This window comes from Neoarius graeffei, chromosome 1, assembly GCF_027579695.1.
Source record: "Neoarius graeffei isolate fNeoGra1 chromosome 1, fNeoGra1.pri, whole genome shotgun sequence".
Taxonomy (NCBI): Eukaryota; Metazoa; Chordata; class Actinopteri; order Siluriformes; family Ariidae; genus Neoarius; species Neoarius graeffei.
The window spans coordinates 81,626,309-81,770,487 of record NC_083569.1 but is presented as its reverse complement, the minus strand read 5'-3'; the positions used below and the strand labels follow the sequence as shown (position 1 = coordinate 81,770,487).

Below are 144,179 nucleotides of genomic sequence, written 5' to 3'. Positions count from 1 at the left end.
GAACATCGTGTAGGATGAATTGCGCTAGGCTTATGTTATAGCCGACCTTATAACATTGCTATTTCAGATCCAGAATCATAGAAATATATGTGCTCAACCCAACTACAGTGCGAAATCATTCCGTTATAACTTTCCTCAGTTTGCCTAATGTGTGCATGAGTTTTTCCCCCTCGTGACAGCGCGATGCAGCCCAGCCTCAGTGGACTTCAATGGCATTTGGGAGCTATGCGCTTTTCAATCTCAAAATGCAAGACGATTATTGGGCAAATACTGCGAAAACGCCCATCCACGGACTCCCAGCCTCACAGTGGGAGGGACATGGCAAAGCTTTCCGCGAGGAGACTGGTGATTGGTGAAAGCGGCCGGATATTTTCTTTGATTGACAGCTCGTTTCAACTATTGAGGTATTTCACCTGACGTCACAGGGTCACGTGACACCCCGGTGTCCACCATTTTGGACGGCAAGCTAGCTAATGTCAACAACAGTAGCTAGTATGTTACTGTAGCAATATTTACGTTCAGTCATTTGGATGACTGTTAAAACCTTTCAGTCTCAAGTTTTTCCTTTACTGGATTTACTAGTTTACTGAGCTAGCGCGCGATGGCTCCCGGCTCGGCCGCCGAGCGCGCGATGGCTCCCGGCTCGGCCGCCGAGCGCGCGATGGCTCCCGGCTCGGCCGGAGAGCGCGCGATGGCTCCTCGGCTCGGCCGGAGAGCGCGCGATGGCTCCCGGCTCGGCCGGAGAGCGCGCGATGGCTCCCGGCTCGGCCGGAGAGCGCGCGATGGCTCCCGGCTCGGCCGGAGAGCGCGCGATGGCTCCCGGCTCGGCCGGAGAGCGCGCGATGGCTCCCGGCTCGGCCGGAGAGCGCGCGATGGCTCCCGGCTCGGCCGGAGAGCGCGCGATGGCTCCCGGCTCGGCCGGAGAGCGCGCGATGGCTCCCAGCTTGCCCGAGCGCGCTAGCTCAGTAAACTAGTAAATCCAGTAAAGGAAAAACTTGAGACTGAAAGGTTTTAACAGTCATCCAAATGACTGAACGTAAATATTGCTACAGTAACATACTAGTTACTGTTGTTGACATTAGCTAGTGCTAACAGCTAGTTGCTAATACACTGCTACAACTACACCGACCCTAATAATACAGTTCTTGGTCATTGCCTGGTAACAGCAAATTTATAACGGGCCATGTCTCAACAGACTAAGAAGTTATTTCAATGACATTTAATAACATTTTGTTTATCCTGAGGACCGAAAGTAAATGAAAATGTGAACAAACCTTAGCTGTAATAAGATGGCGACCACCGGCTCCAGGGATGACCCACTGATGTAGGCATGTTACCCAGCCTGACACAAAATATTTGTAGGCATCCAAACTCGTATACGCTTTCAGATCAATACCTGTGTATGGCGATGGGTTTTTAACGGCATAGGTATACAGATCATGTGGGCCGAAGTCAGGTAAAGACGAGGGCTTCGTGTACTTCTGTACGTCAGTGAACAATCCTGGTGGAAGCAGGTAAACGTCGTTCTCTAAGCCTGCTAACCTCAATTTTTGCAAATACCTCTCCCTCTGCTCGCCCTGTAAATGCCCTACGTCGCTGGATAGTGAAGGTGTTTTCTGCATCTCGCTCCTTTTTCTTTTATGTTTTTCGTTTGTCGCCTTCCTCACATTCAAACTGATTCGAGCCGTGCCGTCCAAAATGGCAGCGTCACATGACTTGGTCACGTGAGTGAAATACCTCAATAGACAGGCAGCGGTGAATCTCAGTTCAGTCCCATGCGGATTCGCAAGTGCTGTGGTGTATTGTAAGAGATCAGCTTACATTTCGATTTCATTCATTACATACGGTTTCTACCAGCTTTTTTAGTTTGTATATATTTTCATTGTAAATAAAGTGTAAATATAGTGTTGTCAAGTTTGCTATCTTAGTTCCAGAAATTTCGTTTATTTGAGTGACTGAACTTGAACTTGAGGGGGCTAGTCAGCTAGCAAGAAAGCTGCGCACGGATGCCAAGCATTGCTGATTTAATTTTGGCGAAGCCATTTGCCAGTCTTCCTTTCGAGGAAAAAATTAAAATTAAAGAGCAGGGTAGACCAACGCCTCAAATTGACTTGGTGAAAAAGGTAGGGAATAATACTCGTTCCTTTCAGCTCTCCTGGTACGAGAAAGTGAATTGGCGAACAGCAAGTGACCCACATCAACAACAGTAAATAGGCTACTTTAGTAATATGTCATGGATGGACCAAAAATATAGAATCTATTTAAAATGTTTATGCTGAGTATATTATATTGGAATATATATTTCTCTGGATATGAATTAAACGCAGCTACAGTTTGGAAAACATTTTTAAACAAAAACACAGCCGAGAACATTTCACACTACAGACCTGGATTAAAAGTGAAGGGTTATCAAAATTGTCAATAAAACATTTCTCAGTCAAAATAAGTAAAATATAGGGAAAGTGTCATTGAATGAAATGTGTGGCACCCAGCTCTATGTTTGGCTCCCCAAGGTCAGTGCTTGTGCCTATTCCAGAACACTCTGCTGTTACTGCTGAGGTTCCTGACAAAGAGCTGCTTTCAATAATGATCAATTTTTAAACAACATGCCACAATTTTAAAATATAAAATGTTAAAATATACCCCCCCCCAACACCACCATCATGTATATTGGACAGTAGGCTAATGGGCCAAAAGAACCTGTTATTTCACAGTTTGTGACCCTGCCAACAATCAGCTAGATCAGAGGCAAGAGTATGGGCAAAATTGATGTGTTTTTTCTTTTTAAATCTGGAAATATCGTAACCGACCAGCCTCCCCTGTTTGAAAGACTACCAGCCGCCACTGACACATACAATACATATATACAGTACATACATATACACATACCTATAACTATACACATCCACACGTACACAGACACCCATATCATAATTATGCATATTATGCTTATATATTATATACAATTATACATATATACTTGTGCATCTCAAAAATTAGAATACCATGAAAAAGTTCCTTTTTTTCATAATTTAATTCAAAAAGGTAAACTTTCATATATTCTATATTCATTACATGTAAAGTGAAATATTTAAAGCCTTTTTTGTTTTAATTTTGATGATTATGGCTTATAGCTCATGAAAATCAGAAATCCAGTATCTCAAATTATTAGAATATTCCCTAAGATCAATCAAAAAAAGGATTTACAATACAGAAATGTCCAACTTCTGAAAAGTATATTCATTTATACACTCAATACTTGGTTGGGGCTCCTTTACCATGAATTACTGTATCAATGCGGTGTGGCATAGAGGTGATCAGTCTGTGGCACTGCTGAGGTGTTATTGAAGTCCAGGCTACTTTGATAGTGGCCTTCAGCGTATCTGTATTTTTGGGTCGGGTGTTTCTCATCTTCCTCTTGACAATACCCCATAGATTCTCTATGGGGTTCAGGTCAGGCAAGTTGGCTGGCCAATCAAACACAGTAATATCATAGTCAGCAAACCATTTGGTAGTAGTTTTGGCACTGTGGGTAGGTGCTAAGTCCTGCTGGAAAAGGAAATCAGCATCTCCAAAAAGCTCGTCAGCAGATGGAAGCATGAAGTGCTCTAAAATCTCCTGGTAGATGGCTGTGTTGACTTTGGACTTGATAAAATACAGTGGACCAACACCAGCAGATGACATGGCATCCCAAATCATCAAAGACTGTGGAAACTTCACACTGGGCTTCAAACACCTTGGATTCTGTGCCTCTCCACTCTTCCTCCAGACTCTAGAACCGCGATTTCCAAATTAAATTCAAAATGTACTTTCATCTGAAAAGAGGACTTTGGACCACTGAGCAACAGTCCGTTGCTTTCTCTCCTTACCCCAGATAAGACACTTCTGACATTGTCTCTGGCTCAGGAGTAGCTTGATATTAGGAATGCGAAAGTTGTATCCCCTTTCTTGAAGATGTCTGTTCGTGATGGGTCTTGATACACTGATACCAGCCTCAGTCCACTCCTTGTGAAGCTCTCCCAAGTTCTTGAATCAACTTTTCTTGACAATCCTCTCAAGACTGCGGCCATCCCTGTTGCTTGTGCACCTTTTCCAGCCACCCTTTTCAGCAATGACCTTTTGTGGCTTACCCTCCTTGTGGAGGGCATCAGTGACCATCTTCTGGACAACAGTCAAGTCAGCAGTCTTCCCCATGATTGTCGTTGTGTGTACTGAACTAGACCGAGAGATACACTGTGTTCATACTGTTTTACTCAAACTCGAAATGAAATATTCTAATATTTTGAGATGGGTTTTTTTATGTTTTTGTACTGTATGCCATACTGATTAAAATTAAAATAGAAAAAATGCTTGAAACATTTTAATTTATGTGTAATGAATCTATAATGTACAACATTTTCACTTTCTTAAATAACTGATGGAAAATATTGAACTTTTTCACAATATTCTAATTTTTTGAGATGCACTAGTATATATATATATATATATATATATATATATATATATATATATATATATATATATACACAAATACTCACATTTTATATAATATATATATCCGTATGTACCCATACCCACATATATACACTTATATTATCAATAAAATGTTATTGTAATATCTATCAGCTCATGTACGACTCGATTGAGTGGAATAACTGTTAAATATTATGACATACTACTTGATTACTTTTTTCTTGATTACTTCTTCCACAAAATGCTGACAACAAAGCAATAAACATAGATGACTCACTTCTGCAATATCAGGAGTGCAAGAGAATATTGTGAAAGCGATGAACAAATCACCCATTGTGCTAAAACCGTTGGCTCACAGAACGTTTTGACATTGGACAAAACAATTTACAGTCCACAGAGAGGAAGAGAAATGCCAAACCACAATTAACCGCCACATGAAGAGGCCATGAAGTGTGTGTTTGCCATGTTGTTATACTGAGACAGATGAGAATGCTCAGAGCTCATTAAAATCCTCCGGTAGGTGTTGAGAACTGCAGGTTTCACTTTGGCTCACTGGAAATGTTTACATACAGTACGTGTGTTAGTTGATGCACAGTGATAAATATGCATCTAAGTGGCGAATCGTTGTAAATATCAAATAAATAAATATGATGCGAGTTTGTAAATGGAATTGAAAAGTGTGCGTATACAGGTCTAAGTGTTTTCTCTTGGTCCTAAAGCTCCCCAGCTGTCTGAGACACTTGAGGCTCCCAGTGGGATTGTTGGAGTGAAGACAAGCACCTGCAGACTGCTGCTCTCAGGGACTTGTTTTTTTACCCCAGAACAAAATGTGTGTGCTGAGAAACAGACTTCACCGAGGCTGCTAATGTACAGTCATGTCTCGCTCAGACAGTTTTCACTTTTTATTTGCATACATACAGTACCAGTCAAAAGTTTGCACACCCGTACTCATTCATAGGTTTTTCTGTATTTGGACTGTTTTCTACATCGTAGAACAATACCGAAGACATCAACACTATGAACTAACACATGGAACATAAATGGAATTATTTAATTTAAAAAAAACATGGTTTCATATTTTAGATTCTTCAAAGTACAGTGGTGCTTGAAAGTTTGTGAATCCTTTAGAATTTTCTATATTTCTGCATAAATATGACCTAAAACATCATCAGATTTTCACACAAGTCCTAAAAGTAGATCAAGAGAACCCAGTTAAACAAATGAGACAAAATATTATACTTGGTCATTTATTTATTGAGGAAAATGATCCAATATTACATATCTGTGAGTGGCAAAAGTATGTGAACCTTTGCTTTCAGTATCTGGTGTGACCCCCTTGTGCAGCAATAACTGCAACTAGACGTTTCCGGTAACTTTTGAGGAATTTTAGCCCGTTCCTCCGTACAGAACAGCTTCAACTCTGGGATGTTGGTGGGTTTCCTCACATGAACTGCTCGCTTCAGGTCCTTCCACAACATTTCCATTGGATTAAGGTCAGGACTTTGACTTGGTCATTCCAAAACATGAACTTTATTCTTCTTTAACCATTCTTTGGTAGAACGATTTGTGTGTTTAGGGTCGTTGTCTTGCTGCATGACTCACCTTCTCTTGAGATTCAGTTCATGGACAGATGTCCTGACATTTTCCTTTAGAATTTGCTGGTATAATTCAGAATTCATTGTTCCATCAATGATGGCAAGCTGTCCTGGCTCAGATGCAGCAAAACAGGCCCAAACCATGATACTACCACCACCATGTTTCACAGATGGGATAAGGTTCTTATGCTGGAATGCAGTGTTTTCCTTTCTCCAAACATAACGCTTCTCATTTAAACCAACAAGTTCTATTTTGGTCTCATCCGTCTACAAAACCTTTTTCCAACAGCCTTCTGGCTTGTCCACGTGATCTTTAGCAAACTGCAGACGAGCAGCAATGTTCTTTTTGGAGAGCAGTGGCTTTCTCCTTGCAACCCTGCCATGCACACCATTGTTGTTCAGTGTTCTCCTGATGGTGGGCTCATTAACATTAGCCAATGTGAGAGAGGCCTTCAGTTGCTTAGAAATTACCCCGGGGTTCTTTGTGAGCTCGCCGACTATTACATGCCTTGCTCTTGGAGTGATCTTTGTTGGTCGACCACTCCTGGGGAGGGTAACAATGGTCTTGAATTTCCTCCATTTGTATGCAATCTGTCTGACTATGGATTGGTGGAGTCCAAACTCTTTAGAGATGGTTTTGTAACCTTTTCCAGCCTGATGAGCATCAACAACACTTTTTCTGAGGTCCTCAGAAATCTCCTTTGTTCGTGCCATGATACACTTCCACAAACATGTGTTGTGAAGATCAGACTTTGATAGATCCCTGTTCTTTAAATAAAACAGGGTGCCCACTCACACCTGATTGTCATCCCATTGATTAAAAACACCTGACTCTAATTTCACCTTCAAATTAACTGCGAATCCTAGACATTCACATACTTTTGCCACTCACAGATATGTAATATTGGATCATTTTCCTCAATAAATAAATGACCAAGTATAATATTTTTGTCTCATTTGTTTAACTGGGTTCTCTTTATCTACTTTTAGGACTTGTGTGAAAATCTGATGTTTTAGGTCATATTTATGCAGAAATATAGAAAATTCTTAAGGAGTAACAAACTTTCAAGCACCACTGTAAGTAAAGAGAAACGACAACCATCATTAGTTTAAGACGTGAAGTGACTTTTATTTAAACAACAACAACAAAAAAAAACCTGAAACAAAACATTGATTTAGAAGGTGTGTCCAAACTTTTGACTGGTGCTTCATGCCTTCCACACAGTTAATCCTCAGTAACATACTGTACATATTTATTACTTACACTGACATGAGTACACAAACACACATTTGTCTTAGTATCCTTGTGTCGAATCCAAGTGTCTACAATGTAGATGGTGTAAGATAGCACTAACACTAAACGAATGCGTTATGCCTTTTTCAGCTCAGGGCGAATTGCACACATTGGTTGCAGAAACAGCCTGGCAAAAGCAATCTAAAATACACATGCTTTTTTTTTTTTGTAGATGTTCTTCTGATGTCTATGTTATTTTAGGATCAGAACGATCCTTCTTTTTGCAGTAATTAATGATTTGGCCTTCAAATATATGAGCATTTATATGTAAACCAGAGTTTGGTGGCTCATAGGGATAATATGAGCTGCCATGTTTACTTCAAAGCAGAGGTTAATGGTAACAGTCATAGATTTTGAAATCACAGACTCATAATTTACAATTATTCCATGAAATCATACGAGTTGTACATGATCCGATAGCTGATGAGGCGTGTATATCCACATTCTATCCACATTCACTGGATCCCTTAGAATGTAAACAAACTGGTGAAACAACAGTTGTAATAATAATAATAATAATAATAATTTTGAAAAATAAAAAAGATGTGCTCTTCCCATCAAATATTTATTTATTCCATATTTTGTTGCTTTTTTGTGGTTTTGTTTTCAAGCAGAGTTTTTATTTCATCCTTGGTTGGTTCAGCAACATACTCCGCCATTTTGTTTTTCTCTACTCACAGTATATGAGCTGATAGCCTAGTAGTAGAGTAGCCAATCAGAGCCTGCGACTGCTCATATCCAGTGAATGTGGATAGAATAATAAGGTATACACTGATAAAGCAAACAACAACAACAACAACAACAACAATAACAAAAACACATTGTGTTAATGAGGTGTTTGAGTCACTGTGGATTGCCAGAACTGCTTTAATGTGCCTTGGCATTGAATCGACAAGTCTCTGGAACTGTACAGGATGAATGAACACCATTCTTACAAAATATAATCCTTCATTTTTTGTGGACAGTGGGAGTTCGAGAGAGCAAGAACTGTCTAATACATCGCTCCAAAATCTTCCAAAGCCTACATGTTCAATTGGAAGATAATATATATCAATCAAAAGAGACCACTCCCATCAAGATAGAAATGCTTCATTAAAGCTATGATAAAGGTGATCAGCCAAAATAATATTGTATTGATTGGCAGTGACATTTCTTCCTAAGGACACACATGTAGCCAAACCAAGACACCAAAAATAAACATCCTACTACAGGTCCTTTGTCACATGTCTGTACCTGGGTTTAATATACAGGCAGGCATTATTAGGGCTAAAAGGCAGCGTTTGACCAAACTTTAGGAAAAAGCAAAGAAAGACAGACACATCAGTCAGAATAAATCCATCCATCCATTGTCTATACTGCTTATCCATCAGGCTCACAGGTGAGCCAGAGCCAATCCCAGTGAGAGGCGGGGTACAACCCTGGGCAGGTCACCAATCTATTGTAGGGCAAACCCAGAGATGAACAACCATTTACACTTATATTCACACCTATGAGCAACTTAGAGAAGCCAGTTTACCGAATTCACATCTTTGGACTGTAATATTATCCATCCATTATCTATAACTGCTTATCCTGTGCAGGGTCACAGGTGAGCTGGAGCCTATCCCAGCTGACTATGGGTGAGAGGCGGGGTACACCCTGGACAAGTCGCCAGGTCATTGCAGGGGTAATACATAGACACAAACAACCATTCATACTCACATTCACACCTACGGTCAACTTAGAGCCACCAATTAGCCTAACCTGCATGTCTTTGGACTGTGACACTGTGACACCGGAGCACCCGGAGGAAACCCATGCAGAAAGGCCACCGTTGGCCACTGGGCTTGAACCCAGAACCTTCTTGCTGTGAGGCGACAGTGCTAACCACTACACCACTGTGCCGCCCTGGACTGTAATAATAATAAAAAATAAGCAATATAAATAATAATAACTTTATTCATTCGTCTTGAAAAAATAAACAATGAATTTACAACAAAAACCAATGAAGTTGTAGAAATAAGTATCCAAAAAATAGATCATAGAGTTTGACTATGTCCGCTTGTTTAGGAGGTGACATGCTCTTGAGATAAAAGACTCCTTATGTCTGTCAGTTCCTGATAATGGTATTGTGAATGTGAGACAACTTTTGTTCCTAGTTGCGTACTTGTGGGACGCCATTCTTGGAAGGAACCTGTGATTCGGATGATTAGGGTCCTTTATAATTCTTTCAAGCTCACGTATGGTCGCCTCATCTCTTCGTTCCTCCAGACTTGCAAGATTTGTCTTTGGGATGCCAATTATGGCCATACAGAGATCCTGGTATTTTGGGATGCCGCTCCAGACCGGTGATGGATACTCTAGATACTCAGATACTACCTCTGGACCACTGTGCAGCCTGAGTGAGAGCAAATCTCATTTTTAATTCATTGGCCTGAATGACTGAGGAAGGCTACTGACCCAGAAACACACAGGCTTACAGCACACAGAGGCGGTGAAGCCCTGTTGCCACCTGCTGTTTATAATCAGTATTGCAGCTTTCCATCAGTCAACGTTTTCAACAAATAGAACTGAAACAGCAATATAGACAGATGTGCAGCTGAGTTTATAGCCATTATTAGCTCATCTCATCTCATTATCTCTAGCTGCTTTATCCTGTTCTACAGGGTTGCAGGCAAGCTGGAGCCTATCCCAGCTGACTACGGGCGAAAGGCGGGGTACACCCTGGACAAGTCGCCAGGTCATCACAGGGCTGACACATAGACACAGACAACCATTCACACTCACACCTACGCTCAATTTAGAGTCACCAGTTAACCTAACCTGCATGTCTTTGGACTGTGGGGGAAACCGGAGCACCCGGAGGAAACCCACGTGGACACGGGGAGAACATGCAAACTCCACACAGAAAGGCCCTCGCCGGCCACGGGGCTCAAACCCGGACCTTCTTGCTGTGAGGCGACAGCGCTAACCACTACACCACCGTGCCGCCCGAATAATAATAATAATAATAAAACTTAAGAAGAACAATAGTGTGCTTTTGCAATCACGCTAATTAAAAAGAAAGAAAAAACCTATCAGATATATGACATTAAAAATGAGTGCGTTTTATAATACACAGGGCCACATTACTCAATTCTGATTGGTCAATCAAGGAGGGCTTTTTTTTTTTCCTTAACACGGGGCCGTATTTCTGAAATGCTATTGGCTAGTTCGCTGCTTGGTTACGGTTACAAAAATTAGCAAATTTAGTCAACAAAATGGCGGACTCTGCTGACTCAGCAGTGCTGCGTTTCGCTTATTTGACGAGTATATACTGGAATATAAACCAGTTGAAAGCTGCAGGCGGAAATGAAAATACCAAAAGACGCTGTAGAAACTGATTCAAACGTGCAAGAGAGTCAGAAAACGTGAATGACGAGTGTTGTGAACTTGAACGGCTTCCGAAGGGTGAATTGGGGCCTCGGCTCCAGGGGGGATGGAGGGATGGAGCCTCTGGAAACAGCAGCACAGCGCTGGATGGGATTCCCAGGAGAATCACTCACTCAGGGTGTTTTCACACTTGGTCCCTTTCAGCCATCTAACCGAACTCAGATCGATGACTCAGCATTTTTTGCGCATATGTGAACACTCCAACCGTACCCAGACCCCTTTAAAGCGAACCAAACTGAGACCACCCTCAGGAGGTGGTCTCAGTACGGTTCGCTAAAAATCAATGGTACGGTTCGCCTAATCTGCGCATTGTGAACAAAAAGCGCACCGGGTTCACTTCGCCTTTTTCAATGTAGTTTAACCTTCTTCGTTTGCCGTAGTTGGTCACGTGACTGTAGCAGGGAAGCTCAACTTCCTTTTGGAACTTACCACAGCCGCTTTACAGTTCTCTGAACTTACTGACTGACGAGTCGGCCACAATAATATAAATAGATAAATATATATATAAATATATAATATAATAAAATTATTTTCCTTAATCCACACTATTTTGATCAAAGAATACAGCAGGGCAAGCATGGCAGCAGACATTTTGATTCAAGAGAAAATTACCCAGAATTCCGTGCACTGGGGGTCTGAGGGCTCTAGAGGACCTGGTGTGAACAGAAATGCCCCTTTTCCACCAAAGCAGTTCCAGGGCTGGTTCGGGGCCAGTGCTTAGTTTGGAACCGGGTTTTCTGTTTCCACTGACAAAGAACTGGCTTTGGGGCCAGAAAAACCGGTTCCAGGCTAGCACCAACTCTCTGCTGGGCCAGAGGAAAGAACCGCTTACGTCAGCGGGGGGGCGGAGTTGTTAAGACCAACAACAACAAGACCGTGAAAGATCACCATTTTTAAGCGGCGAGAAGCCGCAGCTGTACAAACGCGAAGTCATCCATTATTATTATTGTTGCTGCTGCTTCTTCCGTGTTGTTTTTGCTTTGATATTCGCGCCAAGGTTTAAGCAAACGTAGCGACGTAACTGACGTATACAGCGACGTAATGACGTGGCACCGCGAGCTATGGAAAAGCAAACTGGTTCTCAGCTGGCTCGCAAGTTGAACGAGTTGTGAACCAGCACCAGCCCCAAACCAGCCCTGGAACTGATTTGGTGGAAAAGGGGTAAAAGAGGACTGAGGCCCCATCAAAGCTTAACTGGACCAGAAAGAGAACCCAGTCCTCTTTGTAATACATTCACAGTGTGAACACAAAAAGAACTGAGTTCTTTTTCTGTTGGTCCACTTTTTGGTCCACTTAAAGAGGACTGAGTCTGGTTCCTTTAAAGGGGACCAGGTGTGAAAACACCCTCACTCACTCGGATACCACAGCAACAACTCATCTCATTATCTCTAGCCGCTTTATCCTTCTACAGCAGGGGTGTCAAACCTGATCCATAAAGGGCCGTGTGGCTGCAGGTTTTCATTCCAGCCATGCAGCAGCACCCTGATTTGGCTTATTCAATCAACTGACACACCCACCCTTTAATCAAGGGTGGGTGTGGCTGCAAGTATTTGACTGTGTGAAGACAGTCAGGTGTGCTGCTGCATGGCTGGAATGAAAACCTGCAGCCACAAGGTCCTTTATGGATCAGGTTTGACACCCCTGTTCTACAGGGTTGCAGGCGAGCTGGAGCCTATCCCAGCTGACTACGGGCGAAAGGCGGGGTTCACCCTGGACAAGTCGCCAGGTCATCACAGGGCCGACACATAGACACAGACAACCATTCACACTCACATTCACACCTACGCTCAATTTAGAGTCACCAGTTAACCTAACCTGCATGTCTTTGGACTGTGGGGGAAACCGGAGCACCCGGAGGAAACCCACGCGGACACGGGGAGAACATGCAAACTCCGCACAGAAAGGCCCTCGCCGGCCCCGGGGCTCGAACCCAGGACCTTCTACAGCAACAACTCACACAAGATAAACCAGGCCGTTATTGAACAGCCCAGCAGCGGAGAGGTGTAAAGGTTGCTGCAGTGCTGACAGGGCCGCGCCTTTACGCATCAACTCAACCCCTTCGCGTGTTGCATGCTGGGAATGAACAGAAGCCACTGATTTCTCCGGCTTCGCAAGGACACGCCGCGAGTGTGTGCGTATTAATCTATCGAGCTGCGCTATGAGTGTCCGAGGCGGAGAGCGGCTCCTGCAGCGGCTGTTCCGTGCAGTCTGCGGGTTTCTCTACGCGCTGTTTCTCCTGCTGTCTCCGCCACGCAAAGCTGAACGAGTGCCGCCGGTTACCGAGCCGCTGCTCCTCATCCCCGCTGTGCAGCTGGCCCGGAGGATCCGCCGCAGACAGGTCTGTACTTCCGCACACAACCCGCACAGAGCCGCCTGGAAGGCGCTCACGCTCCGCGGAGGAGTTCCACTGCTGCCACACGCACCCAGCAAGCTCCTCCGGACTGCACGAATGGAAACAAGCCCAGGCTCTGAGCATTTCCTCTGTAGCAGGAGGCCTAAGACACAATCTCCTACAACTGAGGTCATACATAGACACTAGACAGTGGCATGCAAAAAGTTTGTGCACCCTTACTGAAAATGTCTGCTACTGTGAATAGAATAGCTCTAGATCACTGTATGCAAAAACAACCAGACACAAGAATAGATTTTTCCCCCTCAGGCTGTCTCTGTGATGAACAGCGAAAATCCAGATATCTGCACACTCATACTGTCATTCTGTGCTCACTGTTACTTATATTTACTATTTCATCTTTGCACTATGCAGCATATTGCACCAAAAGGGAAAATCCTTTCTGTGATGAACAGCTAAAATCCAGATTCATATAGGCTATCAGTAATCAAGTCAAGTCAACTTTATTGTCAAATATGCTATACGTGCTCGACATACAGCACAGATGAAATTTCAGTCCTCTCTGACCCACGGTGCAAACAAGCAATGCAATAAATAAAAATAGAATAATTTGAAATAAACGATACAAACAGTATAAACACTCTAGCAGTGTAGGAAATTCATGGAAAATATCAGCCAAACCACAGGGCAGGCAACTCTGAGGCTACGTTTACATTAGACCGTATCTGTCTCGTTTTCTTCGCAGATGCACTGTCCATTTACATTAAAACGCCTGGAAACGCCGGGAAACGGGAATCCGCCAGCGTCCACGTATTCAATCCAGATCGTGTCAGCTCCGGTGCTGTGTAAACATTGAGAATACGCGGATACGCTGTGCTGAGCTCTAGCTGGCGTCTCATTGGACAACGTCACTGTGACATCCACCTTCCTGATTCGCTGGCGTTGGTCATGTGACGCGACTGCTGAAAAACGGCGCGGACTTCCGCCTTGTATCACCTTTCATTAAAGAGTATAAAAGTATGAAAATACTGCAAATACTGATGCAAATACTGCCCATTGTGTAGTTATGATTGTCTTTAGGCTTGCCATCCTTCCACTTGCAAGTGGTAAGTGATATGCGCTGGGATCACACACACAGCGGCTCAGTCCCGAATCACTGCTCGTGCGCTTCACTCGCGCGCTCTGTGAGCTGCGCAGGGCCGGAGTGCGCACCCTCCAGAGGGCACTCGCTGTTCAGGGCGGAGTGATTTGGAGCGCAGGATGCCTGCGGAGCCGAGCGTATCCGTGTATTGGTGTTGCTGTGTGCACGCAAATCGTGTATTGGTGTTGCTGTGTGCACACTAATCGTTTTAAAAACGTTAATCTGATGATCCGCTGATACGGTCTAATATAAACATGGGCTGAAAAGTTGCCTGCCCCAATTTCAACTATAATCCGCCGTAATATCGCATAATTTTCGAAAAATTGTAAAAGAGGCAATGCGTGTAATGTTGTATCATGCACGTAATTTCATTTCATTATATATATATATATATATATATATATATATATATATATATAAATAAAAATCTCCTTCTCACCCCCGGTGGGGGGGTGGTATCCATGTCATCCTCAAGCTCGGGTCCTCTACCAGAGGCCTGGGAGTTTGAGGGTTCTGCGCAGTATCTTCGATGTTCCTAGCACTGCGCTCTTCTGGACTGAGGCTTCAGATGTTCCTGGGATTTGCTGGAGCCACTCTCCCAGTTTGGGGGTTACTGCCCCAAGTGCCCCCACTACCACAGGGACCACGCAACCCTTGACCTTCCACATCCGTTCCAGCTGCTCTTTCAACCCTTGATACTTCTCAAGTTTCTCATGTTCCTTCTTCCTGATGTTGGCGTCAGCTGGGATCGCCACATCTATCACCACCACCCTCTTCTGCTCTTTGTGTATATATATATATATATATATATATATATATGTGTGTGTGGGCGGCACGGTGGTGTAGTGGTTAGCGCTGTCGCCTCACAGCAAGAAGGTCCTGGGTTCGAGCCCCGGGGCCGGCGAGGGCCTTTCTGTGTGGAGTTTGCATGTTCTCCCCGTGTCCGCGTGGGTTTCCTCCGGGTGCTCCGCTTTCCCCCACAGTCCAAAGACATGCAGGTTAGGTTAACTGGTGACTCTAAATTGACCGTAGGTGTGAATGTGAGTGTGAATGGTTGTCTGTGTCTATGTGTCAGCCCTGTGATGACCTGGCGACTTGTCCAGGGTGTACCCCGCCTTTCGCCCGTAGTCAGCTGGGATAGGCTCCAGCTTGCCTGCGACCCTGTAGAAGGATAAAGCGGCTAGAGATAATGAGATGAGATGAGATATGTGTGTGTATGTGATATTTTGACATAGATGTGACTTGGGGAGACTTGGGGTGGATTTCACTGAGCTGTGTGTATCAAGCTCGCTGATTGGCTGAACCTCCGAAGCAACAGCCAATCAGAGCGCTTGTTTCATTTCTAAGCGAAAACAATATGGCCACGCCCGCGTTGGTAAACAAACCAACAGAATCTAGTGAAAATGTCTTGAAAAGTCCTTCAATATGATGAAATATCGAGAGAACGATGAACCCCCTCAAAGAGGGACCGCCCGTGGGGCTGGCAACTTTTAAATTCATTCCGCCCTTGCTGCAAACTGACCGCGACGGGCGGTGGGGTGGGCACCCATTTCCTACACTGCTCTAAATAAGAACTAGACAGACTAAACACACACACACACACACATAAATAGGAGCAAATAAACAGTCAAGGGCACTTGAGGTATAGCAGGTAAACATGAAATAAGCAGTATAAACAAACTAACAGCTGTTAAGGTGAGGTAGTGCAGAATAGTGCAAATGAATGAGGTAAAGTGAAATGTGCAGTCCCTGAGTTCAGTGTGCGAATGAATGTTGAGAGTGTTTGTGTGTGTGTGTGTTGGGGGGGGGACTGTGAGGGTGACATGTCAGATGCTGAAGGGGGGGCAGGGGGGTGTGCGAGCAGAATCTGTGGCAGGGGGCAGAGGGGGGAGGAGGGGCAGAACAGGGAGGGAGTTGAGCCTCCTGACCGCCTGCTGAAAGAAACTGTTCTTGAGCCTGCTGGTTTTGGCCCGGAGACTCCGCAGTCTCCTCCCCGACGGCAGCAGGCTGAAGAGGCTGTGCGATGGGTGGGTGGGGTCACCTGCAATCCTGATGGCTTTGCGGGTGAGGCGGGAGTTATAGATATCCATTAGAGAAGGGAGAGACACACCAATGATCCTCTCTCAGCTGCTAATATAACTTGTAAAATATCTGCACGCTCATACCGTCATTCTGTGCACACTGTATACTTTATCTATTTCATACTTGACTTACTTTGCACTATGCACCCATTGCACCATTTTTTTGTTTGTTTTGTGTGTACACTTTTTATCTGTTTTGTACTATGAGAGCTAATTGAAACCGGAGTCAAATTCCTCGTGTGTGTCCACATATCTGGCAATAAAAGCGATTCTGAACTGTATTGCCAACTGAATGGTGTAGTGATTAGCACAGTCACCTCACAGCAAGAAGGTTCCGGGTTCGAACCCAGCAACCGGCGAGGGTGTGGAGTTTGCATGTTCTCCGTGTCCGTGTGGGTTTCCTCCGGGTACTCCGGTTTTCCCCCACAGTCCAAAGACATGCAGTTAGGTTAACGTAGGGCGGCCTTGGGCAGAAGTGCCCTTGAGCAAGGTACCGAACCCCAGACTGCTCCCCAGGCGCTGTAGTGTGGGCGCGTGTGTTCACTGCTTCAGAAGGGTTAAATGCAGAGGATGTGCTTGAAGTGTGCATGTGACAAAGGCTTCTTCTTGATCCCTTTGGGAGGGTTCCCTCAGGGAAATTAAAATTCCAGTAGCATCATTACAGGATAAACAGAGAATAGAAATAGAGAAAAACTTCTAGATAAATTAAATTAGGTATTTACATATACAAATATGTATAAAAAAATAAGATATGGGGAAGGGGGGGGGGAGGCCAGCAGAAGAGGTATTGCACTGTAGGAATCTAAGTGGGTGGGTGGAGCACAGAAGCACGGCAGGCCAGAACCGAGTTCCAAAACTCTTTTTATTTATAGCTTTTCAGCTTTTACCATTCTCCCAGCCACACACACATGCGTCTTCTGGTTGGGGAGAGAGCTCCCTTCCTCTGCTCTCTCTCTCCCTTTTATAGGGCGCGATCACTGGGGAAGAGACACAAACACAGGTTAACTAACATCAGGTGCAATGATTCTGCCACTTACCTTCCCTGACTCCACCCTCCATTCGCAGACCGACGCTTGACCATGCCCCTGCTACCACATACCCCCACCGCCCGACTCAGGCCGGGCAGTTGTCAATGCAAAATCGCTCACTGCTAAACTTGGTCTACACAGGCTGTGCACTGAATCCATGCAAGCTCTCTCAGCCTGCTGGCGCTTCCGCAGGTGACGTCACGAATCTGGCTCCAGACTCCCTTGGGATTTTTCCAGACGCGTTTTGTTATTTTATTTTTTTTCTGCTGTTGACAGATGGCCTTGTGCAAAATTACCCTTCTGGATGAGTGTATAAAGGGACATACTTTACTAAAAAAAAAAAGAAATTGGTCCAGGATATGTACTTTAATTAGCTTATTGAGCTGTGGCTTATTCAAATTCTTCGTTAGGAAAGGTCAGATGATGCAGATTTCAAAGCTGTATAAATTCTCTGACTCCTCAAACTTGTCCCTAAAATCAACAGCCATGGGCTCCTCTAAGCAACTCCCTCGCATTCTGAATAACAAAATAATTGATGCTCACAAAGCAGGAGAAGGCTACAAGAACGTAGCAAAGTGTTTTCAGGTAGCTGTTTCCTCAGATTGTAATGTTATTAAGAAATGGCAGTTAACAGAAACAGTGGAGATCAAGGTGAGGTCTGGAAAATGAAGAAAACTTTCTGAAAGAACTGCTCGTTGGATTGCTAGAAAGGCAAATAAAACCCCCTGTTTGACTGCAAAAGACCTTCAGAAAGATTTAGCAGACCCTGGAGTGGTGGTGCACTGTTCTACTATGCAGCGACACCTGAACAAATATGACCTTCATGGAAGAGTCATCAGAAAAAAACCATTCCTGCATCCTTGCCACAAAATTCAGCATCTGAAGTTTGCAAATGAACATCTACATAAATCTGATGCATTTTGGAAACAAGTCCTGTGGCCTGATGAAATCCACAGGACTTCTTGAAATCTTGAAAGCGGTTTGGCATTGTCTTGCTGAACGAAGGAAGGCCTTCCCTGGAAAAGATTTTGTCTGGATGGCAGCATATTGCTCTGAAACGTGTAAATATCATTCAGCATTAATGATGCCTTCCCAGATGTACAAGCTACCCATGTCATGTGCACTAATGCCCCCTCATACCATCATGGATTCTGGGTTATCAGAATGCCTATTGTCATTGCATATTAACATACAACAAAACTTGTCTCTCTTAAAACAAAGGAAAACTGTACCCAATTCAGTCACACGTTAAAATAAACTATCAACCGTGCACTGATGATAAGCCGGATGGTCCCTCTCCTCTTTAGCCTGGAGGACGTGGTATCCATGATTTCTGAAAAGAATTTCTACTTTTGATTCGTCAGACCTCGGGACAATTTTCCACTTCACCTCAGTCCATTGTAAAAGAGCTCGAGCCCAGAGAAGGCGCCGGTGTTTCTGGATATTGTTTATATCTGGTTTTAACTTGCATTTGTGGATGCAGTAATGAACTATTTTTACAGACGATGATTTTCTGAAGTGTTCCTGAGCCCATACAGTGATTCCCACTACAGACACGTGTCTGCTTTTAATGCAGTGTCTCCTGAGGGTCTGAAGATCACAGGCATCCACTGTCAGTTTTCAGCCTTGTCTCTTGCATACAGAGATTTCTCCAGATTCTCTGAATCTTTTAATGATATTATGGACCAGAGATGACGTGATCCCCAAATTCTTTGCAATTTTACATTGAGGAACATTGCAACAATTTAAGAATATTGTTTGCCCACACAATCTTTCACAGAGCGGTGAACCCCTCCCCATCTTTACTTCTGAGAGACTCTGCCTCTCCGGGATGCTCTTTTTATACCCAGTCATGTTACTGACCTGTTGCAAATTAACCCAATTAGTTTTTTTTTTTAAGCATTACACAACTTTTTTTGAAGCGTATTGCTGACATCAAATTCAAAATGAGCATACATTTTCAAAAACAAAATTTCTCAGTTTCGACAGTTATGTTGTCTTTGTACTATTTTCAATGCAATATCGGGTTTACATGATTTGCAAATCTTCACATTCTGTTTTTATTGATGTTTTACAGAGTGTCCCAACTTTTTTGGAATTGGGGTTGTATTTTGCAAATTTTTTTTTGTCATTTAAACTTCTGTCATCAACATATTGGTCTGTTTTTTACTTTGACTAATTGTTTCCTACATTATGCATAAGGTGACTGGTGCAGCAGCGCTTTAGCGCTTTAGTATTTTTCATGGCATCATGATTAACTGAATTTGGTACTGAAGGTACTGAACTTGAATCTGGCTTGTAGAGGCCTTCCAGGTTCAACACTAGAGCAGGGGCAAGATTAATAAAACTCAACATTTATAGACAGTAGTAGATCAACGGTTAAGCCTATGGGTTACTGATGAGAAGGTTGGCGTTTGAGTCTCGGCACCACCAATCTGCCACAGCTCTTTCTGTTGCAGGGACACTGTATCATGACTGGCCCCAACTTCCTAACAAGCTGGGACATGCGAAGAAAATTTCACTGTACTGTATATGTATAGTCTGCCCGGCTGAGTCGGAGTCTCTGCTGTACCTGGAACTTACTACTTCACTGCATATGCGTTTCAGGGTGGAGTTTTCCTTTAAAACACTTGTTTCAGGGTCTGACCCATCACTGAAATATCCAAGCCCTTTGGGTTGGCTTTGCGCGGTTCAGCCTTTTGCTCTCTGCAGCCCTGTGCACGGACATCCTGTATCGCCTTGTATGGTATATCGTATTCTTGAAGGCACAATATCTCATCATGCTATGGACGGAATGGCAAAAGTGTTGAACATGCAAATATTTACTTTAGAGAACGATCCCTTGGCTGCAAGTTGGATTCGTCAGTATTATGATATAATAGACATTTGTGATGTAATATCATGATACACTTTTCCAAGTGTCTTCATTATCAGGGGTCCATGCAACACAAACACACACGCTCCTGTTTGTCCTGAATGCAGGTGTCGAGTGTTGAGGTGGTTCAGGCCTACATAGACAGGATCCAGCAGGTGAACCCGCTCCTGAACGCTGTGGTTAAGGACAGGTGAGTCTTCACTGTTACAGCCTTAGTGTCTGTTTACACATGACTGCAATATTCATACATGTTCTGAGCTTCACGTGATGGAAAACGCACACCTCTGATGTGACCTGGGCGATAAAACAATAGCGATATGCATCATCGATAGACACTTCATCAATAGCAATAAGAAAATTGTTTGATAGGCTGTTCGATAATTTCATAACTTCCTCCCTGGCTCATAAACAGCCCATCATATCCCTTGATAATGGAGTATGCAAGACAATCATTTCACAGATGTATGGTTCAGTTGCAGCACTATGTGACACAAAACAGAAATGGCATGGAGTGAGAATATGAGCGGTGTTTCCCACAGGCCTTAAACATACTTAGGGTCTTGCAAAAGTATTCATCCCCCTTGGTGTTTGTCCTGTTTTGTCACACTACAAGCTGGAATTAAAACGGATTTTTGGGAGGTTAGCACCATTTGATTTACACAACATGCCTACCACTTTAAAGGTGCAAATTGTTTTATTGTGACACAATAAGATGAAAAAACAGAAATCTGGAGTGTGCATAGGTATTCAACCCCCCAAGTCAATACTTTGTAGAGCCACCTTTTGCTTCAAGTCTCTTGGAGTAGGTCTCTATTAGCTTAGCACATCTAGCCACTGGGATTTTTGCCCATTCCTCAAGGCAAAACTGCTCCAACTCCTTCAAGTTAGATGGGTTGTGTTGGTGTACAGCAGTCTTCAAGTTATGCCACAGATTCTCAATTGGATTGAGGTCTGGGCTTTGATTAGACCATTCCAAGACATTTAAAGGTTTTCCCTTTAAACCATTCCAGTGTAGCTTTAGCAGTATGTTTAGGGTCATTGTCCTGCTGGAATGTGAACTTTCATCCCAGTCTCAAACCTCTGGCTGACTCAAACAGGTTTTCCTCCAGAATTGCCCTGTATTTAGTGCCATCCAGCTTTCCTTCAATCCTGACCAGCTTTCCTGTCCCTGCAGATGAAAAACATCCCCACAGCATGATGCTGCCACCACCATGCTTCACTGTAGGAATGTTGTTCTCAGGGTGTTGGTTTATACCACACATGGCATTTCCCATGATGGCCAAAGTTCACTTTTAATCTCATTCCACTCCCATCTCTGCTGTGGATCTTTGCAGCTCCTTCTGTGTTATCGTTGGTGTTTTTGTTGCATCTCTGATTAATGCCCTCCTTGCCCGGTTTGTGAGTTTTGGTGGGCGGCCTTCTCTTGTCAGGTTTGTAGTGGTGCCATATTCTTTCCATTTTGCTATAATGGATTTAATGGTGCTCCCTGGGATATTCAAAGTTTGGGATTTTTTTTTTTATAACCCAACCCTGAGCTATACTTCTCCACAACTTTGTCTCTGACCTGTTTGGAGGCTCCTTGGTTCTCATGTTGCTTCCTTAGTAGTGTTGCAGAGTCAGGGTCCTTCCAGAACAGGTTGATTTGTACAGACATCATGTGACAGATCATGTGACACTTGATTGTACACAGGTGGATCTTAAATCAACTAATTATGTGACTTAAAGTGAATTGGTTGGACCAGCTCTTATTTAGGGGTTTCATACAAAAGGAAGTGAATACTTATGCACACTCCAGATTTCTGTTTATCATCTTATTTGTATCACAAAAAAAAAAAAAAAAAACATTTGCACCTTTAAAGTGGTAGGCATGTGTAAATTAAATGGTGCTAACCCTCAAAATCCATTTTAATTCCAGTTTGTAATGCGACAAAACAGGACAAACATCAAGGGGGATGAATACTTTTGCAAGACACTGTATGATGGTAGCCCACAGAGTGTCTACATTAATTGCTTGCCAAAAAGCTTCCATGTGATTTTGGATCATATTGGAATCTGCTCTGCTGGTGCTGCTCAGTGAATCAGCGACAACCCCAAGCTTCAGAAAAATGTTTTTTTTTTTTTTTTTTAAATTTTGCTGGTTGTTGACCTTTGTTTTTTGACTTACAAAGAAAGAAAAGAAACACAAATGGCCTATTATTTTTTCTTCCAGGAAAATAGAATGACCGAATGCACATTGACATTAAATGTCCTTTTAATAATTAGTTAAATAGATTTAGAAAAAAGCTGAATGTGTTGACTGGACTCAAGCACTCCATGTTGTCATGGTAACATACGTCTACAGAATGAAAGCTCTCCGTTCATGTAGTCCGCTATTTGGCCTGTCGTTCCAGTACAACACAGTTCGTTTTAGCGATACATTATATTCATTATTATTTATCTATTGCTCACAGAACATTCTTGTCTTCATGTGCTAAAATGGGTTGCCAAATATTTGACCTGTGGAGGCTGTTTGTATTCCTGGGCGGCCCGCCCAAGTGAAGTCCGTGTGGGAAACGGTGTGCAGTCGATGAGGAAATTGTTGATGAAAGTAAGATGTGTAAAGTCCTGGTAGTGATTAAAAATAGGTCATTAAAAAAAATCAATATTGACCGATATTAAACATTGTCACGATAAATTGTTCAGTTATACAGCAGGGAAAATAAGTATTGAACGCATCAACGTTTTTCTCAGTAAATATATTTCTGATGGGGCTATTGACATTAAATTTTCACCAGACGTCGGTAACAACCCAAGTAATTCTCACACACAAAGAAATCAAATACATGTCCATAAGTTAAGTGCAAAAAGGCATAGAAAGCCAAGAAACCAGCTGAAATCTCAGTATTTAGAAAGCAATCCTGCCCCCTATCAGTGCAAATTAATATCTGCTGGTTTAGTCCTAATTAATGGCCTGTAAAAAGGTTTCTCATGACCAAGGTGTCACACAAGAAGCATCTCATGATGGGTAAAAGCAAAGAGCTCTCTCAAGACCTTCACAACCTTATTGTTGCACAACATACTGATGGCACTGGTTACAGACGTATTTCTAAACTTCTGAATGTTGGGGTCATTATCCAGAAGTGGAAAGAACATTTCCTCATAAACTGGCCACTACCAGGTGCTCTGCGCAAAATTTCTGACTGAGGAGTCAAAAGAATAATCAGAAGAGTTGTCCAAGAGCCAAGGACCACTGACGGAGAGCTTCAGAAAGACCTGGAATTAGCAGGTACAGTTGTTTCAAAGAACACAATAAGTAATGCACTCAACCGCCATGGCCTCTACGGTATACACGCTCACCGCGCAAGACTCCATTGCTGAAGAAAAAGCATGTTGAAGCTCGCTTAAAGGTTGCTGCACAACATTTGGACAAGCCTATGAAATACTGGGAGAATATAGTCGGGTCAGATGAGACCAAAATTGAACTCTTTGGATGGCTACCATGTTTGGAGGAGAAATGGCACTGCACATCACCCCAAAAACACCATACCAACAGTGAAGTTTGGAGGTGGGAACATCATGGTGTGGGGCTGTTTTTCAGCATATGGTACTGGCAGACTTCATATAATAGAAGGAAGGATGAATGGAGAAATGTACCGAGACATTCTTGATAAGACCAAACTCATACCTGACCGACCAATGCATGCGACTAGTTTCTCCGTACAGGAGGCGTCTTGAAGCCGTCATTACCAACAAATGCTTTTCTACTAAGTATTAAGTTTCAGAAAGCGTGTTCAGTACTTATTCCCCTGGTCATTCCACTTTTATTACACTTAATTTATGGACATGTGTTTTGATTTCTTTGTACGTGTGAATTACTTGGTCTGTTACTGATGTCTGGTGAAAATTTAATGTCAATAGCCCCATCACAAATATATTTACTGAGAAAAATGTTGATGCATTCAATACTTATTTTCCCCGCTGTATCTCCCAGCCCGAGACTTCACTGTAAAGTTAAAGCTAAGCCAGCAGCACATTGTTGTGTGTTTATTAAAGGCTTGACCGAACTACACTGACATTTGCATTAGCTCTTCATTTCCATTCATTTAAATGAAGTTCACTGGGAGCATTTTAAACCACCTCTAGTGAAAAGCTCTGCGCTACCTACAGTGGCGCTTGAAAGTCTGGGAACCCTTTAGAATTTTCTACATGTCTGCATAAATATGACCTAAAACATCAGATTTTCACCCAAGTCCTAAAAGTAGATAAAGAGAACCCAGTTAAACAAATGAAACAAAAATATTATACTTGGTCATTTATTTATTGGGGAAAATGATCCGATATTACATATCTGTGAGTGGCAAAAGTATGTGAACCTCTAGGATTAGCAGTTAATTTGAAAATGAAATTACTCAGGTGTTTTCAATCAATGGGATGACAATCAGGTGTGAGTGGGCACCCTGTTTTATTTAAAGAACAGGGATCGATCAAAGTCTGATCTTCACAACACATGTTTGTGGAAGTGTATCATGGCACGAACAAAGGAGATTTCTGAGGACCTCAGAAAAAGTGTTGTTGATGTTCATCAGGCTGGAAAAGGTTACAAAACCATCTCTAAAGAGTTTGGACTCCACCAATCCACAGTCAGACAGATTGTGTACAAATGGAGGAAATTCAAGACCATTGTTCCCCTCCCCAGGAGTGGTCGACCAACAAAGATCACTCCAAGAGCAAGGCGTGTAATAGTCGGTGAGGTCACAAAGGACCCCAGGGGAACTTCTAAGCAACTGAAGGCCTCTCTCACATTGGCTAATGTTAATGTTCATGAGTCCACTATCAGGAGAACACTGAACAACAATGGTGTGCATGGAAGGGTTGCAAAGAGAAAGCCACTGCTCTCCAAAAAGAACATTGCTGCTCGTCTGCAGTTTGCTAAAGATCACATGGACAAGCCAGAAGGCTATTGGAAAAATGTTTTGTGGATGGATGAGACCAAAATAGAACTTTTTGGTTTAAATGAGAAGCGTTATGTTTGGAGAAAGGAAAACACTGCATTCCAGCATAAGAACCTTATCCCATCTGTGAAACATGGTGGTGGTAGTATCATGGTTTGGGCCTGTTTTGCTGCATCTGGGCCAGGACGGCTTGCCATCACTGATGGAACAATGAATTCTGAATTATACCAGCGAATTCTAAAGGAAAATGTCAGGACATCTGTCCATGAACTGAATCTCAAGAGAAGGTGGGTCATGCAGCAAGACAACGACCCTAAGCACACAAGTTGTTCTATCAAAGAATGGTTAAAGAAGAATAAAGTTAATGTTTTGGAATGGCCAAGTCAAAGTCCTGACCTTAATCCAATCGAAATGTTGTGGAAGGACCTGAAGCGAGCAGTTCATATGAGGAAACCCACCAACATCCCAGAGTTGAAGCTGTTCTGTATGGAGGAATGGGCTAAAATTCCTCCAAGCCGGTGTGCAGGACTGATCAACAGTTACCGCAAACGTTTAGTTGCAGTTATTGCTGCACAAGGGGGTCACACCAGATACTGAAAGCAAAGGTTCACATACTTTTGCCACTCACAGATATGTAATATTGGATCATTTTCCTCAATAAATAAATGACCAAGTATAATATTTTTGTCTCATTTGTTTAACTGGGTTCTCTTTATCTACTTTTAGAACTTGTGTGAAAATCTGATTATGTTTTAGGTCATATTTATGCAGAAATATAGAAAATTCTAAAGGGTTCACAAACTTTCAAGCACCACTGTATTAATGTTCTCCCTCAAATCTGATTTGATCTGATACCTATGCATGCCATGATGTACCCATGTTTTAGGTGTATGTATCAGAGTCTTTTAAAAATGGGCTTTGATTTTTTTGTTTTTCATGTAAAATTTACAATTGTGAGTTGGTTGGTGGTGTGTTTATTGTAAGGGGAAAAAATACAATTTTTTTATATACAAGTTGGTTAATTATAGCTCCATGGAGGTGCAGCGGTTAGCACCGTCCCCTCACACCAAGAAGGTTCTGGGTTCAAACCCCATGGCTGACTGGGGCCTTTCTCTGTGGAGTTTACACGTTCTCCCTGTGCCTGTGTGGATTTCCTCCCACAGTCCAAAGACGTGAATTCAGTCAACTGGCAACTCTAAATTGCCGTGTGTGTGTGTGTGTGTGTGTGAGGGAGAGAGAGAAAGGTTGTTTTCTCTGTGTTAGCCCTGTGATAGATTGGTGACCTGCCCCGGGTGTACCTCACCACTCAACAGAAGTCAGCTGGGATTGACTCCAGCTTCCCCCATGACCCTGACGTACAAGTGGTATAGATGACGGATGGATACAACCCTAAATCAGAAAAAGTTGGGACAATATGGAAAATGCAAATAAAAAGAAAGCAGTGGTTTCTTAATTTACTTGTATTTTATAAATTTGTATTTCACTGATGAACCCAGTATTGAATTTAATGTTGACTGTATGCATCATACTGTAATGTTAACAGTATGAACCTGAAATATTTCATGTTTTGTCTCGTCAACTTCATTTAATTTGTTAATATACATTCATTCCTAAACTTCAGGCTTGCAACACTTCCCAATAAAAAGTTGGGAGAGGGTTGATTTAGGGCTAGTAATGAGGTAAAATAATTAAATACTTATGTGATTTGAAACAGATGATGTCAACGGGTGACTGTAATCATGATTTGGTACAAAATCAGTATCCAGGAAAGGCCTAGATTTTGAGGAACAAAGATGAGCTGAGGATCTCCAGTTTGCCAACAAATGCATGAGAAAATTATGGATATGTTTAAAAATAATGTTTCTTAAAGAAAGGCAGGAAGGGATTTGGACATTTGATCCTCTATGGTGCATAACATCATTATATGATTGAAGGAATCTGGAGGAATTTTGGTGTGTAAAAGGTCAAGGGCTCAAGCCTAAGCTGAACACCTGTGATCTCTGATCCCTCAGACAGCGCTGCATCAAGAAACATCGTTCATCTATAGCTGATAGAACCACATGGGCTCGGGATTACTTTGGCAAACCTTTGTCAAGCTCGACAATACAGAGTTACATCCACAAACACCAGTTAAAACTTTACCGTGCAAAAAAGGAAGTCTTATGTTAACCGTGTCTAGAAGCAGCGTCAACTTCTCTGGGCTCAAAGGCATCTGGGACGGACCATCACACAGTGGAAACGTGTAATGTGGTCAGATGAATCAGAATCAAGGTCTTTTTTTTTTTAAGAAATGGACTCCATGTGCTCTGGACCAAAGATGAAAAGGAACATCCAGACTGATACCAGGAACAAGTCCAAAAGCCAGGGTTTGTTATGGTATGGGGTAAAGGTAACTTACACTTCCGTGATGGAGCATTAATGCAGAAAAGTACATTGAGATTTTGGAGCAACATATGCTGCCTTCAAGGCGACATCTTTTCCAGGGAGCTTTCAACCAGACAATGCAAAACCACATTCTGTACACATTACAAAGGCGTGGCTGTGGAAGGAGAGGGTGCCTGTGCAGCGAATTTTGAAAAGAAAAACAGCGGCGACTCTGTACTGTTAAGACCTGTTTGCGGGAAGAACGGAACAAAATAACACCTGAAACACTTCACCATGTGGTGTCTTCAGTCCCGAAACACAAGTGTTGTGAGAAGGAATGGCAACAAAGTGGTAAATGCTTTACCGTCCCAACTTTTTCCAAATATGTTAATTTTGAAAAATATCAAAGTTCATGAGGTAAAACACCCAACCACTGTGCTGTTGTATTGTGTTGAGTGCTGTACAGGTCAAAGGTTATTTATAAATAATTGTTTTCAGTTTTAATTTCAACATACTGTCCCAACTGGGTTGTAGTTCCAGGGACAATGTGTGCTAGATTTTTTTTTTTTTTTGGGTGCCTGATATTTGCACATTGCATAACATATGTGGAATGGGGAGACACTTTCACCTTGTCACATGAATTTTCACTTTGTGTAAAATTAATGCCTGCCTGTCAGTTTGAGGAAAGGGTTTTAAATTTTAGGTTTGTTGTAATTTAGTTTACTTATATATAAAAAAACCCAAAAACTTAAACATGTATATACACACACACACACACACACACACACACACACCTTTAACTTCACCTTCTGTAATGTGTCTCAGATTTTCGGCAGCTTTGGCAGAAGCAGCTCAGGTGGACAAACTGATAGCGGAGGAGACTGGGGGCGAGGATGCTCTTGCAGATCGACTTCCTCTGCTCGGAGTGCCTTTATCTGTCAAAGAGTCCTTTTTCTTACAGGGTAAAACACTCGCTAATACAGTGCCACTGTAGACCAGCAATGTTCAAGTTACATAAAACTGCATTTACCTTTTAAAGCTCATCCTTAAATGATCCGTTTATGGTTTGAAATAGTTCCATTTTGTGTTTTTGCGATCAGATTTATCTGTGGTGAATTTCAGTGAGCGTGGCTATACATTCTTCTTCCTTCTCGTGTGTTTCAGGTATGCCCTGCTCCGCAGGCCTGATCTCTCGGGCCAGCTTCGTTGCCAGTACAGACGCGCCTGCTGTGGCCCTCCTGAAGAGAGCTGGAGCCATTCCTCTTGGAGTGACCAACACTAGTGAGCTGTGCATGTGGTTGGAGTCTAGCAATCACCTGTACGGCATCACCAATAACCCCTACGACACGAGCAGGACATGTGGAGGAAGCTCAGGTGGGCCAGCAACGCTTAAAGGAACAGTCCACCGTACTTCCATAATGAAATATGCTCTTATCTGAATTGAGACGAGCTGCTCCGTACCTCTTCGAGCTTTGCGCGACCTCCCAGTCAGTCAGACGCGCTGTCACTCCTGTTAGCAATGTAGCTAGGCTCAGCATGGCCAATGGTATTTTTTGGGGCTGTAGTTAGATGCGACCAAGCTCTTCCGCGTTTTTCCTGTTTACATAGGTTTATATGACCAGTGATATGAAACAAGTTCAGTTACACAAATTGAAACGTAGCGATTTTCTATGCTATGGAAAGTCGGCACTATAATGACAGGCGTACTAACACCTTCTGCGCGCTTCGGCAGCGCATTGATACGGAGCTCAGATATCAATGCGCTGTCGAAGCGCGCAGAAGGTGTTAGTACGCCTGTCGTTATAGTGCGGACTTTCCATAGCATAGAAAATCGCTACGTTTCAATTTGTGTAACTGAACTTGTTTCATATCACTGGTCATATAAACCTATGTAAACAGGAAAAACGCGGAAGAGTTTGGTCGCATCTAACTACAGCCCCAAAAAATACCATTGGCCATACTGAGCCTAGCTACATTGCTAACAGGAGTGACAGCGCGTCTGACTGACTGGGAGGTCGCGCAAAGCTCGGAGAGGTACGGAGCAGCTCGTCTCAATTCAGATAAGAGCATATTTCATTATGGAAGTACGGTGGACTGTTCCTTTAAGGCATTAAGGGTGTGTAAATATGGAGTAATAGACAGAGAGACATGTGTAAAACAGTCTTGTACTGATCATATGAATGCATTAACCCTCTGAACAAAATGCACAGGGGTCAAAGGTCATATGATAAAGGCATCTTTGGAACATATGCAGAAAGACTGACAATCATAAATGGTTAGACAGAGAGCTAGATAATCATGTACTATAATGTTATAATGTCTGTCTGATAAAGCAGTGTGTGTTTCTCCTCCACTCTTCCCCTGTAGGTGGAGAGGGCAGTATTCTGGCCAGTGGGGGCTCCGTGATTGGGATTGGATCAGATATTGGAGGCAGCATTCGCATGCCCTGTTTCTTTAACGGCATATTTGGACATAAAGCGACTCCAGGTGTGCGCGTGCCAGAGAGGCGCATGATTTAACCAACAATACTTTTAATTGCTGGATTATTAAGCCTGAGGTGTGTGGAGTATGAGGTGTACATATCATCGCTGGTTTATAAGCGAGTGCTCAGCTAACTGCAGCCTCCTGCTGTCAAACATCAACAGCTTGTTCCGACACATTAATTACAACTCTACAACTTAGCTTTATGGTAGTCAGGCTTGAAGGAGTGTGTGTGTGTGTGTGTGTGTGTGTGTTGTAGGAATAATCTGTAACGAAGGCCAGATCCCTCCTTCCTCTGGGCTTGCGGAGGACCTTCTGAGTACAGGTCCAATGTGTCGCTATGCTGAAGACCTGCTGCCTATGCTGAAGATAATGGCTGGAGCAAACGCAGACAAGTAAATACACACATTACAACAACTGGAACATCAGTTGTCATACTAAAGGGATAATTTGGCTTTTAAAAAAAAAGGGGGGGGGGGGGGGGGGGGCAGTGCACCAGCTCAAACAAGAGTGCTCCAACAGCACAATAGCCCCCAGCTGGTAACTCTGGTCAAATGTGACTGAACGAAATTACAATATGCGTATTACCGACATGCTGTACAACAAGGAATTCTGTAAAGTTTCGTGAAATTCCTCCAAAAATTGTGAGAGGAGTTGATTTCAGAAGGTGAGTACCCTTCCTGGGACGGATGGACATCGCCATGACATAATCCCCCTTCAGCCAGCGGGGGGATAAGAAGTGAAGCCACCACAGGCATTTAGCAGACGTGGCACGGTGGTGTAGTGGTTAGCACAGTCGCCTCACAGCAAGAAGGTTCCGGGTTTCCTCCAGGTGCTCCGGTTTCCCCCACAATCCAAAAGACATGCAGTTAGGTTGACATGGGGCGGCCTTGGGCTGAGGTGCCCTTGAGCGAGGTACCGAACCCCTGACTGCTCCCCGGGCGCTCTGGTGTGGCTGCCCACTGCTCTGGGTGTGCGCGTGTTCACTGCTTCAGATGGGTTAAATGCGGAGGATGAATTTCACTGTGCTTGAAGTGTGCATGTGACAAATAAAGGTTTCTTCTTATCCGGAGCAACATACAAGAGAGCAGTTGGGGTTAGGTGCCTTGCTCAAGAGCACTTAAGCCATTCGTGCTGGTCCAGGGAATCGAGCCAGCAACCTTTTGCTCCCAGAGCTGCTTCTCTAACCATTATGCCATGGCTTCCACCCCATGTGTTTCGATGACAAAATAGCTTATATTCAGTGTCACTTTTCTCACATAAACCGTCTTTCCTGACTAGTGTCTAATTCGAAGAGTTAGGTATCACTATGCTGATATCTGCACTTTTTTTTTTTTTAATTTCCCCCCAGAAATTATTTTTAAAACTTTATTCTACTATAAATCATAAGAAGGCGTGGCTGCACTCAGGAATGAAGCGATTAACAGCCTTGGCTGGAAGACACCGACTGCAGCACCTGCATCACACCCTGTCTATTCATTACATGGAGTAGCGGACTTTCTAGTCAAGTTTGTCAGGCAACTTGGCCCTAACCTACCGTTTTATAATTTTTTTTTTTTGTAACTGTTAAATATTTTGTCAGTCATGTCCTGCTGGGTGTACAAACAGACCCTCTGTTCAATTTAAAAATTTTTTGGGTAAGTATAATGTTCAGCATAAAATGGCCAATGTGATCTTGTATTGTAGCCAACCAAGAATTTACACAACTCAAGTGTTCCACAGCTGGGCTCTAAAGAAGTTGTGCTGTAAACAAGTGGCCTAAAAGCTCATCACTAGTAACATCTACAGAGAGTACAGATCATTTTTTGAACCCACTTAAAAGTACCGAGGTCATTTCCAGATAGGGTCGACTTTCACAAGACCGAGTATGGTTCACTGAAAAGTACACATGAAATCATGTATTGGCTAATCAAAGGGAAAATTGTGTACACTTTATACAGTGGTGCTTGAACGTTTGTGAACCCTTTAGAATTTTCTCTCTCACTGCATAAATGACCTAAAATCATCAGATTTTCACACAAGTCCTAAAAGTAGATAAAGAGAACCCAGTTAAACAAATGAGACAAAATATTATATTATACTTGGTCATTTATTTATTGAGGAAAATGATCCAATATTACATATGTGAGTGGCAAAAGTATGTGAACCTTTGCTTTCAGTATCTGGCGTGACCCCCTTGTGCAGCAATAACTGCAACTAAACGTTTCCGGTAACCGTTGATCAGTCCTGCACACCGGCTTGGAGGAATTTTAGCCCGTTCCTCCATACAGAACAGCTTCAACTCTGGGATGTTGGTGGGTTTTCTCACATGAACTGCTCGCTTCAGGTCCTTCCACAACATTTCAATTGGATTAAGGTCAGGACTTTGACTTGGCCATTCCAAAACATTAACTTTTCTTCTTTAACCATTCTCTGGTAGAACGACTTGTGCGCTTAGGGTCGTTGTCTTGCTGCATGACCCACCTTCTCTTGAGATTCAGTTCATGGACAGATGTCCTGACATTTTTCCTTTAGAATTTGCTGGTAAAATTCATTGTTCCATCAATGATGGCAAGCCGTCCTGGCCCAGATGCAGCAAAACAGGCCCAAACCGTGATACTACCACCACCATGTTTCACAGATGGGATAAGGTTCTTATGCTGGAATGCAATGTTTTCCTTTCTCCAAACATAACGCTTCTCATTTAAACCAAAAAGTTCTACTTTGGTCTCATCCATCCACAAAACATTTTTCCAATAGCCTTCTGGCTTGTCCACGTGATCTTTAGCAAACTGCAGACGAGCAGCAATGTTATTTTTGGAGAGCAGTGACTTTCTCCTTGCAATCCTGCCATGCACACTATTGTTGTTCAGTGTTCTCCTGATGGTGGACTCATGAACATTAGACAATGTGAGAGAGGCCTTCAGATGCTTAGAAGTTGTTACCCTGGGGTCCTTTGTGACCTCACCGACTATTACACGCCTTGCTCTTGGAGTGATCTTTGTTGGCCGACCACTCCTGGGGAGGGTAACAATGGTCTTGAATTTCCTCCATTTGTACACAATCTGTCTGACTGTGGATTGGTGGAGTCCAAACTCTTTAGAGATGGTTTTGTAACCTTTTCCAGCCTGATGAGCATCAACAATGCTTTTTCTGAGGTCCTCAGAAATCTCCTTTGTTCATGCCATGATACACTTCCACAAACATGTGTTGTGAAGATCAGACTTTGATAGATCCCTGTTCTTTAAATAAAACAGGGTGCCCACTCACACCTGATTGCCATCCCATTGATTGAAAACACCTGACTCTAATTTCACCTTCAAATTAACTGCTAATCCTAGAGGTTCACATACTTTTGCCACTCACAGATGTAATATCGGATCATTTTCCTCAATAAATAAATGACCAAGTATAATATTTTTGTCTCATTTGTTTAACTGGGTTCTCTTTATCTACTTTTAGGACTTGTGTGAAAATCTGATGTTTTAGGTCATTTATGTAGAAATATAGAAAATTCTAAAGGGTTCACAAACTTTCAAGCACCACTGTATTCTGGCTGAACTGCATTTCTTTATATAATGGCTGTTAAACATTGTTTTCCACTACATGCTAAATCTTGCTTTTATGCATCTTCACAGACTATCATTGTCTTCTGAGGTGGACCTGAAGAAGCTGCGTTTCTTCACAGTAGTAGATGATGGTGGATCGCCATGGACATCCCCTGTGGACAAACAGCTGGTTGAAGCACAGAGAAAGGCGAGAGGCTGGGTGGTTTCTAATAATGCTCCAGAAATTACATTAAACAAACGAAATGCTGAAGCCATAGCATGCTTTTCTTGTTTGCAGGTGATTCAACAACTAGAGACAGATTTGGGAGTCAAAGTTAAGGAAATGAGCTTTCCCCAGCTGAAGTATTCCTACCAGATCTGGGACACGTGCATGGCTCTGCCTGATAAAGATGGCAAGGTGTGTTTCTGAATGCTTCAATAGGATAGTTGTCATTATTTTAAAACATACATGTACACCAAGTGCATTCTAGATTACATCAATGATTACTGAGGGGGATTTTTACTAAACTCACTCTTATGGGTGTGTGTTCTAGCCACCGCAGCCTTTTGTAGAGCTGATGGCAGAAGGCTCGACCGTGTGGCCGGTGTGGGAATTGATCAAGTGGATTTTTGGCAAATCCGACCACACGCTCCCTTCCATTGGTAACACAGCAACAAACTTACCACATAAACAAGGTGTGAGTAACTGCCTTTGTAATAACCCACCCACTCCTCCATATGGACTGTTTAGGTTTGGCTTTAATGAACAGCAAACCATCACCGTTCTACCTCAAGCAGAAGGAAGCACTGCAGTGCGACATGGACAAAGTGTTGGGTTCGGATGGTGTGCTCCTGTACCCCAGTCATCCTCTCCTTGCCCCCAGACACCATCATCCGTTATTCACAATCTATAACTTCTCTTATACAGGTGACACCACATGAGGGGCAATAAGGAGTCATAAGTAATTTTCTCGATTCAAGCAACTAGACCTAACCCTTACCTTTTTGCAGGGATCTTCAATGCGCTGGGCCTGCCCGTTACCCAGTGTCCTTTGGGGCTGAGTGAGGAGGGTTTGCCCCTCGGTGTGCAGGTGGTGGGAGGGAAGCTGCAGGACCATCTCACGCTAGCTGTGGCTCTGTATCTGGAGAAAGCTTTTGGGGGCTGGAGAAACCCAGGAACCACCTGAGAAACCCGATCATGTGGAGCTAATGGACCCATGCTGTTCTCACTAGAAATGATTAATTATATAGAAAAAAAAATCTAAAATATTCCTCGTGTTTACTGATCACTGAATAAATCAGTTTGAGTTTTACAAAACTAAGGTCACTGGAGTTTCTGATAGAACTGAAACATTCAAGAACCACATCACCTTTCAAACAGAGGTAAATGGGGGGGGGGGGGGGGGGACAAACAAATGAGCAAAAGATGTTAAAAACCTCATTAATGGCATTACACAGTAACGTAATGATTTTACATTAGCTTGGGATCTGTTGCTCAGTTTGCTATTAGTTGAAAGGAAAAACACCACCTGTTACAAAGGTTTACGGTTATTTAGCACAAGATCCAAGAACGCTTAACCTTCATTATGAATACTTGCTGATCATGTTTAAAGATGTTTGATGGATTTTTTTTAAAATGAAAGTTGCTGCGATTCCGATCGAAAACAAGCGATTATATTTCCCCACGCCACCATGTTTGATGAAGCCCACGCGCTAGTCACCAATCCTCCCTCCAAATTATTTAACACAGCAGGTCCCCTAACCCAGTACACCGCTACAGCCAACCTCCAAGTTTGTTTAGTCTTTATTAAAAGTGCTAAGCTTAAATCATATTTATTTACAATTTGATAAAGTGAAAAGCGAAGCAAAAATTTACAAGAGTTTAAAGAAAGCTTTGTTCATTTAATTTTTTTTTTTTTACAAAAGAAGGTCGAAAGATAAAACTATGTACAGCTATTTCAATTATTTTATTAAGCTATTTACACATTTTACATAACTGCTGTGACTTCTAAATGCAAGAAAGTGAAATAATTAAACTTGAAACAAAAAAAAAAACCTTGATGATCAAGATTTGTTATGGCTGAACTACAAATATCCAAAGACCCCAAAGAATCTGATTTCCAGTCCACGTTTCAGGGATCAACAACTGATCCTTAACATGCACAACAGCAGACATCCTGGCTTCCAGTCCCTAAGCAAATCATAAACCCCTTCCGATATCAAGAGAAGTATTTTTTTTTTTCGATTATTGTGACCATAATCCAGAGTTGTGCTAAGAGACTTTAGATTTGTGCTAAATAACCGGATACCGTCACAAAGCAGAAATTATAGCTTTTCCAGTCTTAGCTGTTCATTTTATATTGTAGATTTATTGTTTGACTTTCTAGCATTAAGAGCTGCATCATGTCAATGCTGTTAAAATTATTAGCCTACTGTTTATCATCTAAGGTGTAAAATCAGAAACTGAGGGGAAAAATAAAAGAAAGAAAGTGCAATAATTCTCACTTAAGTGTATAAGGTTAGAGGAAGAAAGGGGTTGTAGGACAGTGGTATTAAATAAATATTGTCTTGCATTGAGTCAAAGATGAAGACGAGTTCAAGATCATGCGAGCTGAATGGAATATATCCGATATACCATGAAAAAAGCCATTATTATTATTATTATTCCTACACACTTTTCCAGTTTTTCAATGTCCGTTGATATGTTTTTCTCTTGTAAATACGTGTGAAGAATATCTAATGAAGTTTTGGTAGCCTTGCGGGTGTTCAATGCGTCTTTCTGTTTCCTGGCGAACACAGAAATCTCTCATTAGATATTCGCATCAGCTCTGACATGTGACGTCATGTCTCGACAACCATGCAAGATCATAAACCGTATTCAACACTCATTCTCCACTGGGTAGAGTGATGTAGGATAAGTGATATGCTAACAATATTGCATGCTATCAAACCAAAAGAATGGAACCTGCTGGAAGGGAATAGAACACATGGTTTTATTCCATTGCAAAAGTGTCCTTTATGTATAATAATTATGCATTTTTGAGACTTTGCTGAAGGTTGTACGTGTGTGTGCGCACATAAGGTTTCCAGGTGATGAGTCCTGGCAGTTAGGAGGGTTGAAAATTTTAAATAGATAGCTTAAAACAAATTAGTTACCATTTCTATTAATTAAATTGAGGCAGATGAGAGATCTAGATCAGAGATTAATGTTTGGTCCACAGGAATTTCATGTTAAGGGAGACTTTTCTTGTTGGAGGGGTGTCTATATTGAATAGTTTTGGGTCAGGGTTTGTTGGTGGACTCACTGCAATCACAGTCCACCTTGCATCAGCAGAAGGCAACTAAAAATCAGTGAACACTCAGACTTGTCCAAACACGGATCGATTTATTTTGTTCCTTCTTCTGGATGACTTGTAGGGTGGGGGGTGGGAATCCTCCAGAACTTCCCAAAAAAACCTAACCAGCAAACAACCTACATTTTATTTATTATTTTTTGCAAATGTAATTATTTTCTTACATTCTCACACTGAAACAAACGGGCACGTTTTTGTCCTTTGGAACTTGTAACGGTGTGTAAGGCCAAACACACGGATGTCAATCAAAGAAGCTAAAAGTGTCCCAGAGCAACAACCCCACCTCTATTCCAAGCCATCTTCCAACAATCGGAACGTTTTACAAACCACAAAACAAAAAGAAAAACACAAAGTAGGTCCCTGACTTTTGGCAATACAGGAACACGGACATGATGTGAGCTTAGCAAAACAAGAAGTCCACCTCACCTCCTCTTAAAACACCTCTTTACCATTAAGACAGTTGCTTAGTCTGTCATTTTGGCCCAGATACTGTGTGTGTGTGTGTGTGTGTGTGAGACAGAGAGAGAGACAGCAAATGTATGATGTCTGCGTGCACTGCCTTCTTCAAAAGGCAATGTGATGGATGCGTGTGTGTAAATGCACACTGTGTGGGTTTTTCCAGTTCCTCAGGATGCACTGGTGATAGGTTTGTATTTTTTGAGGCGGGTCCACTGGCCTGTGGAGTAGTTCATCTCAAACACCGTGTCCACCAGCATGGTGGTGCTGCCCGTACCGTCCGCTTTCGGGAGAACCTCTGTGTGCTCGCTCAGCTTGATCTGGATGATGTCACCCTGCTCCGGACACGGGTTCTCTGTAAGAATGAGAATGAGACAAGTTTGCACAAGCAGCTCACAGGGCAGACGCCACTCCTTGACGCGTAAACTTGCATCGTTATGTAAAATGGATCTGTACAAGACCGACTGACTGATTTTCTATCGCTGTTAGCAGGGTGAGATCGTCTCGGAGGAGATGATCGTTTAGTATTTTTTGAAAGGAGGCTCCAGGAGTCTAAAGCATCCAAGTCTTTACAAGTTTCTTGGTAACACAAGCTACACGTTTTCACCTCATTAGGGAATTGACCATATTCCAAAACATTTATAGTGGATTTATTCTCAAAGTAACTTTAAAGGAACAGTCCACCGTACTTCCATAATGAAATATGCTCTTATCTGAATTGAGACGAGCTGCTCCGTACCTGTCCGAGCTTTGCGCGACCTCCCAGTCAGTCAGACGCGCTGTCACTCCTGTTAGCAATGTAGCTAGGCTCAGTATGGCCAATGGTATTTTTTGGGGCTGTAGTTAGATGTGACCAAACTCTTCCACGTTTTTCCTGTTTACATAGGTTTATATGACCAGTGATATGAAACAAGTTCAGTTACACAAATTGAAACGTGGCGATTTTCTATGCTATGGAAAGTCCGCACTATAATGACAGGCGTACTAACACCTTCTGCGCGCTTCGGCAGCGCATTAATATCTGAGCTCCGTATCAATGCGCTGCCGAAGCGCGCAGAAGGTGTTAGTACGCCTGTCATTATAGTGCAGACTTTCCATAGCATAGAAAATCGCCACGTTTCAATTTGTGTAACTGAACTTGTTTCATGTCACTGGTCATATAAACCTATGTAAACAGGAAAAACGCGGAAGAGTTTGGTCGCATCTAACTACAGCCCCAAAAAATACCATTGGCCATGCTGAGCCTAGCTACATTGCTAACAGGAGTGACAGCGCGTCTGACTGACTGGGAGGTCGCGCAAAGCTCAGAGAGGTACGGAGCAGCTCGTCTCAACTCAGATAAGAGCATATTTCATTATAGAAATACGGTGGACTGTTCCTTTAAGTAAAAGCAGTCACAGACCTCAAAAATCAAACTTTCATTTTCAGAGACCAAAAACTATGATCACTATATAAACAAGCTATAAAAATTCTTGATAAAAAAAAAAAAACCACTTCAGCACCACCATTGCAATATTCTAGAGAAACATCATTTATTAAGTTTTGAAAATTTTAGACCTTTTTCAAACTTGTGTCTAGTGTATAAGATCCTACATGGTCTGGCCCCAGCTTGTCTGTTGGAGTTTGTCTGTTATCGTCCTGCTAGTTCCATACGATCCTCCAGAATAGCCTCTGTCCATGACTGTAACATACCTTTCTATTGCACAACTTTTGGACAATCTTCTTTTTCTTTTAAAGCCACTACACAGTGGAATGCACCATCAGGGGATTTAAAGAGCTGTCTCTCCATCAGGAGCTTCAAATCACAACTGAAATGTTTCCTAAAAAACAGTCAAAACTGTAATCACTGATTCATGGTGCTGACAGGATGTGTTTATGTTGGATGCGGGTGTTTGCGTGCGTGTGTGTGAGCCTGTGTGCGAGTTTGGACACTCATGTGAGTGATTTGTTTACTGTATGAGTGGAGTTTGCTATTTGGGTGAGGTAGGGGGTCTGGATATTTATTTTGGATGTTTTTATGTCCTGCCTGCGACTGCAGATGTAAATTAGCCTGAGGCTAACTCTGGCACGATGCATGAAATGGCAACATTTGTGTTTTAATTGTACATGGTCCCTTATAAAGTAAACTGAAACAGTGTTCAAGAAAAAATGAATTTTCTTTAAAATGCCAGATGGGCTTCCTGCGGTGGCGATGTATGCGATGAAGTAATGTAGTGGACGCTTGGAGCAGCTCAGCTGTTTATATTCTCGGTTTACATCGTAGTTTTACAAAAAGTATTTTACTGAATTTATCAGTTTTTAAATAAATATGCCTTGTTGTGCAGCATATAAATGCCACAATGATCTCATCTCATCTCATTATCTCTGGCCGCTTTATCCTGTTCTACAGGGTCGCAGGCAAGCTGGAGCCTATCCCAGCTGACTACGGGCGAAAGGCGGGGTACACCCTGGACAAGTCGCCAGGTCATCACAGGGCTGACACATAGACACAGACAACCATTCACACTCACATTCACACCTACGGTCAATTTAGAGTCACCAGTTAACCTAACCTGCATGTCTTTGGACTGTGGGGGAAACCGGAGCACCCGGAGGAAACCCATGCGGACACGGGGAGAACATGCAAACTCCACACAGAAAGGCCCTTGCCGGCCACGGGGCTCGAACCCGGACCTTCTTGCTGTGAGGCGACAGCGCTAACCACTACACCACCGTGCCGCCCTCCCAGTTATCCATCCATCCATTATCTGTAGCCGCTTATCCTGTCCTACAGGGTCGCAGGCAAGCTGGAGCCTATCCCAGCTGACTACGGGCGAAAGGCGGGGTACACCCTGGACAAGTCGCCAGGTCATCACAGGGCTGACACATAGACACAGACAACCATTCACACTCACATTCACACCTACGGTCAATTTAGAGTCACCAGTTAACCTAACCTGCATGTCTTTGGACTGTGGGGGAAACCGGAGCACCCGGAGGAAACCCACGCGGACACGGGGAGAACATGCAAACTCCGCACAGAAAGGCCCTCACCGGTCACGGGGCTCGAACCTGGACCTTCTTGCTGTGAGGCAACAGCGCTAACCACTACACCACCATGCCGCCCTGCCACAATGATGCTAAAGGGAAAGCACAAGCTGGAACTAGACTGCATTTCTGCAGAGAAAATACAAAAAAGTGTGTTTGCTCAGCTATAGCAGAGGGTCACTGACAAACTGGATCAGACACGAGACCTCGCGCTGCAAAAAAAAAAATTTCACATGATCTACAGAAAGTGTGTGGCTGCACGCTCTAAAATCTCTGCTTTAAATGGCTCAGTACACAGCTGAGCATGAAAAGCTTCGTTTTAAACCATGCCACACACTCCCTCTGTTAATCTACTCAGCACCATGGTGTTAAAATAAATACATACATTTTAGGCTGTGAAGTGTCATGTCATGCTGCAAGTGGAGCCATTAAAGCGCAGCCACACACACTTTTTGTAGACCATGAAGGAGGGGGGATTTTGCAACACGAGGTCTCATATCTGATCCCCACACTGGACTTCTCCCTGGACGTTGTTTGGTTGTGTTTGTGCGTTGTTGACTAACCAAGTAACCCATTTACACTGTATAATGGCTGCATGTACTCAAGCCAATAATTAACATCATTATTAAATGAGCCAAACACCACTGCTACATGAATATTATATGGCCACATTTATAATTATGTCAGGGCACAATATTACACAATCATAGTGTTCAGTGGAATGATTTCTCGATAATCCACAGATTATGACGGAGAAAATGTGTGGTTATATTTGAGTTTTGATTTTAAATATGACTGTCATATCTTTAGTTAGCTGCATCATTTAAAAAAAAAAAAAAAAGGTAACTTCACTACTGTATGAAAGCATACTGTCAGCATCATTTAAAGGGCTATATCGCCACCTAGTGGCTGTTTCTCACATGCAGCATTCCGGATCCTGTGTACTGAGCCTGAAATGTAGGAAAGCATCCTATCGGTTAATTATGCTGATTGTTCTCTATGAACAATACAAATCGAACATCAAACTAATAAACAATCAATACCTGCAACATTAAATTATTCATTCGGTAGGAAATTGAAATTTTCTGGAGTTCTGCTGCTGCTCTTTCTGACCAGAGAGTGAGGTTAACTGATGCATCGCCAGTCCCTCATTTTAACCGAAGATCTATTTATTAAACACACCTATTTTTACCTTTCAGAGCATTAATGTAGCTGTGTTTCAGTTATAGGAGGCCTTTCACATTACGTCATCATAACTGCGGATTTGTTTACGCGGCCATGTTGGCTGGTGAGCTTTGGGTTTGCCAGCGACCAGCACAAATGTACATGAGTGAGTCTAAGCCCAATTCAGTAAACATCTACAAGTTACATCTAAAAGAACAATGCCAGAGACCTGTAATGCTTTTGGATGTAATAACAGACATGGAGATAAGCCTGGTTTAATTTTTCACTGCTTCCCGGCGAACCCAGAAAGATGAGAAAAATGGCAAGCTGCAGTTAAACAAGATGACTGACGATTTAAAAAAAAAAAAAGAGAAAAAAAAAAACCCATTCCCATACGTGTGGAGAACATTTTATCTCAGGTTAGAGTGAAAGCTCTGTGCAGCGTTAAAATGTAAATCCGGATGTGGGCTTTGGACACGATATATTTTATTAGACCTAATGCTGGGCGAGACAAGCAGCATGTTTGTTACGTACTGATAATGTAGATGAGGCTAAACACCATCAAATATGCTAGATCTAGGCCATGGCTTGTTTATTACTATGAGAAGTCTACATTTGAGCTTACCTTTGTCATAAAGGTATTTTTCTTTATTGGGAATTTCCCCACAACATTCCGGCACGAAACCTGCCTCAAAATATCAGTAGGCATCTGTACTTTTATAAGCCTGGAGCATCTCCAGTGTCCTAAATACTAAACAGTTCAGGATGTTGTAGTGTCCCAAATCCGGTAGCTGGTTTGCCAAACGCTTTTCAAGTGAAATACATACTAGTGCATCTCAAAAAGTTAGAATACCATGAAAAAGTTCCTTTTTTTCATAATTTAATTCAAAAAGGTAAACTTTCATATATTCTATATTCATTACATGTAAAGTGAAATATTTAAAGCCTTTTTTGTTTTAATTTTGATGATTATGGCTTATAGCTCATGAAAATCAGAAATCCAGTATCTCAAATTATTAGAATATTCCCTAAGATCAATAAAAAAAAAAGGATTTACAATACAGAAATGTCCAACTTCTGAAAAGTATATTCATTTATACACTCAATACTTGGTTGGGGCTCCTTTACCATGAATTACTGTATCAATGCGGTGTGGCATGGAGGTGATCAGTCTGTGGCACTGCTGAGGTGTTATTGAAGCCCAGCTTGCTTTGATAGTGGCCTTTAGCATATCTGTATTTTTGGGTCGGGTGTTTCTCATCTTCCTCTTGACAATACCCCGTAGATTCTCTATGGGGTTCAGGTCAGGCAAGTTGGCTGGCCAATCAAACACCGTAATATCATGGTCAGCTAACCATTTGGTAGTAGTTTTGGCACTGTGGATAGGTGCCAAGTCCTGCTGGAAAAGGAAATCAGCATCTCCAAAAAGCTCGTCAGCAGATGGAAGCATGAAGTGCTCTAAAATCTCCTGGCAGATGGCTGTGTTGACTTTGGACTTGATAAAATACAGTGGACCAACACCAGCAGATGACATGGCACCCCAAATCACAGACTGTGGAAACTTCACACTGGGTTTCAAACACCTTGGATTCTGTGCCTCTCCACTCTTCCTCCAGACTCTAGAACCGTGATTTCCAAATTAAATGCAAAATGTACTTTCATCTGAAAAGTGGACCACTGAGTCCATTTCTTTCTCTCCTTAGCCCAGATAAGATACTTCTGACATTGTCTCTGGCTCAGGAGTAGCTTGATATTAGGAATGCGAAAGTTGTATCCCCTTTCTTGAAGATGTCTGTTCGTGATGGGTCTTGATACACTGACACCAGCCTCAGTCCACTCCTTGTGAAGCTCTCCCAAGTTCTTGAATTAACTTTTCTTGACAATCCTCTCAAGACTGCGGCCATCCCTGTTGCTTGTGCACCTTTTCAGCAATGACCTTTTGTGGCCTGCCCTCCTTGTGGAGGGCATCAGTGATCATCTTCTGGACAACAGTCAAGTCACCAGTCTTCCCCATGATTGTGGTTGTGTGTACTGAACTAGACCGAGAGATACGCTGTGTTCATACTGTTTTACTCAAACTCGAAATGAAATATTCTAATATTTTGAGATGGGTTTTTATGTTTTTGTACTGTATGCCATACTGATTAAAATTAAAATAGAAAAATGCTTGAAACATTTTAGTTTGTGTAATGAGTCTATAATATATAACTTTCACTTTCTTAAATAACTGATGGAAAATATTGAACTTTTTCCACAGTATTCTATTTTTTTGAGATGCACCAGTACACTTGTGGGTAAATTAAGAAGCAGCAGCCTTTAATTTTGTCACACATGCACTCAAGCACAGTGAAATTCCTCCTCAGCATTTAACTCCTCTGAAGCAGTGAACATGCACACAAGTCGGCAAACAGCAGTGTGCAGAATAAATAAATATTTGTGGGTAAATTATATGGATCTATGATGCCTGCATGTTTCAGCTTTTGGATGGACTATGATCTGCTGGTATAATCTACATTTTTAATAGTTTCAGAGAGATTGTACTGACTGCAGTCGCCTTGATTTTCATTATTAATTATCACAGCTGTTTCTTTGTTTGCCCAGTAATACAGCAGACACTGCATGAGGAACAAAAATCCGATGTCTGAAAAGCCCCTAACGCAGCTGAATATCCATATATCAGGCTTGTAGTACTCAAGTCCGACTCGCACCCTAATTTTAAGGACTCGTGACTCGACTTGGACTTGAGCACGGATGACTCAGACTCATGCATTAACTGCGTTCGGACTCGTAAATTGAAGACGAGGACTCGGATTTTTTTCCTTTACATTTTGTAACATGCCATAATAATTTGGCACAAGATATTTATATCTACATTAATTTTTGCACTAATTTTGTGCAAGAGTGTCACACCTACGCGCCTTGGCGTGTGCATCAGATAGACTCTCGGATGCACTCTGGACAGCGTGCGCACCAAGCGGACACTCTCGTGCGCGCCGTAAATGACTCGCATCTGCACAGGATTAAGGCGCAATCAGCGCACCTATATAAAAACTGCGAAAACGCACTTTGCGAAGTATTGACTTGCATTGCTGACACATTGCTGAGCCTTATTTCCTTGTTGGGTTTCCTGATCCCCGATTTCCTGTTCCTCGCCTTTGATTCTGCCGAGTCTACGATAGCCTGTCTGTGCCTCGCTCGACCTATCGCCTGTTTCACCGTTTTATGATTTTGCCTGCTGTTCTGGATTATCCGTCTTCATTTGTTTTAATAAAACACACCTTCTGCACTTACATCCGTCTCCCAACCATCTCTGACAGAACACTTCACACTCCCTGACAAAGAGAAGCACATTCACCTGTTCATATGTCATGTTCAGGAACAAATTAATGTTAACGGCGCTAAAACAGCCACTGTCAAATGGTGCGGTTGGAACGTTGTTCTCGGACTCGAAATTTTTTTAATGACTCGGACTTGAGCACTGGGGACTCGAGACTGAACTCAGACTCGAGGTTTAGTGACTCGACTACAACACTGCCATACATGCATATTAGCGTGAGCCCGATTACAACCGAGAGTGTAAAAAGTGATAAAGAAATAAATATGCAGTGCACGTTCCTGGTCACAGTACCTCTTGATCCTGCCATGAAGCCCAGGATGAGAGCTTTCTCAGGTCGGGTGACTTTGTTTGCAGTCTTAAACATTTCCTGCGCTGCGTACATCTGTTCTCTCTGTAGTGATAAAAAAATTAAAATAAAAACAAAATGAAGACAAAGGAAGAAGAGAAGCGAAAGCTCTGAGAAAGACCTGAGTGTGTAAGAGATCAGGACAGGATGCAGTCCTCACCGTGAGTGACAGATTCTTTTTGGGCTGTGGTTGCTGGGGGGCAGGCGTGGGCGTGGCCTGAGCTGCGGCGGTGGATGGGGCTGTGGCCGTGTCCGGTTGTGTTGCGGTGGCGGCGGCGGGCGGCGCGTTGTTGTGGGGTGTGCTAGTGGGCGTGGTGGGTGAGGTGGGGGCTGTGGGACTGGCCGTGCTGGCGTTGTACATGGGCGCTCTCTGCTTAAACTGACCCGGAAGCGTGGAGGCTGCGGCGCCGCTCGCCGTCGAGTCCTCTGGCTGCCGGTTCGTAGCACCCGTGTTGGCTGAAGGAAAGCGGGAACAGAAAATTGATAACGAGCGCTGAACTTTTATACTGAAGCAATTTAAATAAAAGTTACAAAAAAAAACCCAAACACTTGTATTATTTCTCATCCAATTCAGTTATTTTTAGGACATTAAATAATAAAAACATAATACAAATCTATTACTGTACATGCTAACACGCTAATACAGTGGGGCACAAAAGTATTTAGTCAGCCACCAATTGTGCAAGTTCTCCCACTTAAAAAGATGAGAGAGGCCTGTAATTTTCATCATAGGTACACCTCAACTATGAGAGACAGAATGGGGGGAAAGAATCCAGGAAATCACATTGTAGGATTTTTAATGAATTAATTGGTAAATTCCTCGGTAAAATAAGTATTTGGTCACCTACAAACAAGCAAGATTTCTGGCTCTCACAGACCTGTAACAACTTCTTTAAGAGGCTCCTCTGTCCTCCACTCGTTACCTGTATTAATGGCACCTGTTTGAACTCGTTATCAGTATAAAAGACACCTGTCCACAACCTCAAACAGTCACACTCCAAACTCCACTATGGCCAAGACCAAAGAGCTGTCAAAGGACACCAGAAACAAAACTGTAGACCTGCACCAGGCTGGGAAGACTGAATCTGCAATAGGTAAGCAGCTTGGTGTGAAGAAATCAACTGTGGGAGCAATTATTGGAAAATGGAAGACGTACAAGACCACTGATAATCTCCCTCGATCTGGGGCTCCACGCAAGATCTCACCCTGTGGGGTCAAAATGATCACAAGAACGGTGAGCAAAAATCCCAGAACCACATGGGGAGACCTAGTGAATGACCTGCAGAGAGCTGGGACCAAAGTAACAAAGGCTACCATCAGTAACACACTACGCCGCCAGGGACTCAAATCCTGCAGTGCCAGATGTGTCCCCCTGCTGAAGCCAGTACATGTCCAGGCCCGTCTGAAGTTTGCTAGAGAGCATTTGGATGATCCAGAAGAGGATTGGGAGAATGTCATATGGTCAGATGAAACCAAAATAGAACTTTTTGGTAAAAACTCAGCTTGTCGTGTTTGGAGGAGAAAGAATGCTGAGTTGCATCCAAAGAACACCATACCTACTGTGAAGCATGGGGGTGGAAACATCATGCTTTGGGGCTGTTTTTCTGCAAAGGAACCAGGACGACTGATCCGTGTAAAGGAAAGAATGAATGGGGCCATGTATCGTGAGATTTTGAGTGAAAACCTCCTTCCATCAGCAAGGGCGTTGAAGATGAAACGTGGCTGGGTCTTTCAGCATGACAATGACCCCAAACACACCACCCGGGCAACGAAGGAGTGGCTTTGTAAGAAGCATTTCAAGGTCCTGGAGTGGCCTAGCCAGTCTCCAGATCTCAACCCCATAGAAAATCTTTGGAGGGAGTTGAAAGTCCGTGTTGCCCAGCGACAGCCCCAAAACATCACTGCTCTAGAGGAGATCTGCATGGAGGAATGGGCCAAAATACCAGCAACAGTGTGTGAAAACCTTGTGAAGACTTACAGAAAACGTTTGACCTCTGTCATTGCCAACAAAGGGTATATAACAAAGTATTGAGATGAACTTTTGTTATTGACCAAATACTTATTTATTTTCCACCATAATTTGCAAATAAATTCTTTAAAAATCAGACAATGTGATTTTCTGGATTTTTTTTCCTCATTCTGTCTCTCATAGTTGAAGTGTACCTATGATGAAAATTACAGGCCTCTCATCTTTTTAAGTGGGAGAACTTACACGATTGGTGACTGACTAAATACTTTTTTGCCCCACTGTATATAGGTTTTTTATTTTAAAACGTGGCAGTCTTAATACAGTTTGCTAGACAAACGGAATAGTGTGCATCATGAAAATGTCCGAGTAACAAAATATACTGTAATTAAAAAAAAAAAAAAAGTCAAATTCATTCATTTTAAAAAAGACATCTAAAATCCTGCGTCCACTGCAGTTGTCCTCACTGGACCCAATAGATCATTTATTAAAAAGCTGGATGTGTTCTGTAGTCTGTATCCGAATGATGTCAGCTATACTAGTTATCCAGAAAGGCAGAAAGAAGTGAAGGTGTCGTGTCTCACCCTGCTGCGTCTCTGAGCTGGGAATGTAAGAGGAGGAGGGCACCATGCTGGGCGTGGCTGGGAGGTAGCTGGTCGATGGTAGCGCGCTCTCGTTGTTCAGTGCCCCCAGTTTCTGATTGACAACCAGTGGGTTTAATTATTCATAGTAAAATCACAGCACAAGTCTATATTACAGCAAATACAGGGGGCAGAACGAGAGAGTCGAGTCTGGAAAGTAAGCTGATGCGTGTACTGCAGACCCTGAATCAGCCTCGACGTTTACAAACACGTTTATTATATACCTGTGCAGACACCAGGCCAGCAGCGTAGTCGGGGGTCGCGTTCTCCACCACTGCCTCTTCTTTGGCCGCCTTCTCTCCTGCTTCATTATCTGAGAGAGCAAGAGCAAGTGGTGATCAAAAACAAACAAGTTAAAAAAAAATAAAAATAATAATAATAAATACAAATCCAGGAGCTGTTCACAGTAAAGTGCTTTAAGTTCCCACCCAGTGTCTTTCTCCTCCTCTTCGCTTCTCTGCCTGCTCCGACCATGTCCAACTCCGAGATGTCTAATAACTGAAAGAAGGAAGTTGAAGACAGCAGCTTACAACACCACCACAACAAGCAGAGGAATTTCTTATCTTCTACTTCTCTCGATGCTCAGTAAACCTCCAACTGCATGTCAAACACAAAATGTGTCGAGACCCAAATGAGCAAACAGTTGCTGGAGCAGTACTAGGCGCGTGGTGCGGCGTTACCTTGACCCCTCTCTCTTTGCGCAGCGGCGTGCGAGCTGGTGTGATGGGCGTCCTGTTACTGGAAGGGAACATGCTGGGTGCAGTGGGGCTGCGGAACGGAGCTTTGGGGATCCCCTTCAGTGGTGCTGGTGTGGAAGTCGAAGAGCAGAATCGTTAGTTTACAGTGTGAACAAATGAGAGAGTAAAGCAGCAGAAAAGGCGACACTGCGTTATCTAACTCACTCGTAGTGTCGATCTTCTTGACGAGACCTCGTCCTTTAGCGTGGAAAGGCACTCCTGCAGTTTTCTTCAGCTGCTGTGCAGTTTCTGTGGCTGCATATATAAAGAACACACAACAACACTCACACATACAGATACTAAATTTAAGGGGAACTGAAGTCATTTTTAAACTTGCTTCATTTCTTAATTAACATCTTATTTCAATTACGTTTTCGGTTTTAGTAACCTTATATTGTGACTCGTATTGGCAACTAATTGCAATTAAATATTATACTTATTGGCCTATTCAATTTTTAGCCATGTTGAATTTAGCTCGTTTGGTCCACGGCAGGCGTCACTTATCCGTGCAATCTTTACGAGACTTGTGCGAGACTTTGAAACGTGAAGTGTCAGCGCCGCCATCTTGAAAACTGTTTTCCAAACGAAGTATTGCACAAAAACGAGTTTAAATGACGATTACTGCCTGCTTTTTTCAAACTTTCCTGATTGCTATCAAAACAAACAAAACTTCCGGCTTGATTACGTCAGCATTCAAAAGAGGGCGCGCGTGTCTTTCGACAACGTTGGCGGATGTCGGTCACTTTGATTTCCGCTGTACATTTTACTTCCGTCCTACGATGTCTCGCACAGGTCTCAACGAATCTCGTTTACGGCCACTGCTTTGACATACGGACTGATATATTACAGAGCATATTTCAAACACTCAGAACTTGCTATAGCAGCGACAAAATAGCTATTTAATAAAATGAGAAATAGAATTTTGATAAAAAAAAATTTGCCTTCAGTTTTCCTTTAAGCCATTTTAGTATAAATACACAGGTGATTATAGATTATTGGTCAAGAAATTCAGACTTCGAGTGACTCGCCAAAATGGCGGCAATCACGGTCACCGTAAGCGAGGAAGAACTGCAGATTATGAAAGAAAACGCTGTTCCTAAAAGCACTAAAGATGCTACGAAGTTTGATCTGAAACTATTCAAAGGTAAGATGGAATCGTGATTTATTTTACCGATTTCAAAACAAAGTATTTGTGAGTCAGTGTAGATAAGTGACAAGTCTGCGCCGCGCCTTTATTCCATCTGCATGCCACTTTTGAAGTTAAAAATAAATACATCATATTAAAACATTTTTAAATGATCACCTGTGTATTTATACGAAAACTATTCTCTACCTCAGGCTCAGTGAATAATAACCTCGACTTCGTCTCTGTTATCATTCACCGATATTCACTTGACCTTTGGCGAACAAGTGTTAAATAACATATATTGGACTGAATGGAGCCAATACTTTGATGCACACACACTTACACTTCTGGAGGAGCTCAGCTCTCAGTGTGGCACTCTTGGGTTTTCTCTTGAGCTGGAAGTGTTTGATGGGAGGTGTGAGGGGCCCCACCAGCGTCGTCAGAGCGCTCTTGTTCAGATACTGACACTCGAGAGGCAACATGGCCGACGCCTCGCACTCACTCACTGAAAGGCGAGAACAAACACAGGCTTGATAAAGCATCACAAACGATACGTCTACAGTCTAGAAAAACGGCTCGGCTGAAGACGAAGTTTACACGACAGCTTCCGTCGCTCCAAAAGTAGTCGAGCAGTCGAGATATGCTTGCTTGCTCCTTTAGCACTCCTCTGGTTCTGCATGGAGTAATAAGCAAGAAAAACGTCAAACCTAATTCATCAAACACGCGCTCGCCTCAAGCTGCGTGGAGCTCAGACTGTTTGATGTGATTTCTAACCGTGCACTGTAGTCTATAAAAAACAGACAGAAATATATTGCAGAGCTATAAACAGTAGCAGCAGCCATCTTGAAAGTGAAATCTTTCTTCCTTGGCACACAATCTGGCGTCACTTCATGTGAACATGAGGAACAGACCACGACTGGAAGTAATAGCACTCTTCACCATATTGGAAGACCAACAAACTTGTGGTTAGGGGGAAATAATGGCAGCGCCAAGTGAACCCACGAGAATAAAGTGGAGTGGCAAACGACTTAAACACCACAGATTTGTTTGTTTTATTTCATGATTTATTGACCCGACAGTAGATTTGAAAGACACCGTGGCTAGTCTGTGCATGGTTTGTGGACATGGCCGATTATTTCAAAAACCCTGAAGCCTGCTGAAAGGAAGTGATACGTAGAGAAACTGACTCTGATTGATGGTTTCGTCCCTTACAGTGATGCTGGGGCTGAGTGGGAGCAAGATGTTGACCTGCTGCCAGCTGTGACCCATCCAGACATGGTAAATTATCTGGTATTCTCACCAAGTATCTACACCATGGACGGTCTAAAAGCCTACAAAAGCCTGGATGCTTATAATCGGTTTGTGCAGGGTCGGGTCCGTCATGATGAAGAATGAAAATCATGTGAAACACAAGGCAATTTTCTAATGATGGAGGTTTTATTCAGATTAAGATCAGTAAAAAGTAAAATGAATTTCCCATGGGAACTAGATTAAATTATTTTTATGCTGATCAGCGGCAGCAGGAGAACGCTCAACAAAAATAATCTCCGGTAAAAATAACCACGTCACGTTCATAATACAATTCAGTCAACGCCAGAGGCCCTGTGAAGTGTGTTGGTGTCTCTCTCTCTCTCGCTCTCTCTCTCTTACTGATCTTCCAATATGGTGGTGCAAACAAATCGTGTGACCTCTGTCGTCATATGGTAGCGGTGGAATGATACAGTACAGTTATGGCCCTTTTCCACTACCCTTTTTCAGCTCGCTTCAGCCCGACACGGCTCGCGTTTCGACTACCTTAGAGCAGCACGACTCAGCTCGCTTCAGCCCTGCTTAGCACCCAAAACTCGCACGGTTTTGGAGTGGGGCTGAAGCGAGCCAAACCGAGCCGAGTGGGGCTGGGGGCGTGAGGAGACACTCCCCTGTGCACTGATTGGTGAGGAGGTGTGTCCTCACATGCCCACACACGCCCCGCGAGCACGCTGGGATCTGTAAACACCGTAAACCCGGAAGAAGAATTACGAGAATTTCTGAAGCCTTATGCGCCTCGCCTCATCTATACACTCTTGCCAGTATCTGTTGGCGTTGTCGGTGACAACAAGCCACAGCACCAAGACCAGCAACACTACCGACTCCATGTCCTCCATGTTTATTGTTTACTCTCCGGGTCGTGAGACTACCGCTTAAAAGGTCACTGATGTCACTGTTTGCGCCGCCTAACGACATCACGTGACGTCCACCCACTTTCGCTAACTCCACCCAATGTGTCCACCCACTTCCAGCCAGCACGGTTCAGCGCGGTTGTAGTCGAAATGCAACTCCAACAGCCAACTCAGCTCGACTCAGCACGGCACGGCTCAGCCCGACTCAGCCGCGTTGGTAGTGGAAAAGCGGCATTAGAGGTGATTGAATATTAAAATACAGCTTAAGTAGGAATAAAACCCCACAGAGCGTGCTGTTTTAGGAAAATAATCAGCGCCAGTATGGTGTGATGTGGCCCGACACTAAGCAGAGTTACTCTTCTCATCCTAAGGTTGATTAGAAAGCAAAAATCACAACATCAAGAAAAAAAATAATTATTAAAAGAACTTGTACTTTTTATCCATTTATAGTTACTTTTTATATTGTGGAATCTCTGTGAAACAAATTAGTTCCTGTTATCACTTAGCACCTACCAGCCGTCGTTCCCTCAGCCACCTCTCGCGCTCGCTCTCTCTCTAACGATGTGAACATGTAGTTTGTGATTTTGTTAAGAAACCAAAACGGTGGTCTGTTGGGGATGTGGAAGCTCTGAGAGGGACAGGAAAAGGCTGAACAGGCTGGTGAAAAGGGCCAGCTCTGTCCTGGTTTGCCCTCTGGAATCCATTGAGGTGGTGTGTGAGAGAGGAAGATGTTAGTTAAGCTAATGTCAGTCACGGACCACACCTCTCACCCCCTACACGAGACTGCTGGCGCTCGGAGCAGCTCCTTCAGCAGCAGCATACCTGCCAAATTTTGGAAACCAAAAACCCTAATAGCCGGGGTCCAGGGGCCACAGGTCCCTGGTCGGGTCCAGGGTGATGCCCTGGTGGGGGGTTCGACCCCTGACGGAAAACGCTTTTAAGCAATTTAAACCTGAAAATTGGGATCTACTGCACTGTTTCACAGACGCCTTTTGAAACCTCCATTGGCTGTCTTGGTTCCCTTCCTTCTGCCACAAAAATTCAAAATGATCATACTTTCCAACGGAATGTGTATAGAAATGATCTTTCTGCACTGATGCAAAGTGTTTGGTTTTTTTTTTTAACCCATGTCATCAATATTACAGAAATAGCAAGTGATAGAAAAAAAAAATACAGTAACATGCAAACTTGGCATAACAGCAACATACTTTTCAATAAAAATACCTAACGCTTCAAGCAGTGTTGGGCACGTTACTTTCAAAAAGTAATTAGTTATAGTTACTAGTTACTTTTACCAAAAAGTAACGGAGTTAGTAACGGAGTTACTTTGTCATAAAAGTAACTAATTACCAGGGAAAGTAATTATTCCGTTACATTTTGTTCCCCCTCAAAAAAAAAATCAAATTCAATTAGTGTAATCATAATAAAAGTGAATGTTAAATGTGTTTAATGACTGAAATGGACACTTAACAGAACCAATTAGTAATGTTATCTACACTATATTAATATTTTTGTGGGACAATGTGAGATAAGACATCTATCAAATGTAATATATTTTTGTAGTTATTAAAATTATGTTACTAATTACTGGCCACTGACGAGGACAAACGCTTTGTTCCTCGACATAATGTGCATTGCACGTAAACACTCTTGCCTTTTATTTCAAGTAATGAAAAGTCCTGGCTGTATTTCCAGTGTGAAAGCGCAGTGCTGGGCTGACCGCTCGCCATCGCTGGGTCTTCCGATTGAAAGTGTGCGCAGTAGTGCAGTAGGCGTGGCCTACCTACATATGTTGTCCAAATCTACTCTGATTGGCTTACTGTGCCGTTGTCTCGCGTCTCCCCGCCCCACACTAAAGCAGAGTAAAGAAAGGCTGAACGAGCAGCGCGCCAGATGAGAACAGCTTTAATAAAGTAACGTATAGTATTTTATTGTAAGTAACGGGAACGGCGTTATAACGATGTAAAAAGTAATTAGTTAGATTACTCGTTACTAAAAAAAGTAACGCCGTTAGTAACGCCGTTATTCCCATCACTGGCTATAAGGACCTTGAATTGTTCAAACTCCAAAAGCAACTGAAATGCTTAAAACATCGAGCCTATTGTGTACTAGAGTGTACTATTTTCCAAAAATGAGTCACTTTTCAAAACATCAAATTCCTTCTGATTAATATAATCACCACCATGGCACATGATGTTTGCAGATGATATTGTGATATGTGGTGAAAGTAGAAAGGAGGTTGAGGTAAAACATTAACTTCATTAACATTAACAACAACTTTAAGGAAGTAGAAGATTAATTTTATCCTTCTTTAACCATTCTTTGGTAGAACGACTTGTGTGCTTAGGGTCGTTGCCTTGCTGCATGACCCACCTTCTCTTGAGATTCAGTTCATGGACAGATGTCCTGACGTTTTCCTTTAGAATTCGCTGGTATAACTCAGAATTCATTGTTCCATCAATGATGGCAAGCCGTCCTGGCCCAGATGCAGCAAAACAGGCCCAAACCATGATACTACCACCACCATGTTTCACAGATGGGATAAGGTTCTTATGCTGGAATGCAGTGTTTTCCTTTCTCCAAACATAATGCTTCTCATTTAAACCAAAAAGTTCTATTTTGGTCTCATCTGTCCACAAAACATTTTTCCAATAGCCTTCTGGCTTGTTCACGTGATCTTTAGCAAACTGCAGACGAGCAGCAATGTTCTTTTTGGAGAGCAGTGGCTTTCTCCTTGCAACCCTGCCATGCACACCATTGTTGTTCAGTGTTCTCCTGATGGTGGACTCGTGAACATTAGCCAATGTGAGGGAGGCCTTCAGTTGCTTAGCGGCACGGTGGCGTAGTGGTTAGCACGGTCGCCTCACAGCAAGAAGGTTCCAGGTTCGAACCCAGCAGCCAGCGAGGGCCTTTCTGTGTGGAGTTTGCATGTTCTCCCTGTGTCTGCGTGGGTTTCCTCCGGGTGCTCCGGTTTCCCCCACAGTCCAAAGACATGCGGTTAGGTTGACGTGGGGCGGCCTTGGGCTGAGGTGCCTGACCCCGACTGCTCCCCAGGCGCTCTGGTGTGGCTGCCCACTGTTCTGGGTGTGTGTGTTCATTGCCTCAGATGGGTTAAATGCAGAGGATGAATTTCACTGTGCTTGACGTGTGCATGTGACAACTAAAGGTTTCTTTGTTTCTTAGAAGTTCCCCTGGGGTCCTCTGTGACCTCGCCGACTGTTACACGCCTTGCTTTTGGAGTGATCTTTGTTGGTCGGCCACTCCTGGGGAGGGGAACAATGGTCTTGAATTTCTTCCATTTGTACACAATCTGACTGACTGTGGATTGGTGGAGTCCAAACTCTTTAGAGATGGTTTTGTAACCTTTTCCAGCCTGATGAGAATCAACAACGCTTTTTCTGAGGTCCTCAGAAATCTCCTTTGTTCGTGCCATGATACACTTCCACAAACATGTGTTGTGAAGATCAGACTTTGATAGATCCCTGTCCTTTAAATAAAACAGGGTGCCCACTCACACCTGATTGTCATCCCATTGATTAAAAACACCTGACTCTAATTTCACCTTCAAATTAACTGCTAATCCTAGAGGTTCACATACTTTTGCCACTCACAGATATGTAATATTGGATCATTTTCCTCAATAAATAAATGACCAAGTATAATATTTGTGTCTCATTTGTTTAACTGGGTTCTCTTTATCTACTTTTAGGACTGGGGTGAAAATCTGATGTTTTAGGTCATATTTATACAGAAATATAGAAAATTCTAAAGGGTTCACAAACTTTCAAACACTACTGTATTTTTAAAAAAACACAAAAAAAACAAAAAGCCCACTGAACACACACTTACTTTGCGAAGTATTGAGTTGCATTGCTGACACATTACTGAGCTTTATTTCCTTGTTTGGTTTCCTGAGCCCTGATTTCCTGTTTCTAGTCTTTGATTCTGCCGAGTCCATGAGAGTCTGTGCCTGCCATTCTGGACTATTTACCCTCTCCACTTGTATTAATAAACACACCTTCTGCACGTACATCCATCTCCCAACCATCTCTGACAGAATACTTCACACTCCCTGATAGAGAAGCACATTCACCTGGTCATATGTCGTGTTCAGGAACAAACTCACGTTAATGGCGCTGAAACAGCCACCGTCACATGGTGCAGTCGGAGTGCTGGGCTCGGACTCAGATCAATAGTGGACTTGTCTCAGACTTGATTCGAAATTTTCTTTAATGACTTGGACTTGAACACTGGGGACTCGAGGTTTAGTGACAACTGCAAGACTGTTTTTTTGGTTACTTTTCACACACATTCCATCCTCATTACTTACGTTATGCTGTGTACCAACATTCACTACCTCAGTGCAATATTCTTTCGATTTCAGTTGCCAGTATTTTATTAGTACAATATTCTACTTCAGTTGAAGTACTATTCTTGTGTGTGTACATGGCCCATGTTTTTACTTTTTTTTTTTTTTAAATACACCTACATTTTCCTATAGGCTTCTTGTACTTTTATTGCACTCTACTTTTAACCCCCTGGCATATAATGTGAGGAATATGGCTATTGCTTTGTCCGTCTGCCTGTAAACATTTTAGTTTCTGGAGCAGAACTCAAAAACTATTAGGAAATTTTTCATGAAACCTCACAGTTATGTTCAGTGACTAGACGAGTTGTGCTTTTTGACATTTTGGGATTTCTATGATTATTTTTTTCCATATTCCCATGGCAACCAATTCAACTTAGGAAAATTTGGAGTGGGGTTTCAAGTGTGTGTGGGGGGGTGGGGGTGGGGGGGGGATACATCATCTCCTGATGACTTTTTTTTTAATTTAAACTGTTTATTCCTGACTCTTTTTCTATTTGTGAGCTGCTGTAACATGCAAATTTCCCCACCGATGGATGAATAAAGTTCATCTTATCTTAAAAGTGCAAGTTCTTCTGTCCTGAAGACTCCCCAATCATGGAAAATTTACAGGAACAGTTTTATTTCTCACTGTGACAAAGTACTGACACCGGAGACACCTTACAAAAACGTGAAATAAAACCTGCACACAGAGAACATTGCTCCATCAACAACTACACACATTATGTAAGAGGAGAAATGAGGGTATTAATATAAACCTATCAGAGATGCGGTTATTTAAAAAAAAAAAAACCCAATCAATACCTTCTGACCAATCAGATTTGAGGATTCTATAGGGCTGTTGTGTAACATTCTTTTACAGTAGTGCTTGAAAGTTTGTGAACCCTTTAGAACTGTCTATATTTCTGTATAAATATGACCTAAAACATCAGATTTTCACCCAAGTCCTAAAAGTAGATAAAGAGAACCCAGTTAAACAAATGACACACAAATATTATACTTGGTCATTTATTGAGGAAAATGATCCAATATTACATATCCATGAGTGGCAAAAGTATGTGAACCTCTAGGATTAGCAGTTAATTTGAAGGTGAAATTAGAGTCAGGTGTTTTCAATCAATGGGATGACAATCAGGTGTGAGTGGGCACCCTGTTTTATTTAAAGAACAGGGATCTATCAAAGTCTGATCTTCACAACACGTTTGTGGAAGTGTATCATGGCACCAACAAATGAGGACCTCAGAAAAAGCATTGTTGATGCTCATCAGGCTGGAAAAGGTTACAAAACCATCTCTAAAGAGAGTTTGGACTCCACCAATCCACAGTCAGACAGATTGTGTACAAATGGAGGAAATTCAAGACCATTGTTACCCTCTGCAGGAGTGGTCGACCAACAAAGATCACTCCAAGAGTAAGGCATGTAATAGTCGGCGAGGTCACAAAGGACCCCAGGGTAACTTCTAAGCAACTGAAGGCCTCTCTCACATTGGCTAATGTTCATGAGTCCACCATCAGGAGAACACTGAACAACAATGGTGTGCATGGCAGGGTTGCAAGAAGAAAGCCACTGCTCCAAAAAGAACATTGCTGCTCGTCTGCAGTTTGCTAAAGATCACGTGGACAAGCCAGAAGGCTATTGGAAAATGTTTTGTGGACGGATGAGACCAAAATAGAACTTGCTGGTTTAAATGAGAAGCGTTATGTTTGGAGAAAGGAAAACACTGCATTCCAGCATAAGAACCTTATCCCATCTGTGAAACATGGTGGTGGTAGTATCATGGTTTGCTGCATCTGGGCCAGGACGGCTTGCCATCATTGATGGAACGATGAATTCTGAATTATACCAGCAAATTCTAAAGGAAAACGTCAGGACATTTGTCGAACTGAATCTCAAGAGAAGGTGGGTCATGCAGCAAGACAACGACCCTAAGCATACAAGTCGTTCTACCAAAGAATGGCTAAAGTTCGTGTTTTGGAATGGCCAAGTCAAAGTCCTGAACTTAATCCAATCGAAATGTTGTGGAAGGACCTGAAGCGAGCAGTTCATGTGAGGAAACCCACCAACATCCCAGAGTTGAAGCTGTTCTGTACGGAGGAACGGGCTAAAATTCCTCCAAGCCGGTGTGCAGGACTGATCAACAGTTACCGGAAACGTTTAGTTGCAGTTATTTCTGCACAAGGGGGTCACACCAGATACTGAAAGCGAAGGGTCACATACTTTTGCCACTCACATAGTAAGCAAGTAAAATTTATTTATATAGCACATTTACAACCAAAGTGCTTAACAAATCAGTGTATGAAATAAATTAAAATTGACAATCTCAAAATAAAACAAGACACGTTGAATTTTAGCTGAAAGCTGCACAGAGAACAACCAAGGACAATAACAGCAACACTGACAGAAAATACAATACAAGAGAAGAGAGACCTCCGACCAGAAGTCACATACAGAATCAGAGGCAGTCAAATGCAAGGCAGAAAAGAGGTGTTTTAAGTAAAGATTTAAAACTAGTTAGAGATGTTGCAGACTTCAGTTCGCTTGGTAGACTGTTCCATAGCTTTGGAGCAAACACACTGAAAGCACGGTCCCCTTTCTGTGTCAAACGGGATCGTGGAGTATTAAGAAGTGCCTGTGAAGCAGATCTTAAGGATCGTATTTGGGTGTATGGACATAGCATGTCCACAACATACAGTGGCGCTAGACCATTTAAGGCTTTAAAAACAGTCAGTGCCATTTTATACAATACTCTTAACAGGGAGCCAGTCCAGAGCCTCCAGGATGGGAGTAATATGTTCCCTTTTTCTTGTACCAGTGAGCAGTCTGGCAGCTGCATTCTGAGCCAGCTGTAAATGGGAAAGGGAAGATTCACTGACTCCAGTATCTTGTTGGTAAAAAACACAGCTGAATACTGCTGCACTCGTGTACAAAATGGATAAATTTCAACCGACGGACTACACGGCTCATTTTTCTAATGAACAGATAACTAGATATACGTCTAAAATAAACGACCTACAGATTAGTGACCCTTATCGATTACCGGATGTAGTTTTCACGACCGTGTCAGTGGATATTGAACTGCCAGAGGTGGAATACCCAGACGTGAAAAATTACCTCAACTTTCCCTCGCTGCTCAGTGGTGAAGCACTGCGTGCTTATAAATCTCTGGACAGTTATCTTTACAGAAATTCAGGATGTCAGCGACTCAGATGTGGCATCTTGTAAACAAGAAAATAATCCTCATTGGACGGGTAAGTCACTTAAGTATTGAGTACTAGTACTGATACTAGATATATCAGTATTATCTAGTATAGCACTGACCAGCCGATTATAGAATAGAATAAGGTAATTCCAGCTGTAATTCCAAATCGTCCGTCTTGTTTACCATGGATCTGGCGTTGGAGAGGTAGAGGCTTGGCAGTGGAGATTTGAGTGGCTGTTTTCTGAGCTTAGTCAACAGGCCGGCTCTGCCTGCAGCTTCGCTTTTGCTTCCTCTCCCGACGCCGCCTCCTTCGCCTGCCAGACCCGGTAACAATCCACGGAGACCCCGCTGGTCTCGCTATCTCGTCCGGAATGTTGTGCATGCGATGGAAATCGCTACAAACCGTCATTTTCTGCTGGAAACCAATGTCCAGTAAGTCCATACGGTTGTAGTGGATATTGAAGTCCGGTACAGACGAACAACACGCAAAAATGCACACAAAAAACATAAAAACCGTGCACAGGTAGGGAGAGCTTGTAGCCGCAGCCGTTGTAGTAGAATTGTATATAGTAGGGTTTTCCAGAAGAAAAGGTAGAAGTAGAACCAGAAGTAGAAGGCGGAAACATGGCGTTTGACTGACAAGATGGCATCTGTTACAATCTGGATCGGCTGTGACGTCACATGCAAGATCTCTATACAGTGCATTACAATAATCAAGTCTTGTAGTAATGCAAACATGTATAACTTTCTCAAAATCTGATTTAATTAAAAATTATTTTAATTTGGCAACTGCTCGGAGTTGGAAAAAGCTATCCTTTACTACAGCATTTATCTGTCTGTCAAACTTTAGTTCGGCGTCAAACAAAACCAAGATTTTTAACCTGTGTTTTAGTAAAAGGAGTTAAAGGACCCAGGTTTCCCCTCAGACGTTCAGTTTGCTTAGGGGGGCCAAAAAGAATAACCTCAGTTTTGCCCTCATTTAACTGTAAAAAACTGTGTGCCATCCAATTCTTTATCTCTAGGATGCAGTCATTGAGCCCAGTTATAGAGCACTGGCTACTAAGAGATAGAGGTATGTATAATTGCAGATCATCAGCATAGCAATGAAATGAGATATTATGTTTCTGAATAATCTGACCAAGGGGAAGCATATACAGGGAAAACCGTAGCGGTCCCAATATTGACCCTTGAGGCACTCCTGATGACATGATGGCAGGCGCTGAGGAGTAGGCCCCAATATTGATTCTGAAAGTCCTGTGCTCAATGTATGACACAAACCAATTTAAAGCCATGCCCCTAATTCCAACCCAATGCTCCAGACGATCAATGAGTAAGTTGTGATCTACAGTATCAAAAGCTGCACTCAGGTCCAACAGAACTCAAATGGAACAGTTCCCAGAGTCAGCATTTAGTAACAAATCATTTGTCACCTTCAGAAGAGCAGTCTCAGTGCTATGAAAAGCCCTAAAACCTGATTGGAAAGTCTCATAGATCTTGTTATTATGTAAAAAAGGTGAGAGTTGGATGGAGACGACTTTTTCTAACACCTTTCCTAGAAATGGTCGTTTAGAAATGGGACGGTATTTACTCAGTATCTTTGCACCCAGATTTTGTTTCTTTAAGAGAGGTTGGACTATAGCCTGTTTAAAGTAGTCAGGAACTGTACCAGTGGTTAGACTGGAGTTTATTATAGCTAGGACATCATTGCTGATTGTATCAAAGACCTCTTTAAAAAAAACAAGATGGAAGTACATCCAATGCAGAAGTAGAGCATTTCATCTGAGAGATGATACGAGGGAAGTTTGACAAAGAAATTAAGTCAAAAATGTTCAAAAACTGCATCAACGGACTTGGAGAGAGGGGGCCTGGTCCCAGTTATAGTGATGTTAGGTCTAATATTTTCAACCTTACTTATAAAAAAATGTAAGGAAATCATCACAGATCTTATCTGAAGCTACAGGGCCATTACAGGGGCTAGGATTCAAAACTGAGTCTATAGTTTTAAATAAAAAAATAAAAAAAAGCAGGTTTATGCTGATTTTTTAAAATTAACCCAGAAAAATAGTCAGCCTTTGCAGATCTAGCCAGTTCTTGAAAACTGAATAGGCGTGTCTTAAATAATTCCAGTGATATATGAAGTCTATCTCTCTTCCATCTGCGTTCAGCCTTCCTACATTCCTGTCTAGCCCCTCTGATAGAATCATTCATCCAAGGCTGCGATTTGAATTTAGGATTTCGTGATCTAAGGGGGGGCAATCAGGTCGAGTGTGGAGGTACAACAGGCATTAAAAGAGGCAACCAATTCCTCAACACTCTGAATAGAGAGAGGGGGAGGGTTAGAGTAAGCAAAGCTAAACTGAGGCTACATCCACACGACAACGGCAACGAGATTTTTTTTCTTTAAATATCGCGTCCACATGGGCAACGGATCAGTAAAATATCAGGTACATATGGCAACGCAACGCTTGCTGAAAACGATGCAATACACATGCCACACCTCTACGTGCGCTGTAAGACGGTCCCATCGGAGACACCAGAACAATAGAAGAAGCAGACGCATGCGCATAAACCCCTTCTTCTGTAGCATCAGCCACAAAGTTTTGATTATTAATCAGTAGCGTAAAATAGTATCTATTGTCTAAGACACTTATTTATATTTCATATTAATTTACATAGACGTTTTAATACATAGAAAGCCTGGCCAGGCGCTGAACGTTCTTCTGCCTTCACTTTAAGAGAAATTCAGGGCGAGCATGAGCCTAGGTTCTTCCCTGTCACTGTCACACGTGCACACCTTCTCACTCCCTATCCTATGGATATAGTCCTTTTAAAATCACGTGCTCGTTTTTTTAACAGAGACGCGGAAAGAGGAATGAACGGGGGTAGATGGAAGCCGGTACGCCAACATTCTGAGATCCTCCAGAATAAATTGAATGCTACACGTTGATGGATTACTTTGTTCTTCTACGCCCTTTTTGAGGAATGTATTGTCAGACATAAACCAACATCTGAAGAGGTGAGATCGCTCCTTTTTTTCCCCTATTTTTGCTGGCGGGATTGTTTTCGGAAAGCGCACGGGTGGTGCGCGGTTTTGGTTATACTGCTTCCGCAGTGTTTGGACTAAAGACTCTGCCCTAAGAGCTATTCTCTCTCTCTCACTTTGCACCATTACACAATAAATATTCACAGTGAAAATATTTTGTAAGCGCGTTTCATGAACCAAGTTACAGGATTTGTTGACAACTCGCATTGAGCTCGTTACACTTCTACCCGGCGTGAAGCACTCACAGTCATGTGGTTGTGACATCATCGTAAACAAATCCGTTCTACTCATCCAGACAACTTCGCAACGGCGCCGTTGCCAGATTTTTCCACTCTGGAACACGTTCTCAAAAGATTTCGTTTTGGGACACCCAAAACGCCGGTGCCGTGTGGACGCCAGGCCGAAACGATAAACAATTTTATCAGATTCACCTGAACCCGTTGCCGTGTGGACAGGGCCTGAGTAACTGTGAATGGGCAGAACTTCCTAGAGAGATGTTTTGTGGCTTTAATAGCTACAGGTTGGGAGGAAAGTAATGCATCAAACATTACTAATTTATGGTCAGAAAAAGCAGTCTCTAATATATCAACATACTCAACATTAAAACCATGTGACATAACCAGATCCAGCGTGTGACCTTTATCATGTGTGGGACCCTTAATATGCTGAATAAAATCAAAGGATTCCAGAACTTTATTAAATTCATTGACCATAGGCTTATCAGGACAGCAAATGTGTATATTAAAGTCTCCCAGGATCAAAATGCAATCATATTGCACAGTTATCGATGACAGCAGGTCAGCAAACTCCTTTATAAAGTCTTTATTCATTTTGGGTGGCCTGTAGATAAGAATACAGAGCAACGGATCTGTAGACTCAACACGGAAAGCAAGGGATTCGAAACTATTGTATAGATCGGTTTGAATGACAGGACAATTAAATCCATTTTTGAAAACCACAGCAATCCCTCCACCCCTTCCAGACGCTCGTGGCGAGTTTAAGAAGCTGCAGTTTGTTGGACACGGATCCGAGAACGCGCTCAAGTCATTCACTCGAAGCCACATCTCCACCAGGAATAAAAAGTCCAGATCTTTCGAAGTAAAAAAAGGCGTTTAAAATAAAGGCCTCATTTGTGACCGACCTTACATTTGCCAAGGCCATTTTTCTCGCTGCGACGAAATGTTCAGGTATCCAGGATCGGTGTAGTAGATGGCTCAGGTTGTGATGTCCGATGGCTCAGGTTGTGATGTCCGATGGCTCAGGTTGTGATGTCCGATGGCTCTTCTCCTGGGTGTAAGCACCCTCTGGCGTTTTGGATAAACAAGAAGATCCACCGGTGGACCCGGGCAAAGAAACACCAAGCGAGTGTGATTTCGATCGCGACAAAGTCGACGCATCCTCACTTTTGCACCAGCTCGCCTTCCCCGCTTTCTCTGGCACTTCTGCACGGAGCAGCAAGGCAAGACCCGAACACAGGCCAGGTCTCTGGGGAGATGCTGATGGTAGCCTTGGCCGCCACCAGTTTTGTGAGCGTAATCCATAGCGGCTTGAATAGATAACAGTGCCTCGCGATCGTATTGCAGCGCTGATACTGTTAGAAATTCCTGGATAAACAGGCATACATGCACGTACACACAGAGGACAGGCAGAAAGTGACGGCTCGCCGACAAACATACTGGCACCATCTTTGTTGTGTAATAGTAACAACTTTATGGAAGGAAGGAAGTGTTCGGGACATATGTAATATTGGATCATTTTCCTCAATAAATAAATGACCAAGTATAATATTTTTGTCTCATTTGTTTAACTGGGTTCTCTTTATCTACTTTTAAGACTTGTGTGAAAATCTGATGATGTTTCAGGTCATATTAATGCAGAAATATAGAAAATTCTAAAGGGTTCACAAACTTTCAAGCACCACTGTAAAAAAAAAAAAAAAAAATATTCTTATATTTTTCAGCACTGTTTATGGGTTAATTATACAATGATAAACTGTTAGCAGTATTATCCTTGGAGCTTGAGTCCAAATCTAGAAAAGCAAGCTTTAAGCATAAACCACGTCTATGAGCACTGTGTAAGCTTCATCTTCAGCTGAACAAGATCACTAAAGGTGTACTTCCTACGACGCAACAGTAATCATGAGCGTGAACGGGACTGTGTGCTGACCTTTTTCTCTCAGTTCTCCCAGGATGTCCTGCACATTGGGGTTCTGCTCCTCCAGGTCCAGATTGAGAGAACCCGTCTCAGGGAATGACTTCAGGATATCAGCCACCATCAGCACCCAGGGCTCCGAGTCCACGGTGGCCAACTGGATGATTTCTGACAGCGCATCCTTCATCTGAGAAGTCAGTTCAAGAGACAAATCAGATTAGAAATCAGGGTTAAGTGCATATTCTGGACCAATTTAGTGTTTTTTTTTTTATATATATGAAAGAATGTCCCTTTACACACTCATCCAGAAGGGTAATTTTGCCCAAGGCCATCTGTCTACAGCAGAAAAATAAAAAATAAAACGCGTCTGGAAAAATCCCAAGGGAGTCTGGAGCCAGATTCGTGACGTTACCTGCGGAAGCGCCAGCAGGCTGCGAGAACTTTGCACGGTTTCAGTGCACAGCCTGTGTAGACCAAGCGCTCCCATTTCTCTCTCATTGTCCGGTCTTTTGGAAAACGATGAATACTAATCCCATCAAGATTGGTGTTGCTACGCCTTCCTACGATACATCTGTTAACCATTTTAATAATTACGTGATAACGTTGAAGAAATTTGCAGAAAACCACCAGGTCGTTTTCTCATAAACAAACCAGCGCTGATGTAGGATTCAGAGGGAGGCGTCCCGCACGCGACGTCACGAAAATCAATGTTTGCCGAAAAATCCGAATGCCAAGTTTTTTCAGAGGCGGACCAATTCGCCTCAAATGGCTTGATTTCAACTGAATTTTTCTGGTATTGCACAAGGTAAAAAAATTGCACAAAATGCAGAATGTTACAGATATTTCACCAAAGTTTAATATAAAATAGGAGAATTACATTGATCTTGCTCCTGAATTTACCCGTGATATGCACTTTAACATGACCAGTGATCACGTCTCGGTCATCTCATATTTCCCACCCAGCTAGAAGAACTTACAATTATTTACAAAAGAGGTCAGTTGAACAGTTAACGGATATCAATTATACAGTGGGGCAAAAAAGTATTTAGTCAGCCACCAATTCTGCAAGTTCTCCCACTTAAAAAGATGAGAGAGGCCTGTAATTTTCATCATAGGTACACTTCAACTATGAGAGACAGAATGGGGGGAAAGAATCCAGGAAATCACATTGTAGGATTTTTAATGAATTAATTGGTAAATTCCTCTGTAAAATAAGTATTTGGCCACCTACAAACAAGCAAGATTTCTGGCTCTCACAGACCTGTAACTACTTCTTTAAGAGGCTCCTCTGTCCTCCACTCGTTACCTGGATTAATGGCACCTGTTTGAACTCGTTATCAGTATAAAAGACACCTGTCCACAACCTCAAACAGTCACACTCCAAACTCCACTATGGCCAAGACCAAAGAGCTGTCAAAGGACACCAGAAACAAAACTGTAGACCTGCACCAGGCTGGGAAGACTGAATCTGCAATAGGTAAGCAGCTTGGTGTGAAGAAATCAACTGTGGGAGCAATTATTGGAAAATGGAAGACGTACAAGACCACTGATAATCTCCCTCGATCTGGGGCTCCACGCAAGATCTCACCCCATGGGGTCAAAATGATCACAAGAACGGTGAGCAAAAATCCCAGAACCACACGGGGGGACCTAGTGAATGACCTGCAGAGAGCTGGGACCAAAGTAACAAAGGCTACCATCAGTAACGCACTACGCCGCCAGGGACTCAAATCCTGCAGTGCCAGACGTGTCCCCCTGCTTAAGCCAGTACATGTCCAGGCCCGTCTGAAGTTTGCTAGAGAGCATTTGGATGATCCAGAAGGGGATTGGGAGAATGTCATATGGTCAGATGAAACCAAAATAGAACTTTTTGGTAAAAACTCAACTTGTCGTGTTTGGAGGAGAAAGAATGCTGAGTTGTATCCAAAGAACACCATACCTACTGTGAAGCATGGGGGTGGAAACATCATGCTTTGGGGCTGTTTTTCTGCAAAGGGACCAGGACGACTGATCCGTGTAAAGGAAAGAATGAATGGGGCCATGTATCGTGAGATTTTGAGTGAAAACCTCCTTCCATCAGCAAGGGCATTGAAGATGAAACGTGGCTGGGTCTTTCAGCATGACAATGATCCCAAACACACCGCCCGGGCAACGAAGGAGTGGCTTCGTAAGAAGCATTTCAAGGTCCTGGAGTGGCCTAGCCAGTCTCCAGATCTCAACCCCATAGAAAATCTTTGGAGGGAGTTGAAAGTCCGTGTTGCCCAGCGACAGCCCCAAAACATCACTGCTCTAGAGGAGATCTGCATGGAGGAATGGGCCAAAATACCAGCAACAGTGTGTGAAAACCTTGTGAAGACTTACAGAAAACGTTTGACCTCTGTCATTGCCAACAAAGGGTATATAACAAAGTATTGAGATGAACTTTTGTTATTGACCAAATACTTATTTTCCACCAGAATTTGCAAATAAATTCTTTAAAAATCAGACAATGTGATTTTCTGGATTTTTTTTTCTCATTTTGTCTCTCATAGTTGAAGTGTACCTATGATGAAAATTACAGGTCTCTCTCATCTTTTTAAGTGGGAGAACTTGCACAATTGGTGACTGACTAAAGACTTTTTTGCCCCACTGTGTGTGAGATTATATATATATATATATATATATATATATATATATATATATATATATATATATATATATATATATATAGACAGAACAGTGGATCTGATCAAACCCATGATATAAAAATCACAGACGCATCAGATGTTCCTCTTGTCCACCTGCGAGTCTTTCGCTCAACGTTAGCTAGCCTGATGTTGGCATGTTCATTACATTTCCCTTTATTCTTAAAATGTACATAATGCAACTGTTACAGATACAGGAGACGATTAAAAGGTTGTACTTCGAGGAACGAATGCGACTCTAGCATTGTCCTTTTCAGTGTCGTATTATAAAGGTAAAGTTCAGCGACGTGAAATTACTCTACATTCCATTCATGTCCTGTTGGATGGAGTTTAAAAGCAAGTTGCACAGGACTGTCACTTCATTTCGTAAACGGTTTTAAAACCAGAGTTTACGTCACGTTACCGCTCTTTGAGGAGCTTCTAGTGAATATCGAATATTATTTTTTTCGCGGCCCGGCTTCCATCAAATCATGTGCTCTGACCGGCTCGTGAGCGGTCCGGAATCCCACGATCCGGACCCCGGTTATGGACCTTTGGCGACTTGCTCGTTCACAATAAGAAACATAGTAGCAATTTTTTTTTAATCAACACTTTTCGCATTTCTCAGTATAACAGCATTAATAGTGATGACGAGAGTTCACAGCGAAAGCGAGTTTTACTCCCCTGATGAAGACGAGATTAAAGAAAACATTTCAGGAGAAAGCCGAAAACCTGTAACTGTTGCTGACGCCGAGCAAATCCAGCAGTTTAACTGAGGAGCAAAGGGCAGAAAATACGACAAAAAAGACGACCTATGACCTCAATGTCTTTGGGAAGTTCTGTCGAAACGTAAATGAAGGTTGAAAGGTGGAAGATATACCTGAAGAACTAAACATGTCGCTGTGCAACTTTTTCATGTCTGCAACAAAGAAAAATGGCGACGTGTACGAGCCGTCCTCGCTCACGTCTTCCCAGAGAAGTATCCAGCGCTATCGGAATCAGGTTTGTTCTAAATATGGCTTCCCTTTCAGGCGATCTCATTTTCTGTTAGAATTTGGTAAAGAAAAAAATAAAATATATTATTATTTACCAGCTTAAGTTCGGTCCGTATTGTGAAATACCATGACCTCGGCCTTGAAAATACTGACCTCTGGGCCGAGGTCACGGTATTTCACAATACGGACCGAATTTAAGCTGGTAAATAATACAGCACATGTATTTTTGCTCAACATGCCCATCTCTAACACACGATACAATAAATAAATAAATACCGTACAGGACAATGCATGCTGACTAAACAGGAAAACTGGACACTCCTGGTCTGTACAGCTACAATCAACTCTACATTATGTGATTTAAGCTGAAACACCATCTCAGGAGTCACTCATTCAACTACAGACATCTCTCTGTCTACATCTCCAGCCAAGCTTTACATTACGGCTTTTTTTTTTACATTAATCAGATGTTACAGCATGACTAAACAGATAACGTTAGATACCTAATGCATTTTAACGCTTTAAAAAGCACTTTATAAAGGACAACTTCACACGCAGGAAACAGGGCCTTTGAGAAGCACGTGAAGGCAGCATCGCTTTACAGACGCGTTGATCTGACTGGACTGAAACGGATCGGGACTGACGTATCCTTCAATCCAATAAAATGCGTCAGGGGATTGGATTACGCTGTGAAAATTTTTTTTTTTAGCTTTTATGCTGTTTTATGCTGCAAATGCTGTTTGGAGACACGCAGGGTAGACTGCGGAACAAGGTCGAGCGTGCTCTTGACGTCGACAAACAGCAGGCCAGAAGAACGACGATGAACGATTTCTTGCAATTCCTCGAAAACCGTTTTAAGGACGAGCGCCCTAAAGCTGTTGTGCGGCCGCACTAGGGAAACCATGATGATTATGGACACGAGAGCATGAGAACTTGCAGATCGCTATGGGATTGATATTATATAAACACAGCGAACATTGATGAGAGTGGGTGGTCACCAAAAAAGCAGAAAACAAGATGGCGCCCGAAGCCGGGGGTCTGGGAGGGATACCCCCCCAGGAAAATTTTGAAAAATAAGGCCTTACAAACCACTTTTCCTGCAATCTGAGCTGTAGTAGATAAAAAACCTGTTGTCTTTTTTATATATATATTTTTATATATAGCCGATACAAAAGAGAAACGTATTTTTGAAGCGCAGCGACAATGAACATGTGCAAGTTTCGATAAAATAGAACAGATGCGGGTACTTTTGTAAGAACTGTTATGATTGGCTTTTGTTCCCTCCCACACTCTTGTAAGAACTGTTATGATTGGCTATCATGCTCTCACCAGCGATGTTTTGGCCAATTACACTGTAGAGAACACGTATTCTACCGTGAGACTTAGCGAGACTAAAGATGGCGAAAATGTAAACATGTAACATCGTCGTACGCTTAAGTATCACGAAGGAACATACCCCAACCCCCCTCAACGAAAAAAAAAAAAATCTCAACGGATTTGGCATAATATCGATTTTTGCTCAGAAAAAGCGGAAATCTGCCGAAAAGCGGAAAACTCTCATCCCTGAGTGAAGTATAGTTACAGACCAAACTCTTCCGTCTAAAAAAAAAAAACAAAACACACAACACTAAATTTACAGCTCTGTGCTTTGTGTTCCGCCCTTTTTTTTCCGTTTCTGGTTGAGAGTACGTCGTGCGCATTCTGGCTGCCACTTCTCACCAGAGCTTTTTTAATTTTATTTTATTTTTTAATTTTCATTTTTTTTTCTGTATGTTTGTGTAGTTTGATGTTTGAGTGTTTTGTCCGCCGGTTGTGGTGTAGCAGCTCTGAACCCAGTTTTGGGTGTCGGTTCCCTCCAGGCCTTGGTTCACCGTGGGTGATGCCTGTGCTCCCAGCTGTGGACTGCAGTGAGCTCGTTGCTCATTTAACATCATGGTTGTCTAGCGCTCTGTGCTTTAACGCTCGGCGTGATGTTCCGAGCGATGTTGCTCGGTGGCGTCGCGGCGGCTGTGCAGGCGGTTTGGGACACACCAGCGCTCTGCGTGGTGGAGCTTCTGGGTTCGCTTTGTGGATCCACGGCGTGGTGTTCGAGCGATGTTGCTGACGGCGTCGGTGCTGGAGATGTGGAACTCGTTTTCATGCGCCTTTTGGTGGGACTGTGGCTGCTACACCACGGGAATTACATCCTGACCCCTACTTGGTGGACTTTTTACTTTTATTATTTTTTTATTTATTATTATTATTTTTTCCTTTATTTTTTATTTATTTTCTTTGTCTATAATTGTAAAGCGTCCTTGGGTTTCTTGAAAGGCGCTATATAAATTCAACCTATTATTATTATTATTAAACTGTAGTTTGAATGCAAACAAGAAACTGCTTTCTGCTTAGTCTAACTGCTTTTACTTTCTCTACAAATAAAGACATCTTGAGGAGGAAAAGATGTATTATGATCGCTTTCTTACAAAGCCCCGCAGTTATGGAACAGCCTTCCAAGTAATGTTCGGGAATCAGACACAGTCTCAGTGTTTAAGTCTAAGCTAAAAACATATCTGTTTAGTCAAGCCTTGTGTTAATGGTGTTTATGAGGTAAAGGTATAGAGTTGGAGGGTCCTCAGACATAGAGTGTTTGGTAAACTGGGATGTATGGATGCTGTCAGTCCCCCACTCGCTTGCTCACTCGAGTTTGTTGACGGTGTAGTGGCTGCTGCTTTATGTCCCGGGGCTCCCTCATGCCTGTGTTACCTTCTGGCTCTCCCCTTTTAGTTATGCTGTCATAGTTAGTTGCCGGAGTCCCTGCTTGTACTCAGTGCAATATGTATACTGTTCCTACTTATTCAGGTGACATTGGGCATACCTAACAACCTGTGTCCCCCCCTCCCCCCCAAATCTGTCCCTCTGGTTACGTCAGTCCTGGGATCGAGGTGCTGACCTCTTCTGCTCCTCAGACCTGCCTGATCCATCCTGGTGCCCTGTGTCTGGTTGGAGTCTCATCACATCGTTCCTGTGGAGGACGGCCCCATATGGACAGTTGAAAGTCACACCTGGAAGACGCTCTGGACTCTTACAGTAATGCTTTTATGGCTGAGGACTACAGTTGACTTGCTAACTTTAGGACTGCAGTTGTCATGAACAGTTTTGCACTCAAGTTTCCATCAATGAAGAGTTTATAACATCAACAAAACTGACTTCATGTTAAAACTGTTAATGTTATAGTCATGTTGTCTGTTGTTGCCCAAATGAGGATGGGTTCCCTTGAGTCTGGTTCCTCTCGAGGTTTCTTCCTTATGTCGTCTGAGGGAGTTTTTCCTTGCCACCGTCGCCACAGGCTCGCTCATCGGGGATAAAATTAGCTTATGTATAAAGTCATTCAAATTCTGTAAAGCTGCTTTGCGACAATGTCTATCTTTAAAAGCGCTATAGAAATAAGCTTGACTTGATTGAGTAATCCACTTCATGTGTGTCCATTACACTGAAGACATGCACTTTCATAATCACTGCTGATTTGAGCGAAACTGGTTGAAAACATGAGCTGAAATGGTGATCAAATTTAGGAAGTGTGTGATCACCTCTGTGTGATCACCTGCTGTGACCGTCCCGGATCTGCCACATGAATCTAAAGTCTGAGCTAGAAAGAAATCAGCCTGGCTTGTTTACACCATTCCTTTTTGCTACTGTTGTTCTCATTTCCACAAAACTATCAAATAACCTGTATTTATGAACAGGTGAAGCCATGGCCTAATGGTTAGAGAAGCAGCTTTGGGACCAAAAGGTCAGCGGTTCGATTCCCTGGACCAGCAGGAATAGCTGAAGTGCACTTGAGCAAGACACCTCATCCCCACCTGCTCTGGATAAGTGTATCTGCTCAATGCCATTAATATAATTTCATATTAACAGCGAATAACCTGTACTGTTCAAGGAATGAAGGTGAGCAGTAGCAAAACAGAATACATGCGCATCAGTGAGAATGGGGATGAGAGTGTAGTGAAGATGCAAGGAGTAGACGTAAAGAAAGTTGGTGAATTCAAGTACCTGCGGTCAACTGTGCAGGAAAATGGGGGCTGCGATAGTGAGGTGAGAAAGAGAGTGCAGGCAGGGTGGAGCAGGATTTCAGGAGTCATTTGTGATAGGAAAGTCCCAGCAAAAGTGAAAGGTAAGATGTATAAGACAGTAGTGAGACCAGCTGTGATGTATGGATTGGAGACCGTACCCTTAACGGAGAGACAGGAGGCAAAGTTGGAGGTGGCGGAGTTGAGGATGTTAAGGGTTGCGATGGGAGGTTGGACAGGATAAGGAACGAGCACGTCAGAGGGACAGAGATGAGACTGAGATGGTATGAGCACATCCTGAGAAGAGAGGCAGAGCATGTTGGAAGGAGAATGTTGAGGATGGAGCTGCCAGGCACACGAAAACGAGGAAGGCCAAAGAGGAGATACATGGATGTGGTGAGAGAGGACGTGAAAGTGGCAGGTGTGGTAGAGAAGGATGCGGAAGACAGGGAGCAATGGAGACGAAAGATCCGCTGTGGCGACCCCTAATCAGGAGCAGCCAAAAGACGACGACGACTGTTCAAATCAAAAATCGATATGGATTGGGCGGCACGGTGACCTCACAGCAAGAAGGTTCTGGGTTCTAACCCAGCGGCCGGCGAGGGCCTTTCTGTGTGGAGTTTGCATGTTCTCCCCATGTCTGCGTGGGTTTCCCCCACAATCCAAAAGACATGCAGTTAGGTTAACATGGGGCAGCCTTGGGCTGAGGTGCCTTTGAGCAAGGTACCAAACCCCTGACTGCTCCCCGGGCGCTCTAGTGTGGCTGCCCACTGCTCTGGGTGTGTTCACTACTTCAGATGGGTTAAATGCAGAGGATGAATCTCACTGTGCTTGAAGTGTGCATGTGACAAATAAAGGTTTCTTCTTCTTAATTTCTGATTATTATTAATAAATCTAGGCAGGCGGCACGGTGGTGTAGTGGTTAGCGCTGTCACCTCACAGCAAGAAGGTCCTGGGTTCGAGCCCCGTGGCCGGCGAGGGCCTTTCTGTGTGGAGTTTGCATGTTCTCCCCGTGTCCGCGTGGGTTTCCTCCGGGTGCTCCGGTTTCCCCCACAGTCCAAAGACATGCAGGTTAGGTTAACTGGTGACTCTAAATTGAGCGTAGGTGTGAATGTGAGTGTGAATGGTTGTCTGTGTCTATGTGTCAGCCCTGTGATGACCTGGCGACTTGTCCAGGGTGTACCCCGCCTTTCACCCGTAGTCAGCTGGGATAGGCTCCAGCTTGCCTGCGACCCTGTAGAACAGGATAAAGCGGCTAGAGATAATGAGATGAGATGAGAAATCTAGGCAGCTGTAATTCCACATTTAAGTGAAGTTTGTATGTTGAGGAAATCAAATGAGCTCTTCATATGAAGATGAATAAATTCAACTTCACAAAGGGGGCGTGGCCTCTTTAAGGAATATTAATACATGCATCTGAAAGGGGGCGTGGTCACTACTGCACAACTATAGTAAAAATATAAAAACAAGACGTCCGGAAGCAAGGCACATCACTATTAAATTAATATTATCGCGAAAAAAAAAAACACTGAATAAAAATGCTTTCGGTGAAAAAGTAAACGCTGAGAGTTCTCCAGGTGCAGCGTTAAACTCCGCCCACTTCTATCAGCTTCACTGAAGCGCCAAGTTTCGGGTGTGCAACTAACTGCAGCACTTTCATTTAATAATTAACTATTTACAAGGTCGAGAACTTGTTAAAAACTGAGCATGACCTCACGCAAGTCCACAGCACTACAAAACCCAAATGCTTCTCTGACTAGTTTAGCTACTTTAGCCTGTTAGCTTCAACTGCTAACCAGCAACTTTACCCTTTTTTTAATCATTATTTTTGCTCTGCCTTAATAAACACAAACATTTACTGCTATTTACTAAACTATACTGATCCTCAAAGCACCCTCGATAACTCTCTTTCCCCCCCTAAACTAAATCACAACTCTTGCACCTGGCTAATCCTGCTATGGCTTCTTCTAAGTCCTTCGCCCAATCCCAAACGCACCGCTCTTCCCTACACAAGTGCACTATTACGTAATGGCTCACACAGCCTAGGTAGTGCACTCCAATGTTGGAGAGTGAGGCGTTTGGGATCGGGCCGCAGTATAACCTCAGCCCCACCTCGTCCACAGTCCTGCGCGGGAGATGCAGCATGCCGAGCAGCAGCTTCAGCTTCACCGGAGGAGATAAATTGGAGAAACACAATCTGATGTTGTCGATAACCGACACAGTGAGCAGAGAGCCAATGCTCGAAGGGGTCCACAGCTCGTCCGTCGAGCCCAGTTTGTTGTGAAGCCACAGGCCGGTGTCGCTGTCCCTCATCGACGCCATCTTGGAAAAAGACGAATAATTAGTTCCGGCATTTTAACAGCCTGCCTAAAAGCACGCTCGCGCGCACACATGTATACACAGCAAGGACCCCAGATAAACACATGCAGACACTCAGCAGCAGCAGCAAGTCCACTGTATTTACAGCTGAATATTAATCCAGTATATACACTCATTATGTACACACGAGTGTTTTACTGCGAAATACACCACCGTGTTTTTCATACGAACTACATCCGGGACATTGAGTGACATATTTAAATAATATTGCCTGGCTTTGCGTGGTCTATCACATATATTCCACTCAGCTAGCATGATAAGCCAGTTTATGTTTTTCGTGGTGGGGTTTCCATCAAATCCTGCGCTCTGACTGGCTGGCGAGCGGGTCTGTATCCTACGGTACGGACCCCGGTTACGGACCCCGGTTACGGACCTCTGGCGACTCGCTCGTTCACAACAACAGCAAACATCTCATCTCATCTCATCTCATCTCATCTCATTATCTCTAGCCACTTTATCCTGTTCTACAGGGTCGCAGGCAAGCTGGAGCCTATCCCAGCTGACTACGGGCGAAAGGCGGGGTACACCCTGGACAAGTCGCCAGGTCATCACAGGGCTGACACATAGACACAGACAACCATTCACACTCACATTCACACCTACGGTCAATTTAGAGTCACCAGTTAACCTAACCTGCATGTCTTTGGACTGTGGGGGAAACCGGAGCACCCGGAGGAAACCCACGCGGACACGGGGAGAACATGCAAACTCCGCACAGAAAGGCCCTCGCCGGCCACGGGGCTCGAACCCGGACCTTCTTGCTGTGAGGCGATAGCACTAACCACTACACCACCGTGCCGCCCAACAGCAAACATAGTAGAATTTTTTTGTTAATATTTATCTTTTTTTTAATAAGATTATCAAAAATCTTATAAATGTTTGCCAGCATTTCTCAGGAGAATAGCATTAATTTTACAGCATGGATAGCGATAACGACAGTGTTCACAGCGAAAGCGAGTTTTACTACCCTGAGGAAGAAGAAATAAAAGAAAACATTCCAGGAGAAAGCTAAAAACCTCTAACTGTTGCTAACGCCGAGCAAAAACATGGCTGAACCCTGAATGACTCCTCATCTCATCTCATCTCATCTCATCTCATCTCATCTCATCTCATCTCATCTCATTATCTCTAGCCACTGTTGTAGCTAAAATCTGTAGCTACAACAGTATTGAGGTATTTCACCTGACGTCACAGGGTCACATGACGCCCCGGTGTCTGCTATTTTGGACGGCAAGCTACATACTAAAGGCCTCTGCATGCTCTTGCGACAAGGCTTTCGCAGATAGCTTTTCGCAGACAGTTGTAATTTATCGTTGAGCGGGGAGTAATAGGCGTGTGCGATGTTATTCACTGCCACAACGCAAGGGGGCGCGAAGTCGCGAAATCGCTAGGAGTAGTTGGTGGGTGTGGTTAGTGGAGTGTTTATCCTCCGGTTACTGAGCAACAGGTCATTCAACACCAACAACAATGGCGACTGGACGAGTCCGCACTTTGATCGAGATATAATGACTAGAACTGGAGTCGTATAGATGTACGTACTTCCTCGATCAACCACTCTTCGTGCTGCTCCATTTTCGCTCGTGTTTTTAAAAATGGCGGTCGTGAAAACAAAACAAACCGGGGAAGTAGGGAAGCGGAAGTGCGTGTACAGCGGATGTAGAGTGGACCAATCAGAGCCCTCTTGTCTGCAACGCTGTCTGCGAGGCTGTCTGCGGTGGTCACAATTTTTGGGAGGTGCGCGCAGAGCGTCTGCGAAGGGGGGCTTCGCAGACGCCGTCTGCGAGGACTGGGTTGTCAGCATAAATTGGCCTTAACGCTGCAGACAGAGAGGGAGAACCGGTTTGAAAAAAAACGTGTTACAGACACCTAGAATAGATTAATTTGTCAGTAAGCGGTCTATAAATAACTATGGTGTTTGCTTGTTGTGCTGTGGGCTGCCACAACAGACAGGGACAGCGTGCAGGACGCTCCTTTTACCGGTTTCCTACTGACCCAGACAAGAGGGCCAAATGGATTGCAGCTGTGAAGAGACAGGATTGGGAGCCAACTTGTGCTTGTCTCAGAGCGCGGATCTTTTTTTATATTGAAAGTATCAAGTCATTACAAAACAAGTAGATAAAGTGACATCAGACATAAAACGCAATAACAGAGGCTAGAAAGAAACGGGACAGAAATCTCATCTCATTATCTCTAGCCGCTTTATCCTTCTACAGGGTCGCAGGCAAGCTGGAGCCTATCCCAGCTGACTACGGGCGAAACGGGACAGAAATAAACAGGGAAATAACGTAAAAAGAAAGAAAGAGAAAAAAAGAAAAGAAAAAGAGCGCGGATCTCCAAACACACGAGAAGCCTATCTTACGCACATATCACGCGGACTCCACACCTCCACACACGCATCGCGTCTGAAGTCATAACTCATCAGGGGAAATCATGTCCGCATTGGCATGTTCAAAAAACAACCTCGCGTCAACAATGATACCACACGCAAGAACAAAAAAAAACCAGTCAGGCTACTCAACAACCAACCTGGGAGCAGCAGTCGTTGTCAAGTAAACACAACACTTCGGATATGCAAATGCTTCCCGTTACACACGATTGCTATGTCAATAAACATCATTTTGCCAATATTTTAGAGACCCCCCAACATTTCCCAAATCATGTTTTCAAAGGATCTCATGTCTGTTTCAAGGGATCTCGGATCCCTTGAGTAACAAGACAGTGTTGTGAACATAGCCTACCTTGTACCGTTTCAAACTGCTGGGGTCATCCTTCATCAAACTGTTGACTTCTGTCGACAACCTTGGCTCCATACCAAGGCTGGGTACAGTGTTTGTGATAAAAGACATCCAATTTAACACGAATCACAGCTTACTTTCTTGTTAAAACGCGCAAAGGTCTCCACCATCTCATACCGCCTTGCACTGAAGGACTTAAGTGTGCCGTCCAAAATGGCGGCATCACGTGACTTGGTCACGTGAGTGAAATACCTCAATAGATAGTTTTCACTGACGTCACGGCATTCCGGGGAAACGCCCCCCAGCCGCCATCTTGGAAGGCAAACAAAACGGACCATCGCCACTACTGGCTACATTATCTCGGACGAATTTATGAAGTTATATAGTCAGTTTTCTAAAATAAAGATCAATGTCGGCAAAATCAAGCAAACAGAAGTATATAGATACATTAGACGACATCTCACAACAACGGTATGCAGCCAAACTGGCCTTGATTGAGGGAATTGACCCCTACGAAGTGGACAAAGATGCATTTTCAAGTGATTATGCAGGGCTGCCAAAGCCTTAAACTGACTTCATCAAACTTTAAAGGCTGTCTGATATATACAACTTTATATATTCACAGCGCGCCTTTTGGCGGATGCCGCCTGAATTGCGCAGATCCGATTTTTTTTTTTTAGGGGGGGCGTTGGAGTGTCTGATTATAATTTCAAAGTAAATTCTGTATTAAAATTACTAAATAAGCAAATCCGTTACAGTCCATGAAACAGGAAGTATAAGGATGAGAAAAAAACAGTTTAAATCGGGAAGCTGCGCACATTTGCGCAGTCCTGCACACCGCTCAGGACTACAGAATAGACCTAAAATGTTTTTCAAAAATGACCCTTGCGTGAGTGAAGTGACAAGTTTCAAATAGAAACGTGACAAACGAGCGATATTAAGTGTACATTACAATGTAAACGTACACTCAGCGGTTCCAGTTAGGCATTCTCCAGAGATTGTTCACATGATGTTTTGGTTTCCAAAAACAAACTTAAACACGATTGTTTATTTAAACAACTTACCACTTATAAAATGATTGGAGCAGACTTTGCTGTGTTTGGAAGGCTGATAATCCTTGCGGTTGATTCTCGCAAGCCATAGATTTCTCCTTTGTATGCTGAGTTTCTTTGTTTGCTCGCCTTCGTGCTCCCGTACAGTGGGAATTCCATAAAAGCTCCACTTGACTTCATCATCTGACCTATTACGACAGCCGTGAATATAACAAGTTTGCACCATTGCTAGCTTTAAATAAATGTAAATAATATATAAATGAATGTAACTCGCGCGCTACAATGTGTGCTCAGTGACCCGTATGGTAAACTTGCCCTCCAAGATGGCCGCCACCAGGGAATCCCCGACTCTGTGACGTCATGTGAAAACTATCTATAGATAGTAGATGGTTTGTCCGTTCCCTTGTAAAGACTGTCAACCAGGTTAACAAGAGCATGAGCTGTAGAGTGCCCTTTCAGACTGCCAAACTGGCGATTGTCGAATCCTATGTCCTTTGAATCCATTTTAAGGCGAAGGATTCAGCACTCTTAGAAAACTGAGAAGTCAGGGAAATTGGTCTTAACTGGTCTACTGTAGGTGGCTGGAATTTAGGAACAGGCACAACAACTGCTTGTTTCCACTGACTGGGAACTGTGCCATTTGTAAAATATTTGCAAACACTAGCTTACCTGCAACTCGGTGCTGTTAGTGCAGCAGTCCAGTTACCTTCCAGCCGGTGTAACAGTAGCATTAGCTAAGGCCAATGCTAGCTTAAACACAATTTGGTGTTGGTAGTGGCAGCAGTCCAGTTACCTTCTAGCCGGAGTAGCATTAGCAAAGGCTAACTCTAGCTTACCCGCGACCTGGTGGTGGTAGTGTGGCAGTCCAGTTACTTTCCAGCTGGCATAGCAGTAGTGTTAGTGAAGGTCAATGCTAGCTTACCCGTGACTCGGTGCTGGTAGTGCGGCAGTCCAGTTACCCTCCAGCCGGTGTAGCATTAGCGAAGACCAATGCTAGCTTACCTGCAACTCGGTGCTGGTAGCGCAACAGTCCAGTTACCTTCCTGCTGGTGTAGTGTTAGTGAAGGTCAACACTAGCACAGTCTAGCCAAATATTATTATTTTCCCTGTGTAATTTACTTAGTTACTTTTAAAATCAACATCGGCAGCTACACACAACAGCGCGACCTGGCAGCCAAAATTCTCTGAAAATCTTCCGTTTTTAACGAAACAAACCTGGTGGCTATGTTTGTTTAGAATTTGTCACTGTCACTTGCTAACACGGAAGTTTTACGTCTCCAATGTGTGACATTGTGTTGTTTTGGCAGCGTGCAATATTGTAATAATATTGCATGCTCATTCTCCATTGGGGAGAGTGGCGTAATACACAGAGGAGAAGCGATATGATAACAATATTGCACACTATCAATAAACCCACTAGGAGGGAATAGAATACATGTTTTTATTCCATCAAATAAGTGGCCTGTATGTATAATATTTAAATTTTATTGGCTGGCGTTGAGTAGTATATCAGCTATATTCCATTCGGCTAGCATGATACTGAACGAGTCGAAGATTGAATGGAATATATCTGATATACCACAAAAAAAAGTGCCAGACAATATTATTATTATACATACACATTTCTTTTGGGTGTTCAACGCGTCTTTCAAAATGTTCCATATTTAGCGAAGCAAACGCTTCTGCCGCGAGTCTAATTGAATTTGAAAGTTGAATTGAAATTGATCATGAAAATTTTATTGAATATTTGTATATATAATTAGAATTTATTTACCATTATTTATGTAATATGCAATTCAGCCTATTGGGGCTGCGATGTATTTGTTAATAAAGCATCTTTATCAAACCTGGCGGCTATGTTTGTTCACAAATTGTCACAGTTGCTTGCTAGCATGGAAGTTGTACGCTTAATATGTACCGTATCTTATGGCATTTTCAATTCACTGTGACAGTTTACTTCATTCTCCATTGGGCAGAGTGACGTAATACACGTAGGATAAGCGATATGCTAACAATATTGCACGCTATCAATCAAACCAAATGAATGCAACCTGCTAGAAGGGACTAGAACACGTTTTGATTCCATCAAAAGTGTCCTGTATGTATAATAATCCATTATATATTCCTTCATAATAACATCGAATCATGTCGTGTCACATCCGCAAAACAAGTTACTGACATTAGAACTGCTATAACCAGTCATTCTTTCACTGACCTCCCTTTTCCCTCTCGGTTGACATTAATATGACCACAAAAAGCAGCTTATGTTCCCAAGAAAGCACAAAGTCCTCCGTCCTGAAGACGTCCCTGTGGTGGAGAACTTAAAGTTAGGGTTCGGCTTAAGGATACAACTTTATCTCTGACTATTACAAAGGACTGTCACTACAGACTGTTTCTGGAAATGTTCAGTAAATGTCTCCTTACAGAAAACTCCACTATATCGGTTAAAGATGTTGTTTTTATGCTTTGCATGTCTGTGTTGGAGGGGAAACATAAGGCCAAGGAACATGTCATGGTGGGCTTTAAGAAGATACCTGCTGCCTTCCAGATGCTAAAAGGGACAGAACTGGGGAAAGTTCTTGTTAAAATGTACTGACTTTATTTTCTGGAATGTCACATATAAAAAACACAGTGTGTATTTGCTGGTAACAATTTTGAATACAAGTAAACAATCCAAATTTGATGAAATTTGACTATTTTTCTTGTGTCTTACTTCGAAGCAATAGCCTATTTTCATATGTATAAATATACAATACTGTGCAAAAGTCTTAGGCACATGTAAAGACAATACTGGAGACCAAAAATGGATTTAAAAAATAAAGAAATGAAATGGGGCCGACGTAGTGGTTAGTGCTGTCGCTTCACAGCAAGAAGGTCCTGGGTTCGAGCCCCGTGGTCGGCGAGGGCCTTTCTGTGCGGAGTTTGCATGTTCTTCCCGTGTCCGCGTGGGTTTCCTCCGGGTGCTCCGGTTTCCCCCACAGTCCAAAGACATGCAGGTTAGGTTAACTGGTGACTCTAAATTGACCGTAGGTGTGAATGTGAGTGTGAATGGTTGTCTGTGTCTATGTGTCAGCCCTGTGATGACCTGGCGACTTGTCCAGGGTGTACCCCGCCTTTCGCCCGTAGTCAGCTGGGATAGGCTCCAGCTTGCCTGCGACCCTGTAGAACAGGCTAAAGCGGCTACAGATAATGAGATGAGAAGAAATGAAATGTTTTAACATTAAAAAAAATACTAAAAATGGTCATCAGTAAGCCATAATAAATGAAACAAAGTCAATATTTGGTGTGAGACGACCCTTTGCTTTAAAATAAATAGTAGTCTCCAGTACAATGAGTGCAGTTTTATGTGGAAATGAGCTGTAGGTTTTATTGAGCATCTTACAGAACCAGCCCCAGTTCTTCTGGACACTTTGACGGTCACACTCGCTTCTTCATTTTGCACCAAAACCCAGCAGCCTTCATTGTGTTTTCTTTTTTAGTCTGAAAAGTGCTCGCTTATGTAATATGCTGCTCAGATAGAAATATTTTTTTCCCGTAACATTAATTTTGTGCTGGAAAATGAACGCTTGGACTCTAAAATGTTTTTGTACCGACTCGATAATGTAGAAGTCATAAAACAGAAATCTGTAACAAAGTCATGCTTTTACACAGTACTATACAGTGGCTATAAAAAGTGTACACACCCCGTTAAAATGATAGGGTTTTTCTGATGTAAAAAAAAAAATGAGACCACGATAAATAATTTCAAAACTTTTCCCACCTTTAATGTGACCTATAACCTGTACAGTTCAATTGAAAAACAAACAAATCTGTTGGGGGGGGGGGGGGGGGGGGGACATAAAAAATTAAAAATGTACAATAAGCTGGTTGCATAAGTGTGCACACCCTTAAACTAATACTTTGTTGAAGCACCTTTTGATTTAATTACAGCATTCAGTCTTTTTGGGTTCACATCTGCCATCAAGTAAAATGACTCTGATTAACTGCAAATAAAGTTCAGACATTTACTCAGTTGCATCCTCCAGCAAAGGCCAGGGTTCACAGAGAGCTTACAAAGCGTCAAAGGGAGCTCATTGTTGAAAGGTATCAGTCAGGAGAAGGGGACAAAAACATTTCCATGCCATTAGATATACCATGGAGCACAGTGAAGACAGTCATCAAGAAGTGGAGAAAATATGGGACAACAGTGACATTACCGAGAACTGGACGTCCCTCCAAAATCAATGAAAAGACGAGACGAAAACTGGTCAGGGAGGCTGCCAAGAGGCCGACAGCAACACTGAAGGAGCTGCAGGAATTTCTGGCAAGTACTGGTTGTGTACTACATGTGACAACAATCTCCCGTATTCTCCATATGTCTGGACTATGGGGTAGGGCCGTAAGACGGAAGCCTTTTCTTACAAAGAAAAACATCCAGGCCTGGCTAAATTTTGAAAAAAAAAATACATTACCTCTCCCAAAAGCATGTGGGAAAATGTGGTATGGTCTGATGAAACCAAGGTTGAATTTTTTGGCCACAATTCCAAAAGGTATGTTTGGCACAGGGCGGCATGGTGGTGTAGTGGTTAGCGCTGTTGCTTCACAGCAAGAAGGTCCGGGTTCGAGCCCCGTGGCCAGCAAGGGCCTTTCTGTGCGGAGTTTGCATGTTCTCCCCGTGTCCGCGTGGGTTTCCTACGGGTGCTCCGGTTTCCCCCACAGTCCAAAGACATGCAGGTTAGGTTAACTGGTGACTCTTAATTGACCGTAGGTGTGAATGTGAGTGTGAATGGTTGTCTGTGTCTATGTGTCAGCCCTGTGATGACCTGGCGACTTGTCCAGGGTGTACCCCGCCTTTCGCCCGTAGTCAGCTGGGATAGGCTCCAGCTTGCCTGCGACCCCGTAGAACAGGATAAAGTGGCTAGAGATAATGAGGTGAGATGAGATGTTTGGCACAAAAACAACACTGCGCAATACCAAAAGAACACCATACCCACAGTGAAGCATGGTGGTGGCAGCATCATGTTTTGGGGTTGTTTTTCTTCAGCTGGAACAGGGGCTTTAGTCAAGGTGGAGGGAATTATGAACAGTTCCAAATACCAGTCACTTTTGGCCCAAAACCTTCAGGTGTCTGCTAGAAAGCTGAAAATGAAGAGGAATTTCATCATTCAGCACAACAATGACCCCAAGCAGACATCGAAATCAACAAAAGAACGGCTTCACCAGAAGAAAATTAAAGTTTTGGAACGGCCCAGCCAGAGCCCAGACCTAAATCCAATTGAAAATCTGTGGGGTGACCTGAAGAGGGCTGTGCACAAGAGATGCCCTCGCAATCTGACAGATTTGCAGCGCTTTTACAAGGAAGAGTGGGCAAATATTGCCAAGTCTAGATGTGGCAGGCTGATAGACTCCGACCCAAAAAGACTGAATGCTGTAATTAAATCAAAAGGTGCTTCAACAAAGTACTAGTTTAAGGGTGTGCACACTTATGCAACCAGCTTATTGTACATTTTTAATTTTTTATGCTTTTCCCCCCGAACAGATTTGTTTGTTTTTCAATTGAATTGTACAGGTTATAGGTCACATTAAAGGTGGGAAAAATTTTGAAATTATTTATCGTGGTCTCATTTTTTTACATCAGAAAAACCGATCATTTTAACGGGGTGTGTACACTAGGGTTATGACTGTGAAAGTGTTTTCAAAATTTCTACTTTCCTGATGTTGCATTTGGTGAACTATTACTCATATATTACTTTTTTGAAGTTATTTTTATTGGGTCATGCAAAAACCTCCTGCACCCAACATCACCTCACTTTTGATAAATACATGTATATTAAATAAATAAATCATGATTATAAAATAAATTCATTGAAAGATGTGTAAAGTACTTTTATATAACAATAAATTGCTTAACAATTGTTGTAATAATAATTATAAATTGTTAATTAATACAAATTTTAATTAAATACAAATTTAATTATACAAATTATAATAAAGTTTTTTAACATACATTTAAAGTATAAAGATTTTAGGAAAATGGACAGTAAGAATTATGAATATGAGTATTTACAGTGAGTCACACTGTGACTATTCCTGTGATGATGAGATTAAAGTGGAAGTTTAACATTATATTTGTTGTGCTGTTAGAAAAGGAAGAGAAAAAAACCCAGGATGGTAGCACCCTAAAGTTTATTACTTTCCAATAACAGTTTCCCTGAAGCATTTTATTCCTCTTATCCCACCAACTATTTAAAGCTAGATGGCCTTTCGATTTCATAAAAACAGTGAAATTTAGTTCCTTCTGAAATTTGGTCATTGTGATATATATTTATTTCTGTAATATCTCACAAAATATCAGGCCATTCTGTGGCTGGGAAGTTATTTAATTTGAGGGGATTCCTGAGCAAATAATGTGCATGAAATCGCTCGCTTCACGCAGTCAAGCAGACAGAGGAAGTCCATGTGTGCATGCACAGGTTTACCTTCTTCTTCTTCTTCTTCTTCTTTTGGGTTTTACAGCAGCTGGGATCCACAGTGTTGCATTACTGCCATCTACAGGTTTACCTTTGACCGTGCACTGACAGTTACATCATTCTGTCGCTAAATGAACAGCTGATCACACCGAGGTGCTCGCTGACCGCTGATATTTATTAGTTTGGTCCTGCGTTTCCTTTCCTTCGCAACATAACGTCTTTTCTTCTCGCTTTCCGTTACTGTAGTCGGTCTTTCACGTTTCATTCGCACACTCACGTCCTCCATTTTTCTCTCCTGTTTCAAATGTGTATCACACAATGCCTTGCGCGAACGAGGAACCCCCACCTCGTGATGCATGACATAGTATCCTGAATTGGGTCATGGTGAAGCAGGAAAAAATAGCTGAGAATTTAAGGCCATGTGGCCCTAAATTCATCTCATTATCTGTAGCCGCTTAACCTGTTCTACAGGGTCGCAGGCAAGCTGGAGCCTATCCCAGCTGACTACGGGTGAAAGGCGGGGTACACCCTGGACAAGTCGCCAGGTCATCACAGGGCCGACACATAGACACAGACAACCATTCACACTCCCATTCACACCTACGGTCAATTTAGAGTCACCAGTTAACCTAACCTGCATGTCTTTGGAGGAAACCGGAGCACCCGGAGGAAACCCACAGGGAGAACATGCAAACTCCACACAGAAAGGCCCTCGCTGGCCACGGGGCTCGAACCGGGACCTTCTTGCTGTGAGGTGACAGCGCTAACCACTACACCACCGTATCACCCCCTAAATTCATTAATTGTTCTATTTAAAAAAAAAATCCAAAAACTAATAAAACTGGAAGTCTGTGATTTGAATTCAGTCGCTTTCGGTCCACTAAACGAAAATAACTGGGTGTCGGGGAAAATTCTTTTTATGACCTCCACTTGAAAAATCTGAAAGGCGGTCTATATTTAAAATGTATTGTCAGTTCATTTACTTTTTATCCATTTCTAATTCCATTTCAGTTTGTGAAAGTTCATCTCATAGCTGCTATAAATACACGTTCCCTTACTTTCTCTTGAAGTGAATAAGACCAAAATAAAGATGTATCTGGTTCCCAAGAAAGAGTAAAAAGTCTTTCATCCTGCAAACATCTTCACCTCTGGCCATGCTTAAATAAAGATTGCCACTAGAGGCTCCTATAAATGTAAAATCCTCACCTTACCAACGAATATAGATTTTCTTTATTCAGTGACGCGTTTCTTAATAATAATAATCATAACAAAATGTTAATTATTCATTTTAGATTATGTGGCTCATCCACAGCAAGGTTCTCCTGATTTATGAGGTTATTATTGCAGAGGGAGAAAACAGCCAAGCTGGAACAGGCTCAACACCAAGATGGGCGGCTCTGACACCCACGTGACCACAGCGGACGAATCAGAGCGCAGGACGCCACCAGGCTGTTGAATAAAACATAAGGCTCCATATTGTACTGTCGGTCTGCAGAAGAGGCAGCTGGAGCAGCTTTATACCCACACAGCTGGAGTGCAGCGCTAATCCCCCGGGCTGGTTCGTATCTCGGGACTCTTTTAGTTAGAAATGAGATAATAGTAACGTTAGTGTGTGCAGAGTTTATAATTAAATAGCTTATTTTTTTAATCTGCTGCATATATATATATATATATATATATATATATATATATATATATATGTTATGTTTATGTCAGAGAGAAACACTGACAGCTGTGTGTGTGTGTGTGTGTGTGAGAGAGAGAGAGAGAGAGAGAGAGAGATATCAGCACATCTGATCCGGATAAGATGGATGCTGTTATTCAGTATGTGCATGAATAATGAGGTGTGAAAGTGAAAGTGAGGCTCTGAGGGTTTGACTGGTGTTTTGCAGGCCACTGGTGAGAGACATGATGAGGTCGAGTTGTGTTTTACTGATGCTGCTGGCGGTTCAGCTGATTAACGCAGAGCCTGACTCTGGCACTGTTATTCCTGCTGAGAGTAAGATATCCATCCATCCATCCATCATCTATTGCCGCTTATCCTGTTCTACAGGGTCGCAGGCGGGCTGGAGCCTATCCCTGCTGACTATGGGTGAGAGGCGGGGTGCACCCTGGACAAGTCGCCAGGTCATCACAGGGCTCACACAGAGACAACCAACCATTCACACTCACATCCACACCTACGGTCAATTTAGAGCCACCTATAGGCCCATCCATTATTTGTAGCCGCTTATCCTGTTCTACAGGGTCGCGGGCAAGCTGGAGCCTATCCCAGCTGACTACGGGCGAAAGGCGGGGTACACCCTGGACAAGTCGCCAGGTCATCACAGGGCTGACACATAGAGACAAAGAACCATTCACACCAGTGGCGGCTGGTAGTTTTTCAAACAGGGGAGGCTGGTCGGTTACGATATTTCCAGATTTTAAAAGAAAAAAAAACACATCACATCAATTTTGCCCATACTCTTGCCTCTGATGTGGCTGATTGTTGGCAGGGTCACAAGCTGTGAAATAACAGGTTCTTTTGGCCCATTAGCCTACTGTCCAATATACATGATGGGGGGTATATTTTAACATTTTATATTTTAAAATTGTGGCATGTTGTTTAAAAATTGATCATTATTGAAAGCAGCTCTTTGTCAGGAACCTCAGCAGTAACAGCAGAGTGTTCTGGAATAGGCACAAGCACTGACCTTGGGGAGCCAAACATAGAGCTGGGTGCCACACATTTCATTCAATGACACTTTCCCTATATTTTACTTATTTTGACTGAGAAATGTTTTATTGACAATTTTGATAACCCTTCACTTTTAATCCAGGTCTGTAGTGTGAAATGTTCTCGGCTGTGTTTTTGTTTAAAAATGTTTTCCAAATTGTAGCTGTGTTTAATTCATCTCATCTCATTATCTCTAGCCACTTTATCCTGTTCTACAGGGTCGCAGGCAAGCTGGAGCCTATCCCAGCTGACTACGGGCGAGAGGCGGGGTACACCCTGGACAAGTCGCCAGGTCATCACAGGGCTGACACATAGACACAGACAACCATTCACACTCACACCTACGGTCAATTTAGAGTCACCAGTTAACCTAACCTGCATGTCTTTGGACTGTGGGGGAAACCGGAGCACCCGGAGGAAACCCACGTGGACACGGGGAGAACATGCAAACTCCACACAGAAAGGCCCTCGCCGGCCCCGGGGCTCGAACCCAGGACCTTCTTGCTGTGAGGCAACAGCGCTAACCACTACACCACCGTGCCGCCCCTGTTTAATTCATATCCAGAAAAATATATATTCCAATATAATATACTCAGCATAAACATTTTAAATAGATTCTATATTTTTGGTCCATCCATGACATATTACTAAAGTAGCCTATTTACTGTTGTTGATGTGGGTCACTTGCTGTTAGCCAATTCACTTTCTCGTACCAGGAGAGCTGAAAGGAACGAGTATTATTCCCTACCTTTTTCACCAAGTCAATTTGAGGCGTTGGTCTACCCTGCTCTTTAATTTTAATTTTTTCCTCGAAAGGAAGACTGGCAAATGGCTTTGCCAAAATTAAATCAGCAATGCTTGGCATCCGTGCGCAGCTTTCTTGCTAGCTGACTAGCCCCCTCAAGTTCAAGTTCAGTCACTCAAATAAACGAAATTTCTGGAACTAAGATAGCAAACTTGACAACACTATATTTACACTTTATTTACAATGAAAATATATACAAACTAAAAAAGCTGGTAGAAACTGTATGTAATGAATGAAATCGAAATGTAAACTGATCTCTTACAATACACCACAGCACTTGCGAATCCGCATGGGACTGAACTGAAATTCACCGCTGCCTGTCTATAGTTGAAACGAGCTGTCAATCAAAGAAAATATCCGGCCGCTTTCACCAATCACCAGTCTCCTCGCGGAAACTGCCATGTCCCTCCCACTGTGAGGCTGGGAGTCCGTGGGCGGGCATTTTCGCAGTATTTGTCCAATAATCGTCTTGCATTTTGATATTGAAAGCGCATAGCTCCCAAATGCCATTGAAGTCCACTGAGGCTGGGAGTCCGTGGGGCGGGCGTTTTCACAGTATTTGTCCAGTTATCATCTTGCATTTTGATATTGAAAGCGCATAGCTCCCAAATGCCATTGAAGTCCACTGAGGCTGGGCTGCATTGCGCTGTCACGAGGGGGAAAAACTCATGCACACATTAGGCGAACTGGGGAAAGTTATAACGGAATGATTTCGCACTGTAGTTGGGTTGAGCACATGTATTTCTATGATTCTGGATCTGAAATAGCAATGTTATAAGGTCGGCTATAACATAAGCCTAGCGCAATTCATCCTACACGATGTTCATCATTTTTAGAGGAGGCTGAGCCTCCCTCGTTGTCTTAGAGCAATCGCCCATGATTCTCACCTACGGTCAATTTAGAGCCACCTATAGGCCCATCCATCCATCCATCCATTATTTGTAGCCGCTTATTCTGTTCTACAGGGTCGTGGGCAAGCTGGATCCTATCCCAGCTGACTACGGGCGAAAGGCGGGGTACACCCTGGACAAGTCGTCAGGTCATCACAGGGCTGACACAGAGACAAACAACCATTCACACTCACATTCACACCTACGGTCAATTTAGAGTCACCTATAGGCCCATCCATTATTTGTAGCCACTTATTCTGTTCTACAGGGTCGCAGGCAAGCTGGAGCCTATCCCAGCTGACTACGGGTGAGAGGCGGGGTACACCCTGGACAAGTTGCCAGGTTATCGCAGGGCTGACACAGAGACAAACAACTATTCACACCTACGGTCAATTTGGAGCCACCTATAAGCCCATCTATCCATCCCTCCATTATTTGTAGCCACTTATCTTGTTCTACAGGGTCGCAGGCAAGCTGGAGCCTATCCCAGCTGACAATGGGTGAGAAGTGGGGTACACCCTGGACAAGTCGCCAGATCATCACAGGGCCGACACATAGAGACACACATCCATTCACACTCATGGTCAATTTAGAGCCACCTATAGGCCATTTGTAGGAATTGGTCACGTTTCAATTTTCCCCATAGCAACAAGCCTGTGGTGGGCAAGCTAACTTGACATTCCTTGACAACCATAAGAGTTTGACTGGTGACGTGAAGCAATCCATTTCTATAATAGCTGTTTTTACCTTTTCTACTGTTTTTATTTATTTATTTATTTATTTATTATTATTTTTTTTTAACCTGAATTTTCGTGTGTACTTGGAAAAAATTTGTGGTTTAACTTCTGTCATAAGTTAAAGTGAATCACTGCAGAATAAATCTACTTCTTATCGGCTAAAAACACGTCTACAGACGTATCTATTTCTTTTCAAGAATCTTCACAAATTAACCGAATGATAAAGGTAGAAAAGGAGACATTTTAAGTTATACCTGAGAAATCCGCCATTTCGCGCGTCAATTTCTTTCGGCAGCAACCAACTTGAGTCCAAAAAACTCTCTTTTACGGCCAATGATTTGCTTTAACTTATGACAGAAGTTAAAACCACAAACTTTTTTCAAGTACACATGAAAATTCGGGTCAAAAAAGACAGTAGAAAAGGTAAAAACAGCTATTATAGAAATGGATTGCTTCGCATTGCCAGTCAAACTCTCTTATGGTTATCAGTTTAGCTTGCCCACCATGGGCTTGTTGCTATGGGGAAAATTGACACATGACCAATTCCTGCAAATGGCCTATTAGCCTAACCTGCATGTCTCCTGGGGGAAAGCGGAGCACCCGGAGGAAATTCACGCAGACACGGGGAGAACAAGCAAACTCCACACAGAAAGGCCCTCGCTGGCCGCTGGGCTCAAACCCAGGACCTTCTTGCTGTGAGGCGACAGCGCTAACCACTACACCACTGTGCCGCCCAGAGTCATATATATATATATATATATATATATATATATATAAAGCAAAAAAAACCCTCTCTTTCTGACTGCCCTGTCTGCCTTTACACGTGTTCATGATTAGACCAATAGAACTGACTCAATAGGGTGTGCAGTTCTTACATTACCACATAACATGGAGATAGAAAGTGTACTTAAAGGGGAACTGAAGTTATTTTTAAACTTGCTTAATTTCTTAATTAATGTGTTCTTCAATTACGTTTTCAGTTTTAGTAACCTTATATCGTGACTCGTATTGGTGTATTATATTCTACTTATCAGCCTTTTCGGTTTTTAGCCATGTTGAATGTAGTTTGTTTGGTCTATGGCAGGCATCGCTTATCGTGCGATCTTCATGAGACTTGTGCGAGACTTCAAACGTGAAGTGTCAGCGCCGCCATTTTGAAAACTGTTTACACAGCAGCCAGATCACCATATCATTCCAATTTAGATTATTTCAAGATTTGCCAGCTTCATCAGTGATGGAGCTTCAGTCCTGCGCGCTGTGGCGCGGGCACCTGAAGGCGCGCCGAGTGGACTCCAGCACACGTGCCGTGACCAAGGCGCACCTGAGCTCAATTAAGGAACTATGTGTTTGCCTATTTAAGGACTGTGCTGATGCATTTGCATTGCGAAGTATTACAATACGCATTACCGAGCCTTTATACCCCTTGTCTTGATTTCCTGTTTCTTGTTCTTGTCCTCGCTTAGCCTTTGATGTACTGTTTGCGCCTCGACCGACCCTTTTGCCAGTATTCTCGTTTGTGATCTAGCCTGCCATTTTGGATTATTTGCCTGTGCATATATTGCCTCACTGTATATATATTCTGCATTTTATTAAACTCTATACTTCTGCATATACATCTGCCTCCCTCGCGTACGTGACATGGAGATTATTCCATACGACTTTGAACCAACATGGAGTAGAAAAGAGTTGGAAAGACGACAGGATAAGAACGAGTCCGTCACGCTGGTATTTACGTCATTACTGCCGCACAATTAAAACGTGCCAGATCAGGCAGCTGGTGGGTTTTCAGAATAATAAATACATGCGTGTATTTTTGTGATAAATACATATTATACTGAGCGCATTTCCCACATAATCCTCACTAAGGTTTCGGACAGCACTACAAAATGGCGTCCCCACTATATAGTGAGTAGGGAGTGATTTTGGACACAAGGAAAACTTCCGGCTTGATTACGTCAGCATTCGAAAAAGGGCGCACGCATCTTTTGACAATGTTAGCAGATGTTGGTCACTTTGATTTCCGCTGTACGTTTTACTTCCGTCCTATGATGTCTCGCACAGGTCTCAGCGAATCTCATTTACGGCTGTTGCTTTGACATATTGACTGATATAGAATTTTGATAATAAAAAATTTGCCTTCAGTTCTCCTTTAATGCTTCCTTTATCTTATACACCAGTTAAAAATCAGGGGACCATCCTCCCACATCAACAGCTAGCCTACTTCCAGTCCTAATTTTACATCACGTTACTTTACAGGCATTTACAGTGCTCGGCGTAAATGAATACGCCCCCTTTGAAAAGTAACATTTTAAACAATATCTCAATGGACACAAACAGTTTCCAAAATGTTGACAAGACAAAGTTTAATATAACATCTGTTTTAACTTATAACGTGAAAGTAAGGTTAATAATATAACTTAGATTACACATTTTTCAGTTTTACTCAAATTAGGGTGGTGCAAAAATGAGTACACCCCACTGAAAGTCTCTGGAGCGAAGCTAAATTGTCGACTACAAATGTCTAATTTAACAAGAATACAATCACAGGTGAGTCTAATTAGTCATTACACAGGTGTCCATCAGACAGTTGACTATAAAAGGGTGTTACTTAAAGAAAACCCCTCCCCATTTCATGCTGTCAGTAATGGAACCACATGGAAGAGAAATGACACAAGACCTGAGAAAGAAAATAATTTCTTTACACCACAAAGGTGAAGACTACAAGAAGATCAGCAAAGCTTTACTTATCAGTCAGAATACTGTGGCAAAAGTGGTACAAAAATTTAAGAAAGATGGAACTGCAACCATCTCACAGAGACGTCCAGGTCGTCCACGGAAGTTAACACCTCGACAGGAGCGTCTTCTGATGAGAAGGGTTGAAGAAAATCGGCATGCAAGTTCACTGCAGTTATCTAAAGAAGTAGAAAGCCAAACTGGGTGACTATTTCCCGTGACACAATACGGTGTACACTGCAGAGGAATGGCATGCATGGATGCCGTCCACGAAAGAAGCCTCTCCTAAAGCCCAGGCACAAAAAAGCCCACCTAGAGTTTGCCAGGGCCCGTGCTGACAAAGATGAAGACTACTGGGACTCTATACTCTGGAGTGATGAGACCGAGATAAATGTTTTTGGAACTGATGGCTTCAAAACTGTATGGCGTCGCAAAGGTGAGGAATACAAAGAAAAATGCATGGTGCCTACAGTGAAACATGGTGGTGGCAGCGTCCTTATGTGGGGCTGCATGAGTGCTGCTGGTGTCGGGGAGCTGCATTTCATTGATGGCATCATGAATTCACAGATGTATTGCTCTATACTGAAAGAGAAGATGCTACCATCACTTCGTGCCCTTGGTCGTCATGCACTTTTCCAACATGACTAAACACATATCTAAAGGCCCGGTCCCACTGCACTTACGGATGCAAAGAGGATGTAAAACGTAAAAAAATCTTTGCCATCCGTTGGAAAACGCTATGCATCCGTTGTGTACTCATTGCATACGTGCTTCATACGCTCTATCCATCGAGCATCCGTCCACTGTGATTTCATCCGCGCAAAAAGTTTTGAGCTGCACAAAACTTTTAGAACGGATGAACTTTCCGCTGTGTACGATGTAAATCCGCGACATATACGAGCAACAAACGTTCTATGTCCGTTATCATCCGTTAAACGTCTGCTGTATCCTCTCTGCATCCTCTGGGCATCCTCGCAACTCACATCCGCTGCAGCTGAAAACGGAAAGAGGGAGGAAAGATAAGGTACATGAAACGTCTATTCATTGTTAGTAGCACGGAAATAGAAAGGATGTAAGCGTATGCATCTCGTATATAAAGTATTCAAAACGGACAAAGCGTTTATATCTGGGATGTATCTCGTATATTTAGGATGTCTGGAGTATGTCTAGAGTATGTATAAGGACACCTAGCGGACAATCGGTCTGCATCCGATATACATCCGCGCAACATCCCCTTTGTTTCCGTTAGGCGTACGTGATGCATCCCCTTCTTCCGCTATGCATCCGCTCTTTCTGCTATGCGTCCGCTTCTCAGTTATCACCGGTAACCCCTTCGGAGCTGTCATCCACTTCCATCCGCTAGGCTTCCTATGAACATGCGTTTAACATCCCCGCTATATACTACCCACGACCGTTCTTTTCCGTTCTGTTTTCGCAAATTTTGTCCATTTCTGGAGCGGATGAAAACGGATAGAGCCACCCCCGAAATTTTGCTCGTCCGCTGTGTCCTTTTTGCATACGTTTTGTGTCCATCGGCCAGTGGGACCGGGCCTTAAGGCCACTGTTGGATTTCTGAAGAAGAACAGGGTGAAAGTGATTCAGTGGCCAAGTATGTCTCCTGATCTGAACCCAATCGAACGCCTATGGGGAATTCTGAAGAGACAAGTTGAGCATCACTCTCCATCCAGCATCCAGCCACTAAAAGAGATCATTGTTGAAGAATGGAAAAAGATTGATGTTGCAAAATGTCGCCAACTTGTTCATTCCATGCCTAGAAGACGTGGTGCTGTCATTAAAAATCATGGAGGCCATACAAAGTACTAGATGTAGTAGTTTTTATTGTGGGGTGCACTCATTTTTGCACCACCCTAATTTGAGTAAAACTGAAAAATGTGTAATCCAAGTTTATATTATTAACCTTACTTTCCTGCTATAAGTTAAACAGATGTTATATTAAACTTTGTCTTGTCAACATTTTGGAAATTGTGTTCATTGAGATATTGTTTAAAATGTTACTTTTCAAAGGGGGTGCACTCATTTACGCTCAGCACTGTAGCAGACGCTCTTATCCAGAGCGATGTACAATGGACCCAAAGCCGCCTGGGGAGCAACTGGGGGTTTGGTGCCTTGCTCAGCCATTCCTGCTGCTCCAGGGAATCAAACTGGTGACCTTTTGGTCTCAAAGCTGCTTCCCTAACCTTTAAGCCTTAGAACTCTTTGTCAGATAAACTGGACATGATGTAACTTTATAGACAAGACAAGAAGCCTTTACTTATCACACGTACACTCAAGCACAGTGAAATTCCTCCTCTGCATTTAACCCATCTGAAGCAGTGAGTACACATACATACCCAGAGCAGTGGGCAGCTATTCAGGGAGCAGTTGGGATTAGGTACCTTGCTCAAGGGCACTTCAGCCAAACCTCCGGGCCATGGCTGCCCCATATTAACCTCACCGCATGTCTTTGGATGTCTCTTTTACCTGGAAAGTTACATGTATTTTGTACCATTAAATATTTACTCTAAAATGACTTTATAGTCAGTTCATTTAGCTTTTTAAGTCATTTAAAAAGGATATGTATGTCATTTTTTAAAAGGTGCTCTATCTATGTTTAACATAAGATGTTACTTTATTGGGCCCCATGGGGGGAAATTCAGATGTTACAGCAGCTCAAGTACAGAGTAAAATATAGGTAAGTGTAGACTAGGTTAAAAAAAAGTAAAATAAACGTATAATAGAATAAAAATAGAATTAAATAAGGGCAGCACGGTGGTGTAGTGGTTAGCACTGTCGCCTCATTGCAAGAAGGCCCTGGGTTTGAGCCCAGCGGCTGATGAGGGCCTTTCTGTAGTTTGTATGTTGTCTGCGTGGGTTTCCTCCGGGTGCTCCGGTTTCCCCCACAGTCCAAAGACATGCAGGTTAGGTTAACTGGTGACTCTAAATTGAGCGTAGGTGTGAATGTGAGTGTGAATGGTTGTCTGTGTCTGTGTCAGCCCTGTGATGACCTGGCGACTTGTCCAGGGTGTACCCCACCTTTCGCTCGTAGTCAGCTGGGATAGGCTCCAGCTTGCCTGCGACCCTGTAGGACAGGATAAAGCGGCTAGAGATAGTGAGATGAGACCATGATGCAATACAAGATACTACGTCATGCATCACGTGGTGGGCTTTCCCCGTTCGTGCAAGGCATTGTGGGATACAAATTTGAAACAGGAGAGAAAAATTGAGGACATGAGTGTGTGAATGAAACGTGAAAGACCGACTACAGTAACGGAAAGCAAGAAGAAAAAAGACGTTGCGAAGGAAAGGAAACGCAGGGCCAAACTCATAAATATCGGCGGTCAGCGAGCACCTCGGTGTGATCAGCTGTTTGTTTAGGGACAAAATGATGGAACTGTCAGTGCACGGTCAAAGGTGCGCATGCGCACACGGACTTCCTCTGTCTGCTTGACTGCGCGAAGCAAGCGATTTCATGCAGATTATTTGCTCGGAAATCCCTTCAAATTAAATAACTTCCCAGCCACAGAATGGCCTGATATCTTGTGAGACGTTACAGAAATAAACATGTATCACATTGACCAAATTTCAGAGGGAACTAAATTTCACCAGTTTTATGAAATCGAAAGGCTGTCTAGCTTTAATGTACAAAAGAGAAATTCATCAATATTTCCAAATGGGGGAAAAAAAATCCTGTATACACTGGAAAAATGAGTGTGGCTTAAATGATTCGTCTCCTTGGTCCGACTCTTCCATGTCCTTGTCCTCTTCCTTTTCTTTGTGCATGATCAGCCACTGCCTCCCTCTTCTTCGACTTGATTTTGGGCTCGATATCCACCAGCAGGGTGTCGAGGGGAAGGCTGCCAGGCAGGATGAAGTAGTGGATGTTGTTGCCACGGATATTCAGTGACTCGAGTTGGGTGGGCTGTCTGTTTTTCATGGTCATCTTCACCACTTTTATTCTCACATCCACACCTGTGATAGTGCTGTGGACCTGGTTGCCATGCTTTAGCTCACTGGTAAGCATTTAATGGCTCAATTTAATCCAAAACCAAATGAATGTCATGATGGCAGTGGGTTTTGAAACAAAACCGTCAACCGAAGTGAAGAAAAAACTGTAGCACAAATGACAGAAGTTCATCAATCGCTACATACTGCCTGTTCATCATGGTGCCGCTTGAATTACAGATGACGCTATTGTGGGAAAATAACTAACACCTCCCGAGCAATCAGATTCAGCAGTTCGACACTGTTTCATTACATTAACAGTATGGGTTAGGCACCTTGCACAAGGGCATTTCAGCCATTTCTGCTGGTCTAGGGACTTGAATAAGCAACCTTTTGGTCCCAAACCTGCTTTGCTAACCATTAGGCCGTGACTTCCCCAAGTCCTCTGGCCATATTCACAATTCTTCTACTCTTATTGCTGTACACAGATGTACTGTCCAAATCTGAATCCTGATTGGACATGTAGTGCACTACGTAGGGCATTAAACATATTTACTGTACTTAAATAAAAAACAGGGAGTCATTTTAGAGAGTACCAATGACAGAGTCATGGTTGGCTAATTTGGATATTGCTTTGGTGATTCATAAAGTCTGGTCCACTGGTACAAAGGAACTGTTATTTTTCTACACGCACACGGGGAAAAATGAACACATGGGGAAAGACAAACCTGGTTGAGTTAATGAGCCTTTGCTCCTGTGTCAGGTCGGCCGTGTGTGGACTGCCATGCCTTTGAATTCATGCAGCGAGCACTGCAGGATCTGAAGAAGACGGCCTTCAACCTCGACTCACGGGTAAGTCAGCAGTAAACCAGCGATGGTAGTTCTGTCAGGTTTTCCTGAATACCCTTTAAGTTACACTTAGAAAAAAGGAACGTTCAAAAAAAAATCTGTTAAAGACACTGTAAACTGTATAAATGCTCTGTTTTTTGAGTAAGATGGTTGGCCTGTAACATTCAGAGTTGATGATTTGAGTGAAAATCAGGCTTCGTATCAGTCATGTACCGGTACTTCTGGTGATCTGTTTGTAACCAGATTTCTTAGGACATGGTGGGGTCATGTGACTGGGGATGCATAAGTCGTAATATTTAGTCTAACTGAATCCAACCTGCTGATGTAGTAGCCTAATTAATGTAAAGAAATGTTAAAACAATCCCTCTACAGTGTCTTGAATATCTTTTCATTCGCTTGAACTGTTTCCCATTTTGTAATGATTACAACCTAGAGATGAAATGGACTTAGCTGGGAATTTTACCATTTGATTTACATAATTTGTCTAACATTTGAAGGTGCAAAATATTTTGTTCATAACACAAAGGTTAATTAAACAGAAAAGCTGACATTTGTGGTTGCAGGAGTATTTATTTATCTATTTATTTCCCTGGGTCAGTCCTCGGTCAGTCAAAGTCTTCTAGGATATGTCTCTTGGTTTTGCATCTCTGGATTTTGATATTTTTGCCATTTTGCTTTTTGGCAAAATTGCTCAAGTTCTATCAGATTGGAAAGAGACTGTTAGTGAAGAGCAGTTTTCAAGTCTTTCCACAGATTCTGAATGAGACTGATGCATGGGCTTTGGCTGGCCTAATGTAACTCATTCAGGTTATTGGATATAAACCACTCCAGTGTAACTTTGCTTCGCTTAGAGCCGTTGTCCTCCAGTCCAATCTCTAGTCTCTTGTAGATTGGAACAGGGTTTTTTTTCCCCCTAGGATTGCCCTGTATTTGCCTCGATCTGTCTTGCCTCACCAGCTTCCCATTCCATGATTAATGAAATGCATCCCCACAACACGATCCTACCACCACCATGTTTCACTGTTGGGATAGTGGTCTTAGGGTTATGAGCACTGTTATGTTTTGGATAAACCCAAATCCAGAATGCTCAGTTTTTGTCTCGACAGACCAGAGAAACTTTTTCCAAGTGCCTTTTGGAAAACTTCAAGTAGGATTTCATATGGCTTTTTTTTTTCTCCAACAATGGCTTATAACATTTCTTAATTCTTCTAATCAATCTTCCATAAAGCCCAGCTTCTTCCAATTGGGCTGTGGTTTTCTTCAACTCCTTCTGAGTTATTCTTGTCCTCCTGGGTATTTCTTCACTAAAATCTGCCTTGCATTAGCTATAAGAAGCATGCATTTCTACATAACCACTTCCTCAGTTGGTGGACATTTGCTGCTTTACCTTGATTGTAACTTCTTGGTTTGGCCTGAAAACAAAATACACCTAGTGTGACTTGTGTAAATCTCATGGATGGATTTAAAACATGAACATATGGGTTCATGTTTTATGAAGCAATCAAGAGACTCAAAGCAAAACCCAAAAACATCAGTTGGGGAATCAAAGATAAGAACGATAACATCTTGATGAGTAAGACTGAAATGTTAGAAAGATGGGCTGAATTTTATGAAGATAACTGTTCTGATGACTCTCCAGACACAACAATCGACGGCTCTCAAGAAGAATCCATTCCATCAATTCTTAAGAGCGCAATCACCCATGCTATTGACAACCTGAAGTATGGAAAAAGCCCAGGACTTGATAAGATCTATTCTGAATACCTTAAAGCAGGAGGTGATCCCCTGGTAAATGCCTTGTGTCTTCTGTTCAACAAAATCCTTACAAGTAATGTAGTACCACAGCCTTTCAAAGAAGCTCTTATAGTTGTGCTATTCAAAAAAGATAGCTGACTCGAATGCAAAAATTATAGACCGGTCAGCTTATCGAGCCCGTGTTTATAAACTTTTCATAAGCATCATAGCAAATCGAGTCAAAACTGATCTATGTGTCTTTCCCAGATTCACAGGCTGCATACCAACCTGGAAGAGGAACCATCCAGCAAATAAGAGCCTTAGAACAAATCATTGAACAAGTGTTGCCAGGCAAAACAAACCTCGCCCAGCAGCACTTATTTTATACCTATATGTTGGTAATGGGGCGGCACGGTGGTGTAGTGGTTAGCGCTGTCGCCTCACAGCAAGAAGGTCCGGGTTCGAGCCCCATGGTCGGCGAGGGCCTTTCTGTGCGGAGTTTGCATGTTGTCCACGTGGGTTTCCTCCGGGTGCTCCGGTTTCCCCCACAGTCCAAAGACATGCAGGTTAGGTTAACTGGTGACTCTAAATTGACCGTAGGTGTGAATGAGAGTGTGAATGGTTGTCTGTGTCTGTTACCCCTTTTCCACCAAATCAGTTCCAGGGCTGGTTCGGGGCCAGTGCTGGTTCACAACTCATTCAACTTGCGAGCCAGCTGAGAACCAGTTTGCTTTTCCATAGCTTGCGGAGCTACGTCAGTTATGTTGCTGTATACGTCAGTTACGTCGCTGTATACGTCATTACGTCGCTGTATACATCAGTTACGTCACTGTATACGTCATTACGTCGCTGTATACGTCAGTTACGTCGCTACATTTGCATAAACCTTGGCGCGAATATCGAAGCAAAAACAACACGGAAGCAGCAGCAACAACAACAATAATAATAATGGATGACTTCACGTTTGTACAGCTGCGGCTTCTCGTCGCTTAAAAATGGCGATCTTTCGCGGTCTTGTTATTGTTGTTGGTCTTAACAACTCCGCCCTCCCGCTGACGTAAGCGGTTCTTTCCTCTGGCCCAGCAGAGAGTTGGTGCTAGCCTGGAACCGGTTTTTCTGGCCCCAGAGCCAGTTCTTTGTCAGTGGAAACAGAAAACCCAGTTCCCAACTAAGCACTGGCCCCGAACCAGCCCTGGAACTGCTTTGGTGGAAAAGGGGCATCTGTGTCAGCCCTGTGATGACCTGGTGACTTGTCCAGGGTGTACCCCGCCTTTCGCCCGTAGTCAGCTGGGATAGGCTCCAGCTTGCCTGCGACCCTGTTGAACAGGATAAAGCGGCTAGAGATAATATGAGATGTTGATAATGGTAATATTTCTCAATCATCAGCTGTCAGGTTATAGTCCTATGAAAATCCATGACCTTGAGTTTGACATTTCAAAGGTCATGGTGCCAAATGAAAGCCCATATGGGAGTTCCTATATGCTCATAATAGTAAACATTTGTCTATCAGCAACTGTTTTTGAGTTATAATGGAAAAATGTTATTTTGAATAAAAGGTTGACCTTTCCGATGACCTTAACCTTGACTCGATTTACCCCCAAAATTTAATCAGGTAATCTACGGACCATTGTCCACCTAGTCTGAAAATTTGAAGTCAATCGGTGCAACCGTCTAGACGCTAGATTGTTAACAGACAGACACACAAATTAAAGTTTGAAAGAAAACTATGAGAGATACCCCATCATGTAGCATATCAGTGGAAGCAGAATTGAAAGATGAACATTTTGGAATTGGTTCAAAGTAAATATGATGAATATAAAGGAAGATATCGTGGGGGGAAAAATCAATTTTGACCTTTTTACCTTGACTGGATGACCCTCAAAGTGTTGGAGGTTCTATTTGAGACCAATACCCATCTATCCTAAAAGTTTCATGAAGATTGGTCCAGCCGTTTTCCTGTAATGTTGCTAACAAAAAAGCAAAGAAACCCCACCGAAAACAATACCTCGCCCCCTGGTGGACTGTGTCCCGGGCAAGGTAAAAATCTACTGAATTTACCAACACTGTGTATCTTGTCTTTATAGACTTTACAAAAGTGTTTGATAGTATAAAACTACCCTGCCTGTGGAAACCTTTAGAAGGAACAAGCATAAACAATAAATACATGAATCCCCTGAAATGCACATATGACAGCTCCAGAGCCTGCATTAAAACTGACATTGGTATATCAAGACCTGTTGACCTTCTAAAAGGTGTCAAACGCCTTTCTGTCTGGCGACGTTCTGTCTGCAGTTCTTTTTTTTGCATCGTCATCACTTCGATTATATAGAAAACCGAATCCACGTGCAACTCCGGCTTTTCCATTAGAGGACATCTTTCAAACCGAGGCTATGCAGATGACATCACGGCCATAAACAATTCAAGCACTGAAATGCAGAAATGCATAGACACCTTCACTAAAAACGCTGAAGAAGTCGGTCTATCTATCAACGTGTCAAAAACAAAATACATATCCACTAACAAATAGAATCTCCCTTTCAATATAAGTCCATGAGAAACCAGGCAAACAACTAAGAGTTTATCTACCTGGGTCATAAAGTCTGTTCCACCAATGATGGCTTTGTGCCTGTTCAGCATAGGATCATCCTTGGTTGGGCAGCATTTGAGAGGAATAAAGATCTCCTCACCTCTAACCATGTCCCCTACCAAATACAGGCTAAAATTTACAATACATACTACCAGTCCTGTTCTATGGGTTAGACTGTGTTAAAGTGAATGTAATGCCTCTAAACCACACTTTCTTTCCTTGTACAAAGCAGCAATCATTATGTTGATTGACCATGTGTTTTCGAACCATAGCTGATCCAAAAGGCCATAAATTGATGGAAAATCAATAAGATCAGCCAATTTTCATGGAATCTGCCGAGACTGAACTGGAAGATCCTGAAGGGCTACGTGACGTCACACATGTAACAATCCAGGTATCAATTTTGTTTCTGTGTGAAGTAGTGATTAGATCAGTCTCGATATGGAATCGTGTTTTGGAGAGAATTCTGATAGTGACTGGGATTCTTATGTCAGATGAAGGGGTGGATGATTATCAAGGATATTCCGGAGTAAACGGTTATCTTTTCGAGTCCCCAAGACGAGAAACTGCCAGTTCACGACAGTCCCGCTCACCGCTGATAGCGCACCACCAGCCGGAGAGAACTGGAAACACAGATTGGTTTGTGGCTTTTTATTCTAAGCTGGCCGCTGCAAAATATAGGGAAAATATTTACATGTAGCTCAATAAATGCAGAAATATAATCTTTAAAGCGTACACTTATTCAGTGTAATTACTGAAAGAAAATATGAAGCGGGTGATAATGGGGGAATTGACGAACTGTCCAAATGTCAGATCAAAGGTCATTTATTAAATCAATGGGTTTCTTTTTGCTCCAGTAATTCCCATGCGGTCGTTCTGGTGGTGATGAACACTTGATGAATCAGATTCATTGTTGGGCGACACAAAATCTGCCTGCTTCGTTTGCACAAACCTCACCCACTGTCGCTTTAGATTAGTGTCGTTTCTCAGAAATTCGTGAACTGAATGCCCTATTGTATATGGATTTGAACATCCAAACACAATGCAGCGCTTTCACATCGTTATTTTTGTAAGATTCCAACAACAATATCCAGTTTCAGCGAGTAAACAAGCACGGGGTCAGATGAACAGAAATGACCCAGATAACCGGGGTTCCACGTGTGATGTCATGTGAGATTAGCCCTGGGGCAAGGCTGCCTTTTTTCAGGATCCGGAAGCCACGATTTATCGATAGTTTTGTGCTTGATGATAAAATAACAAATGATTAATATTATTCTTCCCCTTGCTTTATTAATTCATTTTGGTCATTACTAATGATGTATATTCATTTTAAAGCATTACAATAAGGCATTACATTCACTTTAATTGGAGAACACTGCTTCTAAAAAGAGTTGAAACCTTCCAAAACCACATCATGAGATTCATGACAAACAAACATCTCTCCAATAACATCAGGATCTAAACTCTTCTTGAAACAACTGGTTTAACCCCAATTGTCCTTCTCGTCAAAAGCAAAACGCTCAAACTTTTATGGTCACATCAAACATCATCAGGGACCAAACACACCCACAACACAGACTATTCACGCTCCTACCATCTGGCAGACGCTACAGGAGTGTGAAAGCAAGGACTACTAGACTGACAAACAGTTTTTACCCCCAGGCCATCAGGCTTTTGAACCAAGGATTATAATCACCATCTACCTCTATATTTCCATCAGGCTTTGAACCATGGATTATAATCACCATCTAACTCTATATTTCCATCAGGCTGTGAGCCACGGATTATATTAGCAGTTTTGCACAAGACATTGCACAGTATATCTACCTCTATGTTTGCACATTGTTTGTTTGCCTCTCCTTTTTTTTTTTTTAATGTTATCTTCATTTTTCATTCTACTTTTATATTTTGCATTCCATATGCACTTTATATTTTATATTTCATATTTTATATATCTTTTTATATTGGTAAGCATAGTTTGGTCGGGCAGTTGCAAAATAAGAATTTCATTACCCAATAATAAACCGCTGTCTGTTATTGTGTACATGACAAATAAACATCTTGAATCTTGAAACGTAGTAAAAAAGGAATGATAACTGGTAAATGATACCATCTACAATTGGTCAGAGCTCAACCTTGACACTCTAAACCAAGTCACTCAGAACTGGGAACTTTGGAGAGAACCAAGTCATGTGAGTGCACATTCTGCCACAGGCGGAGATAGCGTTCTATAATAAAATGGGTTGAAGTCTTTCAATCTGTCCATGACATTACTCCTCTCAAAGCCTTGAGCATTTCAGTGCAGTGTCGTAGTCGAGTCACTAAACCTCAAGTCCAAGTCCAGCCTCGAGTTCCCAGTGTTCAAGTCCAAATCTCATCTCATCTCATTATCTCTAGCCACTTTATCCTGTTCTACAGGGTCGCGGGCAAGCTGGAGCCTATCCCAGCTGACTACGGGCGAAAGGCGGGGTACACCCTGGACAAGTCGCCAGGTCATCACAGGGCTGATACAGAGACACAGACAACCATTCACACTCACATTCACACCTACGGTCAATTTAGAGTCACCAGTTAACCTAACCTGCATGTCTTTGGACTGTGGGGGAAACCGGAGCACCCGGAGGAAACCCATGCGGACACGGGGAGAACATGCAAACTCCGCACAGAAAGGCCCTCGCCGGCCACGGGGCTCGAACCCGGACCTTCTTGCTGTGCATGGCACCACCATGCCACCCTCAAGTCCAAATCATTAAAGAAAATTTCGAGTCGAGTCTGAGAACAAGACTTAAACCGTGTTATTTGACGGTGGCTGTTGCTGCCTTTATGCGAAAGCGTCTCTGCTACTGTGTTGGACTAATGTCACTGCTCGACTGCCCCGTTTTAGTTAACAGGCTACAGATAAAAAGCTTGTTCATCGCTCAACAAGCCCCGCCCACTATCAACAGGGCAAATAACATGAGAGGGTTAACACTAGCTAGTTCATCGCTCAGCAAGCAAACCCTGCTATCAACAGAGCAATGAACATAGCATGTCACCTCCTTCTCTGGGTGGAGTCTTACCAAATGACTATTGAAGTTCGAGGTTGTCCCCGTTGTCTCCTCGATAGTTCTTCTACATATGGAGCACATAGCAGTGCATTTTCTCCCACTGCACGAGAAGTCTGTATAAGCAAAGTGGACAATCCTAGGGGCTTCTATCCAGGCATTTTAGCACCATGAATGTTAGTTTGTTCCTGAACGTGACGTATGAACAGGTCAATGTGCATTCTCTTGCATGAAATTAGTACAAAAATTTATGTAGATACAAATATCTTAGGGCGGCACGGTGGTGTAGTGGTTAGCACTGTCGCCTCACAGCAAGAAGGTCCTGGGTTCGAGCCCCGTGGCCGGCGAGGGCCTTTCTGTGTGGAGTTTGCATGTTCTCCCCGTGTCCGCGTGGGTTTCCTCCGGGTGCTCCGGTTTCCCCCACAGTCCAAAGACATGCAGGTTAGGTTAACTGGTGACTCTAAATTGAGCGTAGGTGTGAATGTGAGTGTGAATGGTTGTCTGTGTCTATGTGTCAGCCCTGTGATGACCTGGCGACTTGTCCAGGGTGTACCCCGCCTTTCGCCCATAGTCAGCTGGGATAGGCTCCAGCTTGCCTGCGACCCTGTAGAAGGATAAAGCGGCTAGAGATAATGAGATGAGATGAGATGTTACAAAAAAATCCAAGTCCTCATCTCCAGTTTACGAGTCCGAGTGCTCAAGTTCAAGTCAAGTCACGTGTCCTTAAAATTAGGGCACGAGTCGGACTCGAGTACTACAAGCCTGTTTCTGAGTAAGGATGTCTAGTGATATCCTCGCCTATCTATTCCATGTTTATTAGCAAATAGAAAGTGTCAATGTTGTCTCGCACGAGATCAGTACTTTATCTGAAAGTCATTGCTCGCCTATTTGCTGTTTGTGCTTTGTTTATCAGACTGAGAATCTGGTGCTGAGAGCTGAGAGGAGGGCGCTGTGTGACTGCATACCCATCAGCACCTTAAACTGACCACTGAGCCTCTGAGCACCATTACAGCGCCGCTGAACCGCTTTCAGCCCATCACGTCATCTTATTGTGTACTTCATATAAAAACACGAACACGAGCCAAATGCAACATTTTCTTTTCCTCTGCGGTCTAAACAACCTGTTTTGGAAACTTCTTACAGAACACAAGACTGGCATGTTAAAGTTACAGTACAGTATGAGCCAGCCTGGTCCTAATCACTATATCGGTGCTTTATCATCTATTTTTACGTTTCTCTAATAAATGTTGTGGTTATATGTGTAACGTTGAAGCTTGAGTTCTTCATGTTTATCTTATAGTTCACACTTAGATGTGTAGAACATATGTACGATATTGCTGCCTGTTTATTTCACACAAAGGCGCATCGTGTTGCATTTTTAATAAATAACAATACATAGGGTTGATTAATATTAGACACGCAGCAGATAGATGTATTTTCATGTAGAAATCTGTAGAAAAGAAATCCCTTTTATAATACAAATGTATACTGTGTGTAATCAGGATAGTGTTCTGAGTGTCTTTACTTATCGATGTAAAAGGCATGATAAATGTAGTTCACATTAGTCTAGCTGTTTTATATTGTCATGTTGGTGTGTAGCCGTGTCGATTACACTGAGCTGCAAAACCGCGAGTCAATAAGCAGCGGCTCACTGAATGTAGCTGCGATGGTTGTGATGCGACTTCTTTCTCATTTGTAAAACAGCTTTCATTTATAAAGTTAAATGTAGCTGAAACAAAATTAAACGGCATTGAAGACAAACACGACATCTGTCTTTTTTTTGTGTGTTATTTATCCATGCATGTCCACGTGAGGAACGGTGACTCGTGGAAAAAGTACAGGGACGTTGTATGGACTAGTTTTGCTGTTACAGGAAACACTGTTCATCTGCAGCTCACCTTTGAAGTGACCCCAAAGCCAAATCATAGCGTGTACGAGAAAACACAAAAATGGCGGTCTGACACCTTGAAATTTAAGCTGTCACTTTCATCAATCAAATTACAGAGGGTGGGGTCTACAGCATTCTGTGTTTCATTAGCTTGTTCGTGCCTGAGGGTTCATCCCTTTCCACAAGAAAACAGAAGTATGTACGTATGGTAGATGGACAGAAATGTCCACAAACGCTGGCGACTGGCGGTTTTCTTCGCCTACACACAGACGGTCTGCGCCAGCGACTTGATCCCAGAAAAAAATAAAAACTTGCCTTTCAGTGTTCAAGCAATTTATACCGTCTCCGCTGCCCATAATTTGCTGCAAATCCAATTATTCCACCACAAATCTGTCTTCGATTTGAGTCATGACTGGAAGTGACGTCATGGTGTTGATCCCATTCTCGTGCTCTGATTAGCTGAAGCCTCACTCACAGCCCGCTGTACGTACTACTACGGGCGGTCTACGGTAAAAAATTTGGCAAAACCGTGCTTGAGACTTGAGTGTGTTCAGCGCCGTAGAAGGTCACAGATTGGCCGTGGAGACTTTTGGTCCTGCACATGCAAATTCTACGGGTCTTGCGACAAATCAAGAATGCATACACTACATATGGACCCGTACTCCTTTTGTACGCCTGAACCAAGTCAACAGCACGGCTAGTAGGGGCTTTTTGCGATGACAGTAAGACGCATGAGTGATGCACGGTTGTTGTACGAGTGACATGCCTCAGAAGTACTACACAAGTATTCCACACTTGCTATTTGTGCGGCCTGCAAAACAGAAGTACATCTCACTTTCTACCCCATGTGTGGCGCGCACACAACCCGCACGCGACACAAGGGGCAATACTCTGGGTATATATATTGGAGGAGGAACCAAGGAACCGATCATGTAGTGTGTAGCATTGTAGAAGGGAAGAAGACCACCCCATTTGCTGTTTTTATTTGAGTATATGTTAATTTACCATGCAAACGTCAAATAATAAAATATGAGTATAAGGGAATAACGCATTTTATTACATTGTAAAAAATCCCAACTAAATAGCCCAACAGTTTGAGCACTGAAACACTCTGACTCTGAGCTGCTGTCCTGCTCCTACTCCTGCTGAGTGGTGGGACGGGGTGCCGGGATGTCCTTGTCCTCATCACTAAGCATGGCACAATGGCCTGACAGCGATGATGGGATTGCAGTGTCCTCACTTCTGGGCGTCGTTAGCTTAAACATACCGTACATGAAAATCAACATACAGTGAAACCTCATGTTACGACCACTTCAAAATTACGAACAGTTTTTCACAGTCCCGATTGCTTGCTTATACGTATATTTCATTGGTCGCGGCCTTCAATAATGCAACCACCTCAATATTGCGTATTACGACCATTAATTTTGGTCCCACCCGTCGAAAATCAATGCAATTAAACCTCGAAAATACAGGCGCCCCCTCATCGTGTCAAAACACGGGGCACAAGAGCTTTCACGACATCCGGTTTATGTCATACCGCAAAATTAAGATCGACTTGTACGACAATGAGTAGAAAACGTAATGAGTTGTCTTTGAAATAAAAAATTGATCTGATTAACGAAAGTGCGGGTAAAAGTCAGCGTCAGCTAGCAGAAAAGTTTGGAATTGGCAAAACGCAGGTAATCTATGCAACGAGGTGTGAAGTGAGCTTTAGTAGATCGATTTAAATAGAAAATGTTCAAGTTGTTAAAAGTGTCATAAGGCCACACCAATTTAATTAGTTGGTTCTTGGATTTTTTCAGGAAAAATATGAAGCGAGCGGGCGAAATAAAAATAAAATTAAAAAATGCTCTGATGGTAAAATTAGCGGTGGAAATAGACCAAACAATACAGGCAAACCAGTAAACAGAATTTCAACACACCTGTCAAAGATTTTACGCTTCTGTTCGCTGAATATCCTAACAATCACAAACACAGGCTTTGCAGGATTCCCCTCCACAGGCATGTTTCTTCCACAAGTCTTTATCTAAAGTGAAAGGGGCGATTTGATTGGTTTTCGGCATCATGTGACCTCACGTCACGTGACCTTTTCTGTTGGCTTGAGTTTGATTTCGATTTTATTTTTTTTTGCATTTTTTTCAAGCGGCAATTTCGAGAACCAACTAATTAAATTGGTGTGGCCTAATTATGAAAGAGTATTCAGAACGAGATTTCAATTTCTTGTTTCAATGACTTGTGTAAGTTTGCTGTATGGTTTACATTTAAAAATGGTATGGTTTTAATTATGATTAATTCTATTACAAGTTTATTAAAAGTTTAAATGAAAACTTAGTTATATTGTTTTTTTACATGTTGTATTACATGTACATTTGTACTTGCTAGACACACAAACCACACACATGCTATACTTTTGTTTAAATTTAGCTTGTTGATTTAATCATTTATCAATGAAATACAATAAACTAGTTCATAAATTTATTACATGTAATACAACAGTATTAAGAACATCATGCATGCACGTTGCTATGCAACAGCTCAGCAACTGTCAGTATATCTTGCCAACTCAATATTAAGACCACTTCGACCTGGTCCCAATGGTGGTCTTAATATCGAGGTTTCACTGTATATAATATTAATTACATAAGCATATAGATATTGAAATTAATGTTTAAAGCATGTGTATTTACCTGTGAAAATCCCTCTGGCGGGATGCTGTGCCTTCTGCCGGCTTGAAGGCATACTTCTTCCTGTCTGTGCAGGGCTTGCCGGTGCTGCTACCATCATCAAATTCTTCCTCCTCCTCCCCCTCTGCTGTTTCAGGCTGGGTTACTTCACTTTTGCTCGCTTCTTCTTGGGTCCCATTTTCTAAACTTTAAACTGAAAATGTTTAAATTTTTCCCACAAAATATCCAATGTTCTTCAGTCGAATGACAGATGCAGAATGCTGCAGACACGCTGGTTTTATACCCACTCCTGGCTTGCGTCACATGCAAGTTATGAGTGATTGTAACGTGCTAATCACATGCGTCACAAGTGCGGCCCGTACTCGTAGTGCAGGAACCTGGTAAAATGCAAGTCTCACACACTCCACACTCACTGAACACGCACTGATCACGTGTGTCAGACATACGCTTTCCACAGGCTCACGGCGCAATTTTTACCACGCCTTGAGGAAGTCAGGTGTGCAACCTGTACTTGACAAGTACTTTACCCGTACTCCTCCCCCAAACGTTCCCCTGGGTTCACCGTGACCCTGCAGCACGGCTGTGAGCTACCAAACCCTGCGACCCGTGCGTGTTCAGAACACTTACAGCGGGTTGTGAGTGAGGCTTGAGCCGGACCATGTGACATGACCACGTATGTAGTTATGTTACAGAGCCAGGCAGCATACTACAGAGGGTAACTGAGAAAGCCAAGCACACACACACACACACATCTGAAGGGAAATTTCAAACGTATTTTACAAGTATTTTACAGGGAAATGGTTAGTAATTCATTAGCTGAGAATGCACCAGAAGCCATGTAAATTTCAAAATTTTCTGCGGCAGGCATGCCCCCAGACCCCCCTAGCATTAGTGTGCCTTTGGCACACTGCAGCAAATTTCAAAGATGCCTACTATTTATTTTTTTTAAGCCAACTGCTTCAGATTTTTTGGAGAACCCTGATGGAGGATAAAAGGATTCCCGGTAAGCCTTACATTTGACATTTTATCACTTAAACTCTGAATGGAAAGATTTTTCACCTCGTCTTTCATCAACTGAGTCTAAACCTGAAAAGCATGTCCAGAATGGTTGGAGAACGCTCATCAAGAAATGATTCCAAGATGAGTAAATGATGGTGGCACTGTTGCCTCACAGCAAGAAGGCTCTGGGTTCTAACCTGTTGGCCGACGGGGGCCTTTCAGTGCAGAGTTTGCATGTTCTCCCCGTGTCTGTGTGGGTTTCCTCCAGGTGCTTCGGTTTCCCCCACAGTCCAAAGATGTGGTTTTGGCAAACTGGCTCCTCTAAGTTGCCCATAGGTGCCAATGTGAATGTGAGTGGCTGTTTATCTCTCTGCGATAGACTGGTGATCTGCCCAGTCTATACTCCACGTCTTGCCTGAAGTCAGCTAGGACTGACACCAGCTCACCTGCGACCCCCAATGGATAAGCGGTATAGAAAATGAATGAATAATATAATAAAAGGAATGAACAACCGCACAAACCTGAGGTTAAAGTGCATATCACGGGTAAATTCAGGAGCAAGATCAATGTAATTCTCCTATTTTATATTAAACTTTGGTCAAATATCTGTCACATTTTGCATTTTGTGCAATTTTTTTACCTTGCGCAATACCAGAAAAATTCAGTTGAAATCAAGCCATTTGAGGCGAATTGGTCCGCCTCTGAAAAAACTTGCCACTTGGATTTCCCGGCAAACATTGATTTTCATGACGTCGCGTGCGGGACACCTCCTTCTGAATCCTACGTCAGGGCTGGTTTGTTTATGAGGAAACGACCTGGTGGTTTTCTGCAAATTTCTTCAACGTTATCACGTAATTATTAAAATGGTTAACAGATGTATCGTAGGAGGGTGTAGCAACACCAATCTTGATGGGATTAGTTCTCATCGTTTCCCACATTGCGCTCAGGTGACAATTCCATATTTCAATGCAAAATCGCTAGCTGCTAAACTTGGTCTACACAGGCTGTGCACTGAAACCGTGCAAACTCTCGCAGCCTGCTGGCGCTTCCACAGATAACATCACGAATCTGGCTCCAGACTCCCTTGGGATTTTTCCAGACGCGATTTGTTTTTTTGTTTTTTTTCTGCTGTAGACAGATGGCCTTGTGCAAAATTACCCTTCTGGATGAGTGTGTAAAGGGACATACTTTCATATATAAAAAAAAAAACGAATTTGGTCCAGGATATGCACTTTAAACTCTGCTGGTTGCTTTGAGTGTCTGTCAGATTAGCTTTCATTCACATACCAGCTAATCTAGCTACTCACTATGGTTTCAGTTTATTTGCCTTCTAAACTACTTGGATGGATATTTCAGAAGGTTTTTGAAACTGATGTCAAACTCTGCAATTCACAGTTTTTCTATAATACTTGTCAGGAATGGATTTCTGCTTGGCCATTGTTGTTGTTATAGTGGAAATCAAGTTATCCTGCACAAAAGCTTCTTCCAGAACCCAGAAGTGTAAAAAGGACCAAATCAACTTGACCGCTCTCAAGGTCAAAAGGATGCAATGAAGTTTTACAAGACGTGATACTAAAAAACTTAATATTTCAGAATGATGGGATGTTGCTGAAGAGATGACAGTATTCAGAGAAGAACATTTGTAATAAATACATGCTTTCACACCAGCTCTGTCTTTTTTCACCTCAAGTCTACTCTTGAAGCAACTCTATCACCGGTGTATCATTTAAAATACACTACATGGTCAAAGCTTTGGACAACTTCCTATCACACCCATATGTCCACTTTGCTGTTATAAGAACCTCTACCATTTTGGGAAGGAATTGGAGTGTGGTTGTGGGGATTTGTGTTCATTCAGCCACAAGAACATCAATGAGGTCAGGTACTGATGTTGCGTGAGGAGGCCCTGGGGTGCAGTCAGTGTTCCTGTTCATCCTGAAGGTGTTCAGTGGGGTTGAGATCAGGGCTCTGTGCAGGACACTCAAGTTTCACATCAGTGTTGTCACACCATGTGTTCATGGAGCTCGCTTTGTGCACAGGAGCATTGTTATGCAGGAACAGGTTGAGGTCTTATCTGGAAACATCCTAGGCCATAAATCTTAAAGTGTAATGTGAAATTGAATATATTTTGTCAAAGTATCTATAGTTTGAATTCTTTCGACTGATCCATTCTGTTTTCATATGGTCAGTGGACCTGAACTGGCCTCTGCCATCTTGTGTGCGACCATGAAGGAAAGGAAAAATAAGGTGTATTTTGCTCAAAATGTCCACATATGACACACAGATGAAGAAAAAGTTCAAGTGTTTCAAAGGGGGTGCGACATGGTGCACTCTCAGAAAACAAAGTACATCATTGTACCTTTAGGGGAAAATGGCTTGTCAGTGGGGCAGTACCCTCTAAGGTACTTATTTGTACCCTTTAAATACTACTAAGGAACATATATGTACCTTTTTGGCCCTAAAAAGGTACACATAGTTCCCTTGAGGTCTAATAATGAGTCCTAAGAGGTACATTATTGTAGATTGTACCTTGGGGGACAGAAATGGACTCCAACTGTAAACCCCCCCCAATATCTGACAGTGTGGTGCAGTGCTTAGCACTGTCACCTTGCAGCAAGAAGGTTCCGGGTTTGAACCTCATGGCCAACAGGGGCCTTTCTGTGTGGAGTTTTGCATGTTCTCCCTGTGCCTGTGTGGGTTTCCTCCCATAGTCCAAAGACGTGGATTAAGTTAATTGACTACTCTAAATTACCCATAGGTGTGAATGAATGAATGTCTGGTGAAGCCAAGACAGACCAAGCAAGCTGGCAGTGGATGAAGCTCAAGAAGGATGCTGACAGCCTTTGAATTTCGAAGAGATCATTAACAGTGAATTTTCAGATGTTTCGCTGCCCAGAGAGCTAGCAAGTAGCAGTCACATTCTTTCAAAACAAAAACAATCAATCGGCTCACTCCCTGGGAAGAGTGAGCCTGCCCTGTTAAGGCTGAGTTCAATAAAATGTCCTCTGACAGTCCATAGATTAATAGGATCCATGTGGGTGGTGTAGTGGTTAGCACTGTCACCTCACAGCAAGAAGGTTCTGCATTCAAGCCCAGTGGCTGATGGGGGCCTTTCTGTGTGGAGTTTGCATGTTCTCCCCGTGTCCGTGTGGGTTTCCTCCGGGTGCTCCGGTTTCCCCTAGCCTGGGAAATCCCATGCTGCTTTGCACAATCATTCCGATCTGAAAAGACAGCATGGAAACTATGGTCTAAAGGCTCGCCTGAGTTAGGGAGCCAATCAGAGAGTGGGGAGGGGTGGAAAGACGGTGACGTGTACTACTCGACAAACGGAAGCTTGTAGTTTATTTGGGACTGTTTACGGATCACATTTAACATGGTGGCGAGCGATACAAGCCAAACTTTCGATCAAGCTTTAGACACTGTTCTGAATAGTTTAGAGTGAAAGTTTGTTTTAAAAAAAGAACAGCGTTTGGCATTACAGTCTTTCGTTGACACGAAGACAGATGCCTTTGCCTTGCTCCTGACAGGGTTTGGTAAAAGTCTCATTTACCAACTAGCCCCCTTAGTGGCTAAGCAGATGGGGTTTAGCCAAACCCCGGTCGTTGCGGTAGTCTTGCCACTGACTGCCTTGGTGGAAGACCAGGTAAAGGAGGCAGGCGATCTCGGGATTTCTGCGGCACAGCTTGGTCCAGAGCAGGAAAATGCTATCAAGAGTTGCCGGTACCAGCTTCTGTTCGGCAGTCCCGAGGCCTGGCTAAGCGCTAAGTGGGAGGACATGCTAGCCACCGCTGTTTACAGGACCAACCTGGTTGGCATCGTCGTAGACGAAGTGCATCTGACCTATAAATGGTAAGTATTTGCTAATATTACTGCTATTATGCCTATTCGGATATGCTCGTTGTTTTTTTGGTCAAAAACATGTCTGTTGAATGTCCAAATACGGAGGGTCCAGCTTCTCTTATATTTGTCTTGCACAAACGGCAGTAATCGTTCGGTGCCATTGTTTTCCTATTTTTGTTTTGCCTTCTCTTTCTCTTTCTTTCTCTTCTTCGCCTCTTCGTCTTCTTCGTCGCTCTAACTACGTCACCGGGTACAACTGCCATGATTGGCCATGGGCTACATATACGCCAAATGATAGACATTTGCAACGTCCAAAAAACGGCCGTTGACAATCGTAAACCACACCTCCCCTACGAGAAATTCAATAGGCGGATTCCAGACCATATTTCACTTGTGATATGGTCTGGTGTTAACCAGACTAGGTTTCCCCTACAGTCCAAAGACATGCAGGTTAGGTTAACTGGTGACTCTAAATTGACCGTAGGTGTGAATGTGAGTGCACAGAAAGGAACTGGCCACCCTACTGCTGCAGTTCTCGCCAAGTCAACCAAACATGGTTCTCCTCAAGCCTGGATTGGGTTTGGAGTTGATATTGTCAGATATTGTTTTGCTCAAAATCCACCTGAAAAAGATCTTCTTCCTCCTCAGTGTTCTGCCTGATGGCAGGTCCATCAGAGTTTGTAGTAAAAAGAGTTACAGTAGTGGTTTCCTGTTGCCTTCTACTGGATTATTATAGATGTTTTCTCCTCTCAACCATCGACACCTACGGACAATTTCAAATAGCCAGTTAACCTAACCGCATGTCATTGGACTGAGAGGGAAACCCACACAAACACAGGGAGAACATGTAAACTCTACACAGAAAGACTCCCATCAGCCACTGGGCTCAAATCCAGAACCTTCTTGCTGTGAGGCGACAGTGCTAACCACTACACCACCTTGAAAAAGATACAACAGTTAAAAAAAAAATTATAGAAAACCAGCTATCCCTGTGGGGGAAAGAAAATCCCCCAATCTGGCAACACACCACATAATACCGGTGCTCCTCTCTGAGTGGGCTCGCGGGGGCGTGCGCGCACAGCCCGGCTGAGCTCCGGTGTCGCAGCGCTGCAGCATTTCCATCCGAGCGGCTTTCCACCAAAGCCACAGACACACAGCAGCAGCCGTGGCTGAGGAAAGCAGCGACACTCACACAGCGCCATCGGCCTGCATCTGAGACCTGCAGTGTCCCGCATGCTTCAGCTGCCAAAAACTGACCAGTATGTCGCAGTGAGCGGGGGAAAGAAAAACACACTGTACCGGACACATCCTGTTTTGGCCCATTTTCCTGCCCATAATTAAGGGCTTTATTCCAGATAACACTGCAGGAGTTTCTGTGAGGTCTGAGACCACGATACTGGTGACGTTACGTTAATTAGATTCAATAAATTCATCAGAAAATACTAGAGCTGAGATTTGAGCACTTGACAATAATTATTTAACAAAGTTCACAGTTGCCTCAGTGAGTCTTTAAGCCGAGTTACTGTTCGAGATGAGTTTGGATTAAAAGTGTGTGATATTTAATATGCATTACAGCACAGTGAAATTCTTTTCTTCACATATCCCTCTTTGTTAGGAAGCCGGGGTCAGACATGATACAGCACCCTGGAGCAGAGAGGGTTAAGGGCTTTACTCAAGGGCCCGACAGTTGCAGCTTGATGGTGCTGGGGATTGAAACGCCAACCTTCTGATCAGTAACCCAGAGCTTTAACTGTTGTGCCACCATTACCCTGACCCACACAACCACGACAGATAGATACATGTTGAGTTATATATCGATCCTGAGATCGAGATGCTGAACTCTTCTGCTCCTTGGACCTGCCTGATCCGTCCTGGTGCCCTGTGTCTGGCTGGAGTCTCGTCACATTGCCCCTGTAGAGGACGGCCTCATATGGACAGTCAAAAGTCACACTTGGAAGATGCTCTGGACACGTACTGTACAGTAATACGTTTATGTCTAAAGACTTCCATTAACTTGTGAACTTTAGGACTGCAGTTGTCATGCACTCAGGTTTCCAATGAACAGCTGGTAACTTCAACAAAACAGACTTCATGTTAAAACTATAATGAATTTCCTGGTTACACAGTTATACTTTGTGACTCTATAGGACACAGTTACAGAAGCGAGTTATTTATAATCACGTTGTCTGTTATCACCCAGATGAGGATGGGTTCCTCTCGAGGTTTCTTCCTCATGTGGTCTGAGGGAGTTTTTCCTCCCCACTGTCACCACAGGCGTGCTCATTGGGGATAGATTAGGGATAAAATTAGCTCATGTTTCAAGTCTTTAAATTTCTGTAAAGCTGCTTTGCGACAGTGTCTGTTGTTAAAAGCGCTATAAAAATAAACTTGACTTGCCTAGATAAAGAGCTGAGCTCTGACCTCTATGTATGGAGCTGATTCAGAGCTCACTGATACCTGCACGCTGGTTCACAAATGAATCGACTCTTTGACTCAATTCACATTTCTGGTAAAAAAAAAAAAAAAAAGGTCATAAATCATTTTAATGTTTTGTGTAAAAAAAAAAAAAGTTTATTCACATACAATGTAACCATGACAAAAATATATCTAATGAGGCTCATTAACATTTATGGTGTTTAGAAGAAGCCTTTATTTATCTCATATACAATACATTTAGCAGTTATTCTATGAAATCGAGTAGTACATGAGCTGATAGTCAATGAGGTGCATAGCACCAAGTCGGGTCACCTCATCTCATTATCTGTAGCCGCTTTATCCTGTTCTACAGGGTCGCAGGCAAGCTGGAGCCTATCCCAGCTGACTACGGGCGAAAGGCGGGGTACACCCTGGACAAGTCGCCAGGTCATCACAGGGCTGACACATAGACACAGACAACCATTCACACTCACATTCACACCTACGCTCAATTTAGAGTCACCAGTTAACCTAACCTGCATGTCTTTGGACTGTGGGGGAAACCGGAGCACCCGGAGGAAACCCACGCTGACAACATGCAAACTCTGCACAGAAAGACCCTCGCCAGCCACGGGGCTCGAACCCGGACCTTCTTGCTGTGAGGCGACAACGCTAACCACTACACCACCATGCCACCCTAAACAGAGCATTTTTATTTTTATCTTTTACAAATTCAATAAATAAAAACTTTATACAAAACGTCCGACAAAATCATTTCCGCTTGGAATGTAAACAAACCGGCGAAATAACAGTAGCAATGTGTGAAAAATGCGATAATAATATTTCTTGAAAAATATAAAAAGATACATTCTTACCATCAAATACTTTTATTCCATATTTTGTTGCACTTTTTTTTTTTTTTTTTTTTTTGGAGGGGGGGTTCCCTCTTCTTCTTCTTCTTTAGCTTTTTTTGGCAAACCAACGTAAAGGTGCGTTACCGCCACCAACTGGACTGGAGTGTGGAACAGGAGCTATTGGGAGGAAAAAACTATATTCTTTTAGCTCTTTCTGTTTCTTTTAAATACTTGATAATTTTTGGGGTTTTATTTGCGAGTAGAGTTTTTATTTCGTCCTCAGTTGGTTCAGTAACATGCCCCACCATTTTGTTTTTCTCTACTCACGGTATATGAGCTGATATCCTAGTAGTAGAGTAGCCAATCAGAGCATGTGATTGCTCATATCCAGTGAATGTGGATAGAATAAAGTACATTATACGATATACAGTACAGCAAGGTGAAATTATTCTTTTTTTTTTCCCTTTGCATATCCCAGTTTGTTAGGAATTTGGGGTCAGAGTGCAGAGTCAGCCATGATACAGTGGCCCTGGAACAGAGAGGGTTAACAGAGGCAGCTTGGCAGTGGTGGGTCTTGAGCCTACAACCTCTGATCAGTAACCCAAAGCCACACAATAATGATTTAAAGCCAGCTGTATCGAGAATGTTAAGGTGCATTTGACGCCTAGTATGACTCCAATTCTGTTATAATGCATTACAGGGTCAATGGACAGTCATCATCTTTGAATTCTGCTTTAATGAAAGCTAAGCACAGACATAAACAGCTCACTTGTGTTAATCTAGGAATTAAATGCTTCCAACATGCTGCTTTTACGAATGTAATAATCTATTTATCTTATTTTTATTTTATTTTATTTTTATTTATTTTACCAACTTTATTGGACTGTTACAAAATAAACATTAAAAAAAGAAATAAACATAAAAATAAACATAATAAAGTAAGTCAGCCCAAAGGGGAGAACGCGAACGGGCGACCCATGCAAGGCATTTCCCCGAAACTATTTATCTTAAGAATGATAGTAAATAAAGAAATAATACGAGACAAAAGTTTGGACATCCTTTCTAATTCAGTGGGTTTTTTTCTTTATTTTTCTTTATTAAAAGTCACTTCATGTCAAAGTAATGATGGATGTCGTTTCTCTTTATTTAGTTGAGCGCTTCTTGATATAATATTGATGACTACAGTTGTGGAATAGGGCTATTTAGTGTATTTTTATTATTTATTGTTTACTGTTTGATCTCAAACACGTTAAGAAGGCAAGAAACTGCACTAATTAACTTTTGACGAGGCACCTGTTAATTGAAAAGCATTCCAGGTGACGACCTCATGAAGCTGGTTAAGAGAATGCCAATAGTGTGTAAAGCGTCATCAAGGTAAACAGTGGCTAATTTGAAGAATCTAAAACACGAAACAGACTTTTTTGTTTATCACATGATTCCATATATGTTCCATGTGTTACTTCGTAGTTTAGATGTCTTCAGTGTTGTTCTACAATGTAGAAAATAGTCCACATACAGAAAAACCTATGAATGAGTAGGGGTGTCCATGTTCATTTTGCTAATCACAATGATAGATTATGACTTGACTTTGCTTACTGAACAATCTGAACAATAGATAAAAGCAGAGATCAACAACTTTGACCTGCTTTGGAAAACAAAACAACAAGGAGCCATTTGGGAATCAAAAGAGTCAGCTATTAATGCAGAGCTGAGCTGGTTTACTTAATACCTCATTGGTGAAATGACCAGGACGTGAGTTGAGAAACTTTATGAAATGTCATCTGTCAGGAAACAGTTACACTGGTGGTGGTGGTTCTGGTGAAAGCAGTCCTGTAGCTTCCTCATGACTCTGAGACAAGTGGTGAAATTAATATAGAGATGAGGCCTAAAACTCACATTCAAGCTACCACTGCCACAACAGGTAAAGGATGTTTTTTTAAAAAGAAGAAGCCTTTATTTGTCACATGCACTCTCAAGCACAATGAAATTCGTCCTCTGCATTTAAAGGAGAGCTGAAGTCATTTTTAAACTTGCTTTATTTCTTAATTAACGTGTTATTCAGTGACGTTTTCGGTTTTAGTAACCTTATATCGTGACTCGTATTGGCAACTAATTGCAATTAAATATTATGCTTATCGGCCTGGGCGGTTTTTAGCCGTGTTGAATTTAGTTCATTTGGTCCACGGCAGGCGTCGCTTATCCGCGCGATCTTCACGAGACTTGGGCGAGACTTCGAAACGTGAAGTGTCAGCCAGGTGTCAGTGCCGCCATTTTGAAAACTGTTTTCCAAACTAAATATTGCACAAAAACGAGTTTAAATGACGATTACTGCCTCCTTTTTTCAAACTTTCCTGATTGCTATCAAAACAAACAAAATTTCCGGCTTGATTCCGTCAGCGTTCGAAAGAGAGCGCGCATGTCTTTTGACGACGCTGGCAGATGTCGGTCACTTTGATTTTCGCTGTATGTTTTACTTCTGTCCTACGATGTCTCGCACAGGTCTCAACGAATCACGTTTACGCCATTGCTTTGACATATGGACTGATATATTACAGAGCATATTTCAAACACTCAGAACTTGCTATAGCAGTGACAAAATAGCTGTCAGAAATGCATTCCTATATTTAATAAAATGAGATAAATAGAATTTTGATAATAAAAAATTTGCCTTCAGTTCTCCTTTAACCCATCTGAAGCAGTGAACACACACCAGTGAGCACACACATCCACACCCAGAGCAGTGGGCAGCTATACTACAGCACTCAGGGGCAGTTGGGGGTTCAGTGCCTTGCTCAAGGGCACTTCAGCCCAAGGCCACCCCATGTTAACCTAACCGCATGTCTTTGGACTGTGGGGGAAACTGGAGCACAACATGGGGAGAACATGCAAACTCTACACAGAAAGGCCCCTGTTAGCCACCGGGCTCGAACCCAGAATCTTCTTGCTGTGAGGCAACAGTGCTAACCACTACACCACCGGAGTTTCAATAGGTTTTAACTCACAACACATGGGGAAGCCATGGCTTAAAGGTGTGAGAAACAGCGTAGGGACCAAAAGGTCGCTGGTTCAATTCACTGGCCCAGCAGGAATGGCTGAAGTACCCTTGAACAAGGCCCCTAACCTCTCAATCTGGATAAGAGTGTCTGCTAAATGCCTGTAAAGTAATGTAATACATCAAATCTAATGGTGAAGAGTTAAGGCACAGAATGTAATAGAAAATCTTTTTTTTTCTATTTTTGTATATGCTTTGGGGTTTTGTCGACTTTGAGTACAAGTCAACATACATGTCAACCTATACAGAATGTCCGTATTTTATACGGATTTGATTCAATAAACGTAGTATACGGGCGTACAAATAAAGTTATACGGATTCTTTAAAAAAACTTCAATATTTATTTAGAGCTATAATCAATTCCCACGATGATAAAAGAGCGCATAACATTTACAAACGTACTGTACACCACAGACAGCCAGTAAAGAGTCTTATGAAATCGCGTGTTATCTTGTGGTCGTGAGACTTTGTTCCACTGTTGATCATGCGCACACCGCATTGCGAGAATCCCACCAACCGTGAAGTCATAGACATATAAACATAGACGCTGCCTTCTGCGTAGAATCATACGCCATCCTCACCGCCATATTGGATGTGGCAAAGTGGCGATTCTTCAGCCGTCTCTGGTATAGCGTCTAGACAGTAGCCGAGAATAAAGATGCCTCATTCATGTGCTGCGTTTAACTGTACCAACAGGTTTACCGTCCAAACGAGATCACATGGGATTACCTTTCACAGGTGAGACTGGAAAAATACTTTTCATTGTATTTGGTCATTATAACGTAACTTTACAAACAGATTTTCCTGACTTTGTGGCTAATATGAAGTCTCGCGCATAATAGGCGCTCGATGAAACCTGTCTCCAAACAACGAAGTATTTCCTTCGTAACTACGCTGATAACACTTTGTGTTTTTGTCAAACATTGGAGCTTTGTATTCATTCTGAAGGTTTATTGTTATTAATATTGAATAAAAAGTAACTGGGATATATCATTGTTAATTATCATTCAAATTTTAGGTAAATTATTTTAATTTGCATCTTATACGGATTTTATAAGGGAAATATGGATTTTGGAGGTTGGTTATACAGGTTTGATTGACCAAAGGTTGACATGTATGAGTCAACATTGTGTATAATCGACTTCAAATGTCTATTTTTGCCGTTATAGGTTTCCTTAAAGACTTTTGTTTCTTCTTGCAATATCAGCACTGATTTTGTTTCGAAATACCTGCAAAGGTAGGTGACAAAATCATCTTCAAATTCATTGAACCGGTTAAAAAATTCTGGTGAGATCCCCCCCCCAAATAAACAATCAGTTTCTGGCTTTTTTGGCTTGTTGACAGACGAGAAGTTAAAGGAACAAACCAAGGGACTTATGGAAAGTGTTAAAATAGTTATTTGTATGATTCCTCCATTTTTCACTTTGGAAAACAGATCGTTTTGTAACAAATGATCAGCGGGAACAGTTTAGCAGAGCTGCAATGTGAGTTTATCAACATTAGGCAACAAAATATCCTGTTACCATTTTAATCTTTTTATACCCGAGCACTGTTGATAGTTAATCCAAGATTAATCCCATATGTCCATGCGCATAAGTGCAGCAGCAGCTACTCCGGGCCTTGTGTACTGTTTATCTTGCATCTCGCTGTCTATTTGCACTGTAACCACTGGCGGCTTGTCTATAGGAGCAGGTGGGGCCAAGCGTCACCTTTTATACCGGCCACGGAACTAATTTTAATCTTCGTAAAATCCTCATTCACAACGCTATACATTTTAAATTGGGTTAAAATACTAATTGGGTGCATTTTATAACACTGCCATGGTGAGGAGGCCTTCATGAATAATTAACACAGCTGATAATGCATTAATTATGCATCCATATTTTCCTGTGGTCTTGAGATGAATTCACCATTAGCAACCTGATCTATAAATAGTCTCGGGCTTCGGCATCTCCGACAATGAAATATTCACTTCGCCCCGTGAGGTGGGAATTTGTTGGCAGAGGGTTTGGAGAGGGCAGAAGAAATGGCGTAGTTGCTTAGGAGTGCATTAGACATGAAAGAGAGCAGCTCTTTTATCAGGTCACCGTTGCATATTGCACAAACCTTACATCTAATTTCTGTAAATACAGGCTGCAATATCTGTTATGAAAAAAGGTGTTTATTTTCAAGCGCTATCGCCATCCTGGGTTTTTTTTCCTGCCCTCCTCCTCCTCCTCCATCAGCACCCCTCAGCTCTGCCGGTCTGTCTGTCTGACTGGCTCTCTCAGGTCACAGAATCCGGTTCCAGCCTGTTTCTCTCTCTCTCTCTCTCTGGTTAGGCTGGACATGGCCAACCCCCTCACCCTCCCTACTCCTTTTCAGGGGTGTGCACTAGTGATGCCAGGCTGGTTGATGCCCATGGCACTGATTCCAGAGCAGACAACGGCCATCCCAGGACACACACAGAGAGACAGAGACACACACAGACACAAAGACACACAGATAAAAAAAAATAAAAAATCTTATTTTTAGTTTGTCAAGCAGGCTTCCAGAGAGCATCATGCTGATACAATCTGACAGCAAAAAAGCCCTGAACAAGGGCAGCAATTCTCTTATTCTTCAGGGTCAGCACTTATTACAGATTCTGACTGATACTCTCCAGCATCTTACAACATCCGAGTGATACAGAGACGATGTTTTGAAGATATTTTAACGAGACACGATGCATGTTACATTCTTTAGGCTTGCTCACATAATGAACGGTACTTCTATAATAAAAAAACATGAATATATTGATTTATTTCCAATGACTACTTGTTACCACCAGTGCTAAGAAGATGGTTAATTTTAAAGAAGTCTTGACAATATGTATTTTTAATCAGCAAATCCTCCATCATGTTGCCTGACTTAACTAACAACAATACAAATACTTTCACTGAGCCAGAGCCATGAGAGAAGCAGTGCAGTGTCGAACTGTGGCGTTCCAACCTGAAATGACACGCGGGGCTCTAAATGAATGTGGATGCTACTAGAGTGTGCGTGATAAAGTGTACAAATCAGATTGGGGTGACACAGGGACCCATTGAGCTCCATTATCAGATATTCCACACCGCAGCAGTGCTGGATTTCCGCCAACTCTCACTACCCTCTCCTCCCCCAACGCCTGTGTGACGCTGCTCCTAGATCAGTTTCAGCTGTATCAAAGCACACTGACTCCACAGTGCAGCCCACCCCCCACGTCAACCACGTTTTTCTTGTTCGACCTAAAGCTGGGGATGAACGTTAACTTTTTAAAACGTAATATAATACTGGTAAAGCAGATCTTATTCTGATGAGTTCCAAATCCCCTCTTCCAGTAGTAGTTTTAATCTAGTCATTGATGGCACCATCATTAAACCTTCACCCACTGTGTGTAACCTCGATGTTATCTTTGATTCTGCTTTCTCTTTTGAAAATCACACTCCGTATTTAAAACAGCCTTTTTGCACCTTCACAGCATTGCACGTCTCCGTCCTGCACTCAACACCAAGGATGCTGAAACGCTCATCCATGCTTTGACAGTGTCTTGCAAAAGTATTCATCCCCCTTGGTGTTTGTCCTGTTTTGTTGCATTACGAGCTGGAATTAAAATGGATTTTGGGGGGGTGAGCACCATTTGATTTAAACAACATGCCTACAAATTGTTGTTTTATTGTGACACAAAGAATCATTAAGATGAAAAAACAGAAACCTGGAGTGTGCATAGGTATTCACCCCCCTCCCTCCAAGTCAATACTTTATAGAGCCACCTTTTGCTGCAATTACAGGGTACGTCTCTATTAGCTTAGCACATCTAGCCACTGGGATTTTTGCCCATTCCTCAAGGCAAAACTGCTCCAACTCCTTCAAGTTAGATGGGTTGTGTTGGTGTACAGCAATCTTCAAGTTATGCCACAGATTCTCAATTGGATTGAGGTCTGGGCTTTGACTAGACCATTCCAAGACATTTAAATGTCTCCCTTTAAACCACTCCAGTGTAGCTTTAGCAGTATGTTTAGGGTCATTGTCCTGCTGGAACGTGAACCTTCGTCCCAGTCTCAAACCTCTGGCTGACTCAAACAGGTTTTCCTCCAGAACTGCCCTGTTAGTGCCATCCAGCTTTCCTTCAGTCCTGACCAGCTTTCCTGTCCCTGCAGATGAAAAATATCCCCACAGCATGATGCTGCCACCACCATGCTTCACTGTAGGAATGGTGTTCTCAGGGCGTTGGGTTTGCGCCACACATGGCATTTCCCATGATGGCCAAAAAGTTAAATTTTAGTCTCATTTGACCAGAGAATCTTCTTCCATGTGTTTGGGGAGTCTGCCACATGCTGTTGGGCAAACTCCAAACATGTTTTCTTAAGCAATGACTTTTTCCTGGCCACTCTTCCATAAAGCCCCGCTCTGCGGAGTTTACGGCTTAAAGCAGTCCTATGGACAGATACTCCGATCTCCGCTGTGGATCTTTGCAGCTCCTTCAGTGTTATTGTTGGTATCTTTGTTGCATCTCTGATTAATGCCCTCCTTGCCCGGTCTGTGAGTTTTGGTGGGTGGCCTTCTCTTGTCAGGTTTGTAGTGGTGCCATATTCTTTCCATTTTGCTATAATGGATTTAATGGTGCTCCCTGGGATATTCAAAGTTTGGGATATTTGTTTATAACCCAACCCTGATCTATACTTCTCCACAACTTTGTCTCTGACCTGTTTGGAGACTCCTTGGTTTTCATGTTGCTTGTTTAGTAGTGTTGCAGAGTCAGGGTCCTTCCAGAACAGGTTGATTTATACAGACATCATGTGACAGATCATGTGACACTTTGATTGCACACAGGTGGATCTTAATCAACTAATTATGTGACTTATGAAGTGAATTGGTTGGAGCAGCTCTTATTTAGGGGTTTCATACGAAAGGGGGTGAATACCTATGCACACTCCAGATTTCTGTTTTTTTTTCATCTTAATTATTGTTTGTGTCACAATAAAAGAACAATTTTCACAGTTAAAGTGCTAGGCATGTTGTGCAAATCAAATGGTGCTAACTCCCCAAACATCCATTTTAATTAGTGATGCAGTACTAGTTTCAGCTTGTAATGTGCCATTTTGGAGATGCTCAAACCCAGTCATCTAGCCATCACAATTTGGGTCTTGTCAGAGTCGTTTAGATCCTTACGCTTGCCCATTTTTCCTGCTTCCGACACTTCAACTTCAAGAAATGACTGTTCTCTTCTCTTGCTGCCTAATAGATCCCACCGCTTGATAGGTGCCATTGTAATGAAATAATCAATGTTATTCACTTCACCGCTCAGTGGTTTTAATGAAATCCGAGATCACGTGATATTATATGACATAAGCCTAGTGTTTATTATTTCATTAATGACTAAATAAAATGAGAATGCAAATTGTGCTCTGTGAGAATATCAACAGCAGGAACTCCAGACATCCTGCAATACAAGTAACTTGATAAAGCATTACGCCGTTTAAACAGCGCGTTCATTAGGGAGCGAGACAGCGGCTATCCCGAGTGTGCCGAGGAGTAGTAGTGAGTGTGGTCATTAAAATAAGCACAAGGTGCTATGACTTGTGTGCACACTATGGCTGTGGAGAAGTGGCATGACTGAAACTGTCGCATGTGAGACAATGCACTTCAGTAACGTGAGCACTGAGAAACACATAGTGTACTTCCTTTCTCCAGAGCGTACGAGTCACGGTGTAATTCATGCCAACACCATATAATCTTAAAGGTGACATATTATACCCCTTTCCCACAAGTTGACACAGTTCCCTGAGGTCTTAATTAATGAAATGTCTGTGACATGTTACTCAGCGTGTGTATGGGCGAAAATGAAAATGCTGCAGCTGAAATAAAGCGTGCGCCTGTTCTTGTGCATATCCTTGATTATTATTAGTAGTAGTAGGTGCTAATCTCCATGCAGTGAGCCGCTGTGCTCTCTGCACGCTTGCCATGTTTATGAAATTAAAATGTGCACGAGCACCGGTTCACACCGTTTTGCGCGCACATGTGAGTGGTGAACTAAACTTGGGAACATGAATGAAAGTATTTCTGTTTGTTTGTGCATGCAAAATAAACATGTGTTCATTATTTCTAAAGTTATTAATGTTAACGGGGTGCTGGGTGATGTCACGTCATGAAAACATCTCATCTCATTATCTGTAGCCGCTTTATCCTGTTCTACAGGGTCACAGGCAAGCTGGAGCCTATCCCAGCTGACTACGGGCGAAAGGCGGGGTACACCCTGGACAAGTCGCCAGGTCATCACAGGGCTGACACATAGACACAGACAACCATTCACACTCACATTCACACCTACGGTCAATTTAGAGTCACCAGTTAACCTAACCTGCATGTCTTTGGACTGTGGGGGAAACCGGAGCACCCGGAGGAAACCCACACGGACACGGGGAGAACATGCAAACTCCACACAGAAAGGCCCTCGCCAGCCACGGGGCTCGAACCCAGACCTTCTTGCTGTGAGGCAACAGCGCTAACCACTACACCACCGTGCCGCTGTCATGAAAACATTTCCCGGTTAATTTCTCTAAAACTGTTTTAGAGCACTTTTTTTTTTTTTACATTGCATGCACAAACGAACTGAAATACTTTTAATCACATTCTCGTCATATGGAATGCCAACTAAAGCCAGCGCAGATAAAGCCTCGCTTATGACAGGCAAAGAGACACTGCAGCCAAGAGGAAAAGAGTGTGCGAGATCCAGACACAGTGTGTGTGTGTGTGTGTGTGTGTGTGTGTGTGTGTGTGTGTGTGTGTGTGTGTGATATCCACCTTGCGAGTTCACTGCTAGGCATCTCTCCTGGGTTGTGACCCAGGTCCTATCTGAATTGTCATGACCAGGGATTAATCAGTGTTGACTCACTTGGTTTTGAATTATTGAACACTGGTCGAACAACCCAGGCCTAACGCAGGCCTTATATAGGTATGAAAGTGGTATCTGTTTAAACAGCCCTATCCAAAACGGCTGATCTAAGTGCCTGTTCCTTTAAATAATAATGAGCCAATTCTCACCCCCCCCCCATTGTCTGCCAGCCAATCAGGTAGCACTATCCTCATGAATATTCATTCACAAAGGCAGTCCTCAAGCCATGAGGGGGTGGAATAATTCGAATGATCTCCCCTTGTGACATAGAAAGAGGAGCTGAATCTGAACGGCTGGTTGAAGCTCATGTTTTCTGACGTACGCCGCCGAAAGAAACTGACTGCTGTCTTATTTCAGAGTTTGTGGGTTGTAGGCTCCAGATACCCAAATGTATGTGCACAAGCGTTGAAAAAGTGAGCTTTTCATAATATGTCCCCTTTATAAATAAAACTCAACACAAGAAGTTCATTGCTAGAAGCAACCAAAACTGCAGTAAATGCCTGCTAGGCAAGAAAAAAAATTATACAGACAATGCTAGGTGAGTGAAAAGAACAGCTCTTACCCAATATGTTGTTTCTGACTATCAGCCACTATCGGTCATTTACAATGAAGGATTCCGAGGCACTTTTCAAAACTGACCAGAACCTGCTTGCCATTGCAGCCTTATTTTATCCAAGCTACTTAATGTCGCTACCTATGCACTTCATTTAAAATTAGCTAGCTAACCATATAAAGAACAAGCCAAGTAGCCTACCTGCATGAGCATGCATGTATGCACTTTTCATAACCACGAAATGTAAACCTGTGTTCTGTGAAGTAGTTGACTCATTTTGGTATCTGCATCATAAGAAACATGTACTTCTACAACCCCAATTCCAAAAAAGTTGGGACACTGTGTAAAACATAAATACTAGATACCAGAGAGGCGGAGTCTCTCAGAAGTAAAGATGGGGAGGGGTTCACCACTTTCTAAAAGACTGCATAGGCAAACAGTGCAGCAATTTAAGAATAACGTTCCTCAATGTAAAATTGCAAAGAATTTGGGGATCACATCATCTCTGGTCCATAATATCATTAAAAGATTCAGAGAATCTGGAGAAATCTACGTGTGCAAGAGACAAGGCTGAAAACTGACAGTGAATGCCTGTGATCTTCAGGCCCTCAGGAGACACTGCATTAAAAGCAGACACGTGTCTGTAGTGGAAATCACTGTATGGGCTCAGGAACGCTTCAGAAAACCATCGTCTGTGAAAACAGTTTATTACTGCATCCACAAATGCAAGTTAAAACCAGATATAAACAATATCCAGAAACACCGCCGCCTTCTCTGGGCCCGAGCTCTTTTACAATGGACTGAGGCGAAGTGGAAAATTGTCCTGAGGTCTGACGAATCAAAAGTAGAAATTCTTTTGAGAAATCATGGACACCACGTCCTCCAGGCTAAAGAGAAGAGGGAGCATCCGGCTTGTTATCAGTGCACGGTTCAAAAGCCAGCATCTGTGATGGCATGAAGGTGCATTAGTGCACGTGACATAGGTAGCTTGTACATCTGGGAAGGCATCATTAATGTTGAATGATATTTGCACGTTTCAGAGCAATATGCTGCCATCCAGACAAAATCTTTTTCAGGGAAGGCCTTCCTTCTTTCAGCAAGACAATGCCAAACCGCTTTCTGCGCATATTAAAACTGCATGGCTCTGTAGTAAAAGAGTCCGGGTGCTAAACTGGCCTGCCTGCAGTCCAGACCTGTCTCCCATTTAAAACATTTGGCGCATTATGAAGCACAAAATATGACAAAGGAGACCCCGGACTGTTGAGCAACTGAAATTGTATATCAAGCAAGAATGGGACAACATTTCTCTTTCAAAACTACAGCAGCCGGTCTCCTCAGCTCCCAAACGTTTACAGAGTGTTGATAAAAGTAGAGGTGATGCAACACAGTGGTAAACATGCCCCTGTCCCAACTTTTTCTGAAACGTGTTGCTGACATCAAATTCAAAATAAGCATATATTTTTCAAAAAACAATAAAATTTCTCAGTTTCAACATTTGATAATTTGTCTTTGAACTATTTTCAATGAAATATAGGGTTTCCATGATTTCCAAATCTTCACCTTCTGTTTTTATTTACAGTTTACACAGCGTTCCAACTTTTTTGGTATTGGGGTTGTACCTCGTCTGGAAAAAAAAAAAGAGATACGGAGGCATCTCTTACTATTACTGTCTCAGACAATATTTCTGAGCTGTGTATAAATAGAGAAGGATTACGTTTAGGTAATAAAAGTGCTTTCAAAGCCAAAACTCAAGCACTGCATGCATTAGGAATGCATCTGGCAGCACTAGACCTAGCACACTCTCCGTGGGAAAGCAGTACATGCTTTGAAATCCTGGGATATGAATGGTAAAAGCGTTGGAATGTTAATTACACCCAGAGAGAGCATAATCAGTCATGTTCTATGGGTGGGGCGTTAGGATGGAGTTACTCTCCTGCCAATCAGAGCAGCACTAGAAAATTGCGGGTATCTAGTAACTCGTGTACACCAAAGAGAGCAGTTAAGGTGTTTCTCTAGGCATCAGATTCCATATGCTGTTCCATGAGCACCGGAATGCAGAGGCTCTGTGTTCATCGTGTTAGCACCACCGTTATATATTTAAAAAAAAAAATTTCTATATTCGTAAGTGGAAAATGGAATAGGGTAAAAATCCCCCCAGCAAAAGGAGACATGTAAATCATGACACAATTTTATCAGAGTTATAAATTCATGGTGGCTGGGATGTAAAGCTTGAAGGAACGCTATGAGGGGTCGACTAGAACCCTCTGACCTCTGCTCAGTTGAAAGGAAACACACACAGACATAAAACAGTATCATGAAATGCATGACATCACTCAGAAACTAAGAAACTGACCCCCAGGGAACAGACTAGAGAACTGCTAGAGTGTACCGAAACTTCTCAAGCTTTCAGAGATCAATTAGTTTCACCAGCGTATAAAAAGTAGGAGTATTTTTTTTTTTGGTTAATCTAAACCTATAAAATTGCTAAAAAGTATCCTGTTCGAATATATTAGCTTGAACCCATTGACTGAACAAGTCTGGCAGTGAATAATCTCGTCTGGACACTGTAGAGTTTATATATAAGCACTGCTGATTTGCACCTGGAGTTGTGTAAAGCTGCACTGGTACTGTATACCGTCTCTTATTAAAAGCACGACACGCAGAACGACGGAACATTGAATTGAATTTTGTTGACCTGATGATTGACCCGAACACTTCCTACTCCATTCCGGCGAATGCGTGTTTCCGTTAAGATCACAGGATCATAATTATGTCGTAGAATCTCTATAAGCTTGTAGTAAATTAGCTTTGCATGTCTTCTTATCCTGTCTGTTCTTCTCACCAACTTCCTCTCCTAAATTCGAGCCCACAGATTTTAGAAGTCTCCTCCAGGTTTAAACTGAAACAAGCCTTTGAACTTTTCTCTCCCACGCCTTTGATCTTTCCCTCTCGACCACATGTTCTGCCACCAATATTCTTCATAGGTGGCAGAAACCAATGACCTTCAGCTGCTTGATACAACCTAGCACACATTACGCAAAACAAAACCCACCCGAACCACACGCTGTATTTATCGTCAATGTGAAAAAGACTGATTGTATTAAGAGTTGATTTATTTGGTTCAAACTTCTTTCATCTACATGATAGCCCCTGTAATGGTTTCCTACAGCCCTACAATACCGTTCAACTGCCCACTGACAGTGGTGCCAACGGGATTAATGCTGCATTGTAAATGGTAATTTGCAAGTTGTAATAACATCATGTTCCGCCTCAGCACATTTGACATGCGAAGTAGGAAGAAAAAAAAAAAAAAAAAAAAAAAACCCACAGTCGCTGCTATGAAAACATTTTCTCTGTCAGAGCACATAAAGCTCATAAAAAGCTACATTAACTGCACTTTTACAGTTACAGACCAGAATGGCTGGCTTTCTGGCACTTTTCCTCATATAGTAAATCTCAATCATTCATGCACCATTTTGGAAATGAAAATTCAGCAACAGTGGATAATAGCAATTATTCTATCCACATTCACTGGATATGAGCAATCGTGTGCTCTGATTGGCTACTCTGCTACTAGGCTATCGGCTCACATAGAGAGCGTGCACGTGATGTCACGAGGTCACGTGATATTTGTTTATCTGCCATCTTGGACGGCATGGCCGCGCATAGAACTTAGACGAACCCGTTCTAATTATCAAGTGTGTGGGAGTAGATCTTTCGAGAATGGTTATATCTTGTTCAGCATTTGGTTGCACCAACAGACAGGGCCAAAAGGAGGCCCTGTCATTTTATAGATTCCCCGCAGACGTGGAGAGACACGCAAAATGGGTGTCCGCTGTGCGAAGAGAAAACTGGTACCCCAGTTCTACCAGCCGAATTTGTAGTGAACACTTCATATCAGGTAGGTGTAATCTTCTAATTCAATACTCCTAGTACATCTGATAAGTTGATTTTCGGATTGAATGATAACTGCATAGTCGGTGATTTGTGATTTTTTTTTTCAGACAAAAACATACATATTTACAACCCTGTCATTATCTGGAACTGAGTTTAGATTTCGAACATTCTTACGATAAAACATCCTGCATAGTCTCTTTATGATAAATGTCTTAATGCCACTTACCCGTGAGGTTATCAAGTAGACATTCTTCTTCGGGAACTTCCAGAGGTATAGTTGGGATACCCATCCCACAACAAAATATTTATAAGCTTCCAGGCTCTTGTAAGCTTTGAGGGCTTTGCCAGTGTAACACGATTCATGATTAACAAGAAAATTGTAAATGTCGTGGTAGGCCAGATCGGGCAAATCGCCGGCACCGCAGCTCCGAATTTCCCTGAACAAGGATTGCGGCAAGTTGTACGGATCTGCAATCCCCAACCTGGAACACTTTTCCACGCAACGCTGCCTCATGTCACCTTCAAGATGTTGAACAAACTTAGACAAGTTATCGCGCGATGTAGATGGGGTATTTTCTGAATTTTCTTGGGGATTACTCCCTGGATCCATTACACTCGCACAAGGTAAACAATCCTGAAGCCGTCCAATATGGCGGAGTAGACACGGACGGGTCATGTGACTGCACATCCTGTATACCGTGGGTAGAGAAAAACAAAATGGCAGAGCGTGTTGCTGAACCAACCGAGGACGAAATAAAAACTCGACTCGAAAACAAAACCCCAAAAATTATCAGGTATTTAAAAGAAACAGAAGGAGCTAAAAGAATATAGTTTTGTTCCTCCCAATATCTCCTGTTCCACACTCCAGCCCAGTCAGTGACGGTAATGCACCTTTAAGTTGGTTTGCCAACCACCAAAAAAAACCCCTAAGAAGTAAGAAGAAAACCCAAAAAATACAAAAAAAAGTGCAACAAAATATGGAATAAAAGTATTTGATGGTAAGAACGTATCTTTTTTACAACTTTGCCTCCTGTCTCTTCGTTAAGGGTACAGTCTCCAATCCGTTCACTACTGTCTTATACATCTTACCTTTCAAAGTCCCAGCAAAAGTGAAAGGTAAGATGTATAAGACAGTAGTGAGGCCAACTGTGATGTATGGATTGGAGACCGTACCCTTAACGAAGAGACAGGAGGCAAAGTTGGAGGTGGCAGAGTTGAGGATGGGAGGTTGGACAGGATAAGGAACGAGCACATCAGAGGGACAGCACATGTGGAGAGATGAGACTGAGATGGTATGAGCACATCCTGAGAAGAGAGGCAGAGCATGTTGGAAGGAGAATGTTGAGGATGGAGCTGCCGGGCACACGGAAACGAGGAAGGCCAAAGAGGAGATACATGGATGAGGTGAGAGAGAGAGGACATGAAAGTGGCAGGTGTGGTAGAGAAAGATGCGGAAGACAGGGAGCAATGGAGACGAAAGATCCGCTGTGGCGACCCCTAATCGGGAGCAGCCAGAAGAAGAAGAAGAAGAAGATGGTAAGAACGTATCTTTTTTATTTTTCAAGATAATTCTCATTATCGCACTTTTCACAAATCGCTTCTGTCATTTCGCCGGTTTGTTTACATTCTAAGTGGAAATGAACTTGCCTGAAGTTTTTATTTATCGAATTTGCAAAAAAATTAAAATAAAAATGCTCTGTTTCTCAAAATCCAGTGAATGTGGATAGAATAAAACAGTTATTCCACTCGACCTCATCGTACAATAGATTATAGCTATCAGCTCATGTACGACTCGATTTCGTGGAATAACTGTTAAGTAGCATGGCAACAAGCTAGCCAGCGGAGAATAGACAGCAGCATTAGCAACAAGCTAGCTGGCTAATGTTAGCGATAACTCTGAAAATCTTATGCTAATGATTATTGACTCAAAACAGCAATTAGTATCATCAGTGATTTCACCAAGTACTGTATCTGTATATTAACTGATCTAAAGCCAATACTGAGAGAAACAATGTTAATAGACGGGATGCTTTACACTGAGCAGCCATGTTGATTTGACGTCACTTTGTAAACAGGGAAGGAACTGGTAGTTGTGAAGTCCATCCCAAGTTGATGCATTGAAATTGCAAGTTGATTGAGTGTGTTTTTTTTTTCTCGAGGGCTTTTACTGTTTGTAGACGGGGAATTAACTTTGCCTCGAATGCAGCATACGCCCTTTTTAATTTCCCTGAGGGAACCCTCCCAAAGGGATCATTAAAGTTCTAATCTAATCTAATCTAATCTAATCTAATCTAATCTAATCTAATCTAATCTAATCTCTACACTGTAAAAAAAAGAATAGTTGAGAATACTTGAAATTTCAAGGCAACCGTCTGCATTAAGAATTTTATGTTTTGCCAACGATGTGCCCATGATAATCCAAACTATGATAACACTGTTATCTTTATTAAGAATTCTTAATTAAGTCAATTTTCAATTCCTCATTCTGCCAACATAGATTTCTCTTTTTGCTGAACAGTGGCATTCACAGTAGTACAAAAAGGCAATTGAGGTTCTCACAATTTATCATTAAACTACACATGCCTTTTTTCATTGTTCTACACAATTACAAAACTTCAATAATGCACAATAAACTTCACACTTTTTTAAAAACTTTATTTCAATAAGCATTTTTGAACAAAATCAAGTATTTGTATAATTACAGCGCATGCCCCCTGAGTTCAATCTATTTTCCATCTTTTTAAGCATGAATAGGCTACGTGGGGTTTCATTTCTTTAAAGGACCCATGGCATGGTGGTTTGTTGATGCTTTAAACGGGCTCGTGGAGGTTTCCGGATGTTATATCCGCAGCCTTTCTCGAAATGAACCCTTGGCACGTAGATATAGCCTCCTGGGAGAAAGCCCCATTTCAGCGCTTTTCCCAGTGCGTCGTTTTGCTAATGAGAAGCAGGAGGCGGGGAAGGGTAGAGGGTGGGGGCGGGTCTTATCATTAATATTCATGACATGTAAACGTGTTACCTCTGATCGGCTAACAGCACTGTGACGCTACCTCCAGTGGGTCAGAACAAGCGGATGTGGGTGTCTTACTATGGCGAGAGAGAAGGAACAAACCGCGAAGGGAAAAATACCGCGCGCTGACGTCATTAAGGTGCGACGCGAGGAAATAAAATAAATTCAACAAATGTTTGGGTTTTTACTGAACAAACAAACAAATAAAATGAACGAGTGACTTAAAAAAAAGAATGTGGGTGTCTTTGTAAAAACTGTTTTGATTGGCTATTATAACAGAGCATGCTGCATGCTTTTTGGTTTTGTAGCGCAGAGTACCTGGCTAACTGCAGGGAGCGGTTAGCTGCACAGCTAATGTAGCCATTGCAAGGCTAACGTGGCACCGATTTTAAAACACGGCAAAACATAAGCTCATAAGTTACAGTCAATTTCCAGACTAAACTCAGTTTAACAGAGCATGCTGCATGCTTTTTGGTTTTGTAGCGCAGAGTACCTGGCTAACTGCAAGAAGCGGTTAGCTGCACAGCTAATGTAGCCATTGCAAGGCTAACACACCGATTTTAAAACACGGCAAAACGACTTAACAGTTATACACTTACTTGTTCGGTGTTTGTTGCTGATGCGGCAGGGATGCTTGGTACGGACCCAGGCTTCAGTGACAGTTGATGTGCAAAACCTGCCCTGTACTGTCCCAAGTTGTGGAAACATTCATCAGGAAAATGCTTCCGACAAACATACACTGTCTTAGGTAGACTCGACAGCGTATTATTGGAGTAAATAAAATTAAGCCACTGCGTCTTCAGGGGCTCTCCCGTCGGCAGTAAAAACAGACTCCTTTCTGTGTTGTCACATCCATGTACAGCGCAACTTCCATGTTTGGTGGCAACTTTTGAGCTGGGCGGGGCAATCCATACAGTGGGTGGGAATCCAGAGGGGGGGCGTGGGGATCATCTCCCTTGCTGACGTCGGCAAGGGAAGAGTTTATCAACGCGCCGTTTTGACGCGCCATTCTCAAATATTGGGCATAGTTTGGTTTACACATTATGAAATTTCTAGCCACTGGGGTGACTTAAGAAGGTCAGAGGAACTCATTTTAACGTTAAAAAACCTCAGAAAGTGAAAATTTCATGCCATGGGACCTTTAATCAAAACATGGCCCTTCAGTACTTGAACTTGGTTTCACAGGCCAAGCTACAGTGCAATAATAAGTGCACTTGTAATTGGGGCGTCTTGTCATTCTAATCTAGCTGCTCTGAAACACAAGCTACATCCATGTCAAAACATTCATGTTTAAGGGGGGGACATGGCCCTTCTAACTGTTAAGATGCAGATTGACTTAGAACATGACCCTGCTCAGCCTAAATACACACTGGCTGGTTCAGAACATGGGCCTGCACAACCTAAATGCCATAAGGTTCAACATGTCAACATGAACTTCAACCGGAGAGAGAACCACGTTGCCCAGCCCTTGCATTTGGGAGAGGAAACCCCGTGTCTTGGTCATTAAGAGCATGCGCTCAATAAACACCTGTGGCAATTATGTATTTTCAATTCAGATTATTCACTATTGTATATTGACACATCATTGAGGTGCACCCTATCAGTTTGATGTGGATTTTTCTGTTCATTAATAATTATTCATATTTTCTTGTCCATTCAATTGTGAATATGGAATTACTCGAACAAAGCGTAATTCTATGTGAGGATGCTCTTCGTGGACTACAGCTCTGCGTTTAATACTATCATCCCGGACATTCTCTTCAACAAACTCATGCAGTTACAGATCCCTCTCCCCATATGCAACTGGATTAAAAACTTCCTGACGAGTCGCCCACAGACTGTAAGACTCGGTCCCCACCACTCCTCCACACTCACACTCAGCACCGGGTCCCCTCAAGGATGTGTCCTGAGCCCTCTACTCTACGCCCTGTACACCCATGACTGCTCTCCAACCCACCCAACCAACCACATTATAAAATATGCGGATGACACCACCGTGGTTGGACTTATCTGTGGTGAGGACGAGACATCGTACAGGGCTGAGGTAGAGAAACTGTCGCTCTGGTGCTCAGAGAACAACCTGACCCTGAACGTCCAAAAGACAAAAGAACTCATCATGAACTTCAGGAAGAAAAGACAGGACCACGCCCCCCTCCTCATAAATGGAGAACGGGTGGAAACTGTCACCACCTTCAAGTTTCTGGGCACCCACATCTCCGCTGACCACACCTGGACTTTTAACATCAGGGCCCTAGTAAAGAAGGCTCAGCAGCGGCTACACTTTCTGTGTGTTCTCAGGAAGAACAACCTGGACACTAAGCTGCTGCTGGCCTTCTATCACTCCTCTGTGGAGAGCGTGCTGACGTACTGTCTGGGTGTCTGGTACGCAGGGTCCACAGCTGTGGATAGGAAGGCGGTGCAGAGGGTCATAAACACTGCCCAAAAAATCATCGGCTGCCCTCTGCCCACCCTGGAACACATCTCCACATCCTGCTGCCTTAGAAGAACCAAGGCCATCACAGGAGACCCCTCACACCCTGCCCACCCCCTGTTTGATCTGTTGCCCTCGGGGAGACGCTTCAGGTCAATAAAATCCCATACCAGCAGACTGACAAACAGCTTCTTCCCATGGGCCATCAGGACTGCCAACAACTACGGACACATACACACACACTCTCTCACAAACGGACTCACATAACACCTCCACCCCAACAACCAACAAATCTACCTCCGCTTCTTGTTTAAGCACCTTATATTTATTGCCTTTTATCTGCTAATTGCACATTTTATGTCTCAATTTTGAGAGACTATAATTAACTCCCTGATGTTTTTATTCCCTGACGTTTTTTATTGTATATTCTGTGTCTTTTATGTACATTTTATTTTTCTGGTGTATGGTGGCTCTGTGGGAGCACCCTCAATTTCGTTGTATCTCCCGGTACAATGACAATAAAGATTATTCTATTCTATTTTTTACAGTGTACTTAAACAGAGCAATGCAGCAGCACTTGAGTCTGTCCAGCTCTCTGTGCAGACTTTGCTCAACAGATCAGCTTCCAAAACTTCAACTTTCATGCTGCACACAAAGGGTAAGTGGTCGAGAAAAGGAATGAATGAAGCTGTACACAAAATGCTGATGATGTTTAGTGGATGCACCTAGAAATAACGCAGCTTTGCTGAATAGCTATTAGCATGCTATTAAAGCCCCTGCTCTCTTTAACAGCATCCTTAAGGTGGAAAAAATAAACGTTTTAAAGTGGCACATCACGGAATCCAGGGACACACGTCCGCCCGGGGGGATTTTGAGTTATTGACAGATTCAGAAAGTACAGTTTCTAAGCTTTCCAATCAAGTCAAGTCAAATCAAGTCAAGTGCTTTTATTTGTCACATACATTTTACATGTAGTGAAATGTTAAAGGGGTCATCAGCTCAGCATATAAATAAATAAATAAATAAGAATAAAAACAACATATGCAAATAAGTAACCGCACTAGAAAAGTAAAAGATGACTCCTGAAGCATGACATGTAAAAAACAAGTCTAAAATACTAATGAGTAAGTTAAAATAGCCTGGGGATAACAGCAAGATTAAAATGAAATGTGCACAGTTAAAAAGAGGAAAATGAGTCCTCTAACACTGATATAAAAACTGTAGTAAAAGGGATTATTTAAAATGTACTGAGTTTAGCAGTCTAACTGCCTGTGGATAAAAACTCTTCCTCAGTCTCTCTGTTCGTGCATGGAGACTTCGTAGTCGTCTGCCCGAATTCAGCAGGGTGAAGAGGTTAGAGTTTGGGTGTGAGGCATCCTGCATGATTTTCCTGGCCCTAGCTCCCACCCTCTGTGTGTATATGTCCATCAGACTCGGTAGGGGGGCTCTGATCGTCCGTTCCGCAGAGCGCACCACTCTCTGCAGTGCTTTCTGGTCACGTGCTGTACAGTTCCCAAACCAGGCCGTAATACAGCCTGTTAGGACACTCTCCACCGCTGAGGAGTAAAATGTGGTCAAGATGGAAGGGGAGACCTTAAACTTCCTCAGTTGGCGGAGAAAGTACAGCCGCTGCCTGGATTTCACTGTGAGGTGTTGTGTTTGTAGTGACCAGGAGAGGTTCTCAGTCAGATGTACCCCCAGGTACTTGAAGCTGGGGACCCTCTCCACAGGCTCCCCGCTAATGGTGAGTGGTGTATATGTCCTGCCAATGATGCCTTCCATGTGGAGATCTGACAATATTTGAAGAATGTGTGGCCTTTTGAAAGTGCATACCTCTTAAAACAGGAAAGGGAGAAAATCGCCCTCAAAGTTTTCTTTCTCAGTTACTCTGGGTGCAGGGCGGGCACATAATGGTGCTCATTTGCATGACTGTCTGCCATAGACTGATGAGAATTAAAATGCTTGTATTACAAATAAGGTTTTAGATCATTAACTCTTTAAATATTAGCAGCCAGTCAGAAATAAAGTTAAATTTTTTTTCGGTTAGAAACTGAAATGACATTCTCAAAATAACATGGACAAATCCCAAATTGTTCACAACAGAATTTAGTTTTGACACGTAGGTAAAGTGTTTTGCCAGAGATGTGAACTTTTGCAGGTGATCCATGGTGTTTTGCTGAACCGTCCTGTTTTATTTTCATAAATGCACTAAGTGAATGCAAATGAGCCAAAGCAATTGAGAAGGCATGTGTGACGCATGTGTGAACAGTTTAGTTCAATAATTAAGATTGGTCATGAATGCATTTCACTGTCTTTAGAACTTGAGATGGTATTATTTGCAATCTACCCCAAAATATTTACCTTCCCACCCCTGTACCGTAACTATACACTGATCAGAATTAGAGGGTACTTAGTTTAAATGGAAATGCTTTTATTAAAAAAACATAATACAAAGGATAAGAGTATTGTATTGTATTGTATTTTGAAGGAGAGTGCATTTTGGTGATATCACGTCCGCATCCTCTTCTGTGGATTCTTCTGTGCTGTGACTTTGGGCGCTGGGCATGTGATGTCTCTTGCCTCCTCAGCACAGAAAGGCCTGATTTTCTCATAAAGCTAGGTCTGCCTATCAATGTTCAGTCCAGGTGGGGTGAGGACAGGCAGACTGTCGATTGGGGGCAGTACCCCTGGATTGTGCAGCAGCTGATACTCGGAGGGTTCTGCATCCCAGTGAGTTCTCGCAAGCACCACACCTGGTCTCTTGCCATCAAGACTATAAGCACACACGACATTTTAGATGTGGCTAACCAGTTTCTTGTAAACATCATATTCATTAAATTTTGCTTTGTGTGTACAGAATGTGTGTCAGTTATGTTAATAGACTAGTCCAGCTTAATTTACTACCTCTTGATTTTCGTAGACAAATGCATGATTTAGTTCTCTTGTTTAAGTGTAAAACTGGAACTGTTATTAGTAATTTTGGACGTTTCATTCAAACTGCCACTCGGCATTATAATACCCGTAATTTTCATCAAGCCAACTTTGACCTAATCTCTAGGCACAATCAGGAATATTATTGTAACAGCTATTTTCCTAAGATTGTTAAGTTGTGGAACAGCTTACCTAATATACTTAAGTCTAGCCAGGATCTCTTGTGGTTTAGAATCCATCTAAACGACCACTTTAGAGGTTTACTACAAACCTATAGCCCGCCATGATTTGTCAATTATTATGTATACGTCTTTTTTTTTCTTAATTTATTATGTATATATATATATATTTTTTTGAGCTTAGGGGATACGTTGCAATTGGGCCTCTGCCCTGTTCGTCTCTCCGGTCACGTTTTACCATTGTTTTTTTTTTTATATTATGTTATTTTGTGTATATATTTTCTGTGACAAATTACAATAAACTAAACTAAACAGAATGTGAAAGGGGCGGCACGGTGGTGTAGTGGTTAGCGCTGTCGCCTCACAGCAAGAAGGTCCGGGTTCGAGCCCCGTGGCCGGCGAGGGCCTTTCTGTGCGGAGTTTGCATGTTCTCCCCGTGTCCGCGTGGGTTTCCTCCGGGTGCTCCGGTTTCCTCCACAGTCCAAAGACATGCAGGTTAGGTTAACTGGTGACTCTAAATTGACCGTAGGTGTGAATGTGAGTGTGAATGGTTGTCTGTGTCTATGTGTCAGCCCTGTGACGACCTGGCGACTTGTCCAGGGTGTACCCCGCCTTTCGCCCGTAGTCAGCTGGGATAGGCTCCAGCTTGCCTGCGACCCTGTAGGACAGGATAAAGCGGCTACAGATAATGAGATGAGATGAGAATGTGAAAGTTTCAATATACCTGAAGTGCTGATAAGTCTTGATGCGTGGGAGTCTTCTGAAGTAGGGACTCAGATGCTTCTGCCAGTCAAAGGTCTTGACTAACGCTCTGCCATCTGCCATTCCAACAAGCTGTGGAATATTGTGGCTACTCTCAGGAGAGCTCTTTTCCACTACCTGAAGCCAAAAAGAGCAGAAGAAAAAATAAGTTAAATGTCTAATTGAAACAGAACAGAAAATGTTGTAGAAGAGAAGCAGAATGTTGAAGTACCTTAGCTACCGTATGTCTGCCAAAGTGTTGACTCTGGTCTTCATATAAGCTTGCTTGATTAGTCCAAAGCCGCAGTCAGGAGAAAATTTGGTGTGTCCAGCAATAAGGAAGTGGATGCCAACTTGTGTCCAACCCGCCAGGCAGCGTACCAGAGCATGAAGTTATTCTTATTCTGCCCACCGCAGTTGTCACAATGAAGGGTGACATCTGTTTCTCCAACTCCGAAGTTGCTGAAGAAATGGTGCATGTAGCTGATGACCTCATTGCTGCCCTTACTTGATGTCATGCCTTCATCCATCAGGTAATTCACCTGTTTTTGCAGCCCTTCACAAGAGACGCCAAACAGGCCACATTTCTGTGGAGTCAGGAAATACATCAGCTCAGGCTGAAGAGGGTTTGAAGGAAAGTGTAACTAAAGAAGACAGAGGGAGAGATGGACAGGGGATCAGATTAAATGATTTTTTCACTGTAATTTATTAAATGTACCTTGAAGGGTGATTTTGGTTTGAAGCAAAGGTCTGTTAAATAATACCTGCTGTGCAAGATCAAAGCTGTAATGCATTCTGATCATCTTGCTTGCTGGTAGAGAGGGTCCAAAAGACAGCTTGGAATCAACACATGTCTTTTTGCAGGCAGCAGCCATGTTGTTGTACACCGCCCGCTCTTTCTGCACAAGTGCAAGATGATCATGCTGCTTCTTGACTGCTTCAGACTTTTTATCATCTGGGAGGTTTGCACTTCGCAGCAGCAGCAGCTCGTTGTTGCTCTGGCATTGCCAGCACAGATCTGTGCGTGGCCTGCAACTTCTAATGTGCGGTAGAAGCTGTTTCCACAGTTGTCTGAAGCTTGATTTACATACTGCACGCTCACCTAAAAAAAAAACCCCAGATATTCCTTATGGTTAATTAAACTTTAATTGCTTAAAGTGTTTCACATTACAAGATCTCAGTTCTAAATCATTTTTTACACTTACCAAGCTCCTTAGCAGATTCCATGTAGAGACGCCACACCGAGGCCTTGGACACATGGGTTGGCAACAATTTCACATGCCAGTTTCTATGCCCAGGATGTCGGCCAGGCAGCATGATTGCATGGTCTTCTGCATAATTCTTTATAAATTCCACAACTGTGTTCATGGCTGATGATTCTAGCTGGTGGCTGTGGCTGTTGCTTCTTCCTCTTCCTTAATCGTGGTGTTGCCCCATTCTCTTCAAAGTGTTTGACGATGTCAGCTAAGGTGTCTTTGCCAATTCTGAAAAAAGACAAAACGAGAAATTTCACAATGTTAGTCAACTGACTTTGGATGTAGTCTTGTCTACGTAGACAAATCACGTAGACAAAATTAAGTCACCGTTTTGCACTTTAGCACCTTGTGTACTGGAGGACAAAGCTTTGACACCTACTGTATACAGCCAGATTAATTTGAACAATGCTTGAATTCCTTCTATTGACTGGTACTTAGTACATCTCTGAAATTTCGGCTAGTTAGTAAAGTTATGCTGATTGCATACACAGAGTCCCATTACTTACATTCCTTACAGCATAAGAAAGAAAGACGTGGTCATGTATTACAGGCCTACAGGTTTTGGCTAGCGTAATGCTAGTTGCTTACAAACAAAAGCCCATTGCCAACGTCAATCTTCCTTCCATGCAAAGTATGCCCAAAACAATTATGAAGTACAAAAATAAGTCCTAAAGTATACTTTAACGTTTTGTGGTTGAAAAATTACTCACACCGTACGAAAGAAAGATAGCACGATGATAACACAACTAACACAATGCTAGTTTAATGTAACCAAACCATAACACTCTCCGTTACATGCAAAAAATAACCACACAACCTGAGATTAATAAACTTACCCCATCAGAAAGAGAAACGTCGCCTTGCACACTTCAATGCCTCCGATGGAATATGTAGTCCTAGCACACTTCCTTTTGGTTGGGGTTTTATTGCTACGAATGAAAGGCTTTTAAATGGAGAGATAGTTTTGTTCCAAACAATAAGTGGTCAAAGCAAACTAGCTGAAATCATTACTGAATGCAACCGAAGATGGAATGAAGCTTTCCAAAAGTCCCTCCTCAAAACCATTAACAGTTCTTGCTGAAATACAAATTGGCCTTTAAATGAGATTTTATACTCTATGCTCTGGGCCTCTAAACGGTTGGTGAATTGTAGCTCAGAGATGCTGATCATTTTTCAGTCACATGTTACTTAAAGGAGAACTGAAGTAATTTTTAAACTTGCTTTATTTCTTAATTAACGCGTTATTCAATTACATTTTCGGTTTTAGTAACCTTATATCGTGACTCGTATTGGCAACGAATTGGAATTAAATATTATACTTATCGGCCTGTTCGGTTTTTAGCCGTGTTGAATTTAGTTCGTTTGGTCCACGGCAGGCGTCGCTTATCCACGCGATCTTCACGAGACTTGTGCGAGACTTCAAAACGTGAAATATCGGCCAGGTTTCAGTGCCGCCATTTTGAAAACTGTTTTCCAAATGAAGTATTGCACAAAAACGAGTTTAAATGACGATTACTGCCTACTTTTTTCAAACTTTCCTGATTGCTATCAAAACAAACAAAACTTCTGACTTGA

The 144,179-nt window shown here is 42.6% G+C and overlaps 3 protein-coding genes and 1 pseudogene across 4 annotated transcripts; 2 read left to right on the top strand and 2 right to left on the bottom strand.

The window, feature by feature from the left end:
* The first annotated feature begins 12,899 nt into the window (after positions 1 to 12,899).
* On the top strand, positions 12,900 to 34,817 carry faah2b (fatty acid amide hydrolase 2b). The gene is made up of 11 exons (XM_060925154.1): positions 12,900 to 13,111; positions 20,356 to 20,438; positions 28,369 to 28,505; positions 28,708 to 28,917; positions 29,911 to 30,030; positions 30,284 to 30,419; positions 33,642 to 33,759; positions 33,850 to 33,969; positions 34,106 to 34,214; positions 34,303 to 34,479; positions 34,563 to 34,817. Exons 1-11 carry the CDS (start codon positions 12,932 to 12,934, stop codon positions 34,736 to 34,738), a joined length of 1,566 nt encoding a protein of 521 aa, XP_060781137.1. The 5' UTR covers positions 12,900 to 12,931; the 3' UTR covers positions 34,739 to 34,817.
* A 2,099-nt stretch (positions 34,818 to 36,916) lies between these two features.
* On the bottom strand, positions 36,917 to 74,678 carry nelfa (negative elongation factor complex member A). 2 transcript variants are annotated; one of them, XM_060937777.1, is made up of 11 exons: positions 74,440 to 74,678; positions 64,639 to 64,810; positions 50,048 to 50,209; positions 48,744 to 48,833; positions 48,522 to 48,646; positions 48,270 to 48,339; positions 48,066 to 48,154; positions 47,785 to 47,896; positions 45,395 to 45,690; positions 45,180 to 45,279; positions 36,917 to 37,715 (listed from the first exon to the last, which is right to left on the bottom strand). In XM_060937777.1, exons 1-11 carry the CDS (start codon positions 74,647 to 74,649, stop codon positions 37,531 to 37,533), a joined length of 1,611 nt encoding a protein of 536 aa, XP_060793760.1. In that variant the 5' UTR covers positions 74,650 to 74,678; the 3' UTR covers positions 36,917 to 37,530. The 2 variants fall into 2 exon arrangements, with proteins under 2 accessions (XP_060793760.1, XP_060793840.1); XM_060937857.1 differs by lacking the exon at positions 74,440 to 74,678 and adding an exon at positions 71,211 to 71,332.
* Positions 74,679 to 86,417: 11,739 nt separating this feature from the next.
* nicol1 (NELL2 interacting cell ontogeny regulator 1) lies at positions 86,418 to 106,740 on the top strand. Its single transcript, XM_060937675.1, has 4 exons — positions 86,418 to 86,500; positions 86,835 to 86,941; positions 97,529 to 97,617; positions 105,893 to 106,740. The coding sequence occupies exons 2-4, from the start codon at positions 86,851 to 86,853 to the stop codon at positions 105,962 to 105,964; spliced, it is 252 nt and encodes an 83-aa protein (XP_060793658.1). The 5' UTR covers positions 86,418 to 86,500; positions 86,835 to 86,850; the 3' UTR covers positions 105,965 to 106,740.
* Positions 96,539 to 96,883, bottom strand: LOC132889971 (small nuclear ribonucleoprotein Sm D1-like; annotated as a pseudogene).
* Positions 106,741 to 144,179: the final 37,439 nt, after the last annotated feature.

Bases quoted from the DNA above. Each gene is read 5' to 3' on its own strand.
- faah2b (XM_060925154.1), top strand. From the start codon at position 12,932: ATGAGTGTCCGAGGCGGAGAGCGGCTCCTGCAGCGGCTGTTCCGTGCA. The intron at 13,112-20,355 runs GTCTGTACTTCC...TCCTGAATGCAG, and splicing joins GGAGGATCCGCCGCAGACAG to GTGTCGAGTGTTGAGGTGGT. The intron at 28,918-29,910 runs GTGGGCCAGCAA...CTTCCCCTGTAG, and splicing joins GACATGTGGAGGAAGCTCAG to GTGGAGAGGGCAGTATTCTG.
- nelfa (XM_060937777.1), bottom strand. From the start codon at position 74,649: ATGGCGTCGATGAGGGACAGCGACACCGGCCTGTGGCTTCACAACAAA. The intron at 48,155-48,269 runs GTGGGAACTTAA...TTGCTCTCTCAG, and splicing joins GAGGAGGAGAAAGACACTGG to ATAATGAAGCAGGAGAGAAG. The intron at 47,897-48,065 runs GTATATAATAAA...GTTGTCAATCAG, and splicing joins CTGGCCTGGTGTCTGCACAG to AAACTGGGGGCACTGAACAA.
- nicol1 (XM_060937675.1), top strand. From the start codon at position 86,851: ATGATGAGGTCGAGTTGTGTTTTACTGATGCTGCTGGCGGTTCAGCTG. The intron at 86,942-97,528 runs GTAAGATATCCA...CTCCTGTGTCAG, and splicing joins CACTGTTATTCCTGCTGAGA to GTCGGCCGTGTGTGGACTGC. The intron at 97,618-105,892 runs GTAAGTCAGCAG...TTTGTTTATCAG, and splicing joins CCTTCAACCTCGACTCACGG to ACTGAGAATCTGGTGCTGAG.